The sequence below is a fragment of the Bolinopsis microptera genome, chromosome 4, assembly GCF_026151205.1.
Source record: "Bolinopsis microptera isolate Bmic1 chromosome 4, MBARI_Bmic_1.0, whole genome shotgun sequence".
NCBI classification, from domain to species: domain Eukaryota; kingdom Metazoa; phylum Ctenophora; class Tentaculata; order Lobata; family Bolinopsidae; genus Bolinopsis; species Bolinopsis microptera.
In genome coordinates, this window is record NC_087075.1 from 1,295,992 (window position 1) to 1,423,350 (window position 127,359).

The 127,359-nt window shown below is 40.2% G+C and overlaps 6 protein-coding genes across 6 annotated transcripts in view; 5 read left to right on the forward strand and 1 right to left on the reverse strand.

Annotated features, from left to right (window-relative positions):
* LOC134813879 (dynein axonemal heavy chain 14-like) overlaps positions 1-51,318 on the forward strand; it is a 54,300-nt gene extending 2,982 nt beyond the window's left edge. The window contains exons 5-29 of the mRNA XM_063821773.1: positions 279-368; positions 649-731; positions 20,762-20,901; positions 22,350-22,502; positions 24,469-24,656; positions 24,815-24,899; positions 31,891-31,985; positions 32,577-32,687; positions 32,844-33,026; positions 33,281-33,418; positions 33,550-33,627; positions 33,809-33,958; positions 38,268-38,399; positions 38,625-38,741; positions 38,838-38,954; positions 39,072-39,232; positions 39,635-39,747; positions 39,894-40,080; positions 45,496-45,621; positions 45,753-45,909; positions 46,325-46,445; positions 46,594-46,747; positions 48,236-48,446; positions 49,607-49,748; positions 49,881-51,318. Of these exons, the coding sequence (XP_063677843.1) occupies positions 279-368; positions 649-731; positions 20,762-20,901; positions 22,350-22,502; positions 24,469-24,656; positions 24,815-24,899; positions 31,891-31,985; positions 32,577-32,687; positions 32,844-33,026; positions 33,281-33,418; positions 33,550-33,627; positions 33,809-33,958; positions 38,268-38,399; positions 38,625-38,741; positions 38,838-38,954; positions 39,072-39,232; positions 39,635-39,747; positions 39,894-40,080; positions 45,496-45,621; positions 45,753-45,909; positions 46,325-46,445; positions 46,594-46,747; positions 48,236-48,446; positions 49,607-49,748; positions 49,881-50,644 (3,996 nt within the window). The 3' untranslated portion in view covers positions 50,645-51,318. The remainder of the gene's footprint in view (positions 1-278; positions 369-648; positions 732-20,761; positions 20,902-22,349; positions 22,503-24,468; positions 24,657-24,814; positions 24,900-31,890; positions 31,986-32,576; positions 32,688-32,843; positions 33,027-33,280; positions 33,419-33,549; positions 33,628-33,808; positions 33,959-38,267; positions 38,400-38,624; positions 38,742-38,837; positions 38,955-39,071; positions 39,233-39,634; positions 39,748-39,893; positions 40,081-45,495; positions 45,622-45,752; positions 45,910-46,324; positions 46,446-46,593; positions 46,748-48,235; positions 48,447-49,606; positions 49,749-49,880) is intronic.
* Positions 9,639-11,626, forward strand: LOC134814299 (serine-rich adhesin for platelets-like). Its single transcript, XM_063822396.1, has 2 exons — positions 9,639-9,724; positions 10,399-11,626. The coding sequence occupies exons 1-2, from the start codon at positions 9,639-9,641 to the stop codon at positions 11,624-11,626; spliced, it is 1,314 nt and encodes a 437-aa protein (XP_063678466.1).
* Positions 51,319-52,788: 1,470 nt separating the features above from the next.
* Positions 52,789-63,815, forward strand: LOC134813880 (uncharacterized). Its single transcript, XM_063821774.1, has 9 exons — positions 52,789-54,152; positions 54,323-54,510; positions 55,125-55,277; positions 55,456-55,581; positions 58,323-58,442; positions 60,817-60,932; positions 61,153-61,231; positions 61,333-63,204; positions 63,377-63,815. The coding sequence occupies exons 1-9, from the start codon at positions 54,038-54,040 to the stop codon at positions 63,536-63,538; spliced, it is 2,931 nt and encodes a 976-aa protein (XP_063677844.1). The 5' UTR covers positions 52,789-54,037; the 3' UTR covers positions 63,539-63,815.
* An 8,393-nt stretch (positions 63,816-72,208) lies between these two features.
* LOC134814184 (plasmanylethanolamine desaturase 1-like) lies at positions 72,209-98,496 on the reverse strand. The gene is made up of 9 exons (XM_063822241.1): positions 98,397-98,496; positions 97,789-97,884; positions 97,516-97,635; positions 95,488-95,579; positions 94,923-95,047; positions 94,534-94,636; positions 73,455-73,585; positions 72,589-72,659; positions 72,209-72,319 (listed from the first exon to the last, which is right to left on the reverse strand). Exons 1-9 carry the CDS (start codon positions 98,491-98,493, stop codon positions 72,276-72,278), a joined length of 879 nt encoding a protein of 292 aa, XP_063678311.1. The 5' UTR covers positions 98,494-98,496; the 3' UTR covers positions 72,209-72,275.
* On the forward strand, positions 82,051-82,764 carry LOC134814300 (trichohyalin-like). Its single transcript, XM_063822397.1, has 2 exons — positions 82,051-82,223; positions 82,287-82,764. Exons 1-2 carry the CDS (start codon positions 82,051-82,053, stop codon positions 82,762-82,764), a joined length of 651 nt encoding a protein of 216 aa, XP_063678467.1.
* A 3,523-nt stretch (positions 98,497-102,019) lies between the features above and the next one.
* On the forward strand, positions 102,020-116,257 carry LOC134814514 (branched-chain-amino-acid aminotransferase, cytosolic-like). The gene is made up of 12 exons (XM_063822665.1): positions 102,020-102,053; positions 102,327-102,450; positions 102,637-102,719; positions 102,947-103,105; positions 103,739-103,858; positions 112,481-112,562; positions 113,339-113,429; positions 113,562-113,704; positions 114,143-114,231; positions 114,460-114,600; positions 114,853-114,927; positions 115,038-116,257. Exons 1-12 carry the CDS (start codon positions 102,030-102,032, stop codon positions 115,080-115,082), a joined length of 1,176 nt encoding a protein of 391 aa, XP_063678735.1. The 5' UTR covers positions 102,020-102,029; the 3' UTR covers positions 115,083-116,257.
* Positions 116,258-127,359: the final 11,102 nt, after the last annotated feature.

Genomic DNA, 127,359 nt, shown 5'->3' on the forward strand with positions numbered 1-127,359 from the left:
CTTTTCAATTGTAAGGATGTTAGTGCTCCAAGTAACTTTTTGCCTCAACTGTGCCCAGGAATTTCAATTTTGTGCCCAAGGTGTGCCCCAGGAATTGCAATTTTGTGCCCCAGGTGTGCCCCAAGTGGTCCTAGCTAGATTACCAACTGGCCTACTTACGTACACAATAGTTATCACTATCTAGTGCTGTGTGTCTCCGATTATTTGCACTTTTGTAAAGTTACCCTTTACACAACACTAACTTATTATTAACTGATTAATATGCCTCCTACCCTCAGAGTGATCCCTACTCAGAGAGCGGCTCTCACAAGAAATACATACAAACGGAGGGAAATATCCAAACCTGGCTCGCTGATTACCCCTTCCAGGTCAGTTACCCTTTTTCAGTTACCCTTTATTACCCGATTCATGTTCAAAACACCTTTAATTTGGTTATGCTTTTTTAACTTCATTAATGTTTTCAATTCAAATGTTTATTATCGGAAAGATTAATAATTATACTGAGTACGCGCATTAAACAACAGTAATTTTACTGTTAATGTCTTAATTAATAAATTAGTTTCCAGCGCAACCTCCCAACAAGGCTGTGTTGGTGAAGCTGGGTATTTTAAGGGTAGAACCAGAAGATAACACATATAACCCCTCTAGTGTATCCTGACTACACATAACGTGGTTTTCACCATCAATCTGAGTCAGTGGATTAGCAAGAGAATTAGCTACGCAGATATCAAGTGAGTGCCACCCCCTCTTTTTAGAAGTGCCACTCCCTCTTTTTAAGTACCACTCCCTCTTTTTTAGTGCCACTCCCTCTTTTTAAGTGCCACTCCCTCTTTTTAAGTGCCACCCCCTCTTTTTAAGTGCCACTCCCTCTTTTTAAGTGCCACTCCCTCTTTTAAAGTGCCACCCCTCTTTTTAAGTGCCACCCCCTCTTTTTAAGTGCCACCCCCTCTTTTTAAGTGCCCCTCTCTCTTTTTAAGTGCCACTCCCTCTTTTTAGAAGTGCCACTCCCTCTTTTTAAGTTCCACCCCCTCTTTTTAAGTACCACTCCCTCTTTTTAAGTGCCACCCCCTCTTTTTAAGTACCACCCCCTCTTTTTAAGTGCCACTCCCTCTTTTTAAGTGCCACCCCCTCTTTTTAAGTGCCACTCCCTCTTTTTAAGTGCCACCCCCTCTTTTTAAGTGCCACCCCCTCTTTTTAAGTGCCACCCCCTCTTTTTAAGTGCCCCTCTCTCTTTTTAAGTGCCACCCCCTCTTTTTAAGTTCCACCCCCTCTTTTTAAGTGCCACCCCCTCTTTTTAAGTGCCACTCCCTCTTTTTAAGTGCCACCCCCTCTTTTTAAGTGCCACCCCCTCTTTTTAAGTACCACCCCCTCTTTTTAAGTGCCACTCCCTCTTTTTAAGTGCCACCCCCTCTTTTTAAGTGCCACTCCCTCTTTTTAAGTGCCACCCCCTCTTTTTAAGTGCCACCCCCTCTTTTTAAGTGCCCCTCTCTCTTTTTAAGTGCCACTCCCTCTTTTTAGAAGTGCCACCCCCTCTTTTTAAGTGCCACTCCCTCTTTTTAAGTGCCACTCCCTCTTTTTAAGTGCCACTCCCTCTTTTTAAGTGCCACTCCCTCTTTTTAAGTGCCACTCCCTCTTTTTAAGTGCCACTCCCTCTTTTTACGTGCCACCCCCTCCAGTGATGGTAGTAAGTCATACCAGAAAGAATTATTTCAATTGGGCACTCAGTGACTGAGCTATAAAGGCCAACGTATGGGTACTGACTTTTGCCCCCCCCCCCCCCCCCTGTTTAAATATACTTGTTTTCAGTTTTGACAAGCCCCTTTCTCAATATTTTCACGTCTTGTCAATTAGTAAAGAGACATAATTAACACTATAATGCATCTTGAATAATAACGGGTCAAACATAATAGAAGATTTTTGTTACTCTTAAATAGAATATCAATAAATACGTATAACATGTATAATGTATAATACGTATAATGGAATTGCAATAAATTTTGTACTTAAAATTCCGTACAAAATAAAATCATATACATGCAGTTGTATTCTAATTATATCTGTTGCTACATTGCTAAAATTCTAACTTGAGTAAGACGCAAACATGTTCAAAATGAAAAGTATAAAGTTCAAAAACTTTCGCACTTTCTCTATAAATATCCTCACAAGGATTTCTTTACAATCCTAGTTCTCAATCTAGCTCACCATCTGATGAGCAATCCTACTAAAGCTGTCAGAACCATCATGGTGTTCGAAATAACTGAAAAACCACCATTTTCGCCTCCCTTTTCATCTCCAGATTCATCTTCATTCTGATCACTGTTTTGATCATTGTCATCCACGATGTATGTTTCATCCTCCTTCCTATCTTCTCCTCCGTCTGGTGTAGTCTCCCGCTCCTCTCCATTCCCATCTTCACTCCCATCTTCAATAATCGTACTGCCATCCCCATTGCTTTCCTCCTCTTCTTGCCTCTTTCTTTCCTCTTCTTCCTCCTCCGTCCTCCTTATCTCTTCCTCTTCTTGCTTCCTTCTCTCCTCTTCTTCCTCTTCCTTCCTCCGTTTCTCTTCCTCCTCCTCTTCTTGCCTCTTTCTCTCCTCCTCCTCCTCCTGCCTTATTCTCTCTTCTTCTTCTCTCTCTTTTTGTCCGTAAACGTAATCAGTGGTTTGCTGCAGTGTCATGTCGTTACAGAGATCAGTATTGCAGAAGGTCTCATTACATCTCTCAGCCTCTTCGCACGGCACGTCGCACAATTTAGAGTACTCGTATATATGCTTCTTACTTCTTACTACAATCTCGTAGTTTCCTTGCACACAGACTTCACCGGGTAAAGTGCAAAGTTGCGTTACTTCCAGACAATTCCCGCCTGATTGGTTGAGTAGTTCACCGCTCTCAGCTAGTGTCTTCTTCTCACAGGAGTAACAAGTTAATGCCTCTATACTGGAGAGGGACATTAGGAACAGTGCTGTGAATGTGAGAATTGCCATTTGTCAAGCAGCGTACTTTCGTTACTTTCGAGCTATGGTGAAACATTGTGTTATAAAAATGTATTCGTTTATAATAAGAGATAGATAACAGTATAATAGTTATGGGTAGGCGATGCTTAGTTTCTCCTTTAAAATTAGCTTAATAATAAAAGGGGTTCAAAGTTGTTCCGAAGCGCAGATCGATTTTATATCGACATCAAAATTAGGGTTAATAGACGTGGATTCTGGTTAGAAAATCGCGATTATTTTGGCCAAAAATCGCGGCGCCGCGACAAGCCAAATTAGGTAAAATCTTGACAAAAATTTCGAAAATCGCGGCGAAAGATTTGCAGTGCTAAGTTAGATGTCATACTCATATAATTATTATTAATCATTAATTATATTATTAACTACCTTACGAGACACATTTATGTTCGACATAATTCCGGTGACCTAAATGATTTGGGAATGAAAATATGGGAATTTTTACCGAAAACCGCCACATTTCGTACCCAAATTGAATCATGGTATTTGGGGATTTTTTTCATCTCCTTATTTTATAAAAATTAAACCCAATATCTGAGAAAATTTAATACAATAATCTTTTCTGATCAGCTGTTCCTTCCTGTAAACAATTTCTCCGGAGCCTTTGAAAGTTAGCCTCAACTTAACTTATAATCCTCCAGAGGGTATGCGGGAGACCGACAGTGTTTGTTATCTTCCACTAATCCCGAAATGTCACCGCTGTGGCCAATAAAGTAGTGACAGAGCTTCCTTATTTTTAATGGAACGTGTCCAAAATCATTTTAAAAGCAATTCATGATCAAATGCTATGTACTAGTGTTCATTAATTGTTTTATGAATCATGTTTATAACTTACTATATTGATAAATTGATAGTAAATCGATTAAGTCATAATTAAGGAAAATACGTGAAATATAATTTGGGGAACATAATGATGGTGACCTAAATTTTGGTAGTCCGAAAATATGGTGTTTTTTTCCGAAAAACCGCCGACTTTCGCACCATTTAAATGTCTCGTAAGGTATTCAATTTGATCCGCTCATGTTCAATTTGATAGTCGATTGCTATCTCCAAATCAAATTTCACAAAAAATCAGGGTGAACCCCCCTTAACTATAACAAAACTGTACAAGTGTACAAACTGTACAAACTGTATGAAGTGGGAGCCGTGTGTATATCTAGCAACTATAGGCTATGAAGCGGGAGACGTGTTCCATAATCTATAACAAAACAGGTGGTAACTGTATTACTGTATAACTGTATAACTGTATAAGGTGGTTGGTGATTACCTCCTTATATCGAGTTTCATCTGGCCTGTGTCTATGTGGGTATTAGTATTAAATGAACATGTAAACCCACAGGGCTAACTTGATCACAGCTGAAACCATGTCAGAGATCTTCACATATCATTATCCAAGACTGAGTAAGAGGGTAAGGGGGGAGGGGGAGTAAGGGGGAATTAAGGGGGAGGGTAAGGGACGGGTAAGGGAGGGGGTAAGGGAGGGGGTAAGAAGGGGGTAAGGGAGGGGTAAGGGAGGGGTAAGGGATGGGGTAAGAGAGGGGTAAGGGAGGGGGTAAGGAGGGGAAAGGGAGGGGGTAAGGGAGGGGTTAAGGGGTGATCCTCCTACTCCCTCTCCCTTACATAGTATGAGAACTAACTATGTCGCGGCAAAGTGGTTTCAGATTCAAAAACAGGCGGTTAACTGAGTAACTAATGTAACTGAGTAGGTTACTAAATATGTGATGTATAATTGCTGGAGTATATCAGGGGCCTCTTCTGGAGCGGCTCATTGCGGTCCTGCATCATGTACTAGCGTATCAGCGTACTAGCGTATTACTGTATTAGCCTTGACAATGTCTAATCGTTGTGAAGGAGTCATGAGTAAAACGTTACATGCTGCATTTCCACATACATGGCTCAGAGTAATTAGCCGGAGTAATTAGCCGGTATAAGGGGGGGGGGGTCTAAAATAGGGGGGGGGGGGGTCTAAAATAGGGGGGGGGGGTCTAAAATAGTATGTGTTCAGTGGCGTTCTTAAGAACTGTTCTATGGTGGCTCAAACCCGCCATCGTTTTAAAATTGATTTGAAAAAAAATAACCGATGTCAAATCGTTTTCTATTTTGATATTGAATTGGAATTTCATGACTGAAACCCGCCATGCCGTTTTAAAATTTATTTGAAAAAAAAAACAATTTCAAATCAATTTCGATTTTGATAATGAATTGGAATTTCATGGCTCAAACCCGCCATCGTTTTCTATTTTAATATTGAATCGGAAGTTCATGGCTCAAACCCGCCATGTCTTTTTAAGGAAGTTGGTCTATTTCTCTTTAGGGTTAGGGTTCAGCATATGCTTTTGTTAAGGATCGGGTTAGGGTTAGGGTTGGGATCAGATTAGAGGGCTAGGATTTCGAATAGTCATTAAGGGCCAGCTAGAGAACGTGTTTAAAAAGTCATGTGACAGTCGAGTGTAGCTTGCACCTTACCAAGCACCTTTCAAACTACTTACTTTAGCTAAATATTTATATTATATAATATTATCATCTTACTATATATAAAGCGAGACGATATATATATATTTATTTATCCGTGCCATTTTACTGACACCACGGCATCAGCTTTAACACGACTTTCCGCAAAAACCGTAAAAGATATACAACTGAAACTTTTTTGATTGGGTCAAATGCTTTAATGGCCTTCAAATCAGCATGAAAAAATAAAAAATTGGCCAAGAAATAGGAGTTTTAGAGCCCAAAATTTGGACCCCCAAGTGGTGTCAAAAACCCGAATTAAATAGGTAATAATTATTTTAGTCTCTTGAGTCTTGACACCACTTTAGGGTTAGACGGGTTCTTGCTAGTAAATATAAAGGGTAAAAATAAAAATTCATATCAGTATTACGTAATCAACAAGATGATCATAATTAATCAATCTACACCCGAATTTCACTGATCACGTGACTTATTTAAACACGAGGGACAATTCAAATTTCAAAACTCTAACATCTAACGGCTAACCCTCGCTCTAATCTGACCCCAACCCTAACGGCCCTACAAACCCAATTAATAACTGAAGCATATATTCTAAAATCCTATACTAACCATAACGGGAAATAAGACTGACTTCCTTATATGGCCAATTTCATGTCACGTGATCCATCGATCCAAGTTGGTCTGAACTGTTGGAGGCCTTTTAATCTAGATCTAGCTACCATGGGAAGATGACGAATCAAAACCAGTTAAAAAAACTGCTTGATCAGATGCGACAGTTGCGCCCAATCGATATTGTAATTGAAATCCTCCAATTATAATAAAAAATAAACTTTCAATCAAAAATCGTACGATCATAACGATAGACGCAAAGCTACGAAGAATGGTTCAGGAAATAAAAGGGAGAAGCCGTTAAGATTTTGGTATGGGGAGGGGGGTGAGCAAGTTTTAGGAGGGTCTGTGGATTCACGCCATAATCGTCGTTCGTCAGGGCGGACTGTAATATAGTATTCCGAGTCCGAACTTTATTTTTAGATTTTGCACATTTATTTAATTTGTAATTTTACTCCCTCTAAACCGAATGTTAATTCCACAAGTTGCAGGAGGGTCTGTGGCTTTATGCTATAGTATCACGGGTAGTGCAAGTGGGTGTCTTCCAAGAACAGTTTATGGTGTGTTAAAAATGGCTTAAGTACCAATTTTTACTTAAGTTGCATGATTTAAGTAAACACTTATGAACTTTCGATTCAATATTAAAATAGAAAGCAATTTGACATCGGTTTTTTAATCAAATCAATTTTAAAACGGTCTGAGCCACCATACTGTTCTTAATAACTGTTCTTGAAAGAACTGTTCTTTTAACATCCAAGCAGGACTCAGGAGCAACAATGAACAGAAACCCCAGAAACTTTCCGTAACCCATAAGATATTGCAGACTATATCCTTATATCTCTAGGAGTAGCAAGTAGTAGTATATCTCTTAGTTAGAATATGACTGTTGTAAGAGCAGGAACTATCATATTAATCGTAAACACAAGAATCACTCAATGAGTATGAAAAAAAGGAGCTGCACATATGAATATCGGATGACTATATCTATCTCTGAAGAAATAATTGATCGCAACACAAACAGATTAGCGCGGGGGTCTCCTCTGCAGATAAAGAAAACAGACGGCTGTAATGGAAATGTCAACACCCCCACACACAAGATACGTCTGGTGTTACTAGATACTAGTGTCGTGGTTAGCGGCAGTGCTGTTACATGTGGTTAGAATGACTTACAACATAATTACTTAATTATTCGTAATTTAGCTATATCGGCGGAGAAAATTTTGAAATTAAGAGATTCGAGTGTGATATACGACTGAGCAAGGTTTCCTTGAGTTAACCTTGTAAACCTTGTGTTTGAAGTAAAGTATGACTTTAAAAAGTGGGAGTTAAAAAGAGATCTATGACAGAGCTGTAGTAGTATGACACTTGACAGGGTATCAACACATTGCCAGGAAGGGAACTGGAAGTATACTGATCAGAGTCAATAGTTATAGGTAATATTGTAGTTAACTGGTAATGTCAATAGTTATAGGTAATATTGTAGTTAACTGGTAATGTCAATAGTTATAGGTAATATTGTAGTTAACTGGTAATGTCAATAGTTATAGTTAATATTGTAGTTAACTGGTAATGTCAATAGTTATAGTTAATATTGTAGTTAACTGGTAATGTCAATAGTTATAGGTAATATTGTAGTTAACTGGTAATGTCAATAGTTATAGGTAATATTGTAGTTAACTGGTAATGTCAATAGTTATAGTTAATATTGTAGTTAACTGGTAATGTCAATAGTTATAGGTAATATTGTAGTTAACTGGTAATGTTAATAACGGTAAAGTTATTTCATTACTTTACCGTTCTTTTGTTACTTATCCAGACATAGCAGTATAACATATAGAATTAGGTAATGTGTTAAAGTAGTGAAGTAGTAATAAAGAGGTATAGTAATTAGTGAAGTAGTAATAGAGAAATAATATTCCGTACTCAATAGCTGCTAAAAGTACTAATCACTAAAAATAAAGCGCACAAAATAGTGAGTCTGTTAAACAAAGAAATGGGCAAGAAAGGTTTAAATTGTTAACTCCGTAGGCTGTCGAACAGAGAAAGGGAAAGAGATCCGAGTGTTACTATTACATATTACATATTACATATTACTATTACATATTACTATTACATAACTATACGCAATTATCCAGCTTCTAGTCATGTCTGGCAGATTAGCCAGGCTGATAAGCAAAGCAACATTTAAGTGCGCTCAAAATGTGCTAACTTTCCAGGCTTCCCACAAACCCACCTCCTCCAGACATTAACCGATCAAACAGGTTCAGGGATTAGAGGTGAACTGACTGTCATCTCTTTTTTTGGGCTTATTTATCTTCTCCGGACACTGATTGGGCACTGTATTCACATTATAAAGATAGCTATTTGATGGAGCGCTCACTTTAATTAATCTGGTTCTGGTTAAACAAATTCAAAATCATTTGTCCGACGTAAATAATTAGTTAGATAAAGCACCTGCCCTTTCCTAACTGCCTGCTGGGATGTCGGGTAGTACATGCTCGCAGTTACTCTAGTGCTGAGTATTACTCTAGTGCTGAGTATTACTCTAGTGCTGGGTATTACTCTAGTGCTGGGTTAATCTAGTGCACTAGTGCAGCCATGATACTCTTCATACTAGCTCGTGTACAAACTAGCACATGCACAGATCGACTAGTTTTAATATCGAGAGGGAGGGGTGATATTTACCTTCAAACTCGTTGCAACTGAATGAAATCTACGAAAAATAACAAGTTGAAACTTACTTAAAATTAAGCATGAACGAAATTTCGAGAACCACATCAAATCAGTCTAGCTTAAGCTGGTAGAATAATGCAACTTAATGTAACCAATATAAGTAATGTAAGTATTTAGAGATGTAAGAGTTGAGAGGATGATTGTAAAGTATACAATTACACTACTAACGTGAGTTGGAACACGTAACTAAGCTTGTGTAGCAATTACCCTAGCTGAACCTCATGATAGTAACTAGTGAAGCCTGCCATGTGTAACGGCCTCTTGTTCAGGCTGCTACAGTCTGTAAAATAGACCAGTCTCTATTATAGTCTGTAAGATAGACTAGCCTCTATTATCAACTGAGAGTAATAACCTGGGGTAGTAAACGGTTTATCTCATGAGTTACACTCTACACAGTTACTCTACAGTTGGGGTGCAACACAGTTACACTCTACACAGTTACTCTACAGTTGGTGTGCAACACAGTTACACTCTACACAGTTACTCTACAGTTGGGGTGCAACACAGTTACACTCTACACAGTTACTCTACAGTTGGTGTGCAACACAGTTACACTCTACACAGTTACTCTACAGTTGGGGTGCAACACAGTTACACTCTACACAGTTACTCTACAGTTGGGGTGCAACACAGTTACACTCTACACAGTTACTCTACAGTTGGGGTGCAACACAGTTACTCTACAGTTGGTGTGCAACACAGTTACTGATATAAAATCATGACTACCACGAAGAAGGTTTACTTTAACCAATCACCAAATGAAGGCATGTTAACATGAAGCAATTAACGAAAATGTTTCACGATTTATTCCCGGTCATGGAGGGACCATCATGGCAAGTTGTGTATAAGCGGATACAGGAGGTATACGAGGCTTTTGTCCTCAACTTAGGTTCTCAGACTCGGTAATAACAATTGGGCTCCACAGAATCACCAAGAATTAACTTTTAAACTATGAAATTGTAGATAGTGCGGGAATGGTTTGTAAGTCACGTGACACTTGCACAGATACGTGACCTACGTGACCTGCGTAGGTGCCTGTGTTATAAGTTACGTAATCAATTAGCGCACCAGTGATCACGGAATCGTCTGATGTCACTTCATTATTATCTACAGAAATAGAATTACATTCTGTTACTATGGGAACTGTCTAAAACAGATTCACTGGTGTGCGGTAATTGATCACGTGACTCATGTAAATGATGTTAAAACGTGTCACGTGACTTACAAATCTATAATTTGTGGAATGTGTTATATTTACCTTTTAACAACAGAGATCAAAGCACACGTGATATTCAAGTTTACAGCAGCTGCTAAAAGTCGAAATCAGATGACATTTACTTTCAGATAAAGATGTTTTCGAGTCAACATGATAACCAAATAATTCCCTAACAACTGACTCCCTAACAACTGACTCCCTAACAACTAACTCCCTAACAACTAACTCCCTAACAACTGACTCCCTAACACCTAACTCCCTAACAACTGACTCCCTAACAACTGACTCCCTAACAACTAACTCCCTAATAACTGACTCCTTAACAACTAACTCCCTAACAACTGACTCCCTAACAACTAGCTCCCTAACAACTGACTCCCTAACAACTAACTCCCTTACGACTAACTCCCAAACAACTAACTCGCTAACAACTAACTCCCTAACAACTGACTCCCTAACAACTGACTCCCTAACAACTAGCTCCCTAACAACTGACTCCCTAACAACTAACTCCATAACAACTAACTCCCTAACAACTAGCTCTCTAACAACTGACTCCCTAACAACTAACTCCCTAACAACTGACTCCCTAACAACTAACTCCCTAACAACTGACTCCCTAACAACTAGCTCCCTAACAACTAACTGCCTAACAACTGACTCCCTAACAACTAACTCCCTAACAACTGACTCCCTAACAACTGACTCCCTAACAACTAACTCCCTAACAACTGACTCCCTAACAACTAACTCCCTAACAACTGACTCCCTAACAACTAACTCCCTAACAACTAACTCCCTAACAACTGACTCCTTAACAACTAACTCCCTAACAACTGACTCCCTAACAACTAGCTCCCTAACAACTGACTCCCTAACAACTAACTCCCTAACGACTAACTCCCAAACAACTAACTCGCTAACAACTAGCTCTCTAACAACTGACTCCCTAACAACTAACTGCCTAACAACTGACTCCCTAACAACTAACTCCCTAACAACTGACTCCCTAACAACTGACTCCCTAACAACCAACTCCCTGACAACTAACTCCTTAACAACTGACTCCCTAACAACTGACTCCCTAACAACTAACTCCCTAACAACTGACTCCCTAAAAACTAGCTCCCTAACAACTGACTCTCTAACAACCAACTCCCTAACAACTAACTCCTTAACAACTGACTCCCTAACAACTGACTCCCTAACAACTGACTCCCTAAAAACTAGCTCCCTAACAACTGACTCCCTAACAACTAACTCCCTAACAACTGACTCCCTAACAACTGACTCCCTAAAAACTAGCTCCCTAACAACTAACTCCCTAACAACTGACTCCCTAACAACTAACTCCCTAACAACTAACTCCCTAACAACTGACTCCCTAACAACTAACTCCCTAACAACTGACTCCCTAACAACTAACTCCCTAACAACTGACTCCCTAACAACTAACTCCCTAACAACTAACTCCCTAACAACTGACTCCCTAACAACTAGCTCCCTAACAACTGACTCCCTAACAACCAACTCCCTAACAACTAACTCCCTAACAACTGACTCCCTAACAACCAACTCACTAGCCTGAGTAGACTATAACATCATGCAATACGAGTATTGCCGTATTATACGCTCAAGACAACATTATGAGGATGAACAATTAAAACTTGCAGTAATGCAGCAGTAAACTTAGCTTATCTTTAAAATGCTTTGAACTTTTATACAAATAAACGAACAGATGCAGACTGTGCAGTGTTTAAATGTAAACTCTAGCTGAGTCCTTTGTTGTAGGCGACACTCTGGATTACACATTTAAAGTTTAGCATAATCTGGGTTACAATATTCCTTTTGAGAATTGAACAGTATAAAATTATAAATTTCTAAAGAATATGCGATATACAAATGGAGTTTAGCATAATCTGGGTTACAATATTCGTTTTGAGAATTATAATAAAGTATAAAGTTCTAAAGAATAGGCGATATACACAGTGGTGTAACGTTGCCTGTTGGCGCCCCCCTCCCCCCTGTTGGCGCCCCCCTAAGACGGCGCCCCCCCCCCCCCCCCCGCACAGCGGGGCCTTTCGTTACGCCACTGGATATACAAATGGAGCACGGAGTCTAGCACTAGGGAGAAAGAAATGTCAGAAATGGTGAGAACTTCCTAGCCTATGTTTAGTATTTGACAATGGAATGTTTTGAAAGAATAGAGGTAAAATGTTTTGAAAGAATGGATGTGAAATGTTTTGAAAGAATGGCAGGAAGAAATTTTGTACGATGCAATTTGTTAAATGAATATCTTAGAAAAAGAATTAAGGAGGGATTGAAATGACGCGTTATAAGCAGTAGTTCTTTTTGTATTTACCTCGGGCTGGTTCCTCGCTCCTCAGTGCCTTGACTCCTATTGTACAGTAGTGTGTAACAGAAACGTTTCTCACAAACAGTTTTCAAGATTAGTTATTTGTTCACACTACACAATTTGCCTCCTTTGATGAAATATCTTTTGTCTGGCTCGTCGTTCGATCTCTTCTTGCGTTCTGAAACAAGCTGCTGCTGCTACTGCTGTTCCGGCTCGGCACCTTCCTCTGGAGACCAGGTTACCAGGTTACCAGGTTACTAGGTTACCAGGTTACTAGGTTACCAGGTTACCAGGTTACCAGGTTACTAGGTTACCAGGTTACTAGGTTACTAGGTTACCAGGTTACTAGGTTACCAGGTTACCAGGTTACCAGGTTACTAAGTTACCAGGTTACCAGGTTACTAGGTTACCAGGTTACTAGGTTACCAGGTTCTTGAGTTCTGAAACAAGCTGCTCCGGCTCGGCACCTTCCTCTGGTTACCAGGTTACCAGGTTACCAGGTTACCAGGTTACCAGGTTTCTAGGTTACTAGGTTACCAGGTTACCAGGTTCTTGAGTTCTGAAACAAGCTGCTCCGGCTCGGCACCTTCCTCTGGAGACCTATCTGGGCTGATAAAGACTTTACTAAAAAGTTCCGAGCTACGGAGATTTCATTATCATAAAAACATTCAGAATTACCATTACATTTCATATACATTTACCATTACATCGCGATCCGATACAGCTATTAGTAAACCTACCAGCGATGAGCTATCCTCTAGTCCTACCGTAAGCTATTAGTAAACCTACCAGCGGTGAGCTATCCTCTAGTCCTACCGTAAGCTATTAGTAAACCTACCAGCGGTGAGCTATCCTCTAGTCCTACCGTAAGCTATTAGTAAACCTACCAGCGGTGAGCTATCCTCTAGTCCTACCGTAAGCTATTAGTAAACCTACCAGCGGTGAGCTATCCCCTAGTCCTACCGTAAGCTATTAGTAAACCTACCAGCGGTGAGCTATCCCCTAGTCCTACCGTAAGCTATTAGTAAACCTACCAGCGGTGAGCTATCCCCTAGTCCTACCGTAAGCTATTAGTAAACCTACCAGCGGTGAGCTATCCTCTAGTCCTACCGTAAGCTATTAGTAAACCTACCAACGGTGAGCTATCCTCTAGTCCTACCGTAAGCTATTAGTAAACCTACCAGCGGTGAGCTATCCCCTAGTCCTACCGTAAGCTATTAGTAAACCTACCAGCGGTGAGCTATCCCCTAGTCCTACCGTAAGCTATTAGTAAACCTACCAGCGGTGAGCTATCCTCTAGTCCTACCGTAAGCTATTAGTAAACCTACCAGCGGTGAGCTATCCTCTAGTCCTACCGTAAGCTATTAGTAAACCTACCAACGGTGAGCTATCCTCTAGTCCTACCGTAAGCTATTAGTAAACCTACCAACGGTGAGCTATCCCCTAGTCCTACCGTAAGCTATTAGTAAACCTACCAGCGGTGAGCTATCCCCTAGTCCTACCGTAAGCTATTAGTAAACCTACCAGCGGTGAGCTATCCCCTAGTCCTACCGTAAGCTATTAGTAAACCTACCAGCGGTGAGCTATCCCCTAGTCCTACCGTAAGCTATTAGTAAACCTACCAGCGGTGAGCTATCCCCTAGTCCTACCGTAAGCTATTAGTAAACCTACCAGCGGTGAGCTATCCTCTAGTCCTACCGTAAGCTATTAGTAAACCTACCAGCGGTGAGCTATCCTCTAGTCCTACCGTAAGCTATTAGTAAACCTACCAGCGGTGAGCTATCCCCTAGTCCTACCGTAAGCTATTAGTAAACCTACCAGCGGTGAGCTATCCCCTAGTCCTACCGTAAGCTATTAGTAAACCTACCAGCGGTGAGCTATCTTCTAGTCCTACCGTAAGCTATTAGTAAACCTACCAGCGGTGAGCTATCCTCTAGTCCTACCGTAAGCTATTAGTAAACCTACCAGCGGTAAGCTATCCCCTAGTCCTACCGTAAGCTATTAGTAAACCTACCAGCGGTGAGCTATCCCCTAGTCCTACCGTAAGCTATTAGTAAACCTACCAGCGGTGAGCTATCCTCTAGTCCTACCGTAAGCTATTAGTAAACCTACCAGCGGTGAGCTATCCACTAGTCCTACCGTAAGCTATTAGTAAACCTACCAGCGGTGAGCTATCCCCTAGTCCTACCGTAAGCTATTAGTAAACCTACCAGCGGTGAGCTATCCTCTAGTCCTACCGTAAGCTATTAGTAAACCTACCAGCGGTGAGCTATCCTCTAGTCCTACCGTAAGCTATTAGTAAACCTACCAGCGGTGAGCTATCCCCTAGTCCTACCGTAAGCTATTAGTAAACCTACCAGCGGTGAGCTATCCCCTAGTCCTACCGTAAGCTATTAGTAAACCTACCAGCGGTGAGCTATCCTCTAGTCCTACCGTAAGCTATTAGTAAACCTACCAGCGGTGAGCTATCCTCTAGTCCTACCGTAAGCTATTAGTAAACCTACCAGCGGTGAGCTATCCCCTAGTCCTACCGTAAGCTATTAGTAAACCTACCAGCGGTGAGCTATCCCCTAGTCCTACCGTAAGCTATTAGTAAACCTACCAGCGGTGAGCTATCCCCTAGTCCTACCGTAAGCTATTAGTAAACCTACCAGCGGTGAGCTATCCTCTAGTCCTACCGTAAGCTCTATCATCAACTGGAATGTCAATGTGAGGAAAGCTACTTAAGCAGAGATTTAGGAACACTAAGGTGGTGGGAAGCCCAGATTGGTTTAGGTTTATTAGTATTTCAGTTCATTGTTTATTACGGAGTATTCTAAAATACCAGGTTACTAGGTTACCAGGTTACCAGGTTACCAGGTTACTAGGTTACTAGGTTACCAGATTGGTTAAGGTTTATTAGTATTTCAGTTCATTGTTAATTTCTGAGTATTCTAAAATAAACCTCTTCTAAAAATGAAACTCTTCTTCACAAACAAAGACTCATTTGTATAAAAAACAGATATTTGAATGAATAAAATATAAAAACTTGCAAGCACACACAAACATTTTTGTAATATTTATGTATAAGTTAAAATTTGAAAACGGCATAATTTCTGCTGATTGAGGAGCACTACCCGGAGGCATTCTCGCGCATGCGCTCACCCAATCCTCTGTTGGGGGCTGTTCACTTGACAGAGATACTGGCTGGCACTTCCAACATGTTTCACTTCACCACTACTACACTTGACAGAGATACTGGCTGGCACTTCCAACATGTTTCACTTCACCACTACTACACTTGACAGAGATACTGGCTGGCACTTCCAACATGTTTCACTTCACCACTACTACTCAACCAAACATCATGCAATCAATTCTGTTTGAGATTTAAATAATGTAATGTTCAAAATTATATTTTAAATGTCCAAAAAAATTTAAATTTAAATTTAGCCATAAGCAATACAGAAAAACTAGGACATGACATAATAATATGACAATGTTTTGTGTGATGGTACGTTAGTAGTATAACTGTATACACTAGTAGTGACTACTTGTCTGCTTGTTAGTCCTGGTAACCATGGTAACTAGATAAACAACACCTGGTAACCATGGTAACTAGATAAACAACACCTGGTAGCCATGGTAACTAGATAAACAACACCTGGTAACCATGGTAACTAGATAAACAACACATGGTAACCATGGTAACTAGATAAACAACACCTGGTAACCATGGTAACTAGAAAAACAACACCTGGTAACCATGGTAACTAGATAAACAACACCTGGTAACCATGGTAACTAGATAAACAACACCTGGTAACCATGGTAACTAGATAAACAACACCTGGTAACCATGGTAACTAGATAAACAACACCTGGTAACCATGGTAACTAGATAAACAACACCTGGTAACCATGGTAACTAGATAAACAACACCTGGTAACCATGGTAACTAGATAAACAACACGACAACCGTTTGGAGGAAGAGTGGAGCGATGAGAACTGTTGCGCAGTTCTTATCACTCACCTCGCTTACTGAGCCTTCTTCAAGAATATCGGTAACATTGTACTTGGCATTGTCATCAATAACTTCATCTTCGACGTCGTTTACATCTTCATCAACAACTTCGCTATCATCTACTTGTTCATCATCTACTTGTTCATCATCTACTTGTTCATCATCTACTTGCTCATCAGTATCTTGACGTTTGCTGACATTGTCATCCACAACTTCACCTTCGTTTACAAGAGCTCCTTCGTTATCTTTTACATCAATCTCTTCTCCGTTATTTTCATCTTGATCTAGTCCACGGTACAATGTGGCTTCCTCCATTGTCATATCATTGCACAAGTCAGTCTCGCACACTCTCTCATTGCAGCGTATCTCCGAGTACAACTCCCTATCAGCCCTCCTCTGCGCGCACGTGTGGTCGCACCCCTTGTAGTACACGTGCACGTGCTCGTCTGACTGAGGTATGTTGTATTTGTGTACTGAGTTCCCCTCCACACACACCCCTCCTTCAAAACACTGACGAGCTTTGTCTGCGCTCAGGCAGTCTGTTGATTCAGCGTATATTAGGGACACGTTTACCGTCCATTTCTCACAGTGGTAGCAGAGCAGGGAGGAGGAGGAGGAGAGAGAAGTGAGCAATAGCAGCGTGCTGGAAACATAACCCTGCATCCTTCCTGCAGACAAGACAAGAATTTAGTATATTTAGTGCTGGAAACATACCCCTGCATCCTTCTAAATCTGCAGACATGAATTTAGTAATGACAGGAATTGAATAAATAATCAGTATAGATGGCTTGTTACACGAAATTAGTCACTCAATGAAATAGAGATAATTTGCATGAACACACACTTAATCAAGGTGAAATTGAAAGCACCCTAATTTAATGCATTCACAAGTTAAGTCAAATTAATTAAGTTGTTTTGGGCGTAATTACTGTTATTGTACTTATTAATAATATTAATATAATACACGTGCACATTGTGTAATTAGTAATGTGTAATTAGTAATGTTAACTGTCAATGTCAACTGTTATGAGAGCGGACAAAAGAACACTGAAATCTAGCAATGAGGATATCTCGCGGGCAATAGTAATAAGTTGTATAACACAATAGTAACAATAGTAACAATACTTGTTTTGGTGCCAGAAACCAGGTAGGCAGAGAAATGCTGCAGGAATGTGCTTTTAACAATATATATATCTATATCCTTGGAGCCAGGTAGATAACAATATAATATAATATATCTATATAATCTAACAATCTAGCAGGGTACTAACCTTGGAGCCAGGTAGCTAAACGTTACTATTCAGATATAATCTCCTACTAGCTCTTAATGAATTATTTAGATGAATAGTTAATAGTTAATAGTTGATGGTGGTCATTGAGCACAGATCACAGAGTCCTGTGTAAGTACTACAGAGTACATCTCAATAGTAATTAGGATTAGTTAAATGGAGGAATAGTACAGAGGGTACAGGTTAGTACCTGTACCCTCCTACCTACTAACCACCCGATAAAGACAAAACCTTTTTCTTAATTAGTAGTTAGCTTAATTTCGTGTAATGAGATGAATGATAGTTCAGATAGTTTTGGTGCCGGCTTGTATTTTAGCCATCGCTGGGCGATAGTTTCTGGATTCTATTCTTCTAAACCACACGTTACAAAATTTTCGAACAATACTTTTCGAATTTAAAAAACATTTCTACTGAATTGTACAACACATGTTAACAGGGTAAAACACATGTTAACAGGGTAAAACACATGTTAACAGGTAAAAACACATGTTAACAGGGTAAAACACATGTTAACAGGGTAAAACACATGTTAACAGGGTAAAACACATGTTAACAGGGTAAAACACATGTTAACAGGGTAAAACACATCATGTTAACAGGGTAATACACATGTTAACAGGGTAAAACACATGTTAACAGGGTAAAACACAACATGTTAACAGGGTAAAACACATGTTAACAGGGTAAAACATATGTTAACAGGGTAAAACACATGTTAACAGGGTAAAACATATGTTAACAGGGTAAAACACGTGTTAACAGGGTAAAACACATGGTTAACCAGGGTAAAACACATGTTAACAGGGTAAAACACATGTTAACAGGGTAAAACACATGTTAACAGGGTACAAACACATGTTACAGGGTAAAACACATGTTAACAGGGTAAAACAAATGTTAACAGGGTAAAACACATGTTAACAGGGTAAAACACATGTTAACAGGGTAAAACACATGTTAACAGGGTAAAACACATGTTAACAGGGTAAACACATGTTAACAGGGACAAAACACATGTTAACAGGGTAAAACACATGTTAACAGGGTAAAACACATGTTAACAGGTAAAACACATGTTAACAGGGTAAAACACGTGTTAACAGGGTAAAAACACATGTTAACAGGGTTAAAACACATGTTAACAGGTGTAAAACACATGTTAACAGGGTTAAAAACACATGTTAACAGGGTAAAACACATGTTAACAGGGTAAAACACATGTTAACAGGGTAAAACACATGTTAACAGGGTAAAACACATGTTAACAGGGTAAAACACATGTTAACAGGGTAAAACACATGTTAACAGGGTAAAACACATGTTAACAGGGTAAAACACATGTTAACAGGACAAAACACATGTTAACAGGGTTAAACACATGTTAACAGGGTAAAACACATGTTAACAGGGTAAAACACATGTTAACAGGGTAAAACACATGTTAACAGGGTAAAACACATGTTAACAGGGTAAAACACATGTTAACAGGGTAAAAACACGTGTTTACAGGGTAAAACACATGTTAACAGGTAAAACACGTGTTAACAGGGTAAAACACATGTTAACAGGGTAAAACACATGTTAACAGGGTAAAACACATGTTAACAGGGTAAAACACATGTTAACAGGGGTAAAAACACATGTTAACAGGGTAAAACACATGTTAACAGGGTAAAGAAACATGTTAACAGGGTAAAAACACATGTTAACAGGGTAAAACACATGTTAACAGGGTAAAACACATGTTAACAGGGTAAAACACATGTTAACAGGGTAAAACACATTGTTAACAGGGTAAAACACATGTTAACAGGGTAAAACACATGTTAACAGGGTAAAACACATGATAACAGGGTAAAACACATTGTTAACAGGGTAAAACACATGTTAACAGGGTAAAACACATGTTAACAGGGTAAAACACATGTTAACAGGGTAAAACACATGTTAACAGGGTAAACACACATGTTAACAGGGTAAAACACATGTTAACAGGGTAAAACACATGTTAACAGGGTACAACACATGTTAACAGGGTACAACCATGTTAACAGGGTAAAAACACATGTTAACAGGGTAAAACACATGTTAACAGGGTAAAACACATGTTAACAGGGTAAAACACATGTTAACAGGGTAAAACACATGTTAACAGGGTAAAACACATGTTAACAGGGTAAAACACATGTTAACAGGGTAAAACACATGTTAACAGGGTAAAACACATGTTAACAGGGTAAAACACATGTTAACAGGGTAAAAACACATGTTAACAGGGTAAAACACATGTTAACAGGGTAAAACACATTTAACAGGGTAAAACACATGTTAACAGGGTAAAACACATGTTAACAGGGTAAAACCGATACCAAATCTTATTACGAGACGAAGTCCGAAGTCCGAATAATGATCGTAAACCAGCTAACTTGGTTTTGTAACCATACTTTCATTCTACAGAACGTCACAAACAACGTCAACACAACTTAGTCAAGTCAACACAACTACGCGTACTTATCCTCAGTAATTTGCAAATCTCTCCTAATCTGTGAGATAAGATCCTCATGACCTGAAACAAACACACAAAACCACAGTTACAAGAGATAATGGCTGGAGCGGTAACAAGCTGGGAAATGCTTGCTTTAGTTAGATTACCACCCTAACCATGACAATCATTTTAATAATCATGAACAGTCATTATCCTCGCTTCTCTCCTCATGTTTTACTGTAAAATTTATTGGAAAATACTGTAAGTTGTGATGCTAATTCCATGATAATTGAGATCTGGTGACCTGTTCTGACCAACCCTCTGAGTGCATGCCATCTAACGGGACGTCATTTCCGCTTAATCTAACCGATTTCGCGGTCCATTATACCTGGTTCATCAGAATGAGCGGCTTATTTTAAACCGCACAACGACTTGGATTATTATACGAGACAGATAATCTACATCCGTACTGACAGTTTAATAGTTATTAATAGTATATAATATACAGTATACCATACTTCTTTATACTATTATGATAAACTAGTACAATAAGATGGAAGATATGACAGTTATCTTATCTTATCCCCAGTACCTGGGTCCAGAACTCCTACGAGACTCTAGTGAGAACACTGAGGGAGCTGAACACGAGGTGTCCCCTGTCTAACAGGAAGAGTGCTGCTCTACAGAGCCTGCTCTTACAGTTCCTCGCTCAGAGGGACAGACTTAATGGTAACTTAACCTCACCACTCTTAACCTCACAACCCTTACAACCTCACAACCCTTAACCTCACAACCCTTAACCTTACAACCCTTAACCTCACAACCCTTAACCTCACAACCCTTAACCTCACAACCCTTAACCTTAAAACCCTTAACCTTACAACCCTTAACCTCACAACCCTTAACCTTACAACCCTTAACCTCACAACCCTTAACCTCACAACCCTTAACCTTACAACCCTTAACCTCACAACCCTTAACCTCACAACCCTTAACCTTACAACCCTTAACCTTACAACCCTTAACCTCACAACCCTTAACCTCACAACCCTTAACCTCACAACCCTTAACCTTACAACCCTTAACCTTACAACCCTTAACCTTACAACCCTTAACCTCACAACCCTTAACCTTACAACCCTTAACCTTACAACCCTTAACCTCACAACCCTTAACCTCACAACCCTTAACCTCACAACCCTTAACCTCACAACCCTTAACCTTACAACCCTTAACCTCACAACCCTTAACCTCACAACCCTTAACCTTACAACCCTTAACCTTACAACCCTTAACCTCACAACCCTTAACCTCACAACCCTTAACCTTACAACCCTTAACCTCACAACCCTTAACCTCACAACCCTTAACCTTACAACCCTTAACCTTACAACCCTTAACCTCACAACCCTTAACCTCACAACCCTTAACCTCACAACCCTTAACCTTACAACCCTTAACCTTACAACCCTTAACCTCACAACCCTTAACCTCACAACCCTTAACCTCACAACCCTTAACCTTACAACCCTTAACCTTACAACCCTTAACCTTACAACCCTTAACCTTACAACCCTTAACCTTACAACCCTTAACCTTACAACCCTTAACCTTACAACCCTTAACCTTACAACCCTTAACCTTACAACCCTTAACCTTACAACCCTTAACCTCACAACCCTTAACCTAATAACCCTTAACCTCACAACCCTTAACCTTACAACCCTTAACCTTAAAACCCTTAACCTCACAACCCTTAACCTCACAATCCTTAACCTCACAACCCTTACAACCTCACAACCCTTAACCTCACAACCCTTAACCTCACAACCCTTAACCTCACAACCCTTAACCTCACAACCCTTACAACCTCACTACCATTTCATAACTAAAGGATTGTATAACTAGCAATCATATTCCGTGTATTATAGTAAATCACTAAAAATTCTATCTTTTCAAGATTGCAACAGAAGCCTAGATGTAATTGTAAACTACAGAAAAGAATCTTTAAATAACTTCCACCTCACTTCCTCTGTAACCTAAAATAACCTAAAGTAACCTCTGTAACCTAAAGTAACCTAAAGTAACCTAAAGTAACCTAAAGTAACCTCTGTAACCTAAAATAACCTTAAGTAACCTCTGTAACCTCTGTAACCTAAAATAACCTCTGTCTCCAGCTCTACGAACAGTTGAAGTACTCTCCCCGACCTCGTTTGCTGTGTTGGCAGTCCCCAAGTTCACTATCTCCCCTCAGCTGGGTAGGTTCGACTGGCTGAGTTCCATGTTACCTGCCAATATCAACAAGTCCTCTCCACGCATCGATATCACAGGTAACTGGGAGGAGAAGATGGGAAGAGGGGAAGAGGGGGAGAGGGGGAGAGGGGGAGAGGGGGAGAGGGGGAGAGGGGGAGAGGGGGAGAGGGGGAGAGGGGGAGAGGGGGAGAGGGGGAGAGGGGGAGAGGGGGAGAGGGTGAGGGGGGAGGGGGAGAGGGGGAGAGGGGGGGAGAGGGGGGAGAGGGGGAGGGGGGGGAGGGGGGCATTTAGTGCGACTTGTTTTACTCCAGAAAAACTTTATCCGTTTAAACCTGGTCGTGCCGGGGGGTATGCAACGACCATTAATGTCAGTAGATGGAATTTTGTCAAAACTGACATTGTCATTAATGGTCATTAATGGTCATTAATGGTCATTAATGGTCATTAATGGTCATTAAATAATTGAAATTCTTTCTGAACTATCTTGGAAGCAACATGTCCAAGAAATTTACAATTATGATCACTTTGTATCACTTCTATAAAGTTTCTCACAGCCCTAGCCCCCTACATCGATTGCCAGAGTCTCGTTTGAGAAAACGAATTAATATTCGCCTAATAGAGGCTCGGACCTCGGTTTCGGAATGAGTGCCAAGCACCATTCTGTTATACGTTGGTAACTTGTCTTGTCTGTTTGCTTGTTTGCATTTGACTTAGTATAAATGCTTGTTTGCAGTTGACTTAGTATAAATGCTTGTTTACAGTTGACTTAGTATAAATGCTTGTTTGCAGTTGACTTAGTATACATGCTTGTTTGCAGTTTGCGTGGATTTGAATTGTATTGATTTCCTTTATTTGTGTTGATTGCTTTTGATAATTTGGATTTTCAATACCTCCTCACAGTATCTTCTATGCCATCGTAAGACGATATTTGGAAATAAAAGTCGGAGATCGAAATTTTTTGGTACCGGCTGTTTCGAGGGTTCTGTGCCATACCAACCGGGCGGCAAAAATTCTTCTAAGCCCTGTCAACGTCGAACAATTGGAAAGGGCGACTCATTAAGTGCTACCTTTGTTCCAAAAAATGCTAAACGTCCCCTTCGTTGCCTCGGTACCATCTTATCAATGAGTGTCTCTGCTTCAAAAAAGGGCAACTGCAGATCTAGACGAATTCCTGCCGCATCAATTTGTCCCTATCATGATGACAGTGCTCGATTTCGGATTTTGGGTCAAAACTTTAAACTGCCAAAGGCAGAGTATTGAACTGTAGTCTGTAAACGAATTGTTCTATCTAATCCTAGGAAAAGATCAGCTTTTTTGTTGTCCGATTCAGACTGATGACGATGTATTTCATGAAGTGCTAAAGTTGAATAAGTTCATCTACTGTGTAATTACTATATAATCGACTAGCATAATGATTTGGCTAAAATATAAATCTTGATATGACATAAGAACGGGATCGAAGTATTTAATTTTAATACCCGTGTTATTATTATTTTATTATTGATTGTTATTTTACTATTGATACGATCTGATACTCCTAAATTGCCCTTTGAATTATTATTACTGATAACTATAAGTCACTGCACCAACTGTTATCTGGTTTAAATCCCGTGGCCCGCAAAATTTGTTCTTCATTACATTCGAACTTAATAAATGTAATCCCTAACTCACTCGGGAATCCACTCAAGTGATATTCTGGAAGGCCTGCCTAACCACGGAAGATTCTATTCTAAGTTTTCTCTTTCGAATCTCTAATTGTAAATGTAAAATAATAACATATACTTGTAGTTAGTTAACTTAAGGTAGGGTCTAAGTGATGCAGGCGTCCGTCCTTTTCGCTCTAAGAAGTGCCGGAAAAAACATGACCATTAATGTCAGTAGATGAAATTTTGACAAAACTGACATTGTCATTAATGGTCATTAATGGTCATTAATGGTCATTAATGGTCATTAATGGTCGTTGCATACCCCCCGTCGTGCCATTTCACCAAACCAACTAGAAGTGTACTGATGGACCTCAACACAAGTGTGTCTCCCTTGTAGTGAGCCAACTAACCGCTGAAATGACTTACGACTACGAGTACCTTGGCAGATACAGCCGCCTGGTGATAACACCTATCACCGAGAGAGTACAGTTCAGTTTGGTAGCTGCTGTCACCCTCAGGCAAACTCTGGCTATCACAGGACCTTCTAATTCTGGAAAGTTCGAAACTGTCAAGGACTATGCTAATGTGAGTTTTTATCAAAAAAGTAACATTTTTTAACAACTGATAAGAGAATCCTCTATGATTTAAAAAACTTGCAAATTAGCAGAGAGAGAGGAGAGATACATTTCACTCAATGAATGATTATTGAATAATATTATTTAATAATAATGCTAATCTCTCAGATGTTGGGTAGATACTGCGTGGAATACTCGGACACCTTGCAACCTCTCCTACTCTCTCACCTTTTAGCTGGACTCATCCAGACTGGTTAGCAGAGCCATTGTTAATTAGTTAGCTAATTGTTAGTTAGTTAGCTAATTATTAGTTAGTTAGCTAATTGTTAATTAGTTAGCTAATTATTAGTTAGTTAGCTAATTGTTAATTAGTTGGCTAATTGTTAATTAGTTAGCTAATTGTTAATTAGTTAGCTAATTGTTAATTAGTTAGCTAATTGTTAATAAGTTAGCTAATTGCTAATTAGTTAGCTAATTGTTAATTAGTTGGCTAATTGTTAATTAGTTGGCTAATTGTTAATTAGTTGGCTAATTGTTAATTAGTTAGCTAATTGTTAATTAGTTGGCTAATTGTTAATTAGTTGGCTAATTGTTAATTAGTTAGCTAATTGTTAATTAGTTAGCTAATTGTTAATAAGTTAGCTAATTGCTAATTAGTTAGCTAATTGTTAATTAATAAATTAGTCAGCTAGTAACGCTCACTTACAATCCTCAATCAACAACGATTAAACAACTTTAAATCGTTCTCCATTTAATAAGATTACATGTTCTCTATTTAATAAGATTACATGTTACAGGCTCTATTTAATAAGATTACATGTTACAGGCTCTATTTAATAAGATTACATGTTACAGGCTCTATTTAATAAGATTACATGTTACAGGCTCTATTTAATAAGATTACATGTTACAGGCTCTATTTAATAAGATTACATGTTACAGGCTCTATTTAATAAGATTACATGTTACAGGCCCTATTTAATAAGATTACATGTTCTCTATTTAATAAGATTACATGTTACAGGCTCTATTTAATAAGATTACATGTTAATCTTATTAAATAGAGCCTGTAACATGTAATCTTATTAAATAGAGCCTGTAACATGTAATCATATTAAATAGAGCCTGTAACATGTAATCTTATTAAATGGAGCCTGTAATCTTATTAAATAGAGAACATGTAATCTTACATGTTACAGGCTCTATTTAATAAGATTACATGTTACAGGCTCTATTTAATGAGATTACATGTTACAGGCTCTATTTAATGAGATTACATGTTACAGACTCTATTTAATAAGATTACATGTTACAGGCTCTATTTAATAAGATTACATGTTACAGGCTCTATTTAATAAGATTACATGTTACAGGCTCTATTTAATAAGATTACATGTTACAGGCTCTATTTAATAAGATTACATGTTACAGGCTCTATTTAATAAGATTACATGTTACATGTTCTCTATTTAATAAGATTACATGTTACAGGCTCTATTTAATAAGATTACATGTTACAGGCTCTATTTAATAAGATTACATGTTACAGGCTCTATTTAATAAGATTACATGTTACAGGCTCTATTTAATAAGATTACATGTTACAGGCTCTATTTAATAAGATTACATGTTACAGGCTCTATTTAATAAGATTACATGTTACAGGCTCTATTTAATAAGATTACATGTTACAGGCTCTATTTAATAAGATTACATGTTACAGGCTCTATTTAATGAGATTACATGTTACAGGCTCTATTTAATAAGATTACATGTTACAGGCTCTATTTAATGAGATTACATGTTACAGGCTCTATTTAATGAGATTACATGTTACAGACTCTATTTAATAAGATTACATGTTACAGGCTCTATTTAATAAGATTACATGTTACAGGCTCTATTTAATAAGATTACATGTTACAGGCTCTATTTAATAAGATTACATGTTACAGGCTCTATTTAATAAGATTACATGTTACAGGCTCTATTAATAAGATTACATGTTACAGGCTCTATTTAATGAGATTACATGTTACAGGCTCTATTTAATAAGATTACATGTTACAGGCTCTATTTAATAAGATTACATGTTACAGGCCCTATTTAATAAGATTACATGTTCTCTATTTAATAAGATTACATGTTACAGGCTCTATTTAATAAGATTACATGTTACAGGCTCTATTTAATAAGATTACATGTTACAGGCTCTATTTAATAAGATTACATGTTACAGGCTCTATTTAATAAGATTACATGTTACAGGCTCTATTTAATAAGATTACATGTTACAGGCTCTATTTAATAAGATTACATGTTACAGGCTCTATTTAATAAGATTACATGTTACAGGCTCTATTTAATAAGATTACATGTTACAGGCTCTATTTAATAAGATTACATGTCTCTATTAATAAGATTACAGGCTCCATTTAATAAGATTACATGTTACAGGCTCTATTTAATATGATTACATGTTACAGGCTCTATTTAATAAGATTACATGTTACAGGCTCTATTTAATAAGATTACATGTTACAGGCTCTATTTAATAAGATTACATGTTACATGCTCTATTTAATAAGATTACATGTTACAGGCTCTATTTAATAAGATTACATGTTACAGGCTCTATTTAATAAGATTACATGTTACAGGCTCTATTTAATAAGATTACATGTTACAGGCTCTATTTAATAAGATTACATGTTACAGGCTCTATTTAATAAGATTACATGTTACAGGCTCTATTTAATAAGATTACATGTTACAGGCTCTATTTAATAAGATTACATGTTACAGGCTCTATTTAATAAGATTACATGTTACAGGCTCTATTTAATAAGATTACATGTTACAGGCTCTATTTAATAGATTACATGTTACAGGCTCTATTTAATAAGATTACATGTTACAGGCTCTATTTAATAAGATTACATGTTACAGGCTCTATTTAATAAGATTACATGTTACAGGCTCTATTTAATAAGATTACATGTTACAGGCTCTATTTAATAAGATTACATGTTACAGGCTCTATTTAATAAGATTACATGTTACAGGCTCTATTTAATAAGATTACATGTTACAGGCTCTATTTAATAAGATTACATGTTACAGGCTCTATTTAATAAGATTACATGTTACAGGCTCTATTTAATAAGATTACATGTTACAGGCTCTATTTAATAAGATTACATGTTACAGGCTCTATTTAATAAGATTACATGTTACAGGCTCTATTTAATAAGATTACATGTTACAGGCTCTATTTAATAAGATTACATGTTACAGGCTCTATTTAATAAGATTACATGTTACAGGCTCTATTTAATAAGATTACATGTTACAGGCTCTATTTAATAAGATTACATGTTACAGGCTCTATTTAATAAGATTACATGTTACAGGCTCTATTTAATAAGATTACATGTTACAGGCTCTATTTAATAAGATTACATGTTACAGGCTCTATTTAATAAGATTACATGTTACAGGCTCTATTTAATAAGATTACATGTTACAGGCTCTATTTAATAAGATTACATGTTACAGGCTCTATTTAATAAGATTACATGTTACAGGCTCTATTTAATAAGATTACATGTTACAGGCTCTATTTAATAAGATTACATGTTACAGGCTCTATTTAATAAGATTACATGTTACAGGCTCTATTTAATAAGATTACATGTTAAAGGCTCTATTTAATAAGATTACATGTTACAGGCTCTATTTAATAAGATTACATGTTACAGGCTCTATTTAATAAGATTACATGTTACAGGCTCTATTTAATAAGATTACATGTTACAGGCTCTATTTAATAAGATTACATGTTACAGGCTCTATTTAATAAGATTACATGTTACAGGCCCTATTTAATAAGATTACATGTTCAGCTCTATTTAATAAGATTCAGGTCCATTTAATATGATTACATGTTACAGGCTCTATTTAATAAGATTACATGTTACAGGCTCTATTTAATAAGATTACATGTTACAGGCTCTATTTAATAAGATTACATGTTCTCTATTTAATAAGATTACAGGCTCCATTTAATAAGATTACATGTTACAGGCTCTATTTAATATGATTACATGTTACAGGCTCTATTTAATAAGATTACATGTTACAGGCTCTATTTAATAAGATTACATGTTACAGGCTCTATTTAATAAGATTACATGTTACAGGCTCTATTTAATAAGATTACATGTTACAGGCTCTATTTAATAAGATTACATGTTACAGGCTCTATTTAATAAGATTACATGTTACAGGCTCTATTTAATAAGATTACATGTTACAGGCTCTATTTAATAAGATTACATGTTACAGGCTCTATTTAATAAGATTACATGTTACAGGCTCTATTTAATAAGATTACATGTTACAGGCTCTATTTAATAAGATTACATGTTACAGGCTCTATTTAATAAGATTACATGTTACAGGCTCTATTTAATAAGATTACATGTTACAGGCTCTATTTAATAAGATTACATGTTACAGGCTCTATTTAATAAGATTACATGTTACAGGCTGCTGTCTCTATTTAATAAGATTACATGTTACAGGCTCTATTTAATAAGATTACATGTTACAGGCTCTATTTAATAAGATTACATGTTACAGGCTCTATTTAATAAGATTACATGTTACAGGCTCTATTTAATAAGATTACATGTTACAGGCTCTATTTAATAAGATTACATGTTACAGGCTCTATTTAATAAGATTACATGTTACAGGCTCTATTTAATAAGATTACATGTTACAGGCTCTATTTAATAAGATTACATGTTACAGGCTCTATTTAATAAGATTACATGTTACAGGCTCTATTTAATAAGATTACATGTTACAGGCTCTATTTAATAAGATTACATGTTACAGGCTCTATTTAATAAGATTACATGTTACAGGCTCTATTTAATAAGATTACATGTTACAGGCTCTATTTAATAAGATTACATGTTACAGGCTCTATTTAATAAGATTACATGTTACAGGCTCTATTTAATAAGATTACATGTTACAGGCTCTATTTAATAAGATTACATGTTACAGGCTCTATTTAATAAGATTACATGTTACAGGCTCTATTTAAAAGATTACATGTTACAGGCTCTATTTAATAAGATTACATGTTACAGGCTCTATTTAATAAGATTACATGTTACAGGCTCTATTTAATAAGATTACATGTTACAGGCTCTATTTAATAAGATTACATGTTCAGGCTCTATTTAATAAGATTACATGTTACAGGCTCTATTTAATAAGATTACATGTTACAGGCTCTATTTAATAAGATTACATGTTACAGGCTCTATTTAATAAGATTACATGTTACAGGCTCTATTTAATAGATTACATGTTACAGGCTCTATTTAATAAGGATACATGTTACAGGCTCTATTTAATAAGATTACATGTTACAGGCTCTATTTAATAAGATTACATGTTACAGGCTCTATTTAATAAGATTACATGTTACAGGCTCTATTTAATAAGATTACATGTTACAGGCTCTATTTAATAAGATTACATGTTACAGGCTCTATTTAATAAGATTACATGTTACAGGCTCTATTTAATAAGATTACATGTTACAGGCTCTATTTAATAAGATTACATGTTACAGGCTCTATTTATAAGATTAATGTTACAGGCTCTATTAATAAGATTACATGTTACAGGCTCTATTTAATAAGATTACATGTTTACAGGCTCTATTTAATAAGATTACATGTTACAGGCTCTATTTAATAAGATTACATGTTACAGGCTCTATTTAATAAGATTACATGTTACAGGCTCTATTTAATAAGATTACATGTTACAGGCTCTATTTAATAAGATTACATGTTAGGCTCTATTAATAAGATTACATGTTACAGGCTCTATTTAATAAGATTACATTTACAGGCTCTATTTAATAAGATTACATGTTACAGGGCTCTATTTAATAGATTACATGTTACAGGCTCTATTTAATAAGATTACATGTTACAGGCTCTATTTAATAAGATTACATGTTACAGGCTCTATTTAATAAGATTACATGTTACAGGCTCTATTTAATAAGATTACATGTTACAGGCTCTATTTAATAAGATTACATGTTACAGGCTCTATTTAATAAGATTACATGTTACAGGCTCTATTTAATAAGATTACATGTTACAGGCTCTATTTAATAAGATTACATGTTACAGGCTCTATTTAATAAGATTACATGTTACAGGCTCTATTTAATAAGATTACATGTTACAGGCTCTATTTAATAAGATTACATGTTACAGGCTCTATTTAATAAGATTACATGTTACAGGCTCTATTTAATAAGATTACATGTTACAGGCTCTATTTAATAAGATTACATGTTACAGGCTCTATTTAATAAGATTACATGTTACAGGCTCTATTTAATAAGATTACATGTTACAGGCTCTATTTAATAAGATTACATGTTACAGGCTCTATTTAATAAGATTACATGTTACAGGCTCTATTTAATAAGATTACATGTTACAGGCTCTATTTAATAAGATTACATGTTACAGGCTCTATTTAATAAGATTACATGTTACAGGCTCTATTTAATAAGATTACATGTTACAGGCTCTATTTAATAAGATTACATGTTACAGACTCTATTTAATAAGATTACATGTTACAGGCTCTATTTAATAAGATTACATGTTACAGGCTCTATTTAATAAGATTACATGTTACAGACTCTATTTAATAAGATTTCATGTTACAGGCTCTATTTAATAAGATTACATGTTACAGGCTCTATTTAATAAGATTACATGTTACAGGCTCTATTTAATAAGATTTCATGTTACAGGCTCTATTTAATAAGATTACATGTTACAGGCTCTATTTAATAAGATTACATGTTACAGGCTCTATTTAATAAGATTTCATGTTACAGGCTCTATTTAATAAGATTTCATGTTACAGGCTCTATTTAATAAGATTACATGTTACAGGCTCTATTTAATAAGATTACATGTTACAGGCTCTATTTAATAAGATTTCATGTTACAGGCTCTATTTAATAAGATTACATGTTACAGGCTCTATTTAATAAGATTACATGTTACAGGCTCTATTTAATAAGATTTCATGTTACAGGCTCTATTTAATAAGATTACATGTTACAGGCTCTATTTAATAAGATTACATGTTACAGGCTCTATTAATAAGATTACATGTTACAGGCTGCTGGATGGTAGTGAGGATGTTTGAGAGATCTGATCTGCTTTCAGAGTTGGGACAAGTACTTCAAGGCATTCACCGCGGGTTCGCTTCGTTGGTAAGTAGTAGTAGTATACTGTATAGTAATAGTAGTAGTAGTAGTAGTAATAGTAGTAATAATAGTATAACCTAGATAGTAATAGTAAGTGCAACTTATTCCTGCCGAGTGTTTCCTAGTTTACTTCATTATTCTAAAAAAATCAGCCAAAAAACTTTTTAAATGGCCGAACTATCGGTATTACAGTGACAGACTTCTCCAAATTTTAAAAATTTTCGAAAAAGAAAAATATTTTTTTTCTCGATGAGGGAATATTTTTAAAAATTTTTGAAGGTGTACAATCTTATTCTTTTTGTCTATTTAAAAATAATATAAAATAAAATCGATGTTCGGAGCAAAAACGGTTTTGGTGTATCTCCCCTTAAGCCGATCATGGAAATAGACACATTTTTGATGATTTTTGAGAAATAATTGAACGCTGTTAATTTTTGATCATTTCATTGTAAATCTGTCTTTTGAAAAACAAGCGATTAGTGTAACACTACAAGTGATATTGTGTAACACGTGTAACACTACAAGTAACACGTGTAACACTACAAGTGATATTGTGTAACACGTGTAACCCTTGTAACACGTGTAAAACCTTTGCAGGCGGATGCTAGACTTTTTAACGAGCAGAAGTGCCCCGTTATACCTTCCTTCCATCACGAGGAGAGACCTGCATCACACGAACCCTCCAGTAAAATTAACAGGGAATTCCAGGTCCGTATTAAGACCCCCCGGCTCCCTTAACTGAGTGCTCTCCCCAAACTAACTTTATCTAAATAATAAAATCCTTTCCAGACTTTAAACTTCATACCTGACATTAAAACCCCCAGACCCCGTCACCACTTCATACCTGACATTTAAACCCCCCAGACCCCGTCGCCACTACGACCTGACACAGTGTCTGCTCAACTAAACCTCAGCTCGGAGCACAGCCCCCCGGTTCCCAACTATCTGGGGAACATCATGGTCGGGGACACTCTTGTTCCGGCTAGCGGCTCCTTCCAGTGTATTCTTACTCTGCCACGCAGTCAGCCTCTTCCTCTTAATCTCAAGGTTTCTGGGGTTTTCTACTGTATAATATAATAAAACCCTGAGATTACAGTAATCTATCAATATTAACCCATGATTATGTTAAAACGTCACCATAAGTATAACTAGCTAACTTTAACTAACTAACTAACTAACCATCAGGACTGTTGCCGAGGTATGAGTATGACTAACTAACTAACCATCAGGACTGTTGCCGAGGTATGAGTATAACTAACTAACTAACTAACTAACTAACTAACTAACTAACTAACCGTCAGGACTGTTGCCGGGGTATGAGTATGATGTTGCCAGATCTAGATACTATTATCCTCGCCAAGTTGATCTCAGCAGGCTACAAGTTCTACGATCATCTCTCAATAAAGCTCAGCTGTTTTATCACATACCTTGATCCAATGGTAAGGAGAAATTGTTATTGACGATCAGATCTGCATCTCAATACTAGACAGCATACTTTACATCTCATGAAAGAACTACTAAGACAGAAAGGTCTGATTTGATAGTTAAAAATAAAATATTTCTGTTTCAGGTGGTCAATTTGGAACTGTATACCCTGCCAATTGTGAAGAGTATTCTCAACTACGCCACTTCGTCAATCTTAACCCAGGTTTGTAGCTGCGAAATCCCCTGTTTACTCTAGTAGCTACACTCTGCTACTAGAGTAGTTTGCAGATTCGTGCATTAACCATCCATGATTATATCAGCGAGCCGATATTTTATCATTTTGCAAATTATTGTGTCATCAACTAATCAACAGCTAATTATCGCGCTAATTATATGACAACCAGGAGTCAACCAGTGAGCAGTTCAGCACAGTGTCTATCTCATCAGTAGAGGAGACAATGACCCAGATAGAGGAGGAGAGACTGCTGATAGATGCTGTGGTCAGTGCTCTTACTCCCATGCTGTCTACTCACCAGCGCGGCCTCATGAAACAGGTCACTAATCAGTTATTAGGTCACTTAAGTTATTCTTAGAACAGATATCTAATCATTAATCATAGTTGCTGCTGAAACTTATAGGTTAACGCTGTCACATGTGAAATAACCTAATGACACTTGACAGGTACTACAAGAAGTGTTCCCCCTCTCTGTGTCCCCCCCCCCCCGACTATAATAACCTAGTGGCACTTGACAGGTACTACAAGAAGTGTTCCCCCTCTCTGTGTACCCCCCCCCCCCCCGACTATAATAACCTAGTGACACTTGACAGGTACTACAAGAAGTGTTCCCCTCTCTGTGTCCCCCCCCCCCCGACTATAATAACCTAGTGACACTTGACAGGTACTACAAGAAGTGTTCCCCCTCTCTGTGTCCCCCCCCCCCCCGACTATAATAACCTAGTGGCACTTGACAGGTACTACAAGAAGTGTTCCCCCTCTCTGTGTACCCCCCCCCCCCCCCCCCCGACTATAATAACCTAGTGACACTTGACAGGTACTACAAGAAGTGTTCCCCCTCTCTGTGTACCCCCCCCCCCCCCCCGACTATAATAACCTAGTGACACTTGACAGGTACTACAAGAAGTGTTCCCCCTCTCTGTGTCCCCCCCCCCCCCCGACTATAATAACCTAGTGACACTTGACAGGTACTACAAGAAGTGTTCCCCCTCTCTGTGTCCCCCCCCCCCCCCCGACTATAATAACCTAGTGGCACTTGACAGGTACTACAAGAAGTGTTCCCCCTCTCTGTGTCCCCCCCCCCCCCCGACTATAATAACCTAGTGGCACTTGACAGGTACTACAAGAAGTGTTCCCCCTCTCTGTGTCCCCCCCCCCCCGACTATAATAACCTAGTGACACTTGACAGGTACTACAAGAAGTGTTCCCCCTCTCTGTGTACCCCCCCCCCCCCGACTATAATAACCTAGTGACACTTGACAGGTACTACAAGAAGTGTTCCCCCTCTCTGTGTACCCCCCCCCCCCCGACTATAATAACCTAGTGACACTTGACAGGTACTACAAGAAGTGTTCCCCCCTCTCTGTGTCCCCCCCCCCCCCCCCCCCCGACTATAATAACCTAGTGACACTTGACAGGTACTACAAGAAGTGTTCCCCCTCTCTGTGTCCCCCCCCCCCCCCGACTATAATAACCTAGTGACACTTGACAGGTACTACAAGAAGTGTTCCCCTCTCTGTGTCCCCCCCCCCCCCGACTATAATAACCTAGTGCACTTGACAGGTACTACAAGAAGTGTTCCCCCTCTCTGTGTCCCCCCCCCCCGACTATAATAACCTAGTGACACTTGACAGGTACTACAAGAAGTGTTCCCCCTCTCTGTGTACCCCCCCCCCCCCGACTATAATAACCTAGTGACACTTGACAGGTACTACAAGAAGTGTTCCCCTCTCTGTGTCCCCCCCCCCCGACTATAATAACCTAGTGACACTTGACAGGTACTACAAGAAGTGTTCCCCCTCTCTGTGTCCCCCCCCCCCCCCCGACTATATTAACCTAGTGGCACTTGACAGGTACTACAAGAAGTGTTCCCCCTCTCTGTGTACCCCCCCCCGACTATAATAACCTAGTGACACTTGACAGGTACTACAAGAAGTGTTCCCCTCTCTGTGTACCCCCCCCCCCCCCCGACTATAATAACCTAGTGACACTTGACAGGTACTACAAGAAGTGTTCCCCCTCTCTGTGTACCCCCCCCCCCCCCCCCGACTATAATAACCTAGTGACACTTGACAGGTACTACAAGAAGTGTTCCCCTCTCTGTGTCCCCCCCCCCCCCGACTATAATAACCTAGTGACACTTGACAGGTACTACAAGAAGTGTTCCCCCTCTCTGTGTCCCCCCCCCCCGACTATAATAACCTAGTGGCACTTGACAGGTACTACAAGAAGTGTTCCCCCTCTCTGTGTACCCCCCCCCCCCCCCCCCGACTATAATAACCTAGTGACACTTGACAGGTACTACAAGAAGTGTTCCCCCTCTCTGTGTACCCCCCCCCCCCCCGACTATAATAACCTAGTGACACTTGACAGGTACTACAAGAAGTGTTCCCCCTCTCTGTGTCCCCCCCCCCCCGACTATAATAACCTAGTGACACTTGACAGGTACTACAAGAAGTGTTCCCCCTCTCTGTGTCCCCCCCCCCCCCCGACTATAATAACCTAGTGGCACTTGACAGGTACTACAAAGAAGTGTTCCCCCTCTCTGTGTCCCCCCCCCCCCCCCCCCCGACTATAATAACCTAGTGGCACTTGACAGGTACTACAAGAAGTGTTCCCCCTCTCTGTTCCCCCCCCCCCCCCCCCGACTATAATAACCTAGTGACACTTGACAGGTACTACAAGAAGTGTTCCCCCTCTCTGTGTACCCCCCCCCCCCCCCCCCCGACTATAATAACCTAGTGACACTTGACAGGTACTACAAGAAGTGTTCCCCCTCTCTGTGTACCCCCCCCCCCCGACTATAATAACCTAGTGACACTTGACAGGTACTACAAGAAGTGTTCCCCCTCTCTGTGTCCCCCCCCCCCCGACTATAATAACCTAGTGACACTTGACAGGTACTACAAGAAGTGTTCCCCCTCTCTGTGTCCCCCCCCCCCCCCCCGACTATAATAACCTAGTGACACTTGACAGGTACTACAAGAAGTGTTCCCCCTCTCTGTGTCCCCCCCCCCCCCCCCCGACTATAATAACCTAGTGGCACTTGACAGGTACTACAAGAAGTGTTCCCCCTCTCTGTGTCCCCCCCCCCCCCCCCCCGACTATATAACCTAGTGACACTTGACAGGTACTACAAGAAGTGTTCCCCCTCTCTGTTTCCCCCCCCCCCCCGACTATAATAACCTAGTGGCACTTGACAGGTACTACAAGAAGTGTTCCCCCTCTCTGTGTCCCCCCCCCCCCCCGACTATAATAACCTAGTGGCACTTGACAGGTACTACAAGAAGTGTTCCCCCTCTCTGTGTCCCCCCCCCCCCCCCGACTATAATAACCTAGTGACACTTGACAGGTACTACAAGAAGTGTTCCCCCTCTCTGTGTACCCCCCCCCCCGACTATAATAACCTAGTGACACTTGACAGGTACTACAAGAAGTGTTCCCCCTCTCTGTGCCCCCCCCCCCCCCCCCCCCGACTATAATAACCTAGTGACACTTGACAGGTACTACAAGAAGTGTTCCCCCTCTCTGTGTCCCCCCACCCCGACTATAATAACCTAGTGACACTTGACAGGTACTACAAGAAGTGTTCCCCCTCTCTGTATCCCCCCCCCCCGACTATAATAACCTAGTGACACTTGACAGGTACTACAAGAAGTGTTCCCCCTCTCTGTGCCCCCCCCCCCCCCCCCCGACTATAATAACCTAGTGACACTTGACAGGTACTACAAGAAGTGTTCCCCCTCTCTGTGTCCCCCCACCCCGACTATAATAACCTAGTGGCACTTGACAGGTACTACAAGAAGTGTTCCCCCTCTCTGTGTCCCCCCCCCCCCCCCCCCCCGACTATAATAACCTAGTGACACTTGACAGGTACTACAAGAAGTGTTCCCCCTCTCTGTGTACCCCCCCCCCCCCCCCCCGACTATAATAACCTAGTGACACTTGACAGGTACTACAAGAAGTGTTCCCCCTCTCTGTGCCCCCCCCCCCCCCCCGACTATAATAACCTAGTGACACTTGACAGGTACTACAAGAAGTGTTCCCCTCTCTGTGTCCCCCCCCCCCCCCCCCCCCCGACTATAATAACCTAGTGCACTTGACAGGTACTACAAGAAGTGTTCCCCCTCTCTGTGTCCCCCCCCCCCCCCCCGACTATAATAACCTAGTGACACTTGACAGGTACTACAAGAAGTGTTCCCCCTCTCTGTGTACCCCCCCCCCCCCCCCCCCCCCCGACTATAATAACCTAGTGACACTTGACAGGTACTACAAGAAGTGTTCCCCCTCTCTGTGCCCCCCCCCCCCCCCCGACTATAATAACCTAGTGACACTTGACAGGTACTACAAGAAGTGTTCCCCCTCTCTGTGTCCCCCCACCCCGACTATAATAACCTAGTGACACTTGACAGGTACTACAAGAAGTGTTCCCCCCTCTCTGTGTACCCCCCCCCCCCCCCCGACTATAATAACCTAGTGACACTTGACAGGTACTACAAGAAGTGTTCCCCCTCTCTGTGTCCCCCCCCCCCCCCGACTATAATAACCTAGTGACACTTGACAGGTACTACAAGAAGTGATCCCCCTCCCCCCCCCCCCGACTATAATAACCTAGTGACACTTGACAGGTACTACAAGAAGTGTTCCCCCTCTCTGTTTCCCACGTGTACAACATGACCGTGCCACCACGTGTTAGAGCCATGATACACGAGCAGTTTGAGAGTAACAAGTATGAGGTGGTCCCGGCAATGCTCGAGAAGGTTTGATCCCTCTTTTTATAGTATTCTTATCATTTTATTTTGAAGATCTAGTACATACTTCGTTATCCAGGATAAAGCACCAAAGTAATGTTAACACAGTAAATGTTAACTAGTGTTAACACAGTTACTTGTAAACTAGTGTTAACACAGTAACTGTTAACTAGTGTTAACACAGTAAATTTTAACTAGTGTTAACCCAGTTACTTATAAACCCCATCCCACCAGACTCTAGAGTTATACCATGTGATACAGAACAGGAAGTGTGTTATTGTAACGGGGCCCACTGGGTGTGGCAAAACTACCATGTTCAGGCTCCTTAGCAACGCTATCAACTTCATGCAGGTTAGTTCTCCTTAAGGTAAAGTTACTTAAATTTAGTTCACTTATTTAACGAATAAACAAATTAAGGAAATTAACAACAACTTTAAAATGTTCCAGGCAACAGAAGCGCGCGCGCAGAAGGAGATGGAGCAGAGAGGAATACCCAGCACAAGGAAACCGAGCTCGTATACAATAACACCCAGCGTGTCTAAATTCGGGACTCCGCACCCCACAGTTAGTGTCCTACATTAGTAACGTTAACTGCTCCTTAGTTATACAGTAAACTAGTTATCTGTTCCTTCTTATTAAATAAGAGGCAAATACTTTAACCCTCTATCTCCCCTGCTCCAGGAGTACGGATCACGTGACCCCTCTGTGATGGGAACAGCTCCACCCTCTACCACTGACAAGAGACAACGCTCAGTCAGGAACGACAAGCTGAAGGGTCTGATCAGTAAGACTCTTATCGCACCTCAGAAAGCTCTCAATATCCTACATAAACCTGATACAAGGTAGGCGAGGGTGAGGGTGAGGGTGAGGGTGAGGGTGAGGGTGAGGGTGAGGGTGAGGGTGAGGGTGAGGGTGAGGGTGAGGGTGAGGGTGAGGGTGAGGGTGAGGGTGAGGGTGAGGGTGAGGGTGAGGGTGAGGGTGAGGGTGAGGGTGAGGGTGAGGGTGAGGGTGAGGGTAAGGGTGAGGGTGAGGGTGAGGGTGAGGGTGAGGGTGAGGGTCACTCAGCGCGGTTTTAGACTTCAATTAACTACTCCCCCCCCCTCCCCGTTAACTACTAGTACTCACTACTAACCAGCGTGGTTACAATTTATTTATCTGTTGATTGTAAGTAGACTTGACTCTTTTTCATGTAATATTTCTACTAAATATGCCAATACTTCTTATCTATGAAAATACCTCTCCAGGGTTGATTCGGTGATGTCCAGCAATCATGATACTCCTCAAGCAGAGACCCAGAAAATAAGAACCCTCCGATTATTTGTCAACACCCTTACCTTTGACGAGTTCGTTGGATCAGGTCTGATTCCATTGAGTGATATTGTCTTGGTAACCCAGTATAACCTTTTAATACTGGAACGGATTTTGAAACGGTTAAAAATGTTAAATTGTATATTAAATTTGAAGTCAATAAAAAATAAAACTAAAATGAGTCCTCCTGTGCAGGCGTGTTGGGATCAGAGGACGGTATCTTCATCAGTATGTGTAAGAAGTTCAGCTCCACATCCTCACTGGATAACACCTTACAGAACTGGATAATGCTGGATGGAAACATAAAGACCTACATGGAGAGTCTGCTCTCTACTGCTATTTCTAACAGGGTCATTTCCTCCTTAGACGCTTCTCAGATAAGGTGGGTCACTGAATACAGGGTACTGATGTAGTGTGGGTCACTGAATACAGGGTACTGATGTAGTGTGGGTCACTGAATACAGGGTACTGATGTAGTGTGGGTCACTGAATACAGGGTACTGATGTAGTGTGGGTCACTGAATACAGGGTACTGATGTAGTGTGGGTCACTGAATACAGGGTACTGATGTAGTGTGGGTCACTGAATACAGGGTACTGATGTAGTGTGGGTCACTGAATACAGGGTACTGATGTAGTGTGGGTCACTGAATACAGGGTACTGATGTAGTGTGGGTCACTGAATACAGGGTACTGATGTAGTGTGGGTCACTGAATACAGGGTACTGATGTAGTGTGGGTCACTGAATACAGGGTACTGATGTAGTGTGGGTCACTGAATACAGGGTACTGATGTAGTGTGGGTCACTGAATACAGGGTACTGATGTAGTGTGGGTCACTGAATACAGGGTACTGATGTAGTGTGGGTCACTGAATACAGGGTACTGATGTAGTGTGGGTCACTGAATACAGGGTACTGATGTAGTGTGGGTCACTGAATACAGGGTACTGATGTAGTGTGGGTCACTGAATACAGGGTACTGATGTAGTGTGGGTCACTGAATACAGGGTACTGATGTAGTGTGGGTCACTGAATACAGGGTACTGATGTAGTGTGGGTCACTGAATACAGGGTACTGATGTAGTGTGGGTCACTGAATACAGGGTACTGATGTAGTGTGGGTCACTGAATACAGGGTACTGATGTAGTGTGGGTCACTGAATACAGGGTACTGATGTAGTGTGGGTCACTGAATACAGGGTACTGATGTAGTGTGGGTCACTGAATACAGGGTACTGATGTAGTGTGGGTCACTGAATACAGGGTACTGATGTAGTGTGGGTCACTGAATACAGGGTACTGATGTAGTGTGGGTCACTGAATACAGGGTACTGATGTAGTGTGGGTCACTGAATACAGGGTACTGATGTAGTGTGGGTCACTGAATACAGGGTACTGATGTAGTGTGGGTCACTGAATACAGGGTACTGATGTAGTGTGGGTCACTGAATACAGGGTACTGATGTAGTGTGGGTCACTGAATACAGGGTACTGATGTAGTGTGGGTCACTGAATACAGGGTACTGATGTAGTGTGGGTCACTGAATACAGGGTACTGATGTAGTGTGGGTCACTGAATACAGGGTACTGATGTAGTGTGGGTCACTGAATACAGGGTACTGATGTAGTGTGGGTCACTGAATACAGGGTACTGATGTAGTGTGGGTCACTGAATACAGGGTACTGATGTAGTGTGGGTCACTGAATACAGGGTACTGATGTAGTGTGGGTCACTGAATACAGGGTACTGATGTAGTGTGGGTCACTGAATACAGGGTACTGATGTAGTGTGGGTCACTGAATACAGGGTACTGATGTAGTGTGGGTCACTGAATACAGGGTACTGATGTAGTGTGGGTCACTGAATACAGGGTACTGATGTAGTGTGGGTCACTGAATACAGGGTACTGATGTAGTGTGGGTCACTGAATACAGGGTACTGATGTAGTGTGGGTCACTGAATACAGGGTACTGATGTAGTGTGGGTCACTGAATACAGGGTACTGATGTAGTGTGGGTCACTGAATACAGGGTACTGATGTAGTGTGGGTCACTGAATACAGGGTACTGATGTAGTGTGGGTCACTGAATACAGGGTACTGATGTAGTGTGGGTCACTGAATACAGGGTACTGATGTAGTGTGGGTCACTGAATACAGGGTACTGATGTAGTGTGGGTCACTGAATACAGGGTACTGATGTAGTGTGGGTCACTGAATACAGGGTACTGATGTAGTGTGGGTCACTGAATACAGGGTACTGATGTAGTGTGGGTCACTGAATACAGGGTACTGATGTAGTGTGGGTCACTGAATACAGGGTACTGATGTAGTGTGGGTCACTGAATACAGGGTACTGATGTAGTGTGGGTCACTGAATACAGGGTACTGATGTAGTGTGGGTCACTGAATACAGGGTACTGATGTAGTGTGGGTCACTGAATACAGGGTACTGATGTAGTGTGGGTCACTGAATACAGGGTACTGATGTAGTGTGGGTCACTGAATACAGGGTACTGATGTAGTGTGGGTCACTGAATACAGGGTACTGATGTAGTGTGGGTCACTGAATACAGGGTACTGATGTAGTGTGGGTCACTGAATACAGGGTACTGATGTAGTGTGGGTCACTGAATACAGGGTACTGATGTAGTGTGGGTCACTGAATACAGGGTACTGATGTAGTGTGGGTCACTGAATACAGGGTACTGATGTAGTGTGGGTCACTGAATACAGGGTACTGATGTAGTGTGGGTCACTGAATACAGGGTACTGATGTAGTGTGGGTCACTGAATACAGGGTACTGATGTAGTGTGGGTCACTGAATACAGGGTACTGATGTAGTGTGGGTCACTGAATACAGGGTACTGATGTAGTGTGGGTCACTGAATACAGGGTACTGATGTAGTGTGGGTCACTGAATACAGGGTACTGATGTAGTGTGGGTCACTGAATACAGGGTACTGATGTAGTGTGGGTCACTGAATACAGGGTACTGATGTAGTGTGGGTCACTGAATACAGGGTACTGATGTAGTGTGGGTCACTGAATACAGGGTACTGATGTAGTGTGGGTCACTGAATACAGGGTACTGATGTAGTGTGGGTCACTGAATACAGGGTACTGATGTAGTGTGGGTCACTGAATACAGGGTACTGATGTAGTGTGGGTCACTGAATACAGGGTACTGATGTAGTGTGGGTCACTGAATACAGGGTACTGATGTAGTGTGGGTCACTGAATACAGGGTACTGATGTAGTGTGGGTCACTGAATACAGGGTACTGATGTAGTGTGGGTCACTGAATACAGGGTACTGATGTAGTGTGGGTCACTGAATACAGGGTACTGATGTAGTGTGGGTCACTGAATACAGGGTACTGATGTAGTGTGGGTCACTGAATACAGGGTACTGATGTAGTGTGGGTCACTGAATACAGGGTACTGATGTAGTGTGGGTCACTGAATACAGGGTACTGATGTAGTGTGGGTCACTGAATACAGGGTACTGATGTAGTGTGGGTCACTGAATACAGGGTACTGATGTAGTGTGGGTCACTGAATACAGGGTACTGATGTAGTGTGGGTCACTGAATACAGGGTACTGATGTAGTGTGGGTCACTGAATACAGGGTACTGATGTAGTGTGGGTCACTGAATACAGGGTACTGATGTAGTGTGGGTCACTGAATACAGGGTACTGATGTAGTGTGGGTCACTGAATACAGGGTACTGATGTAGTGTGGGTCACTGAATACAGGGTACTGATGTAGTGTGGGTCACTGAATACAGGGTACTGATGTAGTGTGGGTCACTGAATACAGGGTACTGATGTAGTGTGGGTCACTGAATACAGGGTACTGATGTAGTGTGGGTCACTGAATACAGGGTACTGATGTAGTGTGGGTCACTGAATACAGGGTACTGATGTAGTGTGGGTCACTGAATACAGGGTACTGATGTAGTGTGGGTCACTGAATACAGGGTACTGATGTAGTGTGGGTCACTGAATACAGGGTACTGATGTAGTGTGGGTCACTGAATACAGGGTACTGATGTAGTGTGGGTCACTGAATACAGGGTACTGATGTAGTGTGGGTCACTGAATACAGGGTACTGATGTAGTGTGGGTCACTGAATACAGGGTACTGATGTAGTGTGGGTCACTGAATACAGGGTACTGATGTAGTGTGGGTCACTGAATACAGGGTACTGATGTAGTGTGGGTCACTGAATACAGGGTACTGATGTAGTGTGGGTCACTGAATACAGGGTACTGATGTAGTGTGGGTCACTGAATACAGGGTACTGATGTAGTGTGGGTCACTGAATACAGGGTACTGATGTAGTGTGGGTCACTGAATACAGGGTACTGATGTAGTGTGGGTCACTGAATACAGGGTACTGATGTAGTGTGGGTCACTGAATACAGGGTACTGATGTAGTGTGGGTCACTGAATACAGGGTACTGATGTAGTGTGGGTCACTGAATACAGGGTACTGATGTAGTGTGGGTCACTGAATACAGGGTACTGATGTAGTGTGGGTCACTGAATACAGGGTACTGATGTAGTGTGGGTCACTGAATACAGGGTACTGATGTAGTGTGGGTCACTGAATACAGGGTACTGATGTAGTGTGGGTCACTGAATACAGGGTACTGATGTAGTGTGGGTCACTGAATACAGGGTACTGATGTAGTGTGGGTCACTGAATACAGGGTACTGATGTAGTGTGGGTCACTGAATACAGGGTACTGATGTAGTGTGGGTCACTGAATACAGGGTACTGATGTAGTGTGGGTCACTGAATACAGGGTACTGATGTAGTGTGGGTCACTGAATACAGGGTACTGATGTAGTGTGGGTCACTGAATACAGGGTACTGATGTAGTGTGGGTCACTGAATACAGGGTACTGATGTAGTGTGGGTCACTGAATACAGGGTACTGATGTAGTGTGGGTCACTGAATACAGGGTACTGATGTAGTGTGGGTCACTGAATACAGGGTACTGATGTAGTGTGGGTCACTGAATACAGGGTACTGATGTAGTGTGGGTCACTGAATACAGGGTACTGATGTAGTGTGGGTCACTGAATACAGGGTACTGATGTAGTGTGGGTCACTGAATACAGGGTACTGATGTAGTGTGGGTCACTGAATACAGGGTACTGATGTAGTGTGGGTCACTGAATACAGGGTACTGATGTAGTGTGGGTCACTAAATACAGGGTACTGATGTAGTGTGGGTCACTAAATACAGGGTACTGATGTAGTGTGGGTCACTGAATACAGGGTACTGATGTATTGTGGGTCACTGAATACAGGGTACTGATGTAGTGTGGGTCACTAAATACAGGGTACTGATGTAGTGTGGGTCACTGAATACAGGGTACTGATGTAGTGTGGGTCACTGAATACAGGGTACTGATGTAGTGTGGGTCACTGAATACAGGGTACTGATGTAGTGTGGGTGATTACTACGATTTTGAAAATATTGGACCTCGTTTTTTGACGATTTTTCGAGGTCCAAATCAAATTAAAATTATGATCGAACAGAATCTCTTAAATGGTCCTTAGAACATATCCTGAACGTTTCAAGGTGATTGCTCAAAAATGTAGGAGAAGACACATGAGCGCTGACTTTTTACCGGCGATAACTTCGGCTAGGAATAATATTTTTCCATGGGACCAAAAGCAGCAGATAGATATCACTCCCCTCTATCAGAAACAACTATAAAATAAATTTCGAGAGAAATTTCATAAAGACCCCCCTTAAATTGAGTACATTTCCAGGATAAGAGACAACATTCAGTTCTTTGTTGAAACTGATAGTTTGGCGGACATCTCTCCTTCTTTTATCACCAAATGTGGTGTTGTGGTGATGAACAGTAACAATGTGGGCTGGAGACAGCGCTTCAGGTGAAATATTTATTACGCATATTTTTACGTTTTAACAAGGATTTGTAAACATATTTGCCACTTTACCACACAAAGGACAATGTTAACAGAGAAAACTAAAGTTAATACTCCTAACTTACTACTACTACTAGGTCTTGGTTAAAGAAAGCAGAGAAAGACTTCTACCTGACAAAAGCTCGAGTGTTTACTCTGACAGTGCTTATGGAGACGTTCATAGGGCAGATGATCCAGTTCCTAGATGTTCATATGAAGTTCATTGTGCGAACTGACAAGAATCACACGCAAGAGGTAGGGGGCATCCTTATAGGGGGGGGGGGCACCCTCTTATTTGCTTTATCGTTACTACCTTATCGGACTTTATTTGAACGGACATTAATTGGACGTTGGAGGCCCTAGTGTTCATTTTAATGACAAGATAGTAACATTAAATACATTAAAATATGAATGCCTTTGAGCGTTCATTTTAATGTCCGTTCAAAATTATATCCGTTCACGCAATGTCGGGTCAAATAACGTCCGATAAGTTATTTGCCATTCCTTGTATACAAAAACCTTTTGTACGAAAAAGGTGCTTGACTTTGAGTGAGCACATCTTCAAAAGATTTCAAATATTTTCTGTTGACAATAAACAATTGTGTACTCTGTAGGCATCATTGAAAGTGTTAAACTCAAATTAGCAACTAAACATCTCCTCTCATGTCAGGTATCTTCTCTGCTGCGGTGGCTGAATGTACTCTTCGGTAGATATATTGGGCAGCAGAGTGCGGAAGAGGGTAATTCAGAAGATTACCTGAACAGTATCACTATCCTTATCTTCATTATGGGTAGGTTTTCAATAGAGTCTGTGGACACGCCGTTACACATCATATCAAATAATTAAACTAAGTTTAATTATGCTCTAGAATAAAACTATCACGAATCTAAGCACTTGAACTGACTAATTCTAAATTACAATAATTCCCCTACTTCCAGCATACGTGTGGTCGTTTGGATCTAATATCCAGGCAGGATGTATTGGAGCATTTAGCGACTTTGTAAAGCAACAGATACAAGAGTCAAACCACAAGGTTAACCATCCGAGTACCGGCACTGTGTTCGACTGGTGTATCAACGCTGACAAACTCAGGTAACATTAGGCTCCACATGTACTGTTATCATGAGATCATATAGGGCAGTCACCCTCCAACCTAATAAAATAACCCAGGTTTGAGAGTTCACCCTCCAACCTAATAAAGTAACCCAGGGTTGAGAGTTCACCCTCCAAACTAATAAAGTAACCCAGGTTTGAGAGTTCACCCTCCAACCTAATAAAATAACCCAGGTTTGAGAGTTCACCCTCTAACCTAATAAAGTAACCCAGGTTCGAGATTTCACCCTCTAACCTAATAAAGTAACCCAGGTTTGAGAGTTCACCCTCCAACCTAATAAAGTAACCCAGGTTTGAGAGTTCACCCTCAAACCTAATAAAGTAACCCAGGTTTGAGAGTTCACCCTCCAACCTAATAAAATAACCCAGGTTTAAGAGTTCACCCTCCAACCTAACAAAATAACCCAGGTTTGAGAGTTCACCCTATAACCTAATAAAATAACCCAGGTTTGAGAGTTCACCCTCCAACCTAATAAAATAACCCAGGTTTAAGAGTTCACCCTCCAACCTAACAAAATAACCCAGGTTTGAGAGTTCACCCTATAACCTAATAAAATAACCCAGGTTTGAGAGTTCACCCTATAACCTAATAAAATAACCCAGGTTTGAGAGTTCACCCTCCAACCTAACAAAATAACCCAGGTTTGAGAGTTCACCCTCAAACCTAATAAAGTAACCCAGGTTTGAGAGTTCACCCTCCAACCTAATAAAATAACCCAGGTTTGAGAGTTCACCCTCCAACCTAACAAAATAACCCAGGTTTGAGAGTTCACCCTCAAACCTAATAAAGTAACCCAGGTTTGAGAGTTCACCCTCCAACCTAACAAAATAACCCAGGTTTGAGAGTTCACCCTCAAACCTAATAAAGTAACCCAGGTTTGAGAGTTCACCCTCCAACCTAACAAAATAACCCAGGTTTGAGAGTTCACCCTATAACCTAATAAAATAACCCAGGTTTGAGAGTTCACCCTCCAACCTAACAAAATAACCCAGGTTTGAGAGTTCACCCTCAAACCTAATAAAGTAACCCAGGTTTGAGAGTTCACCCTCCAACCTAATAAAATAACCCAGGTTTAAGAGTTCACCCTCCAACCTAACAAAATAACCCAGGTTTGAGAGTTCACCCTATTATAACCTAATAAAATAACCCAGGTTTGAGAGTTCACCCTCCAACCTAACAAAATAACCCAGGTTTGAGAGTTCACCCTATAACCTAATAAAATAACCCAGGTTTGAGAGTTCACCCTCCAACCTAACAAAATAACCCAGGTTTGAGAGTTCACCCTCAAACCTAATAAAGTAACCCAGGTTTGAGAGTTCACCCTCCAACCTAATAAAATAACCCAGGTTTAAGAGTTCACCCTCCAACCTAACAAAATAACCCAGGTTTGAGAGTTCACCCTATTATAACCTAATAAAATAACCCAGGTTTGAGAGTTCACCCTCCAACCTAATAAAATAACCCAGGTTTGACCTATGGAAGGATTTCTTCGCGGATCTGAAGCCCCAGTCCTCAGTAACATTCACTACCACAATACTTCACGAGACTACCCTTCATCTAACGGAACTGCTGCAGAGCGCTGGTGTTCCGGTGATGATTGCTGGACCTTCCTCCTCCGGCAAATCTTCCTTCATACAGAACTGTGTCTTTCCCAAACTGCATCCTACTAAAATCAAGGTTTGTGATGTGATGAATTTGCCAGTTTTCTTGCGATGGTTTTTGCTGCATGCAAAAATATAATACCAAAACAGCATAATTAGATAATTTATCAACAAAGACTTCTTCTCTACTCCTTACTCAGGTGTGGTGGTACTCTACTTTACTATATATACTATACTCTACTCCGTACTCTACTATACTCTACTATCCTATATAATATACTAAACTCTTCTCCTTAGAGTACCACCACACTTGCCACTAGTCCAATTTTCATTAATCACAAACAAATATACCACATATCCTTTAAACCCTAACCCAGGTCCCAGGTATCTATACACTATCTACTATACACTATACACTATAATACACTATACACTATACACTATACACTGAACACTATACACTATACACTATACACTATACACTATACACTATTATACACTATACACTATACACTATACACTATACACTATACACTATACACTATATACACTATACACTATACACTATACACTGCACACTATACACTACACACTACACACTATACACTACACACTATACACTATACACTATACACTATACACTATACACTATACACTATACACTATACACTATACACTATACACTACACACTACACACTATACACTATACACTATCTACTATACACTATACACTATATACTATACACTATACACTAAACACTATACACTAAACACTATACACTATACACTATACACTATACACTATTATACACTATACACTATACACTATACACTATACACTATACACTATACACTATACACTATACACTATATACACTATACACTATACACTACACACTATACACTACACACTACACACTATACACTATACACTATACACTATACACTATACACTATACACTATACACTATACACTATACACTATACACTATACACTATACACTATACACTATACACTACACACTATACACTACACACTATACACTATACACTATACACTATACACTATACACTATACACTATACACTATACACTATACACTATACACTATACACTATACACTATACACTATACACTACACACTACACACTACACACTGCACACTATACACTATACACTATACACTATACACTATACACTATACACTATACACTATACACTAAACTCCCTGCCAGGTATCCCATCTGAGTACGAAGAGAGGTCTGGAGGACAGTATAGAGAACAAGCTTATTCAGTTCCAGAGACGGCAACAAGCCATGGCCACCTCCATTATTCCCTCTCTACTGATAGAAGACTTTAATGTTATCCCTAATAGAGGTGCGGAGGGGTTTACTTCAATCATTTACACAGTAATACATATATTTTAATTGTACTTGTCCGCGTAATATCGAAAAGGGTAGCCTACTTGTTACATTTCGTCTGTTTGATTCTAAAACACCATCAACGCAGGATCCAAGATTGGTTTACAAGAAGTGTTAAGAAAGGTACTGGCACACGGTGAAACATACAGCTTTAAACGGAGAGTATTCCGCAACTTGGGCTCCACCCATCTCATTCTCACCTGTAACTCAGTGGACTCAGTAGGAGCTGGAGGTGATGTGGCTGTTGGCAATGTCATCGAGAGACTCTCCAAGAGTTTCAACATCCTCCCGTACCACGAGCCCTCCGAATATGAGTGGAGGGGAATATTTTACCCAATAGTCCTGGCTTGGTTGGACGACTTTCCCGCCTACAAACTTAACATGAAGTCAATCCTTGCCACGGCTATTGTCGGGGCTACTTGTCAAATATACGAGATCCTGAAAGAGAGACTGAAACCCATACCCGGCTTCACTCACTGTATTTTCGACGCCCACTCGCTGTCTCAAGTGTTTCAGGGCATATTCCTGCTCTCCCCCACCTCGAAGTTCCGGCAACTGAGGCAACCTTTGAAAGGCTCAACCGGGCACCAGGACAGAAGGCGAGGGCAGTCCCTCTGCAAGTCCAAGTCTGTGGCAACTGACAGGTATATGTGTAAAACTGTAGCTCATCTCTGGAATCACGAAGTTCAGAGGATATTCTCAGATAGGATTTGTGACGACCAGATCCGTAGTGAGGTTTACAGGAACACTAATGATGTTATGAAGAAGTTTTTCTGTCGACCAGTTGTTGACATTGACAGTAACAATAAAGAAACTGCGCGGAAACTTGAGGGATGTTCTCTACCAATCTGACTACCAACATGAAGAAGTACATTCTGGGACTCCTCCTAGAGGACCTGGAGGAGATGGAGCTAGGGGAACCTCTGTTAGATGCTGATGAACTTATGGCAGAACTTCCTGTCATCGCATCTGATCTTGTCTTCACAAAGCATCTTGTAGACAACTCCGAGACGTATGCTGAGGAAACAGTTGCTGTGATACAAGAGAAACTTGATTTTATTATGACGTCACAAAGTTTAGCGCCTATCTTTAATGGAACCCAAGCGTTGGTTTCATTTTCCAGAGCTGTCAAACATTGTGCCCGACTCTCAAGATCGTTTATGCTGGGTGGGTTTTCCATTCTTCTTGGACCATCTGGAAGTGGAAGGAAAATACTGGCTCAGGCTACTGCTATCGCTCACAACTATGCGTTTAGACTGATTCCCAGGAAGTCTGGAAGTCTTGACTTCACCCAGCTGTTACGAGACGCACTCATTGAAGCTAACTCAGTGCCAGTGTTACTGTTTATCGAGGATGGATGGACTGAAACTGACTACGCTGACTTGATGTTCTTCATATCTGAGGGAAATCACCCCAACCTGATTGAGTCCTCCGCCCTGTCCACCTCCTCGTACGGTAACGTCAATATGGACATGTTCTACAAGAGAGTACAATCTCAGCTCCACGTAGTCATGTCCTGAATACTGATGGAGGGATGATACCAGAACATATCGTCAGACTCATCTCCAACTACCCCTGTATTCTCAAGAAGTGCTCAGCTATAGATTATTACTCTCTGTGGCCTCCAGAGACGTTAGCAGAGATAGCCTTTACCTTTCTGGAGCGGTACGAGCACCAGAAAGACCCGGATTACAAGATCTCCAGATATAGTCCCGATAGTGAGTCACCGGGTCTGCTCATGGAAAGTCCTCATTACATAGGTTCATTTAACCGCATGAAACCGCATTCAACTGCAGTTAACCGCATGACGCTCCCGCTTTCTCTTATCATCAGCTCTTTACTCACTAAACACTTTTATCAAATCAACATATTATAAATATGCAGTGAAACACTTTTATACAACATTTTTTTCAACATATGCGATTATCTACAGTTATGATCATTCCCAGAAATCGTTCAATTCAAGCAGTTGAAAGGTGAAATGACCGTAAGTGTGATTGTAAGCCCGTATTTGCAGGTAAACAGTTTACAGCAATGTTAAGTAACTTGGCTGCTGGAATCCACCTTGTTGCTCTCCAGGTGGGTCAGGAGCAGCTCTCAGAGATCAGCTCCTTTGTTAATCCTGCCAGTTTCCTCGACCTGCTCCATCTCTACACTGTAATGGAGGCGCGCATTAAAACTGAGATCATGGTTAGTAGTGGTGTAGTGGTAGTAGTGGTATAGTGGTATAGTAGAAGTGTGGCTGGTAGAATACTGACTGTTTCATGTTTCCCTTCTTTGATAAAATCTTTGAAGCTGGGCACTTTGAACTGGATGGTACAAACCTCGCTCCTTTCAGAGCAAGCTCAATGTGTTTACACTGGTGTATGAGAAGATTGCTCAAGTGGAGGAGATATTAAAAACAAAGAAAGCAAGGTTAGCAGGTCTTGCACCGGTTCTCAAGACAGCTCAGTTGGTTTATCAGGTACGGAAAATATTGTCATAATGATAATAGTTTATATAATACCTGCAATAGGGAGGGGGGGGGGGGGCAATAGGTTTGATCATTGATGTGATGCTCTGCTTGATGAGAACTAACTGATAATGATAGCAATAGGGGTAGATACTGATACTGATAGCAATAGGGGGGATACTGATACTGATAGCAATAGGGGGGACAATGATACTGATAGCTATAGGGGGGTACTGATAGCAATAGGGGAGGGGGTACTGAAACTGATAGCAATAGGGGAGGGGGTACTCATACTGATAGCAATAGGGGGGGGGGGGTACTGATACTGATAGCAATAGGGGGACACTGATACTGATAGCTATAGGGGGTACTGATAGCAATAGGGGAGGGGTTACTGAAACTGATAGCAATAGGGGAGGGGGTATTGATACTGATAGCTATAGGGGAGGGGGTACTGATACTGATAGCAATAGGGGGCTACTGATACTGATAGCGATAGGGGGGTACTGATACTGATAGCAATTGAATCATGTCTATCTTACAGGGATGGGCAGAAGAAATAAAGAAAGACAAAGTAGAATTCCACAGATGCCAAGAAGCGTGCAGAGTAGAGGAGGAGAACATTGAGAGAAAACAACAAGAGCTCTCCGAACTGAAGCAGCTCAATGATCTGGATCTGAAGGAAGTGTCTCCAGTTTTAGAGAAAGCAGTTGAAGCTCTCTCCTGCATAAACAAGTGTGATATGGAGGAGCTGAAATCTTACAAGAACCCCCCCGCAATTGTCAAGTTCTCCCTTGAAGCGCTCTGTGTTCTGTTTGATAAAGATACTTCCTGGGACTCGGCTGTCATGCTTCTTCAGGACTCCAGTCTCATCAAAAACATCGCTAACCTCAAGAAAGATAAGATCAAGATGGCTACCCTCCATCGCCTAAAGAAGGACTATCTTGATGATCCGAGGTTTACTCAAGAGGCTATTGCAGAGGTTAGCAAAGCAACTACCAGTATTCAGGCATATATATCAGGTATCCATAAGTACAGCACTACAATCAAGAAGCTCAAGCCTAAACAGAAAAGATACGAAAAGGTGTCAGCAGAATTGGAGCAGAGCCAAAAAACACTGGGTAAGAAGTTTCTCCATCTGGACGAGTTTCAGAAGAATCTGGATACTAAAGCCGCCAATCTTGAGGAGAGCAGCTCACAAATAAAACACATCCAATCTACTAAGAAAGCTCTGAAGAAAGAAGTGAAAGCTGCTGAAAAGATACTGGAGGCAGTGAAGCACAAGACACAGCAGTGGAAGGTCAGAGAAGGATGAGTTAGATCAGCAGCTGCTGAAAGCTGACGGGGATGCTTTACTTGCAGCCGGGGCCATCACCTACTACGGGCCTTTCTCTGCTCGAATAAGGGCCAAACTTATCGAAAACTGGCTGGATCAGTCTTTGCCTGGTCAATCTTTTATAACAGAAGGCTTTGTATCCACATCTCGGAATTTTGACCTCGTCACCGCTTTGTCGACCCCTACAGAACTTCTCAACTTGGAGAAACAAGGACTGCCTAAAGACAAACAAAGCATAGAAAACCTCCTCATAGTCCGTGAACTTCTGAAATTCTCCCGCCGTAAGATCCTTATCTCGGACCCTGACGACCAGCTCCGACAATGGGCACCCTTCCTAGTGAATCTGAACGAGCCTGACAACAGCACCCTCAAACTATCAGACAGTACCTCGGAGCTGACACACCTGCCTCCACCCAGCAACTCCAGCAGCTCCGTCCTGAGGGGCTCCGAGGTGGAGATGTGTGGCAGTGGGCTGGCGGAGAGTGTGATGTATTATTCAGTGGAGGAGGTGGTAGAGCAGCACGGGGGGAGGAGTGTGGGCTCTGTTAGAGGCACTCTCTCTATCATTACTGGTAATTATTGTTCTGTATTCTTATCATTTAACGGACTCTCTCTATCATTACTGGTAATTATTGTTCTGTATTCTTATCATTTAACGGATCCCCCTGACCCTTAATTATATTGCCTCTTTTTCACGGTCCCTCATTTGTTAACTCCCCAACGTAACCCCATGTTTCCCCAGGTGTGTGGGATAGAGGTGTGAGCATGCCCTCCCTCCCCTCCCTTCTATCAGAGAACTGTATCCTCACTAGCAACCTCACCACCTCCCAGCTCAGCTCTAAACCTCTCAGTGAAACAGCTGTTGTTACCTTCAAGTTATCTCAGTCGGGTATCACATCAGCTCTGCTCAAACTAATCGTGTCTAAACAGGTGAGGTTTATAACTTGTACAGAGGGTTTAAGATTAGCTCCTTTTAAAGGTTCAGATGTGGAGAGTGTTTAAAGTCATCATTTAAATCAATTCATAAGTTCATCCTCAGAAGAGAAAATTGAAATATTATACGGTATTTTGTTAATTATGAATATCAAATCGCATAGTTCAATTTTCAACTTAACGATAGTTGAATCATATCATATTCTTTAAATTGAAAAGAAAATTATTTGTTTCCGATCAAGTCATCTAATTACTTATTTGTCTTCATCAAAATTATCTCTCTAAAAATTATTATTCAATTTTGAAAATCTTGGACCTCAAAAAATCGTAAAAAACGAGGTCCAAGATTTTCAAAATTGAATACAACATTTTTAAAGGCCTATCTCAAAATTTTTTTTAAGCGAGCTCTTCTATCTAAAGCTCGCCTCTCTATCACGAACTTTAATTCTATCGTCAAGGTTTTAGCACGGCCCTCTTGTAGACACTTGTTAATTTAATGGTTAACTAGGCCAGAGGTGCTAGAGGTGCTAGAGGTGAAATATCCCAGTTTAACTTACGATTAATAACTTATATCCGACATATTACAGTAACTATATATTATATTATTCCAGGCCCCCCATTTGAACAGTAAAGAGTGCACGTATGCTCGCTCCAAACTAAACCGACTGGCTGCTATAGAAAATGCGGAGAAGTCCCTGCTCGACTACATCACTACTTTTAGGGGCAGCTTGCTTGATAGCAGGGATCTTAGTACCTTGATCGAGGTTAGTATTGTAGTTATCACTTATACAGTTATACTGTTATACTGTTATAGTGTTATCACTTATAGTTTAATCCGTTGTTAATTTAGTTATTCAGTACTGATTTGAAAAACTTACTATTTGAATTGACAATTAATAATAAATGTGGTTCCCACAAACTATAATCACGTTATAAAACTAGGGCACACAAGAGCTGATAAGCAATGAAGAGTTAGCGATAACAGACACTAACAGTCGGTTATCGGCAGTTCATGATAAGACGGAGGAGTACCGGCCTTTAGCTAACCACGGCGCTGTTATTGTCGAGGTTAGTACCGGCCTTTAGCTAACCACGGCGCTGTTATTGTCGAGGTTAGTACCGGCCTTTAGCTAATCACGGCGCTGTTATTGTCGAGGTTAGTACCGGCCTTTAGCTAACCACGGCGCTGTTATTGTCGAGGTTAGTACCAGCCTTTAGCTAATCACGGCGCTGTTATTGTCGAGGTTAGTACCGGCCTTTAGCTAACCACGGCGCTGTTATTGTCGAGGTTAGTACCGGCCTTTAGCTAACCACGGCGCTGTTATTGTCGAGGTTAGTACCGGCCTTTAGCTAACCACGGCGCTGTTATTGTCGAGGTTAGTACCGGCCTTTAGCTAACCACGGCGCTGTTATTGTCGAGGTTAGTACCGGCCTTTAGCTAACCACGGCGCTGTTATTGTCGAGGTTAGTACCGGCCTTTAGCTAACCACGGCGCTGTTATTGTCGAGGTTAGTACCGGCCTTTAGCTAACCACGGCGCTGTTATTGTCGAGGTTAGTACCGGCCTTTAGCTAACCACGGCGCTGTTATTGTCGAGGTTAGTACCGGCCTTTAGCTAACCACGGCGCTGTTATTGTCGAGGTTAGTACCGGCCTTTAGCTAACCACGGCGCTGTTATTGTCGAGGTTAGTACCCGGACTTTAGCTAACCACGGCGCTGTTATTGTCGAGGTTAGTACCGGCCTTTAGCTAACCACGGCGCTGTTATTGTCGAGGTTAGTACCGGCCTTTAGCTAACCACGGCGCTGTTATTGTCGAGGTTAGTACCGGCCTTTAGCTAACCACGGCGCTGTTATTGTCGAGGTTAGTACCGGCCTTTAGCTAACCACGGCGCTGTTATTGTCGAGGTTAGTACCGGCCTTTAGCTAACCACGGCGCTGTTATTGTCGAGGTTAGTACCGGCCTTTAGCTAACCACGGCGCTGTTATTGTCGAGGTTAGTACCGGCCTTTAGCTAACCACGGCGCTGTTATTGTCGAGGTTAGTACCGGCCTTTAGCTAACCACGGCGCTGTTATTGTCGAGGTTAGTACCGGCCTTTAGCTAACCACGGCGCTGTTATTGTCGAGGTTAGTACCGGCCTTTAGCTAACCACGGCGCTGTTATTGTCGAGGTTAGTACCGGCCTTTAGCTAACCACGGCGCTGTTATTGTCGAGGTTAGTACCGGACTTTAGCTAACCACGGCGCTGTTATTGTCGAGGTTAGTACCGGCCTTTAGCTAACCACGGCGCTGTTATTGTCGAGGTTAGTACCGGCCTTTAGCTAACCACGGCGCTGTTATTGTCGAGGTTAGTACCGGCCTTTAGCTAACCACGGCGCTGTTATTGTCGAGGTTAGTACCGGCCTTTAGCTAACCACGGCGCTGTTATTGTCGAGGTTAGTACCGGACGTTAGCTAACCACGGCGCTGTTATTGTCGAGGTTAGTACCGGCCTTTAGCTAACCACGGCGCTGTTATTGTCGAGGTTAGTACCGGCCTTTAGCTAACCACGGCGCTGTTATTGTCGAGGTTAGTACCGGCCTTTAGCTAACCACGGCGCTGTTATTGTCGAGGTTAGTACCGGACTTTAGCTAACCACGGCGCTGTTATTGTCGAGGTTAGTACCGGCCTTTAGCTAACCACGGCGCTGTTATTGTCGAGGTTAGTACCGGCCTTTAGCTAACCACGGCGCTGTTATTGTCGAGGTTAGTACCGGCCTTTAGCTAACCACGGCGCTGTTATTGTCGAGGTTAGTACCGGCCTTTAGCTAACCACGGCGCTGTTATTGTCGAGGTTAGTACCGGCCTTTAGCTAACCACGGCGCTGTTATTGTCGAGGTTAGTACCGGCCTTTAACTAACCACGGCGCTGTTATTGTCGAGGTTAGTACCGGCCTTTAGCTAACCACGGCGCTGTTATTGTCGAGGTTAGTACCGGCCTTTGGCTAACCACGGCGCTGTTATTGTCGAGGTTAGTACCGGCCTTTAGCTAACCACGGCGCTGTTATTGTCGAGGTTAGTACCGGCCTTTAGCTAACCACGACGCTGTTATTGTCGAGGTTAGTACCGGCCTTTAGCTAACCACGGCGCTGTTATTGTCGAGGTTAGTACCGGCCTTTAGCTAACCACGGCGCTGTTATTGTCGAGGTTAGTACCGGCCTTTAGCTAACCACGGCGCTGTTATTGTCGAGGTTAGTACCGGCCTTTAGCTAACCACGGCGCTGTTATTGTCGAGGTTAGTACCGGCCTTTAGCTAACCACGGCGCTGTTATTGTCGAGGTTAGTACCGGCCTTTAGCTAACCACGGCGCTGTTATTGTCGAGGTTAGTACCGGCCTTTAGCTAACCACGGCGCTGTTATTGTCGAGGTTAGTACCGGCCTTTAGCTAACCACGGCGCTGTTATTGTCGAGGTTAGTACCGGCCTTTAGCTAACCACGGCGCTGTTATTGTCGAGGTTAGTACCGGCCTTTAGCTAACCACGGCGCTGTTATTGTCGAGGTTGCTAATTTAATACTTTACTGGGCTTAAAAAACAAGACCCTGAAAATGTTATCAGTAATTCATGCCTCGTCACCTAATAACAAAATGACAATTTATCTCAATTGTTATGTTCAATACAAAACATTATAGATGTACAATCAGCATTAAGCTACTATAGGTTCTATTGTTATCTTAAATGAAATATATAATTGCAGCTATTAAATGTTTTACTATTGATGATTATTATAATACTTTATTCTTCCCCCTGTAAAACACATTCTATTTTGTTAACCAGGTATTCCAAGAAATAAACTCCCTGTCGTACCACTACAACTTTAAACTGTCTGACTTGACGGAGATCCTGTCATCTGTACTCAGTAAACGCGGCCCAGAGTCGGTCAGTTCTGCTGCCAAGGTACAAAGCTGTTAAATCAATGCAATCTCCTCATATCACCTCATATCTCATCATATCACCTCATATCTCCTCATATCACCTCATATCCCCTCATATCACCTCATATCACCTCATATCACCTCATATCTCCTCATATCTCCTGATCCTTGAGTTAACATATTCCTATCATCCAACCTGATCCTTGAGTTAACATATTCCTATCATCCAACCTGATCCTTGAGTTAACATATTCCTATCATCCAACCTGATCCTTGAGTTAACATATTCCTATCATCCAACCTGATCCTTGAGTTAACATATTCCTATCATCCAACCTGATCCTTGAGTTAACATATTCCTATCATCCAACCTGATCCTTGAGTTAACATATTCCTATCATCCAACCTGATCCTTGAGTTAACATATTCCTATCATCCAACCTGATCCTTGAGTTAACATATTCCTATCATCCAACCTGATCCTTGAGTTAACATATTCCTATCATCCAACCTGATCCTTGAGTTAACATATTCCTATCATCCAACCTGATCCTTGAGTTAACATATTCCTATCATCCAACCTGATCCTTGAGTTAACATATTCCTATCATCCAACCTGATCCTTGAGTTAACATATTCCTATCATCCAACCTGATCCTTGAGTTAACATATTCCTATCATCCAACCTGATCCTTGAGTTAACATATTCCTATCATCCAACCTGATCCTTGAGTTAACATATTCCTATCATCCAACCTGATCCTTGAGTTAACATATTCCTATCATCCAACCTGATCCTTGAGTTAACATATTCCTATCATCCAACCTGATCCTTGAGTTAACATACTCCTACCATCCAACCTGATCCTTGAGTTAACATACTCCTACCATCCAACCTGATCCTTGAGTTAACATACTCCTACCATCCAACCTGATCCTTGAGTTAACATACTCCTATCATCCAACCTGATCCTTGAGTTAACATACTCCTATCATCCAACCTGATCCTTGAGTTAACATATTCCTATCATCCAACCTGATCCTTGAGTTAACATATTCCTATCATCCAACCTGATCCTTGAGTTAACATATTCCTATCATCCAACCTGATCCTTGAGTTAACATATTCCTATCATCCAACCTGATCCTTGAGTTAACATATTCCTACCATCCAACCTGATCCTTGAGTTAACATATTCCTATCATCCAACCTGATCCTTGAGTTAACATATTCCTATCATCCAACCTGATCCTTGAGTTAACATATTCCTATCATCCAACCTGATCCTTGAGTTAACATATTCCTATCATCCAACCTGATCCTTGAGTTAACATATTCCTATCATCCAACCTGATCCTTGAGTTGACATATTCCTATCATCCAACCTGATCCTTGAGTTGACATATTCCTATCATCCAACCTGATCCTTGAGTTAACATATTCCTATCATCCAACCTGATCCTTGAGTTAACATATTCCTATCATCCAACCTGATCCTTGAGTTAACATATTCCTATCATCCAACCTGATCCTTGAGTTAACATATTCCTATCATCCAACCTGATCCTTGAGTTAACATATTCCTATCATCCAACCTGATCCTTGAGTTAACATATTCCTATCATCCAACCTGATCCTTGAGTTAACATATTCCTATCATCCAACCTGATTCTTGAGTTAACATATTCCTATCATCCAACCTGATCCTTGAGTTAACATATTCCTATCATCCAACCTGATCCTTGAGTTAACATATTCCTATCATCCAACCTGATCCTTGAGTTAACATATTCCTATCATCCAACCTGATCCTTGAGTTAACATATTCCTATCATCCAACCTGATCCTTGAGTTAACATATTCCTATCATCCAACCTGATCCTTGAGTTAACATATTCCTATCATCCAACCTGATCCTTGAGTTAACATATTCCTATCATCCAACCTGATCCTTGAGTTAACATATTCCTATCATCCAACCTGATCCTTGAGTTAACATATTCCTATCATCCAACCTGATCCTTGAGTTAACATATTCCTATCATCCAACCTGATCCTTGAGTTAACATATTCCTATCATCCAACCTGATCCTTAAGTTAACATATTCCTATCATCCAACCTGATCCTTGAGTTAACATATTCCTATCATCCAACCTGATCCTTGAGTTAACATATTCCTATCATCCAACCTGATCCTTGAGTTAACATATTCCTATCATCCAACCTGATCCTTGAGTTAACATATTCCTATCATCCAACCTGATCTTTGAGTTAACATCTTCCTATCATCCAACCTTATCCTTGAGTTAACATATTCCTATCATCCAACCTGATCTTTGAGTTAACATCTTCCTATCATCCAACCTGATCTTTGAGTTAAAATATTCTTATCAGGTGGCAGACTATAAGAGGGAACTCCACAAGGAAGTCTACAAAAGTCTCCAAATATCCATGAGCCGGAGTGACGCTGGTTTCTTCCCTCTTCTACTTGTCATGAAGGAGTTTCTGAGGTATATTAACAATATATTAATAGTGTAGTACCTATAGTATAGGTAAATATATACAGTATTAATAAAGTAAAGTTTCTGTAATTATAGCCCTGTTTCGGGAGGATAACTCAGTTCATAAGTTTGAAATGTAATATTGATATCATCATGTAGGTACCATATATGATACCATTTCAGATCGAATAGAATGACTATAGAAGTACCATATATGATACCATTTCAGATCGAATAGAATGACTATAGAAGAGTTTGACCTGTTTTTAAACCACTTCCTTCATCAATTCCCTTATGTGCCTGATGAGGTTTGATATTTCTTAACGATTATAATAGCATGTTCCCCCACTACTGAACTACAATATCTCAATACACCCTGCTATCTCAATACTTAATACTACATTTTCAGATACCAAACTGGATCACCAAGAGTTGCTGGCAGAGTTTGGACCTGCTTGAAGAGTTAGCAGTGTTTAAAGGTGTGAAGCAGCACATGCAATACAATCAGGCTCTTTACCAGGAATACTTTACCCTCGCTCCGGTACTTCTAGAACCTTCACCCTGGGACGATGAGAAGGAGCTGACTCTGGCTCAGAGAGCACTGCTTTGGCTCTTCACCCGACCTAAGGACATGTCCAAAGTATTCAGTGACCTGGTTATGTACGAGCTGGGAAGTGAAATGATCACCACCTTCGTGCACCACTCCCTTACAGTATCAGACAACGCACCTTCTCTTATTATATCTGACTCTGAGGATCAACTGGATGCCGTGTACGATGTACAGAGACTGGCTACTACTCAGGGCAAGGTTATTAAAGTCCTGTGTATGCTGAATGATAGCATGCAAGGGGAGGCGGAGCACATGATACAGCAGGGTATAAAGTACGGGTACTGGATACTGCTGTCACAGTGCCAACACATCACCAAGTGGGAGGGGACACTCCTGGATATGATGTTGGAGGTCAGTGAGATAGTTGCCAATCCTAGAGAATCTCTTCCCAAGAAAGTACACCAAGGTTTCAAACTTATCCTAGTTTCCTCCCTGTCCTCTAAGATTTCCCTCCCTGATGAGCTGACGCAGAAGTTCTCTGTAAAGACCCACCACTGTCAAGGTTCGCTAGTCACCAGGATCGAACAAAGAGCCCGACGATTCCTAGAAATGGACATCCCACTTAGTAAACAGAATATCCCTGCTCACGTGTCAGGAGTAATGTCCCAGCTGCACTCTTACCTCATCTCTAACTTGGAAGTAGAGACCCACAACCTAGGCTGGGGAGACAGTGATCTCAACTCTTCTCTGCACCTGCTTTGTCACATGGCTCAAAACAAGAAGATAGATGTATTGGACTGTGCAAGATCGCTTGTAAGCCTAGTCACGTACGGGAGTAAGAACACGACTGATACTCAGGCTAACTTCCTGTTTTCTGCTATTGACAGGTTCCTTACATTTGATATGGAAGAAGCCCCTCCTCAGCCCGCCTTCCTACAGTTCCAGCTGCATTCTTCCAGTCTTACCTTCAAATCTCTGCCGGATATTCCAACTGATAAAACACACCTAATATCCTCCTTACGACGCTTCTCAACTACAGAGCAATCTATGGACATCAATTTCGTAGTCAACTTCGTCCTGTCATCTTTACCCAGCGCTCCAAGGGTAGTCCCATCCAGAGGCCACACTGCACTGTCCCTATTCTTTGCAGTCCAAGCGGAACATTACACCAAACTCCTAGCCAATGTCACTAAAGATCTGTGGGCTATAAAAGAGGTGATGTCAGGTGACAGAACGCCCTCCAATGCCACGTCTGTTCTTGTCAACGAACTCTCCAGCAACCAAGTACCCGAGTCTTGGGAACCTGGAAATACCCGAGGTCTAGGTCGCTGGCTATCAGATCTAGCAGATAAAGTTTGGAAGCTGAGCAAGCTGGTCGGCACGGAGACGCAGAGTGAGATGAGTGGTCGTCACTCCTCCGCCACTACCGCAGATTTGGAACAAGGAGCTTTCTATTCGCTCAGCTGCTTCACCAGCCCCAGATACTTTATCCTCTCCTTCCTGTACGACTGGGCTTCTGCTAGCGATGTGCCTCTCAGTGACGTTGCTTTCAACACTAAAGTTGTTTCTCTTACTTCTCCCGGGCTCCCTCCTGAGCACGGCATCTACCTGGACGGTCTGGAACTGAGGAGAGCGGGCTGGGATACTGTGAAGGGTCTCATGTACCCCACTTCTGCCTCCGCCCCGCCTTTCCCACTTCCGCCTCTTCTACTCATCCCTTATAATAAACAGGTATATATTTATCTTATATAGGCTTATTATCAAATACTTTGTGTCATTATACTTACTACTCAACTAGCAGGAACCCGTCTATATATAGTAAGATATTCATTTATTATGCTGATGTCATACTCATTATTTTAAACTAAAGATCTGGAAGAAACTAAATCTATTCATGTTTCAGGAACAAGGATCATCAACGACCAGTCTGCCACAAATGACGGTTTCAAGAATAGACTGTCCGGTCGTTACCCGAGGAGAAGATTTTATCTCTACATTCGTGCTGCCCTCCTCCCACGCCCTCAACCAATGGACCCATCTTAAACCTTCTCTTCTTGTTACCTGACTTTGTACTCATCAGCCGTTCAGACTTATCATTAGACTAAATTATAGCTTGGAGGATACAGTTATTTATTTATTGATTTTATGAAGTTTTACGAGAATATATGAATACTAAGATATTGGACTTAAATACAAAACGCTTAAATCAGAATACCGGTAATCGTTGTTGTTACGTTCGTTTGGTAATTGGTTAGTGTACATTGAAATGTTAATGTTATGTTTTGATATATTTAAAAGTGTAATACTATTGTAAAGTTTTTCTAAATTTTCCAGTTCTTAAACATTCGTTTTCTCTTCACAGTTTGTATCTATCTTTCCAAAAGTATGGACTTGGATTGGATATCCCAATTTCAGTTGATAGCTGCAGAGGCAACATATAATTAGTCCGGCAGGTGCGGAATCGCACTATTTACCGTTTCCCGTACATTTTCGCTAAGCAGCTTTTAAACCGGACCGTAACCAGATATTAAAGCCGGAACCGAATATTTCAGCCGAATATTCCCGATCCCGTCTCCCCCTCCTGATTAACCGAAAGAAGGGAAAGAATCTTGCCGCCAAATCATAGCGATATTTTCTAAATATAAACTATTTTTGAAGAAATATGACTGCTGAGTAGCAACTTGCAAAATCAAAAATGTATACCTGATCGGGCTGATACCAACTCGAGGATTGTACCCTTACAACTACAAGTCACAGCTTAAGGCTAATCACATCATCAATCATCATACTTGCTGTCATCAGACCTATTCTATCATATGCATACTGCTGTAGTATATATACATAATATTATTAGTTAACTTGTGTTAATACTTTTTTACTATACCATATACTACACGTAATCAAACAATAAACCCTGTTTGCAATGAGATAACATCACGTTATCAAATCACGTGTTTTGAAAACAAAGCTAGAGACTAAGGGATATGGAGCACACTGCATGCTTTTCATGTGTTTTATAGACTGACCATGAGTTCCGTTAACACAATTATTTTGACATACGTTGTATGCCACTTTTCGCGCAGACTACTAGTCTTAACTATAATTCTAAAGATTATCTTTTGTGGGGACCGAGGGCTCATCGTCCGAGTATAAAGCAGACACTACTGATCACTATGTTCGTAGAAATATTTCCTTTACTGATACTCTCATGAGTTGTATCGCGATGCACTACTGGGCCGCGCCGCGCATTTTCTCGCAACCACCGTATGCTTCACATAGCCATGTGTCTACGCGTACTGCGTGACGCGCTTGTTTCACGGCGGTCGCGCGCTACTGCAAGCGAGAGGGCTCTGGTTCGAGCAAACCGTATGCAGATCGGCGAGATGCGAAGGATCCCAAAAAACATATTAAAAGTATATTGTTATAATTGTATAATATAAGGGAAAATTAACAAAAGAGGCGCCAGTACCAAGAGATAAACCCTTTCCGCAATCCAGGTCTTGGGTAAACCAGGAGAAATAAAGGATAAAGAAAAAGAATAAGAAGAAAATGTCTAAGTGGATATGTATCATCAACAAATAACTTGGGAATCGGTTCCGGGGGTTTATTATAAACACCTGTACCGATATTAAATTGCCAAGCCCCCCTAGCGCTACCCTCGCCGAGCTGCGAAGAATTGACATCGTCAATTAACTGTTTTGATAGTTTTAATTCTAAAATGGTTTCCTAAAACTGGTTCCTTTTGCCAGTCGTTTTTAGTCTAGTACTGTTTCATTTTTGGTCTCAGAACATGCGCAACAAAAATTTTGTTATGCCAACGTGGTCGTGGAATTATTTGTATCACGTAGTAACCCCCTGTCATTGCACAAAGTGGTTTTGTGGCGAAAGCCATGAATGACGTGACGCCGCGCACTTGTGCGCTGCAGGGCTACAACGTGAAACAAGGCATTATCAATTATGGACTATCTTGACCATTGTTAATGGTTTGGCCCGGCGCAACGCGCGCTTGTATCACGTCGTGACCCCACGGTCGTTTCACTATGATGGAGTTTTTACGATACAGGGGAAGCCGCGCACTCGTGCGCGGCTGGTCATACAACGTATGACAAGCGCGCTACTTCGTAGCACTTGCCATAAAGAAGAAAGTAAAGCGGCGCGCGCTACTTCGAACATCGAAGAAATGTAGACGAGTAACATCCGTCACGTCAATGGACTATCGATTTATGAAATTTAAACATTTATAATACAAGTCAGTTAATGAAATATTTTAAAATACCTTTCACTTCTGCTTTAGAATTTTTATTTAATTTTAAATTGCGCTAATAAAAATTTTTGATTGAGACGAATTTTCGAGTGGTATATAATTGGGCTTTTATTAATTTGCTCGCCCAAAAATTTCACGTGACTTTGGTTTTTATGGTTTTGCAGCCGTACAAAACGGCTTTACATAAACCCTAATCCCAACCCTAACCATAACCCCGAAGCTATCCATAACCCTTACCACAACCCTAACCGTAACCCGAGCCCTAAACAATCGAATTCAACTCGGCGCGCGTCCTGGTAGGTTGTAAACCTACAATGTGCGTACTAACCAACTATGGTTTTTCTGCTGCCCTAGTTTTAGAAGTAGTAAGGTAGTAGCCTAGTCTACGTTTTAGAAATGTTAAATATATAAATGAAATATGTCAACAGTCAAATGATATTAATTTTAACGTGTAAATGATGGTCTCATCTAACGACCAAGCCACCAGTCATCTTGATACACAGGAGGTAGCTTGAGGGAGGGAGCTGATACAATTAGAGTCCTTGCTCGACAGTGCAGTTAGTTTTTCTACTGCTTCAAGAAGCTCTACAATAAGGACATTGTAAAGTGTAATAGGGCTGATGTTATATAAGTATATAGCACCACACATAATACTGTTCTGAAGATGCAGTAGTGCACTTCATGGCCAGGCCTTGTTGTCATATTATTAGCGTGAAACTGTCAACTGTGCGTTGTAGTAATTTTAGTACAAAGTTGTATAAGTATGATAGTAGTAGTAGTTGTATCAGTGATATAGTCTATGTAATAATATACTAATAGTTTATTTAATTTGATTTACTGATTTAATCATTTGTTTTGCTTCGTTCTATTTAAGTCCAAAACTTTAAGTTAAATTGATAGTCATTGAAACTTTTTAGATTCAATATTGGGCTTTCACTCTTTCAGTTTGTCTTGTACCAAATATCATTAAGTTAACATTACAGTTACCGTAAAGCTATGATCGTAAGCCTGAAGGAGGTTCTAATCCCCTTGTCCACTGTATTCCTACTACTGCATAGCGCTGAAGGAGGTTCACCACGGCGTTATAACGCACTTTGGTTCTGGCACAGTCCCCACGAGTTTGTTTACTACCAACACCCTGACATGTCCCCCTTTGTTACACAGTTTACAGTGTGTGCCTGGATAAAGAAGTTACAGAACCATCTCGATCTCCCCACTTGGTTCTCTTACTACCTGAGGAGCTCCCCTTACGAGATTACAATGACAGACGAAGGGAAGCAAACCAGAACTTTCAACTACAACGCAGATGTACGGAGCGAGTATAATGTACCCCCGGGAACATGGTTCCACACATGTGTGGCCTGGAGTAATGCTACAGAGACTAGAGAGGTGTATGTGAATGGTGAACTGGTGAATACTCTGCCCACTTCTCCTGGGAGGGTGTTGAAGCAGGGAGGAGCTATAGTTCTGGGTTCAATGCAGAAATTCTGGACATCACCTCAACTGAGAACGCAAACGATAATGTTTGGAGGGGAGATCTACAAACTCAATATGTTCAGCACTAAGTTGAAACATAGCGTTATCCAGGAAATGGCAAGGGACAGGTGCTCAGATTTAGAGGAAACATACGCTGAATTTATAGGAATCAGGTGGGAGGACTTTCTGTTGCAATCAAGGTTTGGGAATATTGTAGAGTACAAGACAGACTGCGGTTATATAAAGGAACTGAATAGCACTGGAGAGGAATTGGCTGGGACTAAGCTGGAAAAAGGAAACTGCCGATATAACTTGGAAATTAAAGAACAGAAACTCAATAGTACCGTGCTACAACTGGAGCGATCGAAATCAGATCTGAATATCACGGCGAACAAACTGAATAGCACTGAAAAAGAGCTGCTCGAAAAAGAGACAAGACTCAAAGAAACTGCAGTCGAACTGAAGAGTACCGATGTTGAACTACAGAATGTCTCCGCAACTCTGAATCACACCCAATTTCTTTTAAAGGAGGCTACTTCTTCTGCCTCTTCCTCTTTCAGTTCTACTCTCACTTTGACGGCTGCTGTTACGATATTAACAGTAGGTGGTTACTGTTTCCATAGCAACACTGCTATGTAATAGGCTAACAAGCCCTCTCAGTAAGGTTAGTTTTATGATCTAGCTTAGTAAAACTAATACTATAACTAGTAAATACGTGTATTGTATTGTGAAATACTTTTTGTCACGTGTTCAATTTTACCAAATTGTTGATATTTCAGAGAATTTAATGCTGTGAACGAAATATTTCCTGGAGACTTCATCAAAGATACTCTCACCACCCAGTCACAACCAATTAGAGTAATTATCGACCAATTAGAGTAAATGACCCTGGTCATTAGGAAAGTTCGCACGAGATGGACCACATTTTCCCATTTTAACTTTAGAAGATTGTCACAGGAAGAAATTTTAAGATAGGCATATGATATTTCACATATCTATAGTTCAACTAATTTTGTTTCGATTAATAAAAGTTTTGAAGCATTTAGTCGAGGGCAAATTGAGGCTAACGAGTCATTTACATTTTGTCTCCTAATAACAGCTTCCAAGCATGCTATAAAAGTTTAAACATGTTTAATCGATTCATCAGATCTCACTCTTTCAGAATCCAGAGAGAAGAGGGAAATTTTTTCACTAATTGAGGGAAAAATGAGGCTAACAAGTTATTACTAATTTTTGAATTATTTTTGAATAATAGTGTCTATCAAAGTATCCTCTGACCTAAAATAGATGAGATTGATGCTCTAGATCGAAGGCTTGCCCAACCGACCCCTTGTTTTCTTCTAATGGAGGGTAAAGTGAGGCTAACAGATTATTTATAATTTTGAAATTATATTTGAATAATAACGTCTATCAAAGTATCCTCTGACCTCAAATAGATGAGATTGATGCTCTAGGTTGAAGGCTGGCCCAGCCGACCCCTTTTTTCTTTCTAATGGAGGGGGAAATGAGGCTAACAAGGCATTACTTATGTTTGAACAATAACGTCTATCAAGGTATCCTCTGACCTAAAATACATGAGATGGATGCTCTAGGTTGAGGGCTGGCCCAGCCGACCCCTTTTTTCCTTCTAATGGAGGGGGAAATGAGGCTAACAGATCTTTTCTGATTTTTGAATTATGTTTGAACAATAACGTCCTTTAAACTATCCTTTGCCCTGGTATACATTATATGGATACTTTAGGTCGATGGTAGACTCCACCTACCCTTTCTGTCTTTTGATGGAGGGTAAAATAAGGCTAACTATCAAGGTTTTGTTCATTTCTTGTTCTACTGCTTCTTCGGACTAGCCCTTCAATTTCAAATTGTTTCTGCCTAACCTGTATTCATTTGAGTGGTAAGATTGAGGCTAACTCCTGCTTATTATAATATTTTATAAGCGATAGGTTGAATGTTGAATGCTTTTGTTTTCTTTATATAATTCCACTTTTGACCTATTTGACAGCCACTTATTATTGTCAAAATCGCACATTACAAACCTAATTGCACTGCTTTTTTAGAGCCCTCTCGCCAGCTGTACTACCATCAAGAGGTATTAAATTAAATATTAGTATAAACCAACAACTTGACGTAGATTTATTGTTACGTAAAGCGTTAATTAAATTAATTAAACATTTAGGGAAAATTTATTCTTATAATTTGTCTAAAAATATTTCCTTGCGTTTGAGATGTGTTAAGCGAAATAAAAACTTCCCTTGTAAAACTTTCTCAAACAGTTCCATTTTTTATTATACTTTATAGTTTAGAGCCTAATTTGGCATGATATCAGATCATGTGATATTACATGGCCCCATGGAGAGCATTGCCGGAGCAATTGGCCAGAGAGCTCCATAGAAGTAAGGGGCCTACTCTAGCCAACAGCTCTAATATATTTCCCTCCTCAACTTCATTTTCTTCATCTAACTGCTTCTGCTGCTCAGCAACTACTTGACAGCTGGCACAGTGACGTTTGTCTGCGTAGTGTATCTATTAGCCTCAATTTTGCCTCAAGGAGGGAAGGTAGCCTCAATCCAACCTCACATAAGTTTCGATAAAGTCTCAATAACCTTCGGGCTACAATTACAAGTTTTATAGTGGGTCTATAACATGTTTCCGTACATTAAAGTTAAAATACGGTCGAATTATTTATTAGCCTCATTTTGGCCTCCTAAAAGTAGACTCGGCGATTTCTGAACTGTTGAGCTTGAAAAAATTTTTATTGTTGACACATTAGATAGTCACAATACCGAACATGCTCGAAAATATACACAACAGTATACTTGTTAGCCTCATTTCACCCTCTCAAAAGGTAGTTAGCCTCATTTTCGCCTCAAATATTTGAAGCTATAATCCCAAGGAATTTAATGTGCAACATAGATATCAAGTAACTTGTGAGTTGTTAACCTGTTACCGTACATTAAAGTTAAAATGCGGTCAAATTCTTTATTAGCCTCATTTTAGCCTCCTACAAGTAGACTCGGCGATTTCTGAAATGTTGAGCTTGAAGAGGATGAATAAATTTGTATTGTTGACATATTAGATAGTCACAATACCGAACCTGCTCAAAAATATACACAAAAGTATACTTGTTAGCCTCATTTCACCCTCTCAAAAGGTGGTTAGCCTCATTTTTACCTCGAATAATTAAAGCTTAGATCTCGATCAAGTATAATCACTATGGATTATACTTGCAACTTGGATATCATGGACGTAACACGAGAATGTTCTTTTTTGAAAATAATGAGTAAATTCGTTAGCCTCAATTGTCCCTCGCAGTTCAATCACTCCTACTGAGTCTTGTGAGTGAGCTTGGAGGTCGCCGGACATCTCATTTTTAAGCCGTATTAATTTTCTATACGCATACAAAAAATTTAATGCGTAACTAAAACAGAAATGAAATTACGGATGTTTTAAATTTTTTTTCAAAAACGAACTTTTAGGGGTGTTTCTAATGACCAGGGTCAAATACCAACTAATTAGAGTAATTACCAACCAATTAGACTATTATAGTAATTCCGAGAGTACCAATTATAGGACACGAAACAAAATGAACAGTGATGTCTGCAGTTGCTGCTGCTGCCTGCTCAATATGTTGAAAACATGTTGTTTTAAATGGTAATCAATGCATGCGATCGGTTATTGGGAAATGATGTTACTTCTGTCGCATTATGTGACATTTTGGGTGAATTTTCGAAATCGAAAAAACAATAAAAATGCGAATTTTTGATGTAAAACGAAATTTTGCTAAATATCATACTGTAATCAATAGTGTTAGTGTTACGAAAGCACCTTCAAATGTAACTGGAGGATACAAACTTTATGTATGTACAATTAATTCTTAATTAATTAATTCTTCGTATCAATATTCTCAGTAAATTAACGACAGATCTACAAATTAGTGGAAATTGGTAACAACGCTGGCAACACAAATCATCCGTAATTATATTTACAAATAAACGAACAACTAAAAGTAAGTAAATACTAAATTATATTTTAAACAATGGTAAACGAAAGATATGATCGCAATTTTAATTAATCACGATCAAATTGAAGGGATATGTTTTAAAATTACGCTATGAGAATAACCGTTCACAATACAATTAAACCCAACTAGTAACCTATAGTTAACAACTATACATACAAATTTAGGAAACTTATCAAAAAAAACATTATTATCACCAAAGAACCCAATATTGATAACCCATCTCACATTTAGTAATTATTGATTATTAATTACTGCTAATTATTAATTACCGCTAATTATTAATTACTGCAACTCTTTACGCTTGTTTAATAAATTGAAGACGCTTCTCCAAATACAGAGGCCCCCCCCCCGGAAAAATTTTAGAAATAGGGTGTTTTAGACGACATTTGGCATTAAAGAAATTTGTAGGACAGCAATAAACTAAATTAAGCACTAAGCAAATGCCAAAATGTCTTACCAGTCCCTACCGAACTCAGTACTTGCCACATTGAATGGAATAAGTACATGTATAGTGGGATTTGGGAATAATTTAAGAAATGCTGAAGTCAATTGCCTGCCGTTTAAACAGTACAGACTGCAGTCATAAACACAGCACAGTTACCAGGCGACCATGGGGACTAGGGGGCTTATTTTTTTTCTGGGGTTCATTTTTTCCCCAGGCCCCCTACCCCCCCTCCCCTATACTACAGTTCAACCCCAATCACGCTCAATTAATTAATTTAGCGTGGAATACAAAGAGAGACATCCTCTACTCTTACTACAGTACTACTACTAATATTATAATATGCTAGAATTTTCTATATATCGTGGCATAAGTTTTAGTTTGGTCACTGTGAAAGTGGGGGTGTAACCATGGTAACAGAGTAGTGTTGTACTCTTGTGGTAATGTAACCATGGTAACAGAGTAGTGTTGTACTCTAGAGGGGGTGTAACCATGGTAACAGTGTAGTGTTGTACTCTAGAGGGGGTGTAACCATGGTAACAGTGTAGTGTTGTACTCTAGAGGGGGTGTAACCATGGTAACAGGGGTGTTGTACTCTATTAACCTTTCAGCCACTTCTGGTCGTCAGATCGGGGTTTGTGCGCTGAAATTGTGGTCAGTTAACACAGTTAACACATTACAGTAAGCTAATTTAACACAGTACGTCAGTACAGTTAGCTAATGTCCACAAGTTGAGACCTCACGTTAATGCAGATTAAATAACAGGATGTAAAATAAAGACTTTCTAATGTGTATTGGTAAGTTGTGGCTGACAGTTACCATGGTAACTATGGTGGTTCTCATTAGAGCTGCGAAAATGTCACAAGTGCATACTGCATATGAAATTACCTGACTTGGTTATGAATTTATTACCTGTTAAAGCCTCGATTATAAATTCGAGAGTCTGGAAAAACTGAATCTTCTCCAACGGATAGTTCAACCACCTGCAAGACAATAAGTATTTATTAGTTAGATACACTCAGTTTGTTTTATAAAGACGCAATTTATAAAGAAAAAGCCTTCAAATAGAAAAAAAAAATAAAGACGGCAAGGCTTCAAAATTGAAAAATTAAAGACGCCACAACAACTACAAGTCTCGAAATAGATCGGATGTAATAAAGCACATTTAACAAACTGACATTACTTCTACCAGCAAATTCAAAGACGGGTTGCGATGAATTAAAGACGGTGAAGCCTTGAAAATGGTTAAAATTAAAGACGCTGAAGCCTTCGCCAAAGTTAGCCGACTTTGTATAACGAACTATTGTTAGATTTACTACTGTATATTCAACTTCTCTCACGTGGCCATCCTCATTTCACATAAAGATATAATGATTATACTGATAGTGGCTTTTATAAAGATATAATGATTATAGTTATACTGATAGTGGCTTTTATAAAGATATAATGATTATACTGATAGTGGCTTTTATAAAGATATAATGATTATACTGATAGTGGCTTTTATAAAGATATAATCATTATACTGATAGTGGCTTTTATAAAGATATAATCATTATACTGATAGTGGCTTTTGCCACAATATTTCCGCGCATTTGAGCGCGGCAGGGCCCATAGCATAGCGCTAATATAAGGGCAATATTATATTCGACGCAGAATATTTATTCGATCAATCAATTGATTGAACGAAGTATACTCATTTCATGACCGTAGAAATATAGATTTGAAAAAATAACAGAAATGGTATCAATTAAGTTGTGATTGTAGTTTGTACTTACCCGCCAGTGATACAGAAGTAAGTCTCGTGAGGGGAGATGTGATGGATGTGGTGGTGAGGACGCGGCATTATGATGTGGGCATCCTGCAGCACTTTCACCCACTTCGGCACTCCACTTATCATGTGACTCCACTGAAATACACAGTTTATAGCACTCTGAAGATACAGTCAGAATACAGGTTTCATTTTGCGGTGCGTCAGAGAAGTTTCACTTATTTTACCAAATTTCTGGTTGGGTTAACTGATAAGTGATAGGAAAATTAGTCTCTGACGTATATTCCATATCTCTAGAATCACAAGACAACATATCGACACAACCCCGTGTCACTACGGCTCTAGATATCAAATCACGGGGAATTACCGGCACTCGAACTTCCACCAATTCAGGCATCAGACGATATTGCGCGGCTTATGCACGTTATAATTAGCGATGTCGATGAAAATTTCCACAACATTCATGTCAACGCGCGCAACGTCATAAGCATGAAATATCTTCGACATCGATCCAAGGCCATACTAATTACTCAGTCAACCGATGTCAATTGGGCAATTATCTACCAACCCCTTATTATAGACAGTAACTTGTAGTACACCAAAAGACAATTGTAACTAGGTATAACAACTTAAACCTTACCAACATTGAACATTGTTCTGTCTAAAAATAGAATGATGCATGAAAATATATCCCCTCTCTGATTTAACTGTGTTATCTGGGGGACATATATATATATTATAGTATATATACTATATATATATATATATTATAGTATATATACTATATATATATATATATTCGATATTACAAAAGTTACACACTCCATCAATCTGGCCGATTAAAACGCGTAACCAGGACGCATGGCTGGTTGTTCCTAAAATACCGATGAAGTGCTACTACAGTACTACAGTGGGGTGCTTATCGCTTCTGAGGAATTGAAAAGGAAACACGTGCAATAATAACGGGGGCACCCCCTGATAATAACGGGGGCACCCCCTGATAATAACGGGGGCATCCCCCCTGATAATAACGGGGGCATCCCCCTGATAATAACGGGGGCACCCCCTGATAATAACGGGGGCATCCCCCTGATAATAACGGGGGCACCCCCTGATAAAAACGGGGGCATCCCCCTGATAATAACGGGGGCACCCCCCTGATAATAACGGGGGCATCCCCCTGATAATAACGGGGGCATCCCCCTGATAATAACGGGGGCATCCCCCCTGATAATAACGGGGGCATCCCCCCGATAATAACGGGGGCATCCCCCTGATAATAACGGGGGCATCCCCCTGATAATAACGGGGGCATCCCCCTGATAATAACGGGGGCATCCCCCTGATAATAACGGGGGCATCCCCCTGATAATAACGGGGGCATCCCCCTGATAATAACGGGGGCATCCCCCTGATAATAACGGGGGCATCCCCCTGATAATAACGGGGGCATCCCCCCGATAATAACGGGGGCATCCCCCTGATAATAACGGGGGCATCCCCCTGATAATAACGGGGGCATCCCCCTGATAATAACGGGGGCATCCCCCTGATAATAACGGGGGCATCCCCCTGATAATAACGGGGGCATCCCCCTGATAATAACGGGGGCATCCCCCTGATAATAACTAGGGCATCCCCCTGATAATAACGGGGGCATCGCCCCCTGATAATAACGGGGGCATCCCCCTGATAATAACGGGGGCATCCCCCTGATAATAACGGAAGCATCCCCCTGATAATAATGGAAGCATCCCCCTGATAATAACGGAAGCATCCCCCTGATAATAACGGGGGCACCCCCCCCTGATAATAACCCGCTGTCTGCGCTACCAATAATCTCGATATTACAACATAGCGTTCCTGGCTTACTTAATTTAATCGATAAAATTAGTTGAGCAGATAATTACTTCTCATTAGTACTGTGCTTACTGCTTGATAGAATTTAATGAGTAAATGGACAATAATCTACGATACATTCAAAACCAGGAAGCTATGTAAGCAGAGTTAGCTGAAGCCTCAACTCAGTGTATAATGAATCAGTTCAGCTCCGTGTACGGTACTGTCAAGTAATGTAGGCTATCTCTATCAAGATCTTCTTTTCAAGATTAGACACACAGGTGAACAGAAACACTGTAGTTGCTCAAATTAAATGAATAACAGTTTAGGTATACAAAAAAAGAAGGAAATGAGTTCAGGAACAGGTGCAATGGGAATTCAGCTGTACTTATTACACGAGTCATCCAGACTCAACTCCCACCCTGACTCACCTCCCACCCTGACTCACCTCCCACCCTGACTCACCCCCACCCTGACTCACCTCCCACCCTGACTCACCTCCCACCCTGACTCACCTCCCACCCTGACTCACCTACACCCTGACTCACCTCCCACCCTGAATCACTCCCACCCTGACTCACCTCCCACCCTGACTCACCTCCCACCCTAACTCACCTCCCACCCTGACTCACTCCCACCCTGACTCACCTCCCACCCTGACTCACCTCCACCCTGACTCACCTCCCACCCTGACTCACTCCCGCCCTGACTCACCTCCCACACTGACTCACCTCCCACCCTGACTCACTCCCACCCTGACTCACCTCCCACCCTGACTCACCTCCCACCCTGTCTCACCTCCCACCCTGTCTCACCTCCCACCCTGACTCACCTCCCACCCTGACTCACCCCCACCCTGACTCACTCCCACCCTGACTCACCTCCCACCCTGACTCACCTCCCACCCTGAATCACCTCCCACCCTGACTCACTCCCACCCTGACTCACCTCCCACCCTGACTCACCTCCCACCCTGTCTCACCTCCCACCCTGTCTCACCTCCCACCCTGACTCACCTCCCACCCTGACTCACCCCCACCCTGACTCACTCCCACCCTGACTCACCTCCCACCCTGACTCACCTCCCACCCTGACTCACCCCCACCCTGACTCACCTCCCACCCTGACTCACCTCCCACCCTGACTCACCCCCACCCTGACTCACCTCCCACCCTGACTCACCCCCACCCTGACTCACCTCCCACCCTGACTCACCTCCCACCCTGACTCACCTCCCACCCTGACTCACCTCCCACCCTGACTCACCTCCCACCCTGACTCACCTCCCATCCTGACTCACCCCCACCCTGACTCACCTCCCACCCTGACTCACCTCCCACCCTGACTCACCTCCCACCCTGACTCACCTCCCACCCTGACTCACCTCCCACCCTGACTCACCTCCCACCCTGACTCACCTCCACCCTGACTCACTCCCACCCTGACTCACCTCCCACCCTGACTCACCCCCACCCTGACTCACCTCCCACCCTGACTCACCTCCCATCCTGACTCACCCCCACCCTGACTCACCTCCCACCCTGACTCACCTCCCACCCTGACTCACCTCCCACCCTGACTCACCTCCCACCCTGACTCACCTCCACCCTGACTCACTCCCACCCTGACTCACCTCCCACCCTGACTCACCTCCAACCCTGACTCACCTACACCCTGACTCACCTCCCACCCTGACTCACCTCCCACCCTGACTCACCTCCCACCCTGACTCACCTCCCACCCTGACTCACCTCCCACCCTGACTCACCTCCCACCCTGACTCACCTCCCACCCTGACTCACCTCCCACCCTGACTCACCTCCAACCCTGACTCACCTACACCCTGACTCACCTCCCACCCTGACTCACCTCCCACCCTGACTCACCTCCCACCCTGACTCACCTCCCATCCTGACTCACCTCCCACCCTGACTCACCTCCCACCCTGACTCACCTCCCACCCTGACTCACCTCCCACCCTGACTCACCTCCCATCCTGCCTCACCCCCACCCTGACTCACCTCCCACCCTGACTCACCTCCCACCCTGACTCACTCCCACCCTGACTCACCCCCACCCTGACTCACCTCCCACCCTGACTCACCTCCCACCCTGACTCACCTCCCACCCTGACTCACCTCCCACCCTGACTCACCCCCACCCTGACTCACCTCCCACCCTGACTCACCTCCCGTAACCACATCTAAAGCTAACAATATGATATTTTTCACACTAGTGTTGAAACACAGTACCGGTATAGTGTTATGTGCAAGCCAACTAGCCCACTGTTTAACACTAAGATTAGTTGTGAAACAGATAGTTTCTCTCTGCTACTCTAGCAATAGTGTCACATTCAGTAAAATATTTGATATTTTGCGCATATATATATATTATGTATAAATACAAGGAATAAAATAGGAAATAAGATAGGTGATATGCAAGTAATGTTGAGAGAGGAGCGTTATTACAGTATTATTGTTAGTAAAAGTGTGTAGTTTTAATAACGCCGTCCCAGAGGAGCAGGATGAGGAGTATTTGTAGGAAATTAAGTGATAAAAATTAAATATGTATTTATAATAATAAGCGGCACTGAAACTTTCCTAAGTTATGAAATTTTATATAAATATTAGATATTATATGTAAAAAGTACAAATTTCATACATGTTTCTCATTTGATCCTGACTTATAATTCAGAAGTTAAACATGAGGGGGGGCTGATAATGTCATTAGTTTTACTGCTTAATATATTGTGATTTCTCTCATGCTTTAGTTCTTCCAGCAGTGAAGCACATTTTAAAAACTGATTACTTGACATACTAACACAACATGTAACTCTTATAATATCATATAGAAGAACTACATCCAAATTGTGGTGTAGTGATAACACCTCCAAGCTCCGAATTGGAAAAAACACTATATAACACTATATTATATACTAACACACAACATTAAGATACAATAGCACGTGTTGTTGTCACGTGTTGTTGTCACGTGTTGTTGTCAAGTGTTGTTGTCACGTGTTGTTGTCACGTGTTGTTGTCACGTGTTGTTGTCACGTGTTGTTGTCACGTGTTGTTGTCACGTGTTGTTGTCACGTGTTGTTGTCACGTGTTGTTGTCACGTGTTGTTGTCACGTGTTGTTGTCACGTGTTGTTGTCACGTGTTGTTGTCACGTGTTGTTGTCACGTGTTGTTGTCACGTGTTGTTGTCACGTGTTGTTGTCACGTGTTGTTGTCACGTGTTGTTGTCACGTGTTGTTGTCACGTGTTGTTGTCACGTGTTGTTGTCCCACTAGTAAGTACTGTAACACCCACATGATGTTATGTAGCCTGAGTTTGGACAGGCTATTACCCTGTATTTTTTATCAAGACACTTATTTTACTTCGGTGTATTCCAACAGCCACATTGTTACACAAGTGCAACCAGCCAATTACAGGAAGCCGAAGGATTTATTTATTTATTTATTTTTTTGTATTATATTACCGTAGTTCAATTTTGACCAGAATCTATTGAGGAAGGAAGATTTTTTATCCTTGAAACCAGTATTTATTAAATATTTGAGTCCCCATTACGGGTAACATAACAGTTATTCAGTGAAATTGATGAACAGCAAAAACGCTAATATTTTTATAAATATGGGTAATAGCTCATTATCATTCCTTGGGAAATGCTAATTATTTCTTCTATAGTTCAAACAATAAGTTTCAATCTTATAGGTATAACAGGGAGCTACAGTAAGGTTTATTAAGGCTGAAACCTTGTGAGCCCACCTGTTTAGTTGTACGTGTAAATGTTAAAGTTGGAGAAGGGGCATTCCTCCTTAATAGTTGGAGAAGGGGCATTCCTCGGAAGGGGCATTCCTCGGAAGGGGCATTCCTCGGAAGGGGCATTCCTCGGAAGGGGCATTCCTCGGAAGGGGCATTCCTCGGAAGGGGCATTCCTCGGAAGGGGCATTCCTCGGAAGCGCCTTCACTAAATGGAGCACAAAGAACAACCCCCACGTGACCAGCACGTGGGCGTAATTAGGATCACGTGAGTGTAATTATAGAGGTCACTTCCATTGGAGCTTCACCTTGTCTGGGAATAGTACGAGAGAATAAGAGAACCGAGTAAGGAATAGTGTGCAGTACACACTTTATAAGAAATTGTCAAAAAGGAATTATCGATAAATATCATGCGACATTCAAATTCGTTTATATAAATAATTAGAAATATTATTATCTTTAAAAATCACTCTGATGTTGCTAACTCAGTACTTTTGGTTAACTCAACTATTTCAATGACTTGTCGCCATTAAAAATAAATCAATAAATCATAATCAAATATGGTGGGGGCATCATCGCCATTTTTGCCATCAAATTTCGGAAAAATTGGCTGAAAATCTCAATATTTCGCCATTTTCGCCATGGGGAAAACCCGAAAATATTTGAAATAAATGTGGAGTGGCGATCACGTCCCCCCCCCCCCGCCAAAGATGCAAAATGAGCAAAATTCCAGAAATTTATAAACAAATACTACGTTTTACATCTTTAGATCTTTAACAGGTTTCTGGAGCAAATATTCAACCGACCCGGGACGGCTCTCAGAAAATTAAATATTTACCGAGAAAATATAATACACGTCACAATCGCAACAATAAATTAACTTGCGAAATTAAAAACGTTCCGCAAATAATCTCAGGGAGGGTCACTTTCATCTCCTCGTCCAAAGAAAGGAGTCCATAATATTTACAATGGTGTCTACCTTCTGAGTAGGCAGCTTATCTCCCGAGTAGGCAGCTTATCTCCTCCTGAGTAGGCAGCTTATCTCCTCCTGAGTAGGCAGCTTATCTCCTCCCCTTATTCGCAGTGCTCCCCCCGCTCCGCTTCTTTTCGATCTGTATAACGCATTCTAGCAGACTGTTAATGGAGGCGTTGGGGCCCAACTTCCTGATAGCTTCCTGAGCCAAGTCTCTATGGTTACTGTATCCCAACCTCTGTACATATTGTTCAAACCTATCCGACTTGTGGCGCCTGAAAACGAGCAGATTAGTTACAATTCTTTAATCCCTTAATTAACAGTTCTTTAATTCCTTAATTGACGGTTCTTTAATTCCTTGATTAACAGTTCTTTAATTTATTAATTAAATTAAAGAACTGTTAATTAGCAAAGTTTTCTAGTTCCTAGCTTGGAATTATGCTAGATTTCTCCAAGGAAATGAGAATATTGCATGCCAGGGCCGGTACAGCAAGAGCAAGACTAGACTGTAATGCAAATATACCGATTTTATGCACTATCTATTTATACACTATCTATTTATGCACTATCTATTTCCTGGCTATGAAACTGGAAAATAAAATAAAACCCTGCACTTACTCAGATTGGCACTTTTTGTCGTGTTCCTTTTTCTCGGCGTCAGTCCTAAACTGCTTCCGACAGAATCTGCACTCCACCATTGTGTTACTCGTCACGTCAGCTAAGTTTGCACAGCAAATACCAGGAAATATGAGTCGGGCGAATTCCGAGAAAAATGATTCAACTCTCAATTAGAAGTGGTAACAAAGTGAACTATTACCTTCAAACCTCATGATGGTTGGTTCCAAGTCTCGTGATGCGAAACCATCCTGAGGGGTGCCCTCAGGAGCTTTTGGCATGATGAACTAAAAAGCTGGGAAGTATCTGAACTTCATTTGTTACCGTTTGTAATTACAGAGGGCCCTTTATTATCCTCTATTATCCCTCTGAACGTGGCTACCAGGTATTAACTAACTGTACCTGATTTAGTCTATCCGGGCTAGCCCACTTAGTAGCAACACATGTCTCCTACTCGCCCTGAAGTCCTTCTCAGGGCTGAGGGCAGGGTGCACAAACCAAAAGTCATCTGCAGCTAATAGGAACATATTATCATAGTAATAGTAATAGTATAGCTAATCTGGTGCGAGTTTAACATTTTCCCCTCCTTCACGTGGTTTCTACGGAATAAGTTCCGGAATAATACCGGCTTTTCAATTTAGCAATATCCGGATCAGTATTAGTATATATCCGGATCAGTATTAGTATATATCCGGATATTTTACAACATTTTTCCTACAGTTTATCCTGAAACTGTTGTTTTGTTTTCTGATGGAAGATCGCTAGTTTGAGCACGTGATAATACTGTACGGTACGTGACTTTGTTAGTTTGTTACCGAAAGGGTATTGTTAGTTCTTCAGAGAGAACAGTTTAATTCTGTACGTGATCAGGATACGTGACCTGATCAAGTTCAGTGTGCGTGACCTGATATAGGTGCGTGACCTGATGGAGGTGCGTGACCTGATCATTTGATCAAGGAGCCTTTTGCTAATTGAGCAAAGTGTCTAATGATTGTCAGACTTGTTAAGAATGTTCAGTTGCGATCACCACTCTATTTATCATCGTTAGTTGGCCTCTGATTAAGTACTTGAAACACTATCAGCGTAGAACTCAGAGGTATAAAGCTATTCAGCACATCATCCAGCACATACGGAGAGGCTGCAGAAGAGGATGCAAGAGAGGCTGCAGGACAGGCTGCAGGAGAGGCTGCAGGCAAGGCTGACGGAGAGATTGAAGGAGAGGATGCTGCATGAGAAGCTGCAGGAGATGCAGTAATAGGAGAAGCTGCATGAGAGGCAGTAGGAAAGGCAGTATTAGGAGAAGATGCAGGAGCGGCTGCAGGAGATGCAGTAGTAGAAGAGGATGCAGGTCGCAGGAGAAGCTGCAGGAGAGGACGCAGGAGATGCTGCAGGAGATGCAGTAATAGGAGAGGATGCAGGATAGGATGCAGGAGAGGGTGCAGGAAAGACTGCAGGGGAGACAGCAGGAGAGGCTGAAGGAGAGGCTGCAGGAGAGGCTGCAGGAGAGGCTGCAGGAGAGACTGCAGGAGAGGCTGCAGGAGAGGCTGCAGGAGAGGCTGAAGGAGAGGATGATGCAGGAGATGCAGTAATAGGAGAGGATGCAGGATAGGATGCAGGAGATGCAGTAATAGGAGAGGATGCAGGATAGGATGCAGGAGAGGGTGCAGGAAAGACTGCAGGGGAGACAGCAGGAGAGGCTGAAGGAGAGGCTGCAGGAGAGGCTGCAGGAGAGGCTGCAGGAGAGACTGCAGGAGAGGCTGCAGGAGAGGCTGCAGGAGAGGCTGCAGGAGAGGCTGCAGGATAGGATGCAGGAGAGGCTGCAGGAGAGGCTGCAGGAAAGACTGCAGGGGAGGCAGCAGGAGAGGCTGAAGGAGAGGCTGCAGGAGAAGCTGCAGGAGAGGCTGCAGGGGAGGCTGAAGGAGAGGCTGCAGGAGAGGCTGCAGGAGAGGCTGCAGGACAGGCTGCAGGAGAGGCTGCAGGAAAGACTGCAGGGGAGACAGCAGGAGAGGCTGAAGGAGAGGCTGCAGGAGAGGCTGCAGGAGAGGCTGCAGGAGAGACTGCAGGAGAGGCTGCAGGAGAGGCTGCAGGAGAGGCTGAAGGAGAGGATGATGCAGGAGATGCAGTAATAGGAGAGGATGCAGGAGAGGCTGCAGGAGAGGCTGCAGGAAAGACTGCAGGGGAGGCAGCAGGAGAGGCTGAAGGAGAGGCTGCAGGAGAAGCTGCAGGAGAGGCTGCAGGGGAGGCTGAAGGAGAGGCTGCAGGAGAGGCTGCAGGAGAGGCTGCAGGAGAGGCTGCAGGACAGGCTGCAGGAGAGGCTGCAGGAAAGGCTGACGGAGAGATTGAAGGAGAGTGTGCAGGAGAAGCTGCAGGAGAGGCTGCAGGAAAGGCTGCAGGGGAGGCCACTCACGGGCTACTCAGCCGAATGATGATTTTGTTTAGTAACCATGTGGCTGTTTAGTAACCATGTGGCTGTTTAGTAACCATGTGGCTATTTAGTAACCATGTGGCTGTTTAGTAACCATGTGGCTGTTTAGTAACCATGTGGCTGTTTAAAAACCATGTGGCTGTTTAGTAACCATGCGGCTGTTTAGTAACCATGTGGCTGTTTAGTAACCATGTGGCTGTTTAGTAACCATGCGGCTGTTTAGTAACCATGTGGCTGTTTAGTAACCATGTGGCTGTTACAACACCACGTGATGCTCACATAAGGAGATGTTACAACTACAGAGCAAAGATATGTATGAAATTTGAAGAAGAGACTCGTTGCCGCATTCCGAGCTCGCCATAATCTGCATACAGTATTGGTCTTTTGTTGAAGGACTGGGTATTCAAATTTCAGGGCAGCATGGAGCTATAAAACATAATAATATAGTATTGAGTAGTATATATATATAGTAGTTAAGAGTAGAGTATATATGCTGTAAGTTGGATAAAGATATAATAGCTGATAGGTTATACAGACCCTTACTTGGTTAGAGCAAGGATATCGACACACTGTAAGTACACTGGTACACTGTAAGTACACCGGTACACTGTAAGTACACCGGTACACTGTAAGTACACCGGTACACTGTAAGTACACCGGTACACTGTAAGTACACCGGTACACTGTAAGTACACCGGTACACTGTAAGTACACCGGTACACTGTAAGTACACCGGTACACTGTAAGTACACCGGTACACTGTAAGTACACCGGTACACTGTAAGTACACCGGTACACTGTAAGTACACCGGTACACTGTAAGTATACCGGTACACTGTAAGTACACCGGTACACTGTAAGTACACCGGTACACTGTAAGTACACCGGTACACTGTAAGTACACCGGTACACTGTAAGTATACCTGTACACTGTAAGTACACCGGTACACTGTAAGTATACCTGTACACTGTAAGTACACCGGTACACTGTAAGTATACCGGTACACTGTAAGTACACCGGTACACTGTAAGTACACCGGTACACTGTAAGTACACCGGTACACTGTAAGTACATCGGTACACTGTAAGTACACCGGTACACTGTAAGTACACTGGTACACTGTAAGTATACCGGTACACTGTAAGTACACCGGTACACTGTAAGTACACCGGTACACTGTAAGTACACCGGTACACTGTAAGTACACCGGTACACTGTAAGTATACCGGTACACTGTAAGTACACCGGTACACTGTAAGTACACCGGTACACTGTAAGAAGAGTGGACATATGTTTAACTCTCTGAATACCTTAACTGTTATATAATATCCCCTCGAGCAAAATTAATTCTACAACATAATTGGTCCTATTCTAATCAGTTAAAAACTTCGCGACAGAACTTTACCTTTAAGTTACAAGGATTGCCGGATTGGTCACAATGTAACGAATCTAAGATCCGTCAGTAATACAAACTCTCCGTAAGTAATATAAACTCTCCGTCAGTAATATAAACTCTCCGTCAGTAATATTAACTCTCCGTCAGTAATATAAACTCTCCGGGCGTCAGTAATATTAACTCTCCGTAAGTAATATAAACTCTCCTTAAGTAATATAAACTCTCCTTAAGTAATATAAACTTTCCGTCAGTAATATAAACTCTCCGTAAGTAATATTAACTCTCCGTAAGTAATATAAACTCTCCGTAAGTAATATAAACTCTCCGTCAGTAATATAAACTCTCCGTAAGTAATATAAACTCTCCGTCAGTAATATTAACTCTCCGTAAGTAATATAAACTCTCTGTAAGTAATATAAACTCTCCGTAAGTAATATAAACTCTCCGTAAGTAATATAAACTCTCCGTAAGTAATATAAAGTCTCCGTCAGTAATATAAACTCTCCGTCAGTAATATTAACTCTCCGTCAGAAGTATTAACTCTCCGTAAGTAACATTAACTCTCCGTAAGTAATATTAACTCTCCGTAAGTAATATAAACTCTCCGTAAGTAATGTAAACTAAACTCTCCGTAAGTAATATAAACTCTCCGTCAGTAATATTAACTCTCCGTCAGTAATATTAACTCTCCGTCAGAAGTATTAACTCTCCGTCAGTAATATTAACTCTCCGTAAGTAATATTAACTCTCCGTAAGTAATATAAACTCCCCGTCAGTAATATAAAGTCTCCGTCAGTAATATTAACTCTCCGTCAGAAGTATTAACTCTCCGTAAGTAATATAAACTCCCCGTCAGTAATATAAACTCTCCGTCAGTAATATAAACTCTCCGGGCGTCAGTAATATAAACTCTCCGTCAGTAATATAAAGTCTCCGTCAGTAATATTAACTCTCCGTCAGAAGTATTAACTCTCCGTAAGTAATATTAACTCTCCGTAAGTAATATTAACTCTCCGTAAGTAATATAAACTCTCCGTAAGTAATGTAAACTAAACTCTCCGTCAGTAATATTAACTCTCCGTAAGTAAAATTAACTCTCCGTAAGTAATATTAACTCTCCGTAAGTAATATAAACTCCCCGTCAGTAATATAAACTCTCCGTCAGTAATATAAAGTCTCCGTCAGTAATATTAACTCTCCGTCAGTAATATAAAGTCTCCGTCAGTAATATTAACTCTCCGTCAGTAATATAAACTCTCCGGGCGTCAGTAATATAAACTCTCCGTCAGTAATATAAACTCTCCGTCAGTAATATAAAGTCTCCGTCAGTAATATTAACTCTCCGTCAGAAGTATTAACTCTCCGTAAGTAATATTAACTCTCCGTAAGTAATATAAACTCTCCGTAAGTAATGTAAACTAAACTCTCCGTCAGTAATATAAACTCTCCGTAAGTAAAATAAACTCTCCGTCAGTAATATAAACTCTCCGTCAGTAATATAAAGTCTCCGTCAGTAATATTAACTCTCCGTCAGTAATATGAAGTCTCCGTCAGTAATATTAACTCTCCGTCAGTAATATAAACTCTCCGGGCGTCAGTAATATAAACTCTCCGTCAGTAATATAAACTCTCCGTCAGTAATATAAAGTCTCCGTCAATAATATTAACTCTCCGTCAGAAGTATTAACTCTCCGTAAGTAATATTAACTCTCCGTAAGTAATATAAACTCTCCGTAAGTAATATAAACTCTCCGTCAGTAATATAAACTCTCCGTAAGTAATATAAAGTCTCCGTCAGTAATATTAACTCTCCGTCAGTAATATAAACTCTCCGGGCGTCAGTAATATAAACTCTCCGTCAGTAATATAAACTCTCCGTCAGTAATATAAAGTCTCCGTCAGTAATATTAACTCTCCGTCAGAAGTATTAACTCTCCGTAAGTAATATTAACTCTCCGTAAGTAATATAAACTCTCCGTAAGTAATATAAACTCTCCGTCAGTAATATAAACTCTCCGTAAGTAATATAAACTCTCCGTCAGTAATATTAACTCTCCGTAAGTAATATAAACTCTCCGTCAGTAATATAAACTCTCCGTCAGTAATATAAACTCTCCGTCAGTAATATAAACTCTCCGTCAGTAATATAAACTCTCCGTCAGTAATATTAACTCTCCGTCAGTAATATAAACTCTCCGTCAGTAATATAAAGTCTCCGTCAGTAATATTAACTCTCCGTCAGAAGTATTAACTCTCCGTAAGTAATATTAACTCTCCGTAAGTAATATAAACTCTCCGTAAGTAATGTAAACTAAACTCTCCGTCAGTAATATAAACTCTCCGTCAGTAATATAAACTCTCCGTAAGTAATATAAACTCTCCGTCAGTAATATTAACTCTCCGTAAGTAATATAAACTCTCCGTCAGTAATATAAACTCTCCGTCAGTAATATAAAGTCTCCGTCAGTAATATTAACTCTCCGTCAGAAGTATTAACTCTCCGTAAGTAATATTAACTCTCCGTAAGTAATATAAACTCTCCGTAAGTAATATAAACTCTTCGTCAGTAATATAAACTCTCCGTAAGTAATATAAACTCTCCGTCAGTAATATTAACTCTCCGTAAGTAATATAAACTCTCCGTAAGTAATTTAAACTCTCCGTCAGTAATATAAACTCTCCGTCAGTAATATAAACTCTCCGTCAGTAATATTAACTCTCCGTAAGTAATATAAACTCTCCGTAAGTAATATAAACTCTCCGTCAGTAATATAAACTCTCTGTCAGTAATATAAACTCTCCGTCAGTAATATTAACTCTCCGTAAGTAATATTAACTCTCCGTCAGTAATATAAACTCTCCGTCAGTAATATAAAGTCTCCGTCAGTAATATAAACTCTCCGTAAGTAATATAAACTCTCCGTAAGTAATGTAAACTAAACTCTCCGTCAGTAATATAAACTCTCCGTCAGTAATATTAACTCTCCGTAAGTAATATAAACTCTCCGTAAGTAATATAAACTCTCCGTCAGTAATATTAACTATAATCCGTTAGAAGCTGTATGAGGTTGTGGTAATACTACTACTACTACTACTACTAAATTGAGGTATTATTGAGTCATTAAAGTGGCCGGTTTGATTTTCCGTCTCATTCGAAATGGACTATTATTCAGCTATCATATATAATATAATAATAATTAGCTGTATGTTTCTAAATATTACTGCTACACTGTTACAATGCTACAATGCTACACTGTTACAATGCTACACTGTTACAATGCTACACTGTTACAATGCTACACTGTTACAATGTTACACTGTTACAGTGGTGTTTTTGCTCACGCCAAAGAATAAATCAGCGGCGGCGTGAAAGTTATATTTTGAGAATTTGAAATATCTTCCATCGGTAAAATTAAATTAATTTATCAATCCTGTATCAATATGTCTGACGTCATCATCTATTAACGTGGCACATGCAATGTTACATGTTATTGTGCATTGTAGCATGCTTGAAACTGGAAGCCAAAACGGTATTTTGAGGCCCACCCCGTACAGAGACTGTATTTATGTTCGACTGAGTCACGACTACAACTCTACAAGTGCCAAGGAGCCGCCGCAAGTTTTCGCCTCGCCGCCCTCCGATTTTGGCAAAAGGCGGCGGCGTGCATCACTGCACTGTTACAATGCTACACTTCTACACTGCTACACTTCTACACTGCTACACTGCTACACTGCTACACTGTTACACACAGATAGATACGGCGAATAGGTACATTCTGCGGTGATTCGATTAGTCTAATATTATCATTAAATATTAGAAAATGTGCTTTGTTAAGATGAGCTTGTTGGTTAGATAAGCTAATAATAGCGGAAATTGACGACACATTTACAAAAAAAACACAACAATACATTATACATTATACATTGACCACGTGTTAAACTTTTAACGCCTCGCTGAAAGATTAAATGTATCGTCAACACGCTGAGTAAGCATTGCTTGACTGATAATAATAACACATGTATTGCTCCTTCATAAGCTCCCTTCTAGAATATTCCAGAATGTTGTGGATACATTCTAGTATTTGGAACACGCTTCAGTGATTAAAAATACCGAAAAAAAGATATACCTTACGAGACATATTTATGTTCGCCATAATTCCGGTGACCTAAATGGCTTGGGAACGAAAATATGGGGAAAACCGACAAAATATTCCGAAAACCGACAAATTTCGTACCCCAAATTAAATCGTGCTATTTGGGGATTTTTTAAATTCTATCTTTATTTTACAAAAACTCGGCTAAAGTGTAGTTCTTCTGGCCAGATGAGGGATCTGTCAGGACTTTTTCGTACTCCTCCTTGTAGTCAAGCCTCCCGACAGCTCTCATGACAGCCTGGCAGATGTGGAAAAAGCACCCGTCCACTTGGGCTGACTGGAATGCAGACGATAGGGCGTTCCTCGGGGCAAGCTCAAAGTCCACCATGATTCGGTCTGGAGAAAAGGAACCAAGGTTTGCGAGGGCGCCGAATGCTTCCTTGTAGATGGGAGTATCCTTGTGGGTGAGGAGAATGTAGACACAAGCACCAGTGCAGGTTGAATCCTCGTTGAAGTTCACCATCTCCGCGTGGACAGTCAGTAACTGATAGAACAGCTGAGGATGAGAAGGTTGATATACCAGCTGCTGCATTGCTCTAGGGCTCTCAGGTTTTATGTGTTGCGAAGATGATGACACGTCGATCGTCCAGGTTGTTGTCGATTTGAAGCATAGATTCACCGAAAAGGGATCTGCAGTCGTCCTCTTCCAGTTGAAGATCTGCGAGGGATGTGGGTGCTCTGGGTTTAGGGTTTCCGTATCGGCGGGCTCTCTGTGCCCTCTTCTTCACCGCTTGTTCGTTGGGGAGGCGGGCACGTGCATCCTGAGACAGGGGACCAGTAACGGAGCAAAAGATGTTGTGGTTTGTGGTCATCGTAGTAGCAGCCAGATCGTGGACTTTTGAGAGGACTTCTTCTACTTCACAGTCAGCGATATCAGCGTCGTGGTTATGAATCTGTGTCACTTTCGTATTCGTTCAGGGTATACAGACGACCACGGCAACTGTCTTTTTTCCTCACACATCACCAGGCTTGGTAACCACCGTGTCCTATACGTGACACACTATCACGTGCAATGTGTGTGATATACACCTGTACACATCAAGCATTAAAACTGTAGCTGCTGTATTGAGGTGATACATACACTATATATTATATATATCTTCCCTTGCGTTGCAAGCCCTGTCTCTTGTAAAAACAACCACTTTTGTAGATACACACAGTCTCTACGCCTTTATCCTCTGGTCCCTAGGGTCAGCTGACTCCGGGCCAGAGCAAATTTACCGATTGCCAAGGTTTGATGCATAGGCAGTCAAGACCTCTTATTTTTTTTGGGGACTGGCCCGTGGTACCAGCCAATGTTTACTCAAAAAAATATAATATTATATGATATCAATGGTATTAATAAGAAATTCATCCCGTGGGGCACATGCATAAATATCACCTTAATAACACCAGAATGTGTGTGTGTGTGTCTGATCGTCTGTGTGTAATTTCCGGTCAGTTATATTGAAAAAAAAACGGTAAGAGTTACAGGACTGGTTTTTCCGGTATAGTGTCGACAAAACTCTGACGAAGCCCATATGCAATTTTTTTTAAATCAGCCGGCGGTAAGTGGCTTAATTGATGGTTTTTGTACTATTAATGCAACATTATGGAGTGAGCCACTAAAATGGCTCACTTTTTCTTCCTATTCACTATCTATTCTATTACTGCACTGTAGATTGTAGCGTTGGTAATTAGGTTAGCTCCGCAAGTGATATTAAGAGTATAGGGCACTGATTGCGGTCTGTTTAAACTGTAGAGAGAGTTCATACTTTCATACGACAATGTTTATGCGTGTAATACTATAAGCTTATTAGGGGGGGGGGGGGGGGGGGGTAGCCACTCATTGCGGTCTGTTTGTTTACTTTCATACGACAATGTAATGTTTTCAAATATAAGGCGGGTGTGGTGCGGAGTTAATAAGGGTTAATTTAAAGCGGTTTAAGACGGGAGTGATGAGGTGTAATAGTCGTGGTACAGATACTAAATTTGGATACGTGAGGGAACTCCGAATAGAATTGCTCACCTAATGCGGGTTTTCACTCAGCGGGTAATTACTCCTACCCTTTTTAACTGCGGCAGTGAAATCCCGGCCGAAGTCCGGGTTACACTACCTTACTCGGGAATATTATGACTGGGATAAAGTGGTGGGTTTTGGAAAATTCCGCCATATTTTTCCCGGTCATTAATTTTCCCAGTCATAAATTAACCCGCTATTATGTTCCCGAGTAAGGTAAACTAATAGTAATACATTTTGATGCTTGGTGGGTTTTGGAAAATTCCGCCATATTTTTCCCGGTCATTAATTTTCCCAGTCATAAATTAACCCGCTATAATATTCCCGAGTAAGGTAGTTAATATATATAATAATGTAAAGGAAATCTCAAACTATTTAATTTAGACTCTACCGGTAAAGTACAGTGAAGGTTTATAACTTTAAGTTTTATTTCTCAAACGGTGAATAGGTAACAGATAAAAAAGTAAAACAAGACTGAGCACTTTATAATTTTAAGAATTGAGATAATTTTAAGAATTGACTTAGTTTTTTCAATTTTTAAAATGGACGGCGTGTTTGTAACTTGATTTGAAATACGCGGCGATATAAAAGAATGTTGGCAGTGTAATTAATGAGACCCGATATAATAATACCTGTGCAACTCTTGAGAGTGTACAGGTCTAGAGAGTGTACAGGTCTTGAGAGTGTACAGGTCTCGAGAGTGTACAGGTCTTGAGAGTGTACAGGTCTTGAGAGTGTACAGGTCTTGAGAGTGTACAGGTCTTGAGAGTGTACAGGTCTTGAGAGTGTACAGGTCTTGAGAGTGTACAGGTCTTGAGAGTGTACAGGTCTTGAGAGTGTACAGGTCTTGAGAGTGTACAGGTCTTGAGAGTGTACAGGTCTTGAGAGTGTACAGGTCTTGAGAGTGTACAGGTCTTGAGAGTGTACAGGTCTTGAGAGTGTACAGGTCTTGAGAGTGTACAGGTCTTGAGAGTGTACAGGTCTTGAGAGTGTACAGGTCTTGAGAGTGTACAGGTCTTGAGAGTGTACAGGTCTTGAGAGTGTACAGGTCTTGAGAGTGTACAGGTCTTGAGAGTGTACAGGTCTTGAGAGTGTACAGGTCTTGAGAGTGTACAGGTCTTGAGAGTGTACAGGTCTTGAGAGTGTACAGGTCTTGAGAGTGTACAGGTCTTGAGAGTGTACAGGTCTTGAGAGTGTACAGGTCTTGAGAGTGTACAGGTCTTGAGAGTGTACAGGTCTTGAGAGTGTACAGGTCTTGAGAGTGTACAGGTCTTGAGAGTGTACAGGTCTTGAGAGTGTACAGGTCTTGAGAGTGTACAGGTCTTGAGAGTGTACAGGTCTTGAGAGTGTATAGGTCTTGAGAGTGTACAGGTCTTGAGAGTGTACAGGTCTTGAGAGTGTACAGGTCTTGAGAGTGTACAGGTCTTGAGAGTGTACAGGTCTTGAGAGTGTACAGGTCTTGAGAGTGTACAGGTCTTGAGAGTGTACAGGTCTTGAGAGTGTACAGGTCTTGAGAGTGTACAGGTCTTGAGAGTGTACAGGTCTTGAGAGTGTACAGGTCTTGAGAGTGTACAGGTCTTGAGAGTGTACAGGTCTTGAGAGTGTACAGGTCTTGAGAGTGTACAGGTCTTGAGAGTGTACAGGTCTTGAGAGTGTACAGGTCTTGAGAGTGTACAGGTCTTGAGAGTGTACAGGTCTTGAGAGTGTACAGGTCTTGAGAGTGTACAGGTCTTGAGAGTGTACAGGTCTTGAGAGTGTACAGGTCTTGAGAGTGTACAGGTCTTAAGAGTGTACAGGTCTTAAGAGTGTACAGGTCTTAAGAGTGTAGAGGCGTCAGTGATTATTAAAACTCTGTCACGTGTCAAAACAAATACTGCTTTAATATTCTCACTGTACTGTCCACTGTACTGTCCACTGTACTGTCCACTGTGCTGTCCACTGTACTGTCCACTGTACTGTCCACTGTACTGTCCACTGTACTGTCCACTGTACTGTCCACTGTACTGTCCACTGTACTGTCCACTGTACTGTCCACTGTACTGTCCACTGTAATGTCCACTGTACTGTCCACTGAACTGTCCACTGTACTGTCCACTGTTCTGTCCACAAGTACTGTCCACTGTACTGTCCACTGTACTGTCCACTGTACTGTCCACTGTACTGTCCACTGTACTGTCCACTGTACTGTCCACTGTACTGTCCACTGTACTGTCCACTGTAATGTCCACTGTACTGTCCACTGAACTGTCCACTGTACTGTCCACTGTTCTGTCCACAAGTACTGTCCACTGTACTGTCCACTGTACTGTCCACTGTACTGTCCACTGTACTGTCCACTGTACTGTCCACTGTACTGTCCACTGTACTGTCCACTGTACTGTCCACTGTACTGTCCACTGTACTGTCCACTGTACTGTCCACTGTACTGTCCACTGTACTGTCCACTGTACTTTCCACTGTACTGTCCACTGTACTGTCCACAAGTTCCCAGATAAATTATGGTTATAATATTTTATAACAGTGTGACCATGCTTTTTTGTTGGCAAAGAACTTTATTCACTGTTAAACCATCACCTTTGCTACGTAAAATTTAATCTAATTTAGGTTCTTACGGTAATTTGATTTATATTTTCATGAATACCCTGTTCAGAATAACGAATTTCCTCAGAGAAAAAATCGGCAAAATCATGTGCTTTTATTCTTACTGATTTCTTTAACACGTGGTTTAAAAATAATAGCGGATATCTATAGATACATATTATCAAGCAACTTCTGCTAATTGTTCACAACACTTTGAGAATGATGAAGAATCGCAACGAAATGTAAGCGTTACAGTTTGTTATACTTAAATGCAATATACAAACTACACGTTACACGCAGCTACACGTTACAAACTACACGTTACAAACTACAAGTTACAAACTACTACATCTCTAAATACTTTTGGCAAGGTACTATGGGGTGAGACACACACACACACACACACACACACACACACACACACACACACACACACACACACACACACACACACACACACACACACACACACACACACACACACACACACACACACACACACACACACACACACACACACACACACACACACACACACACACACACACACACACACACACACACACACACACACACACACACACACACACACACACACACACACACACACACACACACACACACACACACACACACACACACACACACACACACACACACACACACACACACACACACTGTTCCTCACTGATAGTGTGATATTTTGATGCGGTTACAAATATGAAAATCTAAATACTACAAGAATTACTTTATATATTACATCTACAAATAGAATTATATCTCGTAAATATGACATTATCTCACACCATCGCACGTAATTCGTTAAGTAGGCACATCAGTATTTCTCTTCTGTAATCTGATGAAACTCTGCCAGATGGAATTCCCAAAGGATTGACATGTTATAATGGGGGGGGGGGGGGGGGCTCACGTTATAATGGGGGGGGGGGGGGGGGCTCACGTTATAATATAACAGTAGGATAATAAGTAGTGTCAGTGTTTACCACCTGTTTACCACCTGTTTACCACCTGTTTACCACTTGTTTACCACCTGTTTACCACCTGTTTACCGCCTGTTTACCACCTGTTTACCACCTGTTTACCACCTGTTTACCACCCGTTAATCTTAAGATCGTATGCATGGGGGGGTAATATTTGGACAGAAAAATATCATGATCACCCCTCACCCCTCACCCTCACCCCTCACCCCTCACCCCTCACCCCTCACCCCTCACCCCTCACCCCTCACCCCTCACCCCTCACCCCTCACCCCTCACCCCTCGCCCCTAACCCCTCACCCTTCACCCCTCACCCATAGGTTTGTTAGATAGGAAAACAATTACCTTGTGTATCTGGTTAGTGAGACAAACGTAGATGGTGAAAGTAGCTCCGAACACAAGGAGAGAGAAGTTTTGCAGCATCCACTCCTCCCCGTACAGATAGCAACTGTAGGGGTTATCTTATTAGTTAATTATAAGTAATCCCCCCGTACAGATAGCAACTGTAGCAATTATAAGTTAGTTATCTCATTAGTTACCACGTACTTTAGGTAGGTAGTAACTAATTAGGTAGTGTCCATTTAAATAAATAATGACACTTTTTAGGTATTAGATTAATCCTGTTTACATATTTATATTATATTATTAAAATATTAAAAAATATATAACGTGTGTGATAATACACACGTGTAACCCACGTGATAATACACACGTGTAACCCACTTGTTACTCACCAGGAAAGTAAGGGAACTAGGAACAAGTTGGATAACATGCAGTTATCTCCGTTCGTCTCAACTATGTCGTGTTTTGTCATGGCAACCGGGTCCACGTGGTGCTCCCGAAACGGTCTGATAAACGCCTGAAAATATAGGTGTTAGCTTAGGGGGGGGGGGGGGGGGGGGGTACTGGTCCTTACTTAACAAGTAGACACATTAGTACACTACATTAGTACACTACATATCTGTAGTTTATAGGAAGAGAGTGGGGCACTCCTATAAACTATATATATAACTACTATATAAAATACGTAGGTTGGAACTTTCTTATTAGTTCTAGAAGATGTTCGAGAAACACAATTTGCGACAACAGTTTTGTGAGAATAATCTTTATATTAGATTTGAAAAATTTCAAACCTTTTAAACAAATCTTAGTCAAAAGGTATACATGGTACCCGAAGTGAATATGTAGTGAAGGTGCAGTAAAGGTGAAGTGAAGGTGCAGTAAAGGTGTAGTAATGGTAAAGCAAAGGTGTAATAAAGGTGTAGTGAAGGTGTAGTTAAGTTATTACGTATCACTTACTTGTCCTATGATAGGTATATTCACGGTTCCCCATGTATCTGCTGCCCAATGGACTAGACCGGACATGAAATCTGCTAACAATGCACCAAACACTGTAAAAACAGTTTAGTTAGGTGTATCTAACGTTAGATATTTTATCTGAAGGAACACACAAATCAGATGTCTGTTATTTGTATCTGAAAAACACACACGATACAAATTTTTGTTGATGTCGCATGTCGAGAGCCTAAAACTATTTTTTTTAAATAATAGATTTTCAATAGTTGCGAATTGAGGTCATAACATCACCAGTAATTACTATGTGCCGTAACATCACCAGTAATTACTAAGTGCCATAACATCACCAGTAATTACTAAGTGCCATAACATCACCAGTAATTACTAAGTGCCGTAACATCACCAGTAATTACTAAGTGCCATAACATCACCAGTAATTACTAAGTGCCGTAACATCACCAGTAATTACTAAGTGCCATAACATCACCAGTAATTACTAAGTGCCATAACATCACCAGTAATTACTAAGTGCCGTAACATCACCAGTAATTACTAAGTGCCATAACATCACTAGTAATTACTAAGTGCCATAACATCACCAGTAATTACTAAGTGCCATAACATCACTAGTAATTACTAAGTGCCATAACATCACTAGTAATTACTAAGTGCCATAACATCACCAGTAATTATTAAGTACCATAACATCACCAGTAATTACTAAGTGCCATAACATCACCAGTAATTACTAAGTGCCGTAACATCACCAGTAATTACTAAGTGCCATAACATCACCAGTAATTACTAAGTGCCATAACATCACCAGTAATTACTAAGTGCCATAACATCACCAGTAATTACTAAGTGCCATAACATCACCAGTAATTACTAAGTGCCATAACATCACTAGTAATTACTAAGTGCCATAACATCACCAGTAATTACTAAGTGCCATAACATCACCAGTAATTACTAAGTGCTGTAACATCACCAGTAATTACTAAGTGCCATAACATCACCAGTAATTACTAAGTGCCATAACATCACCAGTAATTACTAAGTGCCATAACATCACCAGTAATTACTAAGTGCCATAACATCACCAGTAATTACTAAGTGCCATAACATCACCAGTAATTATTAAGTGCCATAACATCACCAGTAATTACTAAGTGCCATAACATCACCAGTAATTATTAAGTGCCATAACATCACCAGTAATTATTAAGTGCCATAACATCACCAGTAATTACTAAGTGCCATAACATCACCAGTAATTACTAAGTGCTGTAACATCACCAGTAATTATTAAGTGCCATAACATCACAAGTAATTATTAAGTGCCATAACATCACCAGTAATTACTAAGTGCCATAACATCACCAGTAATTACTAAGTGCCATAACATCACTAGTAATTACTAAGTGCCATAACATCACTAGTAATTACTAAGTGCCATAACATCACCAGTAATTACTAAGTGCCGTAACATCACTAGTAATTACTAAGTGCCATAACATCATCAGTAATTACTAAGTGCCATAACATCACCAGTAATTACTAAGTGCCATAACATCACTAGTAATTACTAAGTGCCATAACATCACTAGTAATTACTAAGTGCCATAACATCACCAGTAATTACTAAGTGCCGTAACATCACTAGTAATTACTAAGTGCCATAACATCACCAGTAATTACTAAGTGCCATAACATCACCAGTAATTACTAAGTGCCATAACATCACCAGTAATTACTATGTGCCGCAAAGCAATTCCAATTTCAACACTTTAATTGTCTTCAATACAGAAGCTTTGATGAGGTTTCCAAATTTAGTATTACATACTGTCCAGTGTACAAATACGATTCCTAAAAGATAGAATGCTTGTTGTATAATAATACAGTGAACAAAGGAAACATTACTGGGGGGGGGGGGGGGGGGGGGGTTACTGGTCTGGTGTTTGGTTGAAAAGTTTGCCTAATTTTATGACAATGAGTCACAATTAGTGGTTTTTGTATAAATGTACATACCTAAGGACATTATGAAAGCTCCAAAGTATTGCCTCTTAAAATGATACGTTACAAGAGTCATAATGGTCAGCTGGAGGATAACAAATGAAACCATCATCGTTATTTCAAACATCCTTTTCTCTGAAAATAGACAATATACAGGGATTTCCCTCACATCTGTACACAATTTTGCATTGTGAGATGCAATTTTAGAGAATTTTCGCATGAGATGTTGTTGGAATTCCAACCAATAATTTTCACAATTTACAAACAAAGAATAATGATTTAAATTACCTTTTGTGTAACCAGCTTTTAAGAGTGCAGCACTTTTAGAGTTCTTCTTGAGAACAGGCTTCTTTTGTTCTTTGGTAACTCGTTTGTGAACATACGCTGAGGTGAGATGAATAAACATATCATGACTTTAACAAGAAAGTACCAAAATATAGTTGATAATCGTTCTTCCTGACTGAATTACCGAAAATGAATACTTCTATCCAAGAAAACAGCTAATTTGAACAAGTAAAGAAAGGAACATTAAGTAATGGGAAAGTGTGAGTCATTATGAACTTTTAATTGATGTTTTGGGACAAAGTGAGAGTCTCCACTCAGTTTTTCAAACAAATAGTTGTCAACGTTTCGGCCCACGTTCTTGTCATGGAAAAGACGATACAATTACGTTACATAGCTCAATAAATGTAATAGATTTGTAGTGTTGTAATTAGTTTAAAACTCAACGTTGACAACTATTTGTTTGAAAAACTGAGTGGAGACTCTCACTTAGTCCCAAAACATCAATTATATGATCGACCCACTCAAAAGAACGAAAACAGATTGTCATTATGAACTTTAACAGCAGCAATATTGAAATAAAACTTGACTTACAGTTATGATAAACAGGTTACCTGAAGATGTTTCAGCAGTGATGAGTGGAAGAGACTCTGGCTTCATAGACTTTGACAGCTCTGATGCCATGTCCCTCAGTACCTTGGAGGTCTCCATTGCTGAGATAAAATTACTAAAATCTTTGAAAAGCACAAGATATGGGACTGTACAACGGTAAAATTTGTTTTTAGATGAGAATAACCAAGAATAAATGCCTAGTGAAATAGCATTTCATGTTTACTTCTTAATGTACAGCTATGATTTACCGAATTGACATGTGAACTCTACCCCAGATCTAGCCCATTTCTATGTCAATTATATTCAATCCATGGATCACATCACTAATTATACGTCACTAATTGGTGACGTGATCTGACCCCTCTTGGGGGCCGGATCAGTTTCCTGGCCCAAAGTCTCCCAGTGAGTGAAATCTCCAAACCAAGTTGTCAATCAGAATTATATGTGGTCTAATGGTAAAACGGATTGGTCTAGATGATGGCAAATTCTTAACTTGTTATTTCCAAGTTGTGCAGCCTCACCAAATCTATGAAGTGGTCAATTATGGACAACTATTGATCCAGTCTGACTGAAAAATCGGAGTATTTCTCTGTAGATAGGCTTACATTGTTGCCAAGGAAGAGTGGTGATGTTTCATCTTCTCAAAAGTAATTATAGCACATTTACTTTTTCAACTAAGCTTCAAATTGAAAACGATTGAATATGGTTTCAACAAATTGCCATCTTAAACATGGATCACTTCCGCACTAATAGCTGATTCTGCTAAATTTGGTGTCCAAATAGAGCTATTAAATCCTGGTACCGGTCATATTTGACTGATCCCAACCAATTTCAAACTGGATGAAAATTCTGGTCCCGGTCAAAATTGACCAATCCCGGTACCGGTCCCAGTCATTTCAAAATTCTTATCCTGGTCGTTTGATGTCTTTAATAGCATAAGGAGATAGTCCTGTGATCATAGACCTTTTAAGGTCCCTGTTGGTACACTTTCTCCAGATTCATCGATTTTTAAATCTAGAAACACACTTTTTTACCGGCCTATCCTTATTTTCCCAAGCTACCCTGTCTAGGAAAAGTCCAAATTAGGTTCAGTTGTCCGGTAGCCACTTGGTTGTTTAGGCCAATATATTAAAGATAATTTTTAAACTTTAGTAGATATATTTTTGATGATGTGTGATGATGTTTGTGTCATTATATTTTGATTTGATTTGATTTATCCTCTAAAATCATATAATTTGTTCAATTTTAGGGAGGGGTGCCAAAAAGGGAGGAGGCACCAACAGCGGGGGCGCCAACAGGCAACGTTACGCCACTATCATCCACCAGATGAAGCTGGGGCGTTTTTAGGCAAGATTCATTACACCATAAAGAGACAGATTTTCATTTCTATGAGCAGATGGGAATTGGCTTTTTACTATGATAAAAATTAAAGAACAAATATGAAAGTATCGAGTCATGTAAAAAACCCCGTTATATAGCAAACCTTAAAATTAGGGCTGTGGTTCGTTAAGGATACGGTTAGATTCGGGGCTGGGGTTTATAGTTGTTGGTTTAATGTTTATATTATGGTTTATATTTATTATTTATATCACGTCGTGACCCCCATTGTCGTTTCACTAATTTTACTATAGTATCGTGGCTACGATACAGCCACGTGTTTGTGCGCGGCAGGTCTTCAACGTATAACGAGTTTATATGGTTTATATTTTTATTATCTTTAATTACTAATCCAATCGTTTAATTAGATAAGAAATAGAAAAAATTTTCATTATTTTTTTTAGTAAAACAAAATTTATATTTTATTGCCATATTACAATAAATAATAATATCATAATAAACATAGTTAAAATTGAACATCCGATAATAAACTCATAAATATTAAATATGTTAATGAAATGCAAAATACGCTTTTTACTTTATACTTGTATTACGTCGTGACCACCACTGTCGTTTCACTGTAGTGAAATTCCCTATAGAGTCTCAACGATACAGGGGAGCCGCGCACTCCTGCGCAGCAGGTCATACTTGTATCACGTCGTGACCCCCACGGTCGTTTCACTATGGTAGTGAACCCTGTAGAGTTTCTACGATACAGGGGAGCCGCGGAAGCGTACGCGGCGGGTCATACAACGTATGACAAGGTTTTGTAGCGCGATGCGCCGAGCTGAAATGAATTGACATCGTCAATTAAATGCACGATAAACTATTTGAGCGAGCGATTTAGTGAGCGCGCCCAGTGAAGCTAAGGATGTTCATAAAAATAAGCCAGTACACCGATTAAAAATATGACTGAATGATAATGGCAAGTGGACAGGCTAAGCTGTAAGCGCCTTTCACTTTTCAGTAAACGAGTGATACTCGTGACATATTTGTTTGATACATGTTACGTATTCCATATTTGCGCGCGAAAAGTGGTTGCAGTGTTTTAAAGTTTTAAGAGAACTCTCCTTAAATTATTTTAATGCAGTCACTCAGATAAGTTTTATACCAGGACACTTCAACAAAGACACATACTCTGCCCACAATAAGGGGCCATAATTGTCTCAATTATTGAACTAAATTGAATTATTATTATTATTCCACCTAGATAACTCAGCACAGTTAGACATGAAAAAAGAGGTGCTCTGTTTGCAGTAGAGGGTATCATTGGACATCAGACTACGTGGCCAGCTGACATTCATCATATTTTTAGGTCGTTACGGTGACATGTGTCTAGTTTATCTCAACACAATTAAGGCATTCCTCAGCAACTAGAATTATACATTAGGATTGATACTATTTGGGCTTCATAAACCACCAGCTTTTCTGTACTTACTCTAGGGTGGCTAACATACTTCTTTTGGTGACATCTTTCCTACTTTCTAGCAGAGGAGCCAACATAACAACTTGCCACTACACCATTCTGTGTTCATTCTAAGGGGTTTACCATCATCCATTGCATCACCTCATCTTTCTCAGCGATATGGACGTGCACAAACTCACTCTAGGGATTCGATAACATTTAGGTTTAACTCTTTATACAGCCTTGTAGCGATAGAGAGGAGGGCTTCTAGCACATCTTTATCTTCACCAAGGAGGTCAATGTTATCAAAGCAAGCATTCTCTTCAGGCACTAGGGCTAATAGGAGGGGTAAGGGAACCGTCACAGCACGCAGGTGGTAGCAGGCACCAGCTAGAGTTAGTGATACCTGATACACTATCACCTTGAGGTCCACTGTTGGTGCTGATCAATTCAAGGAAGATAGCTTCATTGACTAGCACCTTGTTCTTGGTATTGCTCAGGAGGAATCTCACTAGCCTGATGTCATCTCTTGTGCATCCTGCATCGTCTAGGAGGTTGAGCACAGTCTGTCTACTAATACCTTGTGGCCCATCTTGTGGAAAGACCATTCTATTTCTTTGACTATGACTATTAATAACTTTGGTTTGAATGTCCTTCACAGCAGATTAAAGCTTTTTAAAATATTATTTTTTATTCTAATTGTAATCTTATACAATATATTATTCTAATTCTAATTCTAATTGTAACTCATAGTGGTTAGAGCTGAGGTTTTTAATATAATATTAAAAAAGTTAAATAAACTGGTCACCTGTTGATTTGAATTTTTACCCTATTGTCTTCTTTAGGTACTGATATGCTTTCCTGTCGTTCACTTAAGGTATGCTATGTACATATAATACTATCAGTAACTCAAGAGTGTTTATACTATTACTGTTTTTCTTTAATTATCAGTCTGGAAATGGTATGACTTAATTCGTATCCAGTTTTAAAATTAACCATATCGTAAAGTTGCAACATATCATAATGTTTCTATATCCGTTTTACTTAAATCTGAAAACTCTAAATAAAGGTACAAGGTTGGTTACAAAGAAACAGTACAGATTTTCTTTATGATATGTCACACTAATCTTGAACTGCAATATATTCTCAGGGCCAGTGTCTTAATCTACTATGGCGACAAAAAACATGCTTATCCAGTCTGCAGAGTAAAAATGTGGCAGTGAGAAAATCAGAGAGTCTTAGAAATAAGCCCAAACTTGAAGAACTAGTTTTTGGTAAGTTTTGCAAGTTCTTATGTTTGTTGTCTGGAGAAATGTACAATTTGACAACTTGGGTTGTCAGAGTCACTATGATCACAGATTTCCAAGTTTCCAATACATATCATTACTTTGCTCAGTTTGCTGTTTACTGTAACTCATAGTCTGGTAACATTATGAACTTACAACTTAGTTTATTTGCAGGAAAGTTTTTCTCTGATCACATGTTAGTTTGTGATTACGATGATGCTGAGGGGTGGAAAGATCCTCAGATTATGCCCTTTGGAGTAGGTTGCTTTGTAACACTGATTAAATGTGCCTTTATAAACTATTGTGTTATTTCTTCACATATCTGAATACCTGTGGGGAGATTCACCAATTATAGGATCAGGAGGGGTAGGGGAACCGTCACAGCACGCAGGTGGTAGCAGGCACCAGCTAGAGTTAGTGATGCCTGATACACTATCACCTTGAGGTCCACTGTTGGTGCTGATCATAATTATGTCTGTTGCAGGATTTCCAGCTTTCCCCAGCAATTTCCTCACTACATTACGCTATACAGTGTTTTGAAGGAATGAAAGCGTACAGAACTTCAGATAATGACGTCAGATTGTTCAGACCAAATCTTAATATTCAGAGGATGCAGCGCACTGGAAAAGTGCTGACATTGCCGGTAAATTGTTGAACGGCTTGTACTCAGTTGTACTGTTTAATTCTAAGCTACAACACATATTTAAATAAAGTTGATCGTAAATAGGTAAATTTCCGGAATCTAGGCTATTGAATATGGTGTGGAGGCAAATTCTCGAGGAACGTTTTGACGTTGTTGATTTCATTGTCTCCCGAATTTTCTGTACACCAATGACACTGCGACTAAAGGAACTAATGACAAATATAACAATAACAAAGTAACAAAAATAGCCAATATTTCGGTACAGACGGTACCTTCTGTACCCAGTGACATAAATTTAAAAAGGGACTAGGAATCCAGTCTGGAAAGAAAAAACGGCTACCATATATTTTACCATAACTTTTTCGGCCGCTCAGTCGGTGGCTGTGGAAATATTATGGCTAGGAATTAGATTCTTAGATTCCTCACTTTATGCCACTGGGCTTCTGTACCGAAATATTGGCTATTTTTGTTACTTTGTTATTGTTATATTTGTCATTAGTTCTTTTAGTCGCAGTGTCATTGGTGTACAGAAAATTGGAGAGAATATGAAATCAACAACGTGGAATCTAGGCTAAACAAATGTTAATAATTTACTCCGCAGTAAGAAAGTGTACAATAAAAGCCTTATTACAGGAATTTGACGGAGACGAGTTCCTGAAACTATTAAAACAGTTAATACAGCTGGACAGTGATTGGGTCCCTGACACACAGGCAGCTTCCCTTTACATCAGACCTACCTTCATTAGTACTGACGTGAGTTATACTATATTATACTAGCAGCTTCCCTTTACATCAGACCTACCTTCATTAGTACTGACGTGAGTTATACTAGTCTCTTTTCCCCGTTCTCAAATTGTGGTGACGTTAGTTAGCGGCAGTATATGGAGTAATGTTACATAGTTAGTTATCTGTTTAAAGTGTGTATAAAATTTACTAAATTTGGTTATTAAGTGTTATAGGATAATGTTTCAATTAAATTGTCTCTTATGACCTTTTGTAATTAGTCCTCAATTAGTTCTCAATTAGTTCTTAATTAGGTTTTACTCATTCAACCGTAAACCTACTACAGTGAGTAACATATTGAGTGAGTAGCTACTGCAATACTCGATACTGATAATCTATAGGTGCTTGATATGTAGGATTTGTTGTGTTGGTTGTACGGCAGAGGTCCGATACACTTTACAGTGCATATCATGTATATATTGTATAGTGATTATACTATATAATGGTATGTGGTGTATGTATATGTATAGTAGTTTAAATACTATATGATAATATGGTATGTGTGGTGTATGCGATGACACACGTGCATTCTTACTTATGTGTATATCCTTGTATAATACATAATTAAGGCTTTTACATATCTCAAGATTGACAGTAATACACGTCACTCAGGGAAATAATTTAACTTAAATTGGGGGGTTGGTGGAGGTGGACCTGTTCAGTTTATTAAACTCTTACTTACTGAACACTTTAATAGCACAGCAATGTATTTCAGACCAAACCTCCAAATACCAGTGAGATGTCTGTTAACGTAATTACCGAATATTACTGACTAGAATACCGTAGGGAATTCGGGCCCATAACCAACCTTGTAATCTGAGAAGACGAGTTACTGGTCCTCTTTTTAACGTTTTATAATTATGTGTACGTGACCTACCTGTGTGATTTTATCAAGAAACGGATTGTTTGTGATCTGCTGTGAATTGAGAACTGATTGGTTTGTAGACTAGAGACCAATCAGAGTCGAGAGAGATGTTTCCCGGCACTGTATATATCTTGAATAATAAACATATAAATATATTATAATAAATAATATACTTTGGGAGGTCTGTTGACAGTGCTCTGTCGGCTAGCCGAGAGCGGAATACTAAGTGTTTCTACTAGGGTTTATAATGTTTAATATTAAGCGACTGCATGAATAGTGTGATGACGTGTTACTGACCTTGATCTTTCGGTATCTGATTAGGTTACTCATTACATATAATGATAGTCACGTGGGTTACCAGTTAGTCACGTGGGTTACTCGCTACATTACTATGCTTGGTGTAGCTCGTTACATATATAATGATTACGACTTAGGTTTAGATTTTTCTAGAAGTTCTTCCTAAATTAACTTAAGTTATGACGTCATATATTAGTATTACTATATTATAGTCTATATCCGATATATGCTTGTAATATTTCTTATGTTATACGTAGGGTTCTCAAACAGGAGGATCAATATATATTATAAGTTAACATTCAATGTCCATTTGAGTTTGTTTGTGATTTAAATCAAGTTGTCTTTTATTTTTAATGTCTTTAAAGGCCCATTAGTTCAATAGTTAAGAATGAAATTTCTATAAACTTTTGATTTCCGGTTTTGGAATCAGGATAGTTATATTCTGTGAACTAAAACAGTGAACCAGAACTGTGAACCAGACCAGTGAACACTGCAGTGGCGCCACTGGAACACTGTAAATCTCGCGGACGAATATGTGTACTCTCTTAATTGCATGAAACATTTCACACAAACTGGTGAACACCTTGTACACACTCTACTTCTACCATACTACCAGATGTACTGGTGAACACCTTGTACACACTCTACTTCTACCATACTACCAGATGTACTGGTGAACACCTTGTACACACTCTACTTCTACCATACTACCAGATGTACTGGTGAACACCTTGTACACACTCTACTTCTACCATACTACCAGATGTACATGAAACAAGGTGTAATATAGAGACCTAGTTGCCAACCACCACAGCAAAATGTAATTAGAACCAGATCTGGAGTGAGGTAGTCAATAATTGATGGTTCCTGTTATATTTCATAACATTAGGTAACATTAACTACATAGAGGTAGGTAGGTAATAATAAAGAACAAATTCAAAAGTCAACGATTTAAAAAATAACAATATTTAAAACTAGAAAATTTTATTTCAGTTACCTTCAATTTTAAATTGAAAAGTTATTTCAATCGAAGGACGATTTGCTGAAATTTAGCTGCGGATAAATTCAGTATTGGGGCAAGTAGCGCAGTTGGTTAGAACGCCAGCTTTGCAATCGTGAGGTTGCGGGTTCAAATCCCACTGTCTGCCTGGTCGTGGGGTGAGCGTCGTAAAGTAAAGTAAAGAGGGTTAAATGAGGAGCTGCACATTGCAGCAAAGTCTCGGGCGAAGAAAGTATGGTACACACTACCTTAACCGTCAATGGCTAACAAAAATCCTTCGGCTTCCTGTAATTGGCTGGTTGCACTTGTGTCTTTGTGTAACAATGTGGCTGTTGGAATACTCCGAAGTAAAATAAGTGTCGTGATAAAAAATCTTGAACAGTAAATGTAAGATAAATTGTAGTACTGCACACTGCACACTGTACAGTGTACACTGCACACTACACACTGCACACTGCACACTGCACACTGCACAGATAATATTATAGCTGAATCACTTCAAAGTTAATTGCATATAACAATGGAAAAGTAATTCCTTAAAACAGTAATCACTAAAACTAAAAGACCAACAAATATTACTCCACATTATAACACACATGATTTCTTTTAATCAGCGAGCAAAACGTTAAACTTAAGTCTGTATGAATCCAAATATTTCAATATATTTCAAATATTTCAATATCAGGAATAGTTTCACCAGAATATGTTCTCCACTTCTCCCTATTTGAAATTTCGTTCAAACTTCAAACGGAAATGTCTTCATTCGAACTTGTGCCGGTGGAACGTGTCTCTGACGCGCTACTACTTGGCGGTGGAGATGCAAGACATTCTTGGCCTGGTAGCACTCCAGCTCGGATCGGAACCCAAGTAACCCAAGTAAGTAAATTACCCCAATCAAGTAAAGTATCTCTCCTAAATAACAAGGTCTGTGTTACTGTTGTGTGCGTAGTATGTCTCCTAATTAGCTGCACGGGACCTGGCACAATCCACAGAAGCTTTGAGAGGAGGAAGTTCCGGAAACTTCTTATCATGAGAGCGTAGATGTAGAAGTTAGACGTGATGTTTATCATGACAAAGAAACTGCTTACTCTAAAGAAATGGATGTGAAACTTGTCATTTGACTCTTTTACAGAGTGTTTTCCTAAGAAGAATACTGCCAGCGGCAAAGTAGAAATGCAGTAAACAACAGCAGTGAGCGCCACAGTCCCTGCTCCTTGCCATGGAACACTTCCTCCAACTCGTCTAGCTGACTTCCAAGCATTAACCAGGTACCTCAGTGTGGGAACTGTGGTGGCGACAATGATAACGTTAGGAGCTACAAGGTAGATTAGAGTCGTTAGAGGAAGTATTTTCCTCCATATTTGGGAATTGAAACCATATTCGCAGTTGTAGGTCCGGTAGTCGAAGTAAACATCATCCTTGTCTACTGCGAGCTTTATTGATACATTGAGGAGTGCGAAAGTCCAGACAAAGCTGCAAACTAGATGAGCTCTTTTAGAGAAGCTAGCTGCTCTGAGAGGATATCTTATTATCAGGAGCTTGCTTGTAGTGAGCACTGTGATGAGACCAATGCTAACAAGGTAGGAAAGGTTGCCAGTATAAACCCTAATACAGCACAAAGCATTTCCTAGATCCCAGGTATTAGCCAGCAAAGAGATTAAACTTGGTAGAACTGATGATATTGCAGCTGTAAGATCAGATACTGCTAGATGCTGGATTACTGTCACTATGAACTTGTTGACTTTGAAGGCGTCCTTCTGGAACGATGCAATGAGAATTAGAGTGTCTCCAATGAGAGAAGAAATAACAGCGAATATATGGTATGCTGCCCAGGTGTATCTCTCTGTATTGTTTTGTATTCCAAAGTGGATGTTGGAGTAGTTACTTGATGTGGTCATGAGGAATCTGGTTTATCTTTTAATGAAAACATTTGATTATATTTACTGAACACTATTATATAATGTGTTGTTTACTGAAGAGATAAACTTAAAAAGGGTAAAAGTGAGTCAAAACGTTGGAAAGTGGCGTCATCATGGTTAGTGTGCCCACTTCAGATTTGAAGGTAAAATTTAGTGCTAAGTCCAAAAATAAATCCCAACAGTTCGTTTTAAGAAACATTTCACCAGAAGAACTGCCACAAAAAGATTAAGACAACATCAACAAATTCATCACTGGATCATTCTTGTGAGCGGGGGTATAGGACACTAGGAACAACATCAACAAATTCATCACTGGATCATTCTTGTGAGCGGGGGTATAGGACACTAGGAACAACATCAACAAATTCATCACTGGATCATTCTTGTGAGCGGGGGTATAGGACACTAGGAACAACATTAACAAATTCATCACTGGATCATTCTTGTGAGCGGGGGTATAGGACACTAGGAACAACATCAACAAATTCATCACTGGATCATTCTTGTGAGCGGGGGTATAGGACACTAGGAACAACATCAACATATTCATCACTGGATCATTCTTGTGAGCGGGGGTATAGGACACTAGGAACAACATCAACAAATTCATCACTGGATCATTCTCGTGAGCGGGGGTATAGGACACTAGGAACAACATTAACAAATTCATCACTGGATCATTCTTGTGAGCGGGGGTATAGGACACTAGGAACAACATCAACATATTCATCACTGGATCATTCTTGTGAGCGGGGGTATAGGACACTAGGAACAACATCAACATATTCATCACTGGATCATTCTTGTGAGCGGGGGTATAGGACACTAGGAACAACATCAACAAATTCATCACTGGATCATTCTCGTGAGCGGGGGTATAGGACACTAGGAACAACATTAACAAATTCATCACTGGATCATTCTTGTGAGCGGGGGTATAGGACACTAGGAACAACATTAACATATTCATCACTGGATCATTCTTGTGAGCGGGGGTATAGGACACTAGGAACAACATCAACATATTCATCACTGGATCATTCTTGTGAGCGGGGGTATAGGACACTAGGAACAACATCAACATATTCATCACTGGATCATTCTTGTGAGCGGGGGTATAGGACACTAGGAACAACATCAACAAATTCATCACTGGATCATTCTTGTGAGCGGGGGTATAGGACACTAGGAACAACATCAACATATTCATCACTGGATCATTCTTGTGAGCGGGGGTATAGGACACTAGGAACAACATCAACATATTCATCACTGGATCATTCTTGTGAGCGGGGGTATAGGACACTAGGAACAACATCAACAAATTCATCACTGGATCATTCTTGTGAGCGGGGGTATAGGACACTAGGAACAACATTAACAAATTCATCACTGGATCATTCTTGTGAGCGGGGGTATAGGACACTAGGAACAACATCAACAAATTCATCACTGGATCATTCTTGTGAGCGGGGGTATAGGACACTAGGAACAACATCAACAAATTCATCACTGGATCATTCTTGTGAGCGGGGGTATAGGACACTAGGGCGTAGGATGCTAGGGCGTAGGACGTAAGAACGGAGGACACGAGCGAGTGGTAATGCTCACTACTATATTATATATATATATATAATATACTACTAATACTACTACTACTACTACTACTACTGCTTAGATGTAATAAAAAGGTGGATGAAGAGATTAATAGGATGAATTGGATAAACATTTTCTAGGATTGAGCAGGCAAATATAAAAATTCTGTACATAACGATTTTGGGTAATACTGTAATAGCACCTGTATTATATATTATATATTATCTTTTTATCGAAAAAGGTAAATCATCTGTTGAGTCTTAAATCTTCAAAAGAAGACATCTCGTGATAAATACTAGTTTGAAGGAAATAACCAAATGCAAAGCGGTGTAAAGTAAAGTGACGGAATGGAACTGACAATGAACAGAGTATGTAAATATATAGAGTACAATTGTTATTATAAACAGTTGCCCTATAAACGGTTACCCACTAAATGATTTTAGATTGTCTGATTTGATGGCGCTCTTCGAACCAAAGAAAAGTTTAGCATATTTTATGGAAATTTGAAACTGGTAGCTCAATGCCCAGGTAGGTAGCTCAATGACAAAAGCAAGATCGAGGTAAACTCTACGTCACAATCTCATGTCGATATTAAGCACTGAATCCCTGCCTGTGCCGGGGGGGGGGGGGGGGGGGGGCCTGTGCCAAATTACCGTATAATTATTGGAAAGCCATTTCACTGTAAAATACTCCAGCTGATCAACTTGTTACAATTAAATACTATATATAATATAATATACATGTTTTGCGGGGTCCTGTTGACGGACCAACGTTTTCTTCCCTCATTTTTGCCATCAATACACTGGACTTACCAGGGAGAAGAGGAAGACCCCAAAGCAATCTATTCTCGCTGATTGTGCATGATTTATGTAAAAAAATCTTTATATGAATCTCCGTAGTTTTGCTTATGATAAGAGATATTGGCAGAAATTACAATGACGTTTTTGATATTTAGTTATTTCTTTTAGGGAAAGATTAGACTTGGGCGTTGTTTTTTAACTATCCCTTGTTTGGAACTTTGATTTGATAATATAATATATAATACTGAAACAATAAGTATTTAGGCTGAAAAACTAACAATAAATACCAGCTGCAGCCTGTGAAGAGTACTTAAACTAAAGTTTGTAGTATTTAAATAAGTAGCTTCACCACACTTTCCTCTCAATTCACGCTTTCTTTCAACCTTCATTACGTGAAGTTTTCTTATCGATAGAAATTTAGATTATAGAATTTAGATTATAATTATTTTATAAATGACTCTTCACAGACTCTATATCTCACAGCCTCTATAATCTATATCATAAAAAGTGTTCGGACGTGTGTTTATTTGCTATTAATAACGTATTTGTAGGTAATTCCTGAATTAATCAAATTAAAATCGAGTGGAATTGAATTTTCACTGATTATGATCTGTACTGTCTACGTCATTAGATCTCACAATTATAGGAGACTAGGACAGATTCTACAGACAGACAGACAGACAGACAGACAGACAGACAGACAGACAGACAGACAGACAGACAGACAGACAGACAGACAGACAGACAGACAGACAGACAGACAGACAGACAGACAGACAGACAGACAGACAGACAGACAGACAGACAGACAGACAGACAGACAGACAGACAGACAGACAGACAGACAGACAGACAGACAGACAGACAGACAGACAGACAGACAGACAGACAGACAGACAGACAGACAGACAGACAGACATACATACAGACAGACAGACAGACAGACAGACAGACAGACAGACAGACAGACAGACAGACAGACAGACAGACAGACAGACAGACAGACAGACAGACAGACAGACAGACAGACAGACAGACAGTACTCTCATAGCCTCGTGAATCTGGAGGATCGTTAAATTATTATTATTTAAAAAAAATAAAAGTTCTAATATAGTTAAAAAACAACGCCCAAGTCTAATCTTTCCCTAAAACAAATAACGCTGGACCCCGTAAAACATGTTCTAACATTCTCCACCGACTACGGGCCACTTTTTGTGACAATGGTTCAGCATTGTAGCGTTTATACAAGTTTTTGTTGAAGATGACTCCTGGGTACTTTATAATAGAGCGACAGATCGTTAAATAGGATGTTGAAATCTTGATTACTTATATTAATGTAGTACAGAACTATTCACAAGACTGATTTGTATAAGTATGAAAACGTCATAAAGTTTGTAGTGACTTTTGGCTTAAACTGGATTATCATTAATTAAATGCAAGTTCAGTATTATAGTGTACAGTGTGTGAAATGTGAAATGTAAAATGTGTAATGTGAAATGTCAAATGTGTCATGGTCTTCCTATTGTATGGGTTAGCTACTTCCACCTTGATGCCACCTGTACAGTGTACAGTACTACAGAGTACAGAATGGTTTTATTTGATAAGTAAAACTTGTTGATCTTACGAAGAAACTTTGAATTGTGACTGTCCAGTGTCCACTGTACTAACAATATCACGCTAAATTCCTGTAATTGTAATGAAATTACTTGAGCAGTGAATGAAGATATGTATCAAGATCCGTATCAAGTTAGCTTAATTAAGTGAGAGTAGAACTACTAACTTTTTACAGAATGAAGTTCAGACAATTAGATTAAAAGTTATCCAAAAAGAACATCCTTGCAAGACTTTTGAAACACCCTGCAGATGTGTATTAAATATGTTCTGAAGTTTCCTTACTATATACTACCAAGCCTCTAATAACTCAATTACAAATAAAGTACATTTAAATCTAATAACGGTCGATAATTGAATTAGATTATTAAATAGTAGTATTTAGTAGATCTACTGAAATACACGTAGTTTAAATGTTGATTTATTTTAGACATCATATCAACATTTGACACATTCTAAATAACACTAATATTAATTAATAATAGCATTCCCTAAATATTTCAGCCTGTTATTGGAGTAAAACACCCTTCTAAAGCGAGGTTATTTGTTATTACTGGCCCTGTCGGACCGTACTACGAACAAAAAGGTATACACATCAAGATCTATACAACTTAATTAAACTATATATATAATTAATTAATTAGTTTAATTAAGCTCTATACAACTTAATTAAACTATATATATAATTAATTAATTAGTTTAATTAAGCTCTATACAACTTAATTAAACTATATATATAATTAATTAATTAGTTTAATTAAGCTCTATACAACTTAATTAAACTATATATATATAATTAATTAATTAGTTTAATTAAGCTCTATACAACTTAATTAAACTATATATATAATTAATTAATTAGTTTAATTAAGCTCTATACAACTTAATTAAACTATATATATAATTAATTAATTAGTTTAATTAAGCTCTATACAACTTAATTAAACTATATATATAATTAATTAATTAGTTTAATTAAGCTCTATACAACTTAATTAAACTATATATATAATTAATTAATTAGTTTAATTAAGCTCTATACAACTTAATTAAACTATATATATAATTAATTAATTAGTTTAATTAAGCTCTATACAACTTAATTAAACTATATATATAATTAATTAATTAGTTTAATTAAGCTCTATACAACTTAATTAAACTATATATATGATTAATTAATTAGTTTAATTAAGCTCTATACAACTTAATTAAACTATATATATAATTAATTGATTAGTTTAATTAAGCTCTTTACAACTTAATTGAACTAATAATTCGGAACATCTTTACCCAAACTACATTAGATGATGATATTAAAACCTACTGTATCTCTATAGTTATAACCTAAACTCCTGGCAGGTACGGAACTGTTCAAGTCTATAAAACTGATGGCAGATCCTCAGTATGTAAGAGCTTGGGAAGGTGGGATCGGAGCTTTCAAGGCTGGAGGGTAAGTATTTTACTGGTATTCTTGTGTTAAACTCTACAATGCTACTGATATCCTTAATATCTAAGGTATGTATTATCACGGTTTAATTGCCATGTATCGAGATTTATAGTTTACACGTTAACACATCTACAGGAACTATGCACCAACAATACACATACAGAAGATCGCCCAGACCCAAGGGTGTCAACAAGTTCTGTGGCTGTACGGTGATAACAAACAGATGACAGAAGCAGGAACCATGAACTTTCTTATCTACTGGATCAATAGCGACGGAGGTATGTCTGAAATGTTAGAACTATTCATTGTTTTGGAACTTGATCAACGTAACTTGATGAGGTTGTAATGTATAAGCGTAGCACGTAAGAGGAGTTGAGCTGTTATATTGCTATGATTATTGACTGTTTTCACCTTGTTATCATGATTGAAGTGCTTACAATCTTTATTTAATTTTTTATTAAATGTTATGCTTGGATTGAGGTATGCTTGCTTGGTATTTGTAATCTTATTACAAGCAGATTTGGTGAGGGTCTACATTTTATTGTACATGTAGCGCGCTATATCATTCGTTAATGAGTACAGCGCGCGAAACTCGACTCGCGCGCGGGGCGCGCACTGCGATCGATTATTATACATATCACTCGACGCGATCATGACTATCGATCGCCGTTATCAACATTTATTACGTAGCCCAACAACTATAATAAATATTTCAGAAAAAGAGCTGATAACTGCACCTCTGGACAGTGGGCTGATTCTTCCTGGCGTGACACGGCAGAGTGTTCTGGATATGGCTAGAGAATGGGTTAGTTATTTAGTGTAAACCTGTCAACTGCTACTTCTGTATAATTATGACGAATAGTATTATACAATAGTATTCTGAGCCCTTGGTGTGATTTGAAGATTACAGTTGGACGATTGGACACCTAAGTGGGACTACTATTTAGTCTACTTGAGAATGGTTTGCGGGTAATAACCGTAAATATTTGTTGAGACGTAGCTCAGCTTGACTTTATCAGTGTTTATTTACCAGGGAGAATTCAAAGTAACGGAGAGAATGGTAACGATGCCTGAGTTTATAAAAGCAGCTGATGAGGAGAGAATTATAGAAGTATTTGGAGCTGGTACAGCCTGCATGATCGCTCCTATAGACTGCATTCTCTACGAGGGACAGGTTAGTTGGGGGGGGGGGGGGGGGGGGGGGGGGGCCTTAGTTTCACAAGCTCTCAGTTGTTTTTTTGTCTTGAGATACTCCGAGTGTTTCCTATGAAATCACCTGTTATCACTTGTGTGACAGTCACATTATATTATGGGTATTGAGATCCACACGTTTTATTGTTGTTGTCTTATGTGGCGTTACATATCCCTTGAACATGTTAGCTATTGTGTTTACCTGATTGTGTTTACCAAAGTTTTAATTCCTCAGGATATCAATTTACCCACCATGACTAGTGGGGCTAAGTTATCTAAAAGATTGTTCGAAGAATTGACTGCTATTCAGGTTGGTAACAGTGATTTTAATTTACATTCTTTGAACTGAATTACCACTCCTAGATTTTCATTCGGAATAATTTCGTAGCTTGTTTAATCATTGACTAAACTCACTTTCAGACGGGTAAAGTTGAACACTCCTGGTCCCAAAGTATCTACACCTGAGCTGACTCTACGTTTGTTTTCACTAAAATTATATGGTAGTGTATGAAAAAATGTGTTTATAGACTTTAATATTATGTATTTTTGGGCAGATGTAATATTCCCGAAGTGTCTGTTAGGATTTAGGATATAAATATATATGCTGTTATGTTTTCGTTTTGTTATTCTAGTTGACTAGTCGGATTATTGAAGTTTGTAGTAGCTGTTATAGTTTAGTGCCATTTTGGGACGAACTTCCAGAGGAGCTCATCAAAATCGTAAAATTATTTGTATTTCAGTTTAAATCTTATTTGTATGAACTTTTGGTACTTTTCATAATATTGGACAGTTTATAGATATTGCTGTAGCTGTATGGAGTTGTCCATATTAGTGACATATGTGTACATATTATATTAAAGTCATTATTGTAACGGTATATTAGAACCAGACAGAAACAAAGTGTGAAGGGCCTGAACGGAACCCCTCGGTTTGTGTTTGTTTAGGGAATGGCATGCAACAGAAATGTGCAATTTGCTGATGAATCTTGGGGCGAAGCAATCGTACGGGTAAATACGAGCAAGCTCGGAAATGGTGTTAAAGGCTATTGTTCTCATCAACATTGTACTGTTGCAAGCCATTATTGTAGCAACTCATCTGTTGTAACCCTCAGTAACTAGCGCAGGAGTACTATACCAGTACAGACTGCTGGAGTTGCTTACATTTTTATTAGGTTTAAATTATTACAAACTTTAAAGTTAGTATGCTATCTGTAAATACATATAATATATAGACGCTTGTACCGTACATATTTTATTAGAGTTCTTGCGTTTAAACCGTCTTATGGTTGGAGGTGCTAGTTGTTTAGTTAGGAAAAGCATATTATTATTTCAACACAGTACATACACAGTAAAATATTCCGAAGGGCCACCTTCGGAATATTTTCAAAATAAAGGATACAGTTTAACGTACACATAGTGTGTAACAGGACTGTATCAGTATATAGTATCTTAGCGACCTTTTTAATTTGCAAAAATTAAAGTGTCCCAAAACCGTTATTTTTTAGTTGTGGAAAGTCTAGTAGGAGTGTCTTTGATTTTTCCAGGCCGAAATTTCTTTATTAAATTATCTGAACGAATTTGTAGTTTATATGCCCGTTTTTTGTGAAATACAGTTATACTTATATCGTATTATTAATAAAAGGGAACTTTTCATTTCTTAGTTCACTCCGCAAAAATTCATAAACACAAAAAGCCGATGCACTAATATACTTATTTGTTATTGAAATTCGGCTTCTACTGATCATCATGGGTTATGTGTTCCGTACAACATCTCCGTCGATAAAATAACAACATAATCGCGATGTCGATGGATAGATACCACGTGTGCTATTTCATAGAAGGATTGAAGACTGAAGTTAATATATAATATAGCCAACAGTATGTCACAGAATATAAGAAATATGTTGCGGTGCAATCTGGATATTGCCTGTAAGTACAGTAGCGGTCCAACTTCCAAGTTACTTCAACCGGGTGCATCGGGCACAGGTCAGTGCACTGAATTAATTCATACTAAATATTAGAGGTAAAGCGCGCGTCGTGGCAAGCACGCCGTCTACCCCATTGCTTTTAATGCGCGCAACAAAACTTTTACTAGAATATTTATTTAGCGCGTTTCAACCAACACTACTCTGATATTTTCTACAAATTACCAGGATCAAATTTAAGCGTATTGAAAATTATTGTGCAGCCTAATTATCAGTCTAATTATCGCACTGGTAGTTTTGCAGAGGTTTCCTTTGGACAGGTGAACCAATCGAAGGACCCTGAATGGAGGCAAAATCTTTAATGTTAACAGAGAAATATTAACTAAAACGACAATTTTTCCCCCCATTTTTTGTAAATTTCCGTCAGTTAATAAGCCTGATATTCTGGTTTACTGAGAGACTGAGAGATATATCCAAAGCGTTTGTTACGTCCTATTGTGCACCGGACAGTAATTCAAACATAGCGTTATTTCTCGATATCTCTAATATCATAACTCACAAGTGATAAAGTAATTTCAATGAATATCAATAATAGTGTGTTAAAGAAATACCATGCAACAAGTTAGTAAAATACGATCAAAAGTCATGACTATTTTTAACATCCAGAACAACTACCACTTTTTAAGGGATAACTGAATTACGTAAAACATTTTAAAAACACGTAAAACTGTAAAAATGATCTCATATGTTTGTACGTCAAAAGCATTTTAAAGACATTATCATTTTATTCGGACGATAAACTCCATTACAGGATTCATTCAAATATGACAGATATTTATTGCGTAGAAATTAAACTTACATTTTCCTATATTTCAGATCCACCCCGGCACACCTAGGTGAAATGCGAATGATCCCCAAGTTGTTGGTCACCTCATAAAATATTAAGTAACGAGTCGCTCTGTATATTTTTATTTTAAAATCACCTTTTTGAAAACTGATGAGCACATTCCATCACTGTTTAGATACATTTTTCAAATAATTATCATTCATAGATTGGGCAAAAATAACAACAAAACCGCGCCCACCAAAGTTGTTGAAAATCTACAATATTAACCTAATAACAACACCTCGGCCGGATTATCTAAGAACGAAACACCAAAAATTAATTTTCCCAAATCTAACAGATAATTGAACAGCAATTCATCATGCCTGTAATGTAACCCATACCATCGCCACATGTACAACAAGGTAACACATGTAAAATAGAACAACTTGCGAAGTACCTACCATTATGAGCTGATTACATTACTTAATACTTACGTATCACAAGCATATAAATAAAAGTTATGTAAGTAATTCAATAGTTAACTACTCGTTCGATGAAAGAAATAATATTCGTAATAAATACAGTATTATATTATCATAATTCTGATAGGAAATAAATGAGACAAAGGTGATTTGTACAGAGGATCGTCTTCTAATATACGAGCAACCAAATATTGATCCAATTTACTGACCGTACATAATCAGTTCATCGAGCTGCAGCGCGCAGGCCCATGGGTGACTTGAGGCGATTTAAGTCGATATTAGTCGACATATGGGCTGACCCCACGCCTCTAATACCACCTATATTTCCGGAGGATACTGGGTGTTCTCCAGTATGGTACCTGACTTCACAGACCCCTCTAATAACACCTATATTTCAGGAGACCGGGGTGTTCTCCATATGGTACCTGACGTCACAGACCCCTCTAATAACACCTATATTTCAGGAGGATACGTGATCTCCTGTATGGTACCGGAACTTCACGGACCCCTCTATAACACCTATATTCAGGAGGATACTGGGTGTTCTCCAGTATGTACCTACTTCACTGACCCTCTAATAACACCTAATTTCCAGAGAACTGGGGTGATCCTCCAGTAATGGTACCTGACTTCACAGACCCCTCTAATAACACTTATATTTCAGGAGTATACCTGTGAGTTCACCAGTATGGTACCTGACTTCACAGACCCCTCTAATAACCCTATATTTCAGGAGATACTGGGTTACTCCAGTATGGTAACTGACTCACGACCCCACTAAATAACCCTATATTTCAGGAGGATACTGGTGTTCTCCAGATTGGACCTGACATCACAGACCCCTCTAATAACACCTATTTTCAGGAGATACTAGGAGTGTCTCCAGTATGGTACCTGACTTCACAACCCCTCTAATACACCTGATATTGCAGGATGATACTGGGTGTTCTCCAGTATGGTTACCTGACTTCACAGACCCCACTAAGACACTCTCATATTTCAGAGGATACTGGGGTTCTCCAGTTGGTAACCGACTTCACAGACCCCTCGAATACACTTATATTTCAGAGTATAACTGGGTGTTCTCCAGTATGGTACCTGACCTTCACAGACCCCTCTAAATCACCTATATTTCCATGAGGAATACTGGTGTTCTCCCAGTTGGACTGACTTCACAGACCCCTCTAATAACACCTATATTTCAGGAGGATACTGGGTGTTCTCCAGTATGGTACCTGACTTCACAGACCCACCCTCTAAATAACCTATATTTTCAGGAGGAAACGGGGTGTTCTCCAGTATGGTAACCTACTTCACAGAAAACCCCCCCCTCCCTAATAACACCTATATTTCAGGAGATACTGGGTGTTCGCCAGTATGGTACCTGACTTCACAGACCCCTCTAATAACACCTATATTTCAGGAGGATACTGGGTGTTCTCCAGTATGGTACCTGACTTCACAGACCCCTCTAATAACACCTATATTTCAGGAGGATACTGGGTGTTCTCCAGTATGGTACCTGACTTCACAGACCCCTCTAATAACACCTATATTCAGAGGATACTGGGGTGGTTCTTCCATTATGGTACCTACATCACAGACCCTCTAATAACACCGATGTTCAGGAGGATACTGGGTGTTTCTCCATATGGTACCTGACTTACACAGACCCCTCTAATAACACCTAAATTTCAGGATGATACTGTGTTCTCCAGTATGGGACCTGACTTCACAACTCCCTCTAATAACACCTAAATTTCAGGAGGATACTGGTGTTTCTCCAGTATGGTACCTAGACTTCACAGACCCACAAATAACACCTATATTTCAGGAGGATACTGGGTGTTCTCCAGTATAGTACCTGACTTCACAGACCCCTCTAATAACACCTATATTTCAGGAGGATACTGGGTGTTCTCCAGTATGGTACCTGACTTCACAGACCCCTCTAATAACACCTATATTTCAGGAGGATACTGGTGTTCTCCAGTATGGTACCTGACTTCACAGACCCCCTCTATAACACTATATTTCAGGAGGATACGGTGTTCTCGCAGTATGGTAACCTGACTTCACCAGACCCCTCTAATAAACACCTATATTTCAGGGGATACTGGGTTTCTCCAGTATGGTACCTACTTCACAGACCCCTCTAAGAACACCTATTTTTCAGGAGGATACTGGTTGTTCTCCAGTTATGGTACTGACTTCACAACTCCTCCTAATAACACCTATATTTCAGGAGGATACTGGGTGTTCTCCAGTATGGTACCTGACTTCACAGACCCCTCTAATAACCCTAATATTTCAGAGGAATACTGGTTCTCCAGTAAGGTACCTGACGTTCACAGACCCTCTAATAACACCTATATTTCAGGAGGAAACTGGGGTGTTTCTCCTGTAGGTACCTGACTTCCACAGCACAACCCCTCTAATAACACCTATATACAGGAGGATAACTGGTGTTCGCCAGGATGGTACCTACCTCACAGACCCCTCTAATAACACCTATATTTCAGGGATACTGGGGGGGGGGATCGGTGTTCTCCAGTATGGTACCTGACTTCACAGACCCCTCTAATAACACCTATATTTCAGGAGGATACTGGGTGTTCTCCAGTATGGTACCTGACTTCACAGACCCTCTAATCCACCTATAAGTTCAGGAGGATACGGGTGTTTTTCTCCAGTATGGTACCTGGCTTCACAGACCCCTCTAATAACACCTAGATTGCAGTAGGATACTGGTGTTCTCCAGTAGGAACCTGACTCACAGACCCTCCTAATAACACCTATATTTCAGGAGGATTCTGGTTTCTCCATTATGTACCTGACTTCACAGACCCCTCTAATAACACCTATATTTCAGGAGGAACTGGGGTGGTTCTCCAGTATGGTACCTGATTCACAGACCCCTCTAATCAACACACTAAATTCAGAGAAACTGTGTTCTCCAGTATGGTACCTACTTCATGACCCCTCTAATAACCCCTAATATTTTCAGGATGATACTGTGTGTTCGCCAGTATGGTACCTGACTTCACAGACCCCTCTAATAACACCTATATTTCAGGAGGATACTGGGTGTTCTCCAGTATGGTACCTGACTTCACAGACCCCTCTAATAACACCTATATTTCAGGAGGATACTGGGTGTTCTCCAGTATGGTACCTGACTTCACTGAACCCCTCTAATAACACCAAATTCAGGAGATACTGGTGTTCTCCAGTATGGTAACCTGACTACTCAGACCCCTCTAAAAACACCTATATTTCAGGAGGAATGGGTGTCTCAGTATGGTACCTGACTTCACAGACCCCTCTAATAACACCTATATTTCAGGAGGATACTGGGTGTTCTCCAGTATGGTACCTGACTTCACAGACCCCTCTAATAACACCTATATTTTTCAGAGTATACTGGGTGTGCTCCATATGGTAACCTGACTTCACAGACCCCTCTATAGCTCCCTATATTCAGAGGAGACTGGGTTGTGCTCCAGATGGACCTGCCTTCACAGACCCCCTAAGAACCTATAGTTCAGATTGTGAAAACAGAAATAAGATTGAAAGGTAGAATATTGATCGAGGGGAAATAAAAAGAAAATCACGTAAAATAAAAGATATTTAAAAAACAAAAAAGAAATGAGCAAAGAAAAAAGAAGTAATCTTACTGGGTGATCTCCAGTAATGGTACCTGACTTCACAGACCCCTCCTAATTACGCCTATATTTCAGAGTACTAAAAAAATGATACTTGGTGTTCTCCAGTATGGTACCTGACCTCGCAGACCCTCTAATAACACCTAAATTTCTGGAAGGATACTGGTGAATCTCCAATTATGTACCTGACTTCATGTATTCACAGACCCCTCCTAATAACAACTATATTTCAGAGGATACTGGTGTTCTTTTTGCAGATGGTACCTGACTTCAAATTCACTCACAGACCCCCTCTATAACACCTATGATTTCAGGAGGATACTGGGTGTTCACCAGTAATGGTACCAGACTTTCACTGAACCCCTCTAATAACACCTATATTTCAGGAGGATACTGGTGTTCTCCAGTATGGTACTGACTTCAACAACCCCTCTAATAACACCTATATTCAGGAGGAAAACTTGGTGCTCTCCAGTATGGTACCTGACTTCACGGACCCCTCTCATAACAACCTATATTTCAGAGAGAAACTGGGTGTTCCCAGTAATGGTACCTGAATTCACAGACCCCTCTAAAAACGACCTATATTTCAGGAGGATACTGGTGTTCTCAGTATGGTACCTGAACTTCACAGACCCCTTCTAATAACACCATAAATCTAGGAGGATACTGAGTTCTCCAGTATGTACCTGACTTCACGGCCCCGTCTAATACCACCTATATTTCAGAGGATACTGGTGGTTCTCCAGTATGGTACCTGACTTCCACAGACCCCTCTAATAACACCTAATATTTCAGGATGATACTGGTGTTCTCCAGTATGGTACCTGAGCGTTCACTCAGACCCCTCTAGATCACTATATTTCAGGAGGGATACTGGGTGTTCTCACAGTGGTACCTGAACTTCACAGACCCCTCTAATAACACCTTATTTCAGGAGATACTGGTGTTCTCCAGTAATAGTACTACTTTCACAGACCCCGCTAATAACACGCTATATTTCAGGAGGATACTGGTCTGTGTTCCTCCAGTAGGTACTGAATTCACAGACCCCTCTAATAACACCTATATTTCAGGAGGATACTGGGTGTTCTCCAGTATGGTACCTGACTTCACGGACCCCTCTAATAACACCTATATTTCAGGAGGATACTGGGTGTTCTCCAGTATGGTACCTGACTTCACAGACCCCACTAATACCACCTAATACTGCAGGAGATACTGGTGTTCTCCAGTATGGTACAATGACTTCACAGACCCTCTAATACAGCACCTATATTTCAGTTGAGAACTGGTGTTCTCCAGTATGTACCTACTTCACAGACCCCTCAAATAACACCATAATTCAGGAGATACTGGTGTTCTACATATGGTACCTGACGTCACAGACCCTCTAATAACACCCTATATTTTCAGGAGGAAACAGGGTGTTCCAGTATGGGTACCTGAAGTCACAGACCCCTCCTAACATAACACCTAGTTTTCAGGAGGAATACTGGGGTTCTCCATATGGTACCTACTTCAAGACCCCTCTAATAACACCCATATTTCTGAGGAGACTGGGTGTTCTCCAGTATGGTCCGGGACTTCACAGACCCGCTAATAACACCTATAATTCCAGGAGGATACTGGTGTTGCTCAGAATGTACCTGCTTCACAGACCCCTCTAATAACACCTATATTTTCAGGAGGATACTGGGTGTTCGTCCAGTTATTGTACCTGACTTTTCACAGACCCCGCTAATACACCCTAATAATTTCAGGAGGATACTGGGTGTTCTCCAGAATGGTACTACTTCACAAGACCCCTCTAGTAAACACCTATATTTCAGGAGGATACTGGGTGTTCTCCAGTATGGTAACCGGACTTCACAGACCCCTCTAATACACCTATTTTTTCGAGGAGGAAACTGGGTATTTGTTCTCCAGTATGGTACCTGACTTCACAGACCCCTCTAATAACACCTATATTCAGGGGATACGGGTGGACTCCAGTATGGTACCTGACTTCACAGACCCCTCTAAAACACCTATTATTTTCAAGAGGATAACCTGGTGATCTCCCAGTATGGTACCAGACTGTCTCCGACCCCACTAATAACACCTATATTTCAGGAGATACTGGGTGTTCTCGCAGTATGTACCTGACATTCAAGACCCCTCTAATAACTCCTATATTTCAAGGAGGATACTGGGTTGTTTCTCCAGTATGTTACCTGACTCATAACCCCTCTAATAACAGCCTAGATTTCAGGAGGATGCTGGGTTGTTCTCCAGTAATGGAACCTCTTCAAAGACCCCTCTAATACCACCTATATTTCAGGAGGATACTGGGTGTTCTCCAGTATGGTACCTGACTTCACAGACCCCTCTAATAACACCTATATTTCAGATGTTCTGGGTGTTCTCCATATGGTACCAGACTTCGACAGACCCCTCTAATAACACCTATATTTCAGGAGGATAAGGGTGTTCTCCAGAATGGTACCTGACTTCAACGACCCTCTAATAACACCTAGATTTCAGGGATACTGGTGTTCTCCAGTAGGAACCTGACTTCACAGACCCTCTGAATATCACCATATTTCAGGAGGAAACTGGGTGTTCTCCATTATGGTACCTGACTTCAACAGACCCCTCTATATAACACCTATATTCAGGAGGATACTGGTGTTCTCCAGTATGTACCTGACTTCACAGACCCATCTAATAACACGATATATCAGAGGATACTGGTGTTCTCCAGAATGGTACTGACTCACATACCCCTCTAATACCACCTATATTTCAGGAGGATACTGGGTGTTCTCCAGTATGGTACCTAACTTCACGGACCCCTCTAACCCGAACTACCCTGGCCCCCCCCCCCCACCCCCACCACCCCCCCAAAAGAAACTCCTTCTTTCTCTCCATGTGGACTTGTATTATCACGTGGTGTCTGGCTCTCTTCCTCCTTTACTTCTGGGTTAAACTGGACAGGGCTATTGTAAGGAATGACATTAAGAGCGCGAGTCAGGAGGACGATTCTATGTACTGTGAGGATAGCAGTGGTTGTGATACGTGACGTCACGTGGTTTAGTGATGACGTCACCTGGTTTAGTGATGACGTCACGTGGTTTAGTGATGACGTCACGTGGTTTAGTTAATGACGTCACGGGTTAAGTGATTACGTCACGTTGTTTAGTGATACGCACTTTTAGTGATGACGTCACATGGTTTTAGTGATGAAGTCCACGTGTTTATTGGATGACGTCACGTGTTTAGTTATGACGTCACGTGGTTAAGTGATGACGTCACGTTGTTTAGTGAGGACGTCACGTGGTTTAGTGATGACGTCACGTGGTTAAGTGATGACATCACGTGGTTTAGTGATGACGTCACGTTGTTTAGTGATGACATCACGTGGTTTAGTGATGACGTCACGTGGTTTAGTGATGACGTCACGTGGTTTAGTGATGACGTCACGTGGTTTAGTGATGACGTCACGTGGTTTAGTGATGACGTCACGTGGTTTAGTGATGACTTCACGTGGTTTAGTGATGACGATATTTTATCGCACGGTTTCCTCGTGATTGAAACCTTTTTTTGACTTGGATCAATATTTGGTTTGCTCGTATATTAGAAGACGTCTCTGTTACAAATCCACCTTTGTCCTCATTTATTCCTATCAGATTATGATAATATAATACTGTTAATTTTATTACTTTATTATTTTTCTTTCATCGACGAGTAAGTTAACTAATGGAATTACATACATAACTTTATTATATGCTTGTGATACGTAAGTAATAAGTAATGTAATCAGCTCATAATGGTAGGTACTTTCGCAAGTTTTTCTATTTCTACATTGTTACCTTGTATGTACATGTTGCGATGGTATGGGTACATACGGCATGATGAATTGCTGAACAATTATCTGTTAGATTTGAAAAAGTAATTTTTGGTGTTTCGTTCTTAGATAATCCGGCGAGGTGTTGTTATTAAGGTTAATATGTAGATTTCAACCACTTTGGTGGCGCGTTTTTGTTGTTATTTTTGCCCAATCTCAGAATGATAATTATTTGAAAAATGTATCGAAACAGTGATGGAATGTGCTCAACATTTCAAAAGGTGATTTTAAAATAAGCGAAAATACAGACGACTCGTTACTTAATATTTTATGAGTGACCAACAACTTGGGATCATCTCGCATTCACCTAGGTGTGCCGGGGTGGAATCGGAAATATAGGAAAAGTTAAGTTAATTTCTACGCAATAAATATCTCATATTTTGAAATGAAATCTGTCAGGAGTGTTATCGGCCGAATAAAATGAAAGTCTTAAAATGCTTTTGACGTACAAAACATATGAGATCATTTTTACAGTTTTAACGTGTTTTTTTAAAATGTTTACGTATTCATTTACCCTTAAAAAGTGTGTTGTCAGGATGTTAAAAATGAGTCATGACTTTTGATCGTATTTTACTAACTTGTTGCCTGTATTTTCTTTAACATACATATTGATATTTCATTGAAATTACTTTATCACTTACTGATATTAGAGAAATCGAAAATAACGCGATGTTTGAATTACTGTCCGGGCCAATAGGACTAACAAACGCTTTGGATATACTCTCAGTCCTCTCATTAAACCAGAATATCAGGGGGGCTTATTAACTGACGGAAATATACAAAAAAGGGGGGGAAAAAATTGTCGTTTTTAGTTAATATTTCTCTGGTAACATTAAAGTTTTTGCCTCCATTCAGGGTCCCTTCGATGGTTTCACCTGACCAGAAGAAACCTCTGCAAAACTACCAGTGCGATATTAGACAGATATTAAGGCGCACAATAATTTTTCAATACGCTTAAATTTGATCCTGTAATTGTAGAAAAGATCAGAGTAGTGTTGGTTGAAACGCGCTAAATAATTATTCAGTATTAAGTTTTGTTGCGCGCATTAAACGCATTGGGGTAGACGGCGTGCTTGCCACGACGCGCTCTTTACCTCTAATATTTAGTATGAATTAATTTCAGGCACGACCTGTGCCGATGCACCCGGTTTGGAAAAAAAGTAACTTGGAATTTGGACCGCTACGTAACTTTACAGGCAATAACCCAGATTGCCTCAACATACTACTTATATTCTGTGACCATACTGTTGGCTATATTATATATTAACTTCAGTCTTCAATCCGCTATGAAAAAGCCACACGTGGTATCTATCCATCGACAATCGCAGATATGTTGTTATTTTATCGACGGAGATGTGTACGGAAACACATAACCCATATGATCATAGAAAAGCCGACTTTCGAATAACAAATTATTATATTAGTGCATCGGCTTGTGTGTTTATGACATTTTTTGCGGAGTGAACTAAGAAGAAAAGTCCCTTTATTAATAATCCGATATAAGTAAAACTGTAATTTCACAAAAACGGGCATTAAACACAATTCGTCTCAGATAATTTAATAAAGGAAATTTCTGCTGGAAAAATCAAAGACACTCCTAAATAGACTTTTCCACAACTAAAAAATAACGGTGTTGGGACACTTTTAATTTTTGCAAATTAAAAAGTCCGCAAGAACTATATACTGAGACAGTCCTGTTTACACACTATGTGTACGTTAAACGTATCCTTATTTTGAAAATAATCCGAAGTGGCTCTTCGGAATATTTTACTGTGTATGTACGTGTTGAAAATATTAATATGCTTTCCTAACTAAACAACTAGCACCTCCAACCAAAAGACGGTTTAAACGCAAGAACTCTAAGTAAATAAAATATGTACGGTACAAGCGTCTAAATATTATATGTATTTACAGATACTAACTTAAAAGTTTGTAATAATTTAAACCTAATAAAAA

Excerpts from the sequence above, each read along its gene's own strand:
- LOC134814299 (XM_063822396.1), top strand. The coding sequence starts at position 9,639 with ATGGAGGGACCATCATGGCAAGTTGTGTATAAGCGGATACAGGAGGTA. Across the intron at positions 9,725-10,398 it reads AACTTAGGTTCTCAGACTCG|CTCCCTAACAACTGACTCCC; the intron begins GTAATAACAATT and ends CCTAACAACTAG.
- LOC134813880 (XM_063821774.1), top strand. The coding sequence starts at position 54,038 with ATGTGTGGCAGTGGGCTGGCGGAGAGTGTGATGTATTATTCAGTGGAG. Across the intron at positions 58,443-60,816 it reads CGGTCAGTTCTGCTGCCAAG|GTGGCAGACTATAAGAGGGA; the intron begins GTACAAAGCTGT and ends TATTCTTATCAG. Across the intron at positions 60,933-61,152 it reads GTCATGAAGGAGTTTCTGAG|ATCGAATAGAATGACTATAG; the intron begins GTATATTAACAA and ends ATACCATTTCAG.
- LOC134814300 (XM_063822397.1), top strand. The coding sequence starts at position 82,051 with ATGCAGGATAGGATGCAGGAGAGGGTGCAGGAAAGACTGCAGGGGAGA. Across the intron at positions 82,224-82,286 it reads AGGATGATGCAGGAGATGCA|GATGCAGGAGAGGGTGCAGG; the intron begins GTAATAGGAGAG and ends GATGCAGGATAG.
- LOC134814184 (XM_063822241.1), bottom strand. The coding sequence starts at position 98,493 with ATGGAGACCTCCAAGGTACTGAGGGACATGGCATCAGAGCTGTCAAAG. Across the intron at positions 97,636-97,788 it reads AAAAGCTGGTTACACAAAAG|AGAAAAGGATGTTTGAAATA; the intron begins GTAATTTAAATC and ends GTCTATTTTCAG. Across the intron at positions 95,580-97,515 it reads AGCTTTCATAATGTCCTTAG|TGTTTGGTGCATTGTTAGCA; the intron begins GTATGTACATTT and ends CTGTTTTTACAG.
- LOC134814514 (XM_063822665.1), top strand. The coding sequence starts at position 102,030 with ATGCTTTCCTGTCGTTCACTTAAG. Across the intron at positions 102,720-102,946 it reads CTCAGATTATGCCCTTTGGA|GATTTCCAGCTTTCCCCAGC; the intron begins GTAGGTTGCTTT and ends TGTCTGTTGCAG. Across the intron at positions 113,705-114,142 it reads CTGGATCAATAGCGACGGAG|AAAAAGAGCTGATAACTGCA; the intron begins GTATGTCTGAAA and ends TAAATATTTCAG.